This window comes from Chiloscyllium punctatum, chromosome 9 (genome assembly GCF_047496795.1).
Source record: "Chiloscyllium punctatum isolate Juve2018m chromosome 9, sChiPun1.3, whole genome shotgun sequence".
NCBI lineage: Eukaryota > Metazoa > Chordata > Chondrichthyes > Orectolobiformes > Hemiscylliidae > Chiloscyllium > Chiloscyllium punctatum.
The window spans coordinates 54,989,197-55,112,381 of record NC_092747.1 but is presented as its reverse complement, the minus strand read 5'-3'; the positions used below and the strand labels follow the sequence as shown (position 1 = coordinate 55,112,381).

Below are 123,185 nucleotides of genomic sequence, written 5' to 3'. Positions count from 1 at the left end.
AGCAAATTTACGACATGGGTGGTGTTGTGGCTCACAGCGCCAGATTTGAATCCACCATCAGGCAACCGTCTGTGTGGAGTTTGCAAATTTTCCCCTGGGTCTACGTGGATTTCTTCTGGATGGTCTGGTTTGCGCTCTCACTCCAAGACGTGCAAGTTGGGTGGATTGGCTGTGGCATCCCAGGTTGTGCAGGCGAGGTGGATTAGCTGTGGGAAATGCAGAGTAACAAGGATGGTGTGGGTTGGGGTGGAGTCGTTGGGCCACATTGCCGCTTCCACACTGTAAGGATTCTATGACTGCACACATTGATTTAAAAGTGTGTCAAGTTGAATTCTGAAACACCTAACAAATGATAGGATTCATCCACACCTGGAAGTTTGAAAATATATTTCTAGTTGTGCAAAGCTGACATCATTGTATGCTAATTTATTTTTCCTGTACATAAAATGTTAACTTTTATGTTTGGTAAAGGCTTTATTGTACAAGAGTTCAATGAGCTTTGGCAGCATCAGTAGGCAGTGACACTGGTCAAATTGATCTCTTTATTTTCTCAGCTATAATTCTTCTTTCAACAGTTAATAGTTTAATTTTCTGTCATTTCTTCAAATCCTTACTATTTCAATTCCACTTGGGGTTTAGCTCTGCGCAAATATTAGGGACATTGAATAATGAGATGAGCTAAACAAAACCATCATTAACTTTCAGAATATAAAGGGAATTTGTATTTTTGATCTTGGCAAATTTAGCAGTTGCGAAGTTCCTCGGGGTTCCTCTACTTGGTGGCCAATACGGCAGCACAAGATTTACTGAAAACCTGGATATGTGCAAAAACCAGATTTCCTCCAATCCTCCACCGATCAGGATTTGAGGAAATATGTTTTTGTGTTCTATGCATATAATTTTTGTGGAGTGGTGCACTTTACCTTGTACTGAATTCCATGTTACATTTGAAAGAGATGTACTCCAATTGCAAATAAGAATCCTAACCTTAAACCAAATAAATTACGTGGAGATAAGATGAGGCCTGAGTCAGGTTTATTTGTTTAAGTAGAATAAAAGGCTGTAAATAACTAAATGGCCATCATTTAAAAAAAAAGATTCAAGATGTTCAATAATAATAATATACTCATTTGCAAAACAAAAAGTCAGCTAGAAAAATCTAATAGTGGCTTAGTTGAATTGACATCAATATTTATTTCTAGTTCCCTATCCTCCATGTCTTTCCCACAGTAAAACCTGACATGACTTATTTCTTTAGTATCTCTCCCATCTCCCACAGTTCCAGACATAGATGACCTAATTGATCTTTAATGCACCCTATTCTCTCCCCCTAGTTGCTCTTTTGCTCTTATTGTACTTAGAGGTTCTCATTGCATTATCTTGAACCTCATCTGCCAAGGGTACCTCATATCCCCTTTTAGCCCTCCTGATTTCCCTCTTAAGAATGTCCCTACAGAGGAACCTCGATTATCTGAATACCAATTATCCAAAAATTGGATTATCCGAAGGAGATCTCGAGGTTCTGATGGAAACATTACATCAAAGACGTGTTTCCAACAGTGATCGCATCTTTTGTTTACAGTGATTAAACAGGCACCATCTCCAAATGACTGACCTCCCGCCCTCTCTCTCTCACCACACTTTCTCTGGAATTCTACACAGGGATGTGCCCTAAACCCCCCTTCCCCAGATAATCTCTCCAAATTGTCCTTTACAGGGCAAAGGTCAAAAAGCTACAGTAAAAAGTTGTGTGTGTGGCTGTGACTGCGTGTGTGTGCGCGCTATTTGGAGACTTACCTCACTGCAGCAGTCTTGTTGGTATACAGTCTGGCTGCCCCAGAGGCAGGGGTGGATGGGATTGGGGGGCAGGCAGTGTTGGACTGGGTTGGGGACGGGGGGTGTTGGGGGTGAGGGAGCAGTGTTGGACTGGGTTGGGGCGGGGGGTGTTGGGGCAGAGGGGGCGGTGTGGGACAGGGGTGTGGTCTTAGATGGGATTGGGGGTGGGGGGTGTTGGGACAGGGGGCGGTGTTGGACAGGGTTGGGGGTGGGGATGGTGTTGGGGATGGGGGGGGCGGTGTTGTACGGGGTTAGGGGTGGGGTGGTGTTGCACAGGATCAGGGGCAGGGGAGTGTTGGGAATGATGTTGGGGGTGGCGGGGTGGTGTTGCACAGGAGTGGGGAGGGGGCGGGGGGGGGCGGTGTTGGACGGGGTTGGGGTGGGGGGGAGCTTCGCACGTTGTGTGCTGCTGCAGTGTCTTGAATGAGGAGCAGACTTTAAAAACTCCGAACCCCAGAGGAAAGGCATTTAACCGATTAACCGAATAATCGATTATCCAAATGAAATAGTGCCCGCCCATCATGTTCGGATAATCGAGGTTCCCTTGTGTATACCTTACACGCTTAAAGAGACTCACTTGATCCCAGTTGTGTATACCTAACATTTGCCTCCTTTTTATTTCTGATCAATGTCTTTTTTCATCTATTGTTCTCTACTTTTAGCAACCAAGTGACATATCCAGGGTGATGATACATGCCAGTCCCTATGGTGCCCATTGTTCTCTAAAGACATCTGTCATGCTGGTGGGCACCGCATGCTTCCTGTCACCCTGTATGTGGATGTAACCATGGCAAAGGGGCAGGCAGTCAAGCACTATGACACCCCCCACAGACCACTGTCTGGAAACTGTATCTGAGGACCTACCAATTATTGTTGGTAAAGGATTAACCATGAATAAGTCTAATCAAGAAAAGACAGTTGTCTTCCACAAAAAGAGATAATTTATTTCATGATAGCAATGGGTGCAAGTTACATTGACTAGGTAGACATAGGATGGAATTTTCCCATATTCTGGACAATGTGGACAATGGCAAATCCGTTAGGAAAATATGACAAATTCAGAAAAATGAGATGCTTGACATAGAAAAGGAAGTCAGATTTTTCTACCACATTTGAATGGCGAGAGAATAATTTCACAAAACAGCAGCGAGGCCTATTTGCAAGCGTTATCTAATCTAATCTCATTTAAGTGCAGTTTCCTATTTTCTCACATGCCAGATGAAAAGTAAATGATGTCATGATACATGAAAGTCAGAGTGGTGGCCCCAACTCGCTGCTTGTTCCTTGAGGTCTCATCTTGTCCCCAAGATCTCAGGATATACTCCATGGGCAGTGACTGCATGCAATCCCATTTATGGAGGTTGGCATCAGACATGCAGCCCCTGCCCCCTCACCATGTCACACTAACTCCTGTAGAATCCAGTCCTACACTGTGGAGCACAAATGTACTTTTCATTGTAATGCTGCTGCTAGACCAGCTTTGTGCACAGTAACAAACAGCCACATCATGGGTTGGATCAGAGTGCATCTCAAATCTCCTTACTTTTCCTCAGCCCAAATCTCACTTTGTAGCTGTTTGGATGCCTTTACCTTTCCTTCCCTCATCTTAGAGTCATAGAGATGGACAGCATAGAAACAAACCCTTCGGTCCAACCCGTCCATGCCGACCAGATATTCCCAACCCAATGTAGTCCCACCTGCCAGCACCTGGCCCATATCCCTCCAAACCCTTCCTATTCATATACACATCCAAATGCCTCTTAAATGTTGCAATTGTACCAGCCTCCACCACTTCCTCTGGCAGCTCATTCCATACCCACTGTGTGAAAACGTTGCCCCTTAGGTCTCTTTTATATCTTTCCCCTCTCATCCTAAACCTATGACCTCTAGTTCTGGACTCCCTGACCCCAGGGAAAGACTTTGCCTATTTAACCTATCCATGCCCCTCATAATTTTGTAAACTTCTATAAGGTCACCCCTCAGCCTCCGACGCTCCAGCGAAAACAGCCCCGGCCTGTTCAGCCTCTCCCTGTAGCTCAGAACCTCCAACCCTGGCAACATCCTTGTAAATCTTTTCTGAACCCTTTCAAGTTTCACAACGTCTTTCCGATAGGAAGGAGACCAGAATTGCACGCAATATTCCAACAGTGGCCTAACCAATGTCTAGTACAGCTGCAACATGACCTCCCAACTCCTGCACTCAATACTCTGACCAATAAAGGAAAGCATACCAAATGCCTTCTTCACTATCCTATCTACCTGCGACTCTACTTTCAAGGGGCTATGAACCTGCACTCCAACAACACTCAGCAACACTCCCTAGGACCTTACGATTAAGTGTATAAGTCCTGCTAAGATTTGCTTTCCCAAAATGCAGCAGCTCATATTTATCTGAATTAAACTCCATCTGCCACTTCTCAGCCCATTGACCCATCTGATCAAGATCCTGTCGTAATCTGAGGTAACCCTCTTCGCTGTCCACTACATCTCCAATTTTTGTGTCATCTGCAAACTTAGTAACTTTACCTCTTAGCTCACATCCAAATCATTTATGTAAATGACAAAAAGTAGAGGACCCAGCACCGATCCTTGTGGCACTCCACTGATCACAGGCCTCCAGTCTGAAAAACAACCCTCCACTATCACCCTGTGTCTTCTACCTTTGAGCCAGTTCTGCATCCAAATGGCTAGTTCACCCTGTATTCCATGAGATCTAACCTTGTTAATCAGTCTCCCATGGGGAACCTTGTCGAACGCCTTACTGAAGTCCATATAGATCACATTTACTGCTCTGCCCTCATCAATCCTCTTTGTTACTTCTTCAAAAAACTCAATCAAGTTTGTGAGACACGATTTCCCACGCAAAAGCCATGTTGACTATCCCGAATCAGTCCTTGCCTTTCTAAATACATGTATATGCTGTTCCTCGGGATTCCCTCCAACAACTTGCCCATCACCGAGGTCAGGCTCTGGCTTGTCCTTCCCACCCTTCTTAAACAGTGGCACCACATTAGCCAACCTTCAGTCTCCCGGCACCTCACCTGGTCTTCTTGTGTTTTGCCACCTCATTCAGAAATTAAAGACTCATGGTGTTTCTGTGTTGCCATGCCATTTAGCTGGGACAGCTTATCATGTTTGTCATCAGTCTTCAGACAAATGGGTGGATGTTGTTGTATGGTATGGTGCTGAATCAATCTCACACCAAAACCTATGACTGCAGCTTATTTACTGAAGGTGCTTCAACCAAATGACCGTGTCTCCAAGTCAATTGGGGGATGAATACTCACTTAAGTCAAGTGGGATTGTTGTCAGTAGATGTCCTACCACAATCCATCAGGGCCAACATCTGATCTCAGTCCAGAGGCTTGATATGGTCAGTCAGCTGTTTAAGGTGTAAAGGATCAGGAGTTCTGCATCATCACAGTTTGGGGAGTAGCCAAGGGCAGCCCTGCAAGCCCATTCGGGGATTCATTGCGGGAGCTACATAGAGATCAATCTGGGTTCTAGTCACTCAGCAGTCAATGATGTCCATCCAAGTCAGTCAGGGTGATGAGCCATGGTCAGTTATGGGGTCTGCTCAATTAAGTCAAAAGATTTATCAGAGGCCATTGCTGTGGTAGGAAGCCTGGGAAGGTCAGTTGTAGGGACTGGAGGCAGCATGCTGAGGTACTGAGGAGACAGAAGTTGTGAAATAGTGGGTGGAGCAACTTAACATATAAGGGTGAGAGACGATAGTACACTAAAGGACACTGGTTACAAACCTGCACTCTATGGGAAATCCTAGACACTCCTGGTGATCTGGATGACTGTCAGTGCAGAAAGTGCCACTGGCTGGAGTAACTCAAGTTATGGGGTTTACTGGTGTGGCAGCATAGTCTGAATATTCCAGAGTGTATTTATGAAACTGCAAAGTTCATGGATCACATATTTCAGGATGTGATCATTCTGCAGCTTAAAGACGTGTAGACAGAAAGGGACTGGTTAATCATAGAGAGACAATGAGAACTAGGCAGGTAGTGGGAGAATCACACAAGTGCATCTCATTCACTTTCCACTTTTCAGCCTTGGAAGTGGAGACAATGGCTGCACCTCTGTGGGAACCAGCCCGAGCCAAGGCCATGATACTGTATGTGTGGTCCAGCTGCTCAGGGGAGGGAGGGAGAAGTGAGGAACAGGACCAATAGTTGGATATTCATTATTAAGGGGAGTAGACATGTGCATTTGTGACTTTAAACATGATGGTATGCTGCATCCTTGGTACCAAGATCAAAGATGTCGGAGAGCAGCTGTAGGCATTCAGAATGGAGAGGATGAACAGCAAAGGTTGTGGTCCATTTTGGAACCAATGGCACAGTGAGTAAGAGAAATGAGGTCTTGGAAATAGACTTTGGGAGTTAGGTAGGGATTTTGTTTTTGATTTGATATTATTTTTGTCACAGGTACTGAGGTACAAATGAAAAGTATTGTTTTGCATGCTATCCCAACAAATCATACTTTATGTAAGTACATTAAGGTAATAGAACAGAATGCAGAATATAGTGTTACAGCTACAGAGAAGATGCAGATGAAGATCAACTCTAACATATGAGAAGTCCATTTATAACTCTGATAACTGCAGGGAAGAAGCTGTTCTTGAATCTGTTGGCACATGTTTTAATTTTTTTGTATCTTCAGCCCGGTGAAAGAGGGTCAAAGAGAGTATGATCGGTGTGGGAGGTGTCTTTGATTATGTTGGCTGCTTTCCCGAGGCTGCAGGAAGTGAAGACTGAGTAATGGAAGGAAGGCTGGTTTGTGTGATGGACTGGTCCACATTCACAACTCTTTGTAATTTATTGCGGTCTTGGACAGAGTAATTTCCATATCAAGCTGTGATGCATCCAAGAAGGATGCTTTCTATGGCACATCTATAAAAATTGTTAAGACTCATTGTGGACAGACTGAATTTCCTTTGCTTTCTGAGTAAGTAGGGATGTTGAGGTGTTTTCTTGACTCTAGTGTTAACATGAAAGGACCAGAACAGATTGTTAGTGATATTCAGAATGGAGAGGATGAACAGCAAAGGTCAAGTACTACTAGGTACTTGAAGGTCTTGACCACCTCCACCTCAGCACTATTGATACAGGCAGAGCCATGTCCTCCACTCCACTTCTTGAAGTCGATGACCAGCTCCTTAATTTTGTTGACATTGAATGAGAGAGTGTTGTGTTTACACCATGCTACTAAGGTCTGTATCTCTTTCCTGTACACTCTCTCATTGTTGTTTGAGATCCAACTCACAATGGTAGTGTCAGCAGCAAATTTGTAAATGGAATTAGAGCTGAATTTGGCCACACAGTCATGAGTGTATAAGGAGTCTCGTAAGATGCTCAGTATACAGCCTTGTAGGCACTGGTGCTGAGGATTATCATGGAGGAGCTCTTGTCGCCTATTCTTATTGATTGTGGTCTGCAGGTCAGGAAGTTGAGGATCCAGTTGCAGAGGGGGGAACAGAGTCCTGGTTCTCGGAGTTCTCGGAGATAAGTTCATTTGGAATTACGGTGTTGAAGGTGGAGCTCAAGTCAATAAATAGGAGTTTGACTTGGGTGACCTTGTTATCCAGATATTTCAGGGATGAGTTGTAGGGCCAAGGAGATGGCGTCTGCTGTGGACTGATTACAGTGGTAGGCAAATTGTAGTGGATCAGCCATTCTGGGAGACTGGAGTTGCTATGTGCTGTTTCTAACCGCTCTTAACTTCATAATGATGGATGTCAGAGCCACTAGGCACTAGTCATTGAGGCACATTGCCTGATTTTTCTTCGGCACCGGGGTGATCATGGTCTTCTTGAAGCAGGTGGGAACCTCACTTCGGGGTAAGGAAAGGTTAAAGATGTCTTCGAATACTCCCCACCCGCTGGTTCACATTGGATCTGAGTGAGCACAATCTGGTTGGGGACTCTAACCAGGTCAGTTGCTTTCTAAAGCGCAATATGGCAAAGTGAGTATAAAAAGTGCCGAGGGAATCTTAAAAAGGATAAAGTAGGAAAGCCAGTAGCAAGTATGAGAGAGCATTAGTGAGTAGAATAAAGGACAACCCGAAAGGGCTATTTTAATATATATAGAGAGCAAGAGGATAATTAGGGAAAAAGCAGAGCGCATTAGGAACTATCGAAGCAATCTGTGTATGGAACGAGAACCTATAAATACAGTAATCAATTAATACTTTATTCTTCTCAAAGACATACGAGTATAGACAAGAGGGTGGAGGAAGTTGAAATATTAGAAGAAATTAATAAAGACTATACAGACCTATATTTAGCTTCTTGTCTCATTACTGCATCATTTACTCATTGTACCATGATCCTTTTCGATGTTTAATCTCCTTGTTTTTCATCCTATTATAGATCTTCTCTTTTGATCTTTCCTCTCCTTTTCACCCCTCTGTATTGGCTAAAACTTGTTACATCTCTAACTTTTACCAGTTCTGATGCAAGATTATTGGCCTGAAATATTAATTTGGTTTCAGTTTCCAAAGATGCCGTAATGCTTGCTGAGCACTTCCACATTCACAGTTTTAATCAGATTCCCACCTTCACAATATATTGCTTGTGTTTAAATCAATAAGGTGTGTAGTTGCGTTATGTGTGCATAACATTTTTGTGAATTATTCTATTCATTTTTTTCATGTATTTCTAAATCTAAAGCAATCATATTAAGCCAAAATGTCATTCTTTTTACTGTGGTCATGCCTGACTTTTAAATATATATTAACAGTCTGTTTGCACATATAATGCTATAGAAATATACATTACCATAATTGAAAAGCATCACATATAGTCTTTTTCTCTTCCTACATGGTGAAAGCATATCTTCGAATGTTGCTGTATTCTGCAGCCAGTTAGTTCTATATTAATTAGCAACAAAATCCAAACCCTATGAAATTGTTAACTATTTTTGCAACTTGTCTATTAAATACACAAGATATACTAATTAACCCAACTTTAATTGTTACAGTTAAGTTGTTACCCTAGTGACGAGAATGAACATATTACCCTCTCATCTATAGTGCTGATTAAGCATTAGATTTTGCATGTTCCATTTCCTGAGAAGCTGGAGACTTCTCTGTTCAAACTAATATCACATGAATAAATAGCTTTCTGACTTGAGCTAATGTGTGATAATGCAAAGTCATTTTGTGACTAAATGGAAACTAGGTTAAAATTGAATTATTAGATAAATTGAATTAGAGGTGCAGACTGTTAAAAGAGAAAATATGTTCATTGGCTGCTTCCAATGGTTTCTTGAACAAATATTCCTCCCATGTGTTTAACTTGGTGTAGCTGCACTTTTAGGCAACTGTGTCTTTCGATGAATGTTAATGAAAGAGATCAGTTCAACAAAGTTGGTAATAAAACACTGAATACTTTGCTGAAATTAAAATGTTCAGTGAAAATATGTTTCACATTGCAAATCCGTCAATGATTTTGCTTAATGGAAACCATCAGTTGAGCTATTAAATTCTTTATCGCTCACATCACACAAACATCTGTTTGCAATCTAGTGGAGCTTGCAAAGTATTCTGTTTAAATTAAAAACATTCGCAATTCTGTCAGACTTTTTAAATACTTGTTGTCAACAGCCTAACATCAGACTTCTTAGATGACTAACAGAAGTTCCATTCTATGTGACTCATCTTTAGTTTAACTTATTCAACTGTTGAATCTTTGTTCTGCATCTGGATAGTGCTCACTTCTGCATCTACTTGCAAAGCTAGGCCAGGCTAAGCTGTCTTCGACCCTGCTTTTCAAAATAAGGGATACTTGACTTTGCTGTGGACTGAATAATCTGATTTTTCTCCCCCACACACTTGGAAGGGAAAAGAAAGAATATTTATTTTGTTCAAGGTAAATTGAATGAATTGAAGAACAAAGATGATTTTAGTAATTTAAGTTTACCAGTGGTCTGTTTTCTTTTTTTCTGTCTGCAATGGACCTGTGTAGTTATCTTCTATTTAGATCACAAAGACTATGATCTGTTGGGGATGAATACTGTGTGCTGCATTTTCAAGAAAGCCGGTAGACCAGTAGCAAACTTATACAGAAGATAGAAGTGTTATTCTAAAACCCTAGGACTTGAATGTTCTAAAGCTTTATATGTTTTTGTGTTACCTTTCTGCTTTTATGAGGTTGTGAGTCATTAAAAAAAAATCCATACATGCACTATATATGTCAATTGTTTAACAATATATCTTCAAAATGCATGATAAAAAATATTATACTCAAATTTGACCTCAGCTGAATCTTAATTCTTCATGGGTTTTCTTAACTAATACTTGGGTAAAAAGAACCATTGTACTGAGTTGATTCGAAAAGACCCAGCTGCAAATTTGCCAAACATGATTGTTTTTCTTTTAGTTGGGATAATATTTTGATTAAATAAATCCAGCTCCAAAATATACATGTCAAAATATAGAATTGGTATGTTTGTAATGTTAGTGTGCAATTAAATTATTTCCAGAAGCTAACAGCAGCTGAATATAATATTAGTTCTTTTTTTGTGTTTTAAATCTTGTTTATATTGACTTCTTTCAAAGTCTGGAGTGGAATCTACAGTTGAGAGAATATCATTCTATTTTTCTAAAGTTAGCATATGTGTCTAATAAAGCAGCAAAAGATCAAGAATTTGCATTTCTATATTGGCTTTCAGATTGACAGGACACTCAAAGCATGAAACATAACTGTGCAACAGGGATAAGCTAAAATTAAAGGGAAGTTGCAATTTTTCCAAAGTTAAGTTTTCAAAGTTCAAGGATTGAGCTGCCAGAGGAAGCTGGTACAATTACAACAGTTAAAAAGTGTCTGGATGGGTATATGAATAGGAAGGGTTGAGAGGAATATGGGTCAAATGCTGACAAATTGGACTAGATTTATTTAGGATAACTGGTCGGCATGGATGAGTTAGACCAAAGGATTTGTTTCTGTGCTCTATATCTGTATGACGCAATGCTCTATAACAGCTATTTATCTATCTGCTGTGTGCAAAGTTTTGTGATACTAGATAAACCAAACATTGAGTGAAAAGATAGCTTAAGATTGAGACAGGGAATAAGTTAATTACATTTAGGTATATTAACCAATTAAATGATGTCTTAATTCACTATATTTTAATGACTTCATAAGCTCTTATATTTTGTGATATGAAATGTTAATTTACGTAGATATGTTCTTTTCTGTGGTTTGCATCTTGCATGACTTCATCTTAATCTTCTGTTCCTTCTGACTATTTCATGGTAGCTCAGTGATTAGCACTACTGCCTCACAGTGCCATGGAGCCAGGTTCAATTCCAGCCTTAGGTGATTGTGTGTGTGTGCGCGTGTGCAGTTTGCACATTCTCCCCATGTCTGCATGGGTTTCTTCCCACAGTCTAAGTCTAAAGATGCGCAGGTTACGTGAATTGACAATGTTAAATTGCCCATAGTGTGACGTGCATTAGTCAGAGGGAAATGGATCTGGGTGGGTTACTCTTCGGAGTGTCGGTGTGGACTTATTGGGCCGAAGGGCCTGTTTCCACACTGTAGGGAATCTAATCTAAAATATTCCCTATTGGCAGTGATGGATAAGAAGCTTTTGGTTTTGAGGTGGCTTGTGCCATCTTATATTGATGGTGCCAGCATAGCTCACACTATTGTACTGTCTGGTCTACTTACTGGGTATCATATATCTCTGTTACTTAAGGAGGAAGTGGATACATGTCCAAGATAGTTTGGAAGTGTCTTGTGGCCAGCTTGCATGTGATTTGACGAAGGATAAAACCTTGGGTATGTTAACACAAACTTGAAACGTGTGACTCTAGCCATTTTTGACAGTACAACAGATGATGAAGCTAAGGGAACTGAGCTGCAAAAATGAACTGAGAAATTGGGCTGAATAGAAAAGGTGATAATAAAGAAAGCAATGGAGAGGTGAAGGAACATGAGAAACAGAAAGTCGTCGTCAATTAATATGTTGTGGATAATGTGGTGGCCATACTCTGCAGGTTTCAGACAAGAAGTGATGAAATAATTGATAATGAAGTTGCATTGAATTAGAGAGATGAAACATTGAAACAGACTTAGTAGCTCAATTAATCCATACTGTTCAGTGCTGAGCATATGTCCTAATCCCATATGCCCATACTGTTTCCACATATTTTTATATCCCAGTTTGGTTTGATCATCCATCCAATCTATTTGGAAATACTGTTCTGGTTTGTACTTCAATCATTCTATAATGTGATGATTCTTTTTTTTAACCTGTTTCTTCTCAAGTTATTCTCAGTGTTTTCTAATTCTAATGAAATAATGCCTTTTTAGATCACTGATTTAATATTTTTTTCTTTAGTTTTCTCCTGTGGATATTAAAGTACTATTAATAGCACTGGCAGCATGTCATAACCATTCTTTGTGTGTATGATACTGTGATCTGTGTTCAGTAGATTTCAATATGTGTAGTTTCTAGCAGGAGTTCGTAGTCAATGAGTCAGAGAAAAGCACACACCTCCCCCCCCCCCCCCCCCACCCCCGCCAATACCTGACCTGTCAGTAGATAGAATTGCTATCATAAAGGGGTAGCCACTCAATGTAAACCAGGGACATAATCTGTTGGCTTGACTTATATGGCTCACTACCACAGCCTGTTATCTTTATAAATTTCCTTTCTAATTTCTAATAAAAATATATGACGCCACTAATCAATTTCCTTACAATCATAATTCCTTGCTGAAACTTGAAAGGCTACAACATACATAATATTACAATTAAATTACTTTCTGTATTCACATTGTCTTTGTATTACACATATCCAAATGTATGCTATATCCTTTTGATTGTAACAGTATGTGAAGATTCCCCTTCACTTGTGGTTGAAATGCATCTTAAATAGATGAGGTGGCATTGTTCCAGTGAGTTCTAATCATTTCAGATTTTTCTGTCAGAAACTGTAGTTGGTCTCCTGTACAGGTGTTTCTGTTCGACTTACACTTTGGTTTATTGAAACAATAGTCAGCTTGTATATAAATTCACCCAAATCTGATGGTGATTTGTAAGATTCAAACTGGTCTGGGTACACAATTGCTTCAATGTTCTGCACAATAGTTTCCTTTTATTTAGCTTTGTTTAGATGGTAGGATCGGCAAAAATGGCTGCTATGAATGTTGAGTACCGGAGCAGATCTGGGTCATGGCATACTTTCTTAAATCTCCCTACTTTCTAACCTGTCGAAATCTATGACCCAGCAGCATGCAACTTTGTGAGAGATCAGATGTCTGGCAGCTAAACGTTCTGTCAATGGTAAGGATACAGAGGATTGATTGAGCAACAAATGTGTTTGGAAGTGAAAGCTTAGAGTGGGAGGCTGGGGTGACTTGTCGGACTAGAAGATTCTGAGGAGATAAAGTTGGATGATGCTTAGAGAGATTTAAGTATGTGTATTTTAGGAATTGTCCATTATGGAATGGCATGCTAGTGTAAGCCATAATGGAACCAGGAGGAAGGTGAACTTTGGACAATTCAAAGACTGTTGAGTGTTGGTGCGGATATGCTAACTGTAAGTGTAATAGTATGGTCACAATCTTACAGGGCTCATAAAACAGGGCAAAGTGGTTGCTGGGAAATTTTAAGTGCAATCAATTAAATCTGGGGAAAAAAGTACTGATGACTCTGAAATTTCCTGATCTTGTAAGATTACATTTAGCTCATAAAAATCTCTTCTAGGGAAGGCAATCTGCTGACTATGTCTAGACATTTATTGTTGCCCATCCCTAATCCCTTGCATTGAATAGATTGACTGCTATTTCAGAGGCTACGTATCATCTATGTCTGTGGCTCTGCAGTTTCATGTAGGTTGTCAGATTTCCTTTCTTAAAGAGTATTAGTGATCAGATGCACCACACGAAGTGGCTTCAGGATCAACACCTCAAAGGAGTAGGGGGCATACATATTTTATGAAGCTTTATTGATTTTTATCATCTCTAGCTCTTTGACCATAATGAAAGGCCTTACATTCAGGACCCTTGCACTCAGAACTTCCCCTATATTGCATTTTTCTTACAGGCATTATGTGCAATCATGTGTGCAAGCTTTGGATATTCACATCACTATCTGTTTCTATCAATGCAGACATTGTGCTTGTGTACCCATGCTAATGTCACACAACGCTTCTCTCCTTCAGGAGGAGATGCTGCAAGAGCATGCATAGAGGGATTTGGGGGCACTGCGGGTTGGATGTCTAACAAAAAGGTTCTTACTACTTTTGAGTAAGGGATTACAGGAGCATGGGGAATGTACCTGTGCCAAGTGGAAGCTCATAATTATCCAATCTTCCTAGCCACATGTGAAGAACCAAAGTTTTATTGAGATCTTGGGTAAGGGTAGTGCCTCACCACACTTAAAAAAAAAACTTTGTTTTGTTTTCTCTCTGTGGCCTCCAGGTTCCAGTTAAATTTAACAGTTGTAAAATAAATACTCCCTTGAGCACCGGAATACCTCTGCATCACAACTGACTCTTACTTCTGAGTATCTAAATATTCACACAAAGTCATACCCCCTTAAATCCAGCTGCTACCAGATTCTCTCAGGCCTGTCTCAGTACTGCCCTGAATTCTTCTACATCCTCATGATCAGCCTTGGCTTCCTCAGCATCTCTATCAGGGACTTTCTTCTTCCTCATCTGAGAAGACAGACAATTGGTTCATCTCCCACTTTTCTAAAAGCACACCCCATCATACTGCACGATCATTATTTTGGAGGTCTTGTCCAATTAGTGATGGAGCATTCCTCCTGAGCATCATCTGACCAATTGTCTGTTCAATGATATTCCAAGTGGATGAATGATTTGACTTTAGAATGGCGACTGGGATCATTAGCCTTGCCTGCTGGGGTTACCCTTGTCAGTCACAAGCTAGGCATGAAGATGATGCAGGGGGAAAACGTTTGAGCTATATAGAATCTATCCAGAATCTGAGTGTTGTGGTAGCTCCTTGGATGGCAATCACACTCCAGCAGGAGTTGCTTGTGGTCACAAATGAGATGGATATAGAGAAGATGAAATTCCTTCCCGTTTAGGAATCTGGCTGGATGGTGCCATGGAGCTCTTAATATCACATGCAGGAAATCAATGGCCCCTTGTATCTGAAGGAACTTAGCTATTACTGTAAATCTGATTGCCTTGGGCACCTTGGCTCTCTGGGGCCATGGTGAACTGGATACACTATTGCTTTTGTGTAAGAGGCAACATGGAATCCCTGAATGCACTGCAGATGCTAATCAGTAGATGCGAGAAATGTCCCTGGTTGAGTCAGTGGCCGGAAAGTTACATGCCAGATCTTCATTGCCACTAACATCATGTTGCCTCCCCAGCTGACTAACTGCCTATCTGCAGGAGGCGATGAATCTATGTGACAGCTTCAATAGTCATGCTTCCATCTCCAATTGATACGTACTGAGAAATGAGTACATCCATGCCAGATATTTGATCCAGCTAAGCCAGCAGTTGTCTTCACTTTACTAAGACTGAGGAAAAAGGAAAGAAAATAACAGAATCTGAGACATGAAGTCCCAGGGGCTGCATCTGTAGATGACTGCACAGTGTGGGCCAGAGGTGCACCAGGCTCTCAACATCATCGGACAGGCAGCTAAGAAAGGGTAGAGAGAATTCCAGCTCCCTGCAGATGAGTAAATTGTTGTATTGGGCGAGAACTGCATATGAATGAGATTTCTCATCAGCTATTGAGCATGGTGTGGCTTCAACCCTAACACTGTAAGCGTTTGTGTACAATATGATTTGTTTCTAAAGGAGCCAAATTAGAGATGGTGTTTGAACTCACCAGAACTTGGAACAAGAAGACAACCACAACAGGTACACACGTCATTTATATAGACAGGTTTGTGAATACGTGTTTCTAGTTTTAGGCCATAAAGTTTGTGCCCATGCGTGTAATTTCATTGGGCTGGAGTGTTGGAGTATTCATGACATGCCGATGAATGAGAAATTAATTTCCGTACCCGTCCTTCTAAAATTTTTGGGTTGGTCTGCAAAATTCAACCATTTGATTCTCAAGCCTAGAAGGACCTTGCAGGTTTGATTATAGAAAGAGACTGAATAGGCCATGGCTTTTTTCCTGAAGCATCAAACGCTGATGGGTTGCCTTTTAGAGGTATGTAAAATCATGTCAGCATGATTTGTGGGTGGCACGGTGGCACAGTGGTTAGCACTGCTGCCTCATAGCGCCAGAGACCCGGGTTCAATTCCCGCCTCAGGCGACTCTCTGTGTGGAGTTTGCACATTCTCCCCGTGTCTGCGTGGGTTTCCTCTGAGTGCTCCGGTTTCCTCCCACAATCCAAAAATGTTCAAGTTAGGTGAATTGGCCATGCTAAATTGCCTGTAGTGTTAGGTGAAGGGGTAAATGTAGGGGAATGGGTCTGGGTGGGTTACACTTCGGCGGGTCGGTGTGGACTTGTTGGGCCGAAGGGCCTGTTTCCACACTGTTGATTAGGGTGAATAGCTAAGGTCTTTTTCCCAGGGTTGGGCAGGTCCAAAACTAGAGGGCGTAGGTTTAAGGTGAGAGGGAAAATATTTTAAAAGACCCGAGGGATAACTTTCTCTTGCAAAGGGTGGTGACAGTATGGAATGAATTGTCAGAGGAAATGGTGGAGGCATCTACGATTATAACATTTAAAAGGCATCCGGAATGGTATGTGAATAGGATAGGTATAGAGGGATATCGGCCAAATGCTGGCAGATGGGACTGGGTCAGATTGGGATGTCTGGTCAGCATGGAGTTGGACCAAAGGGTCTGTTTCTGTGTTGTATGACTGACTATGACCTGTTGTGTTGGCAAAACAATAATTAAGTTTTAAATCATTTCCTTTTTTGAGATTATATATCAACCTTTCACTGACGTGAATAAACAGAAATCAGCGGGTGACTTCCGGCAACAGTTTTTTGATCTTTTATCAATTTCAAATGCCAAGCTAGCCTTGATAAAATATACAACATTATAACTATATGGTTGTGACACTAGATATAAAGGATGGAAGGGAAACACAGCAAGAACAGTCCTGTGAAACTTGATAATTGACAAATGTTGAAGAAAACCAACAAAGTTCACTGTTCGCTGTGGGGTGACCAAAGGCAATGGGTAATAATGAGACAACAAAGTCTCAACAATGGAAAATGTCATTAATTGTTTAATGTCATTAAAGTGACATGTGATATGTGAAAATTATTTGGGGGATACAAGAGTTTCAAATTTGAGATTATGAGAGAATTCAGCAAAATGTTCGAAAGCAATGGCTTCTGTTAAAGACCTTGCAAAGAATTTGAAGATGACATAGTGGCTAGCAAGGATTCTTTCATGGTTAAACTTCTTACCTTCTATTTCTGCTCTCGCACCTTACCCCACTATGGTCCCTCAACAACTGAATGCCATCAGCTGGAGAAAAAAACTAAAATGTAACATCCTAAAGTCTTTTGTAAGTTACAGAGAGAAAAATTTAGTCAATAGTCTTGCTTCTAAATGGTAGACAAGAATCAGTGCTGAAAGAATGTGCATTTTAAACCTAAAATGTACAAGCAAGATCAATTTATTCTTATGTAGCATGTGGCACTCTGAGATGCTGCAACTATTTTATTTTATTTATTTTCAACATTCATTTCATGTCAAATGTACAGCCCAAGATGTTTCACACAATTTCCAGACAGTGCTCTAGGACAAAAGATTTGCCTTTTAGATTGGCCTTTTCTCCATTGTGGCAATTGTACTAAGCTTGTACAATCCTCAACACTGTGTCTAGAACTTGCCAATCTGCCAGACAGAATATGTTTAAATATTAGGTTGAAATGCACTTGTCTTTAATTCTGACATGCAGGTCCTGTAGACTGGTAATTCAGGATGACAAGTTAAGGATATTTATGATGGTGAAGCAAAGGATAGTTGCTACTACAGTGACTATTTCCCAGAATACATTACTTTACAAAGAGAGGTGGGGCATTGGCGAAGGTAAATCCAACCTTGCGCAAACAAACTTTCCTTTAAGTAGAGAAAGCTAATAAATATTACTCATTCACAATGTGAACTTACTAAGATTTATGGAAGAAGAAACATCATTTAGCTAAGAATAGCTACTTTGCACAGGGTCCTGATGTGAAGCAGCTGTAGACTTAAACCTTTCCCATGTCTAAAGGCACACAAGGCAGGCAAAGTATACACGTAGGGCTGTTTCTATGGCTAGTTTTTCTGGGACCAGGCTAGAGTTGTGGCATAATGTGTGCCACTTCACATCAAGCGTGGCTGACCAGGTCTCCTTCCTGTTCCTTGACACTTGCCATTGGTGTATTGCAGTTTGATACGCAACTTGCATGGCCATATATGAATGCATCTTTTGGGTCACCAAGTCCTTACATTGGTCCTCAAACCCAGAGGTTCTGGCTTGGGGGATGGTACCAAAGCAACCTTAAAATGAGTCTAAAATTCAAATTAGCATGGCATTAATTTTCCCATGCCTGTTGTTGTGCTTCAGCAAGGCTTAATGCATACTGAAGAATCAACACCCCATCTTTGGCTTAGGTACCTAATAGCCTTCATGACTCAATATTGAGCTTAACAGTTTCAAAATATGAACACCTTCCTTTTGTTCACTAACTACCCCTATGACCCCAGTCCTCCACGGAAATGGTATTCAATACTTTAACCAACCAACCTTTTTTTTTACTCCACAGAGATCGATTATCACTGATCTAGCTTCTCTTCTTCTTTGGCTTACTATCAACAATCCCTTTCTTTGCTTCACTCTTTCTTTCTCTCTCTTCCTTCTGAGTTTCTCAAACTTCTGCAGTTCTTTATTTTATATTGTGCTACGAATATTGTTCAACTATTTAAATAAGGGTTGGAAATTTACTGAAATTGCATTTGCCTAATGAGTGCCATTTACTCTCTCCATGCCATTTACTTAGATATTCAAGGAAACTTATTTTTACCAAAAAACAACCTGCCTTTATGAATTCAAAGGATTGTTAGATATAGTTCACGTTAAATCCTTGTGGAGACTCAGCAAAATTCATGTTGAGAATATAAAGTTAATTGTTAGTTCTACTGGATTAATTAGTATTTGGTTTAAAACCTGGTTGTGTGTGTGACATTGCTTAAGATGTGAAGGGCTTCATTTATTTAGCATTTGTGAGATAAGCATTCAAATTTTAAACATTTAGAGCTGGAGATTTCATCCAATTGCATTGTTGTCTACTAAAAGAAGATTGCAGAGCTGAAGTCCAAATTACAAACAACATAATTTGAATTTCTACAGTCCTTTGTAATAGTTCTTAATAAAAGCTACACTGGGTGGAGATTCTCCCCACAGATTAAATCACTCAGAATTGAAATTTTCCATGAATTGTTCTGGTTTGAGATCTTATAGGCTGCTTTTTAAAAAAAATAAATCTAGTTCTTTTGGCACAAGAACATTAAAGAATGCACTTTTAAAGCTTTTAAATGATTTTTGTTTCAATTTACAGAAAAATACTGGAAATTGTGCCTCACTGTAACTAGAAGTGGGCTTTATATATTTTAAAGTAAATGTCAGGAATTTAAAATGTAAGCTGTATTTACACCTGGACTTAATGCTTATTTTTGTATTAAATTATTTTCTGTCATTTTAATCATTTTTCAAAATTGGAATATTTGAAAAATTAAAGAGGGAATAATTTATTTTTCTAGTAAATAAAATGTAAACATTTTTAGTAATTTGTCTAGTTGAGTTGCTTTATGGCGGTATTTTCCTGAGTCTCGAGGATAAGAAACTGACATGCTGTCTTCACTGCCATAGAATCATTCAGGACAGAAACAGACCCTTCAGTCCCACGCGTCTACGCCGACCAAGTTTCCCAAACTAAACTAGTTCCACTTGCCTGCATTTTGACCTGTATCCTTCTAAACCTTTCCTTTTCATACCTGTCCAAATGTCTTTTGAATGTTATAACTGCACCCACATCTACCAATTCCACTGGCAATTCATTCCGCATTAAAATCACTTGCTGTGTGAAAATGTTGCCTCTCATGTCTTTTTTGAATCTTTCTCCCCTCACTTTAAAAATATGCTCTCGTTTTGAACTCCCTCACCCCATGGAAAAGACCTTTGCAGTTCCACCTTAGCTGTGCTTTCTCATGATTTTATAAATTGCTGTTTTCTGTTAAGTATATGTAAACATTTGTTTCATAAATTTGACTTAATTTGGATACTGGTTATTCATATATTGGTTGAGCTCAACTAAGTGTCCCATTATTATAAATTAAGGATAAAAGCAAATGACTGCGGATGCTGGAATCTGAAACCAAAAAAGAAAATGCTGGAAAATCTCAGCAGGTCTGGCAGCATCTGTAAGGAGAGAAAGAGCTGACGTTTCGAGTCTAACTGGCTTTGACAAAGGGTCAGTTAGACTCGAAACGTCAGCTCTTTTCTCTCCTTACAGATGCTGCCAGACCTGCTGAGATTTTCCAGCATTTTCAAATTTGGTTATAAATTCAGGAGCTCTGAGGAGTTTGGTACTTTAATCCCAAAAACTCTTATATCATTTAAAAGCCATTGTTAGTCAGGAAGGATAAAAGATACCCAGTAAAAAGGCACAGAATTCTTGGGAATGCTCTTTGAAGCTTCTGAATAATGCAACACAGTGACATTGATCAATATGAGGGACAGTTCAATGCCAACAGCAATGTGATAGCACATACTATCAAGAGCTCTCTGAGCCACCCAAACCTACATAGACAATGACCTGCACTGTCCCAGCCATACCAATATTTCAATAGGAGTTCTTCCTCCATCAACGTCATTGTGTTCAAGACTTCAGCTTCAATCCTGCTTCTTTGTCTGTTCGTGGATTGTGGAGTGTCTTCACCTGCGAGGAGAACAGGCGGAGAGTTGGGAGTGTGAAAAGTTAGGTGGTTGTTCGACAGTAAATATTTATGGAGTGTCACTGAGGAATGGGAGCAAGAGAGCATTAAGTTAACTGTAAATAATGTCTGATGAAATGAATGTTTTGAGGAAGAAGCAGGAGGGAAAAGATTTTATAGATGACAAGATAAGATGTATCAAGAGATCATTGAATCTTTGAATAATGCACCACAGTGACATTGATCAATATGAGTGACAGTTCAATGGCATGGAATCCAGTTCCTAGTAGTCACACCTTGGCTATTTGCAGCTCTACCTGCTTGGTGAGGCAAGCTGCTGTCATTGTACTTTCCTCAGGGAAGAGGACCTCTCCGAAAGGCCTGATTGCTTCTAAAACCATTTCTGGGGTCATGCCATAAGCCAGAAGGCAGTCTGTGTCTATGATTCTTGCTACAGCTCTTTCCTACTTTTTAAACTCCACCTTCCCATGTATGCACTGCTACCATTGTTGGGACCCCTTTAGGAAAGAAAGCCTTCATTGCTGCTTTAGATCCATCACCCTGCCACATCTCTGATTTGTCAAGCGGTGGATGATAATTAGATAATTCTGAGGTAAGGTGTACAATCCAGTGAAATCAGAAAACAGTTCAGCAGTTCTGAGAGACACTGAGCAATGAAGTGTACACCTTGAGTCACAAGCAGCTCCACTTATGCATTCTGCTGCAAATGAATATCCAATGTTAAGAATTTCTGACTGGAAGAACTTTGTATGTGGTTTGGACCAAGTTAGTACAAGAAGAAACAACAGGAATTTGTCAATATGGTGAAAGTATTTAACAATAGACTGTAAAATTCGGTTTCAAATAATCTATTCAACAGAAATTATGATGCCATTTAAATTAAGCATTGGGATAAGACAGTTGAGAATACCATGACCCAAAATATTGTTAAACATTTATATTTTGATGCTTTAGTTTTAGACAGACTGTAGCTGGTTTGTTTGGGTTTTATTTATATTTTCCAGAGCCTTGAATGTGTCTGCATTTCCTGCAGCTTATTCAATAGCTGTCTCATAACTCCCCATTGGTTCTGAGCTGGGTTCATTACTTAAAGGCTAATGAGCCTTTTACAGAGGGTTGGATAGAAGGATCTAACAAGTTCAAATGATGACCTAGATTAATCACTATTCAGAGAATGGTGTGATTCAAAGATTTGTATTTACTTTCAAATCACAAGAAACAAATCTTTGATATACTTGCAGTTGTAACCCATTTGTGATATTTCAATTGATTATACTTTTTACTGCATATTGATCATGTATTTGAATCCTTAAAATGTTTATAAGTCCTGTATACTCAACATGTTGTGTGGTTGTGAAACCTGGACAACATGCAGATATGAAGAAATTAAGCTCAACAATTTCCAACTGCATTGTTTACAGTACATTGTATGTATATTCCAGCAGAACAAAATCACTCAGCAGTCCTCTCAGAGGTAAAGCTCCCACGTCTGTTAGCACTCATGAAACAAAGGTAACTTTGCTGGTGTGGGCGGATTTGCAGGATATAAAGCAGCCACATACTACTGTATGGTGAGGTGGCATAAGCCACGCAACCGATAAGATGCTCACCTTTGCTTCAAGGACACTTGTAAGCATGACATGAAGTCCCTCGATATTGCTTATCACAATTGGGAATCGGAGGGAAATGGCAATACCTCTGTAGTCGGTGTGCACCACAATGTGATCAGTGGTTATGGAGCTCATCAACAGAACCAAGATGCTGGCAGGTAGGACTAGATTGGGTTGGGATATCTGGTCGGCATGGACAAGTTGGACTGAAGGGTCTGTTTCCATGCTGTACATCTCTATGACTCTATGACTCTAAACCAATGGTGGAAACTGACAATGCACAATACTCAATTGTTTCAGGAGTAGAATCTACCTCCCAAGAATTGGCCACCTCAACAATCAGCTAATATGATCCATATAAAGATATACGATCTGAAAAGGAGGTGTTTATTGCAAGTTTTTTTCAAGTTTGGAGGGGATGTGGGCATCGCTAGTCATGCCAGCTTTTGTTATCCATCCTGAATTGCCAGGAGAGGGTGGTGGTGAGCTAGCCATGAACCATTGTAATCCGGACTCTGTGGGTACTCCCACACTGCTCCAGGATTTTGATTTAATAACAACGAGGGAACATCGCTACAGGTGAGAGGGGACCTTGCGAGTGGAGGTATTCCCATGTATCAACTGCCCTTGTCCTTTTAAGTAGAGCCTCATGTATTTGGAAGGTGCTGCTGAATTGAGTTACTGCACTGTGTCTTGCTGAAGGTGTCTTGATGCTGCTAGTATGCATCAATGGTGAAGGGAATGAATGTTGAAGATGGCAGGATGGGATGCTAATCACGCAGGCTACTCTGTTCTGGTTGGCGTCAAGCTCCTTAAGTGTTTTTGGAGCTGCACTCATCCAGGTAAATTCCAGTTGGCAAAGCTGATGAAATCCTCATGATGTTAACATGCAGTTCTGATTCTCAGACAGCAACCCTTCAACTTTACCACTTTTTTTTCTGCTAACTAACTATTATGCCAATAATAAGTCTGGATAAAACAGCATTTCTTTCATTTGGACAAAATGTTTCCTGTTATTCTGTTTGACTCCCATTAAGTATTCTTAGCAACTGACCCAAACCTTTCCCCAAAAGCTTGTTCAAGCTGAACCACATAATGTGCAAGTTTAAATCATTCTTCTCACAAATATTATTTTTTACCTTATTTTTAGATTCCTTACAGTGTGGAAACAGGCCATTTGGCCCAACAAATCCACATCAAGCCTCCAAAGAGTAACCCATCCAGACCCATTTCCCTCTAACTAATGTACTTAACACTATGGGCAATTTAGCATGGCCAATTTACCTGGCCTGCACATCTTTGGACTGTGGAAGGAAACCAGAGCACCTGGAGGAAACCCACACAGGCACAGGGAGAATGTGCAAACTCCACACAGGCAGTTGCCTGAGGCTAGAATCAAACCCAGGTCCCTGGTGCTGTGAGGCTACAGTACTAGCCACTGTGCCATCTCTGCATGCTGTTGTCCCAATCACATGACAATGCAATGCATTATTCACTTTATAACTTCCACGTTATTGCTGGTCTTACCCATTCTTAACAATTGAAACTGCTTCAAAACAGGTAGCAACTGCTTCATGACATTCCATTACACAATCGATTTTGAGATCTACATTTCTCCTCTTTCTTCCCAGTACATAGAATCCAAAATGCAGTCTTTCGCTTCCAGATTAATGAAGAAAGTGATTATGTAGTGATATATAGTGGCTATACACACATACTGAATAATTAACGTTGTGGCATTTGTGGAAGATTTCCTATTACAGTCATTAAGCTGCACATTCGAGTGCATGCGTCTTGAATTCTTGATGTGTATCTCATTTCACCCCTTTGTCGTATCTTGTATTCTGTAAACTCAACCCAGTTTACATTAATTTCCATTACTTCAGTATTTCAGAGACTTGCTGACTTGAAGATACCGGTGAATGAGATCATGGCCTTTATGACGGACTTATGTGTATGGTTGTAAGATAACTTTTCTGTCCTGGTAGGACCGCACAGGAAAGTTCTTTCTAATCGCAGTTTTCAAACAAATGAGGACTCTGGATTGAGCATTCTCTTGAAGCATGCTTTAGCTGTGGGCACCTGAAAAAATGAACCTTTTCAAAGGAAAGTGGAATCGCTACTTAATAAAAATTCTGTCACCAGTGTTCCGAGCAGGCTGCAAAAATGCTTGCAGTGTCTAATTGCTGAAATTGGGTCATTCTGAGATTCTGTAAGTTTTGCAATCTGGAACTCATGAAACAATTATTTTGACATTTGCACCATTTTTAACAAGCTTTAAAAGATAATGATTGCAATTACAATAATTGCTTGTGCTTTTTTAAACATCGCCTCTAACTAAGATTGCATTTTCTGAAATCACACTTAATTCTATTCATTCCTCAAGTGGAACTTAATTTAAACAATTACTTCTGTTTAAATATGAACAGATGGCAGCACAGTGCTTCCTGATGGTAGCACTGAGACAAATTATTTTGATCTCAGTTCAGGCCCATTTCTAATAATATTCTAGATTTTACAAGGAATTTACAAGGATAAACTGCAATTAATATGTGTTTTTAAGAAGCTCCTCAGAAGACATTCAAAAAAGGGGTCAGTCCACTTATAGTAACTATGCAGGAGACTTCCAGTCACAAGGGAGATCATTGCAGAGAACTTCCTCAACTATCACCACCTAGTGGCAGAGCAATTCTTTCCAGAATTGCAGGAAAGCTTTTATCCATCTCCTGGCACAATAGACATGATCTGTACTGTGCAGTTTAAGGTAGTCACTGGAAGACTATAGGGCTGTGCTCCCATTAGAAAGATGACTGACTGCAATCTAACCCGAGGGTGACTATGTCTCAGGCAAGGGTAGACGTTGAGGAGCAGAGTCTCTGTTACTCTCAGCCACAGTGGAAATTGAACCGATGCTATTTGCATTGCAAATCCGTCAGTTATGCAATTGAGCTAATCAACCCAACTGTGAAGTATGCTTATCATAACATTACCAACCATAATACCTTTGTCAATCGTGAAGAATTATACAGTGTTTATCCTCAAATTTGGCTGCCCTGAAATCTGTCACCGTCCTTTGATTAAGATGATATGCAAGCCATGATCCTCACCATACTGAACCACCACAAACCCTTTCTCAGGGATAACTGCAGTCAAAGAGGGTTTGGCTTTGCACCAACCCCCTTTGTATATTTTCCTTGCTGAATGCATTATACCTCACATCCAACCATTTCCTCACTGGTATGGAGATATTTTACAAAACTGTTCAACCTATGCCACCTTCAAACCAAAGCTCAAATTCCTCCAATCTTTATTAATGGATTTGAGTGTGCAATGATTCTTGTATGTATGTGTGTGTGCAACTGTTTTTTCGCTAAGAAATTGAGCTCCAGGTCAATTGTGAGCTTTCTCTGAAGCCTGTGAGAAAATGTGTCTTTCACATAACTGGAAAATGAAAGTTACCTTGCAAGCAGTTATCACAACAAAATACATTCCTTACCATCCAATACTGGTTAAAATGAACAGTGATATCTTGGAAAATGTGAAGCACTTTCCATATCAGATGGCTGGATGGCTGGGTTTGTGATGCAGAGTGATACCAACAGAACAGGTTCAGTTCCTGCATTGGTGGGGGTTACCATGTAGGTCTCTCCTCTTGATCTTTACCCTCACATGTGACATGATGACCCTCAAGTTAAACCACCAGTTGTCTCCTTCTCATGAGAGAATAGGATTACGGCGACTTTACCTTTTTACCTGAGGGAGCCTTCTTTCGATGAAGGCAGATTTAGTCAAAATTCATAATCACCTCAAAAATACTAGCTCAGCTTTTGGCTGGCTGAAAACAGGACTGGGATCTCAATCCCAAGATTGGACAGAACATTAACAGTGAAACATGACTAAAAGATTAATAATGAAGGAAAAATTAAAGTACGAAAGAAAGCTGGGTAGAAACATAGAAGCAACAAGAGTTTCTAAAGGTATTTAAAATTAGAGTTAACAAAGTCAGCATTAGTCCTATAAAATGTTAATCTGGGGAGCTAATGGAAAATAAGGAATAGCAGGAATTGAACTAGATATTTTGCATCTATCTTCCCTACAGAGAATACATGAAACACCCCAGTAATAGCTGTAAATCAGGCAGGTAGAGGAACTGAGGAAAATTAGAATCACTGGGGAAATGGGGCCGAGTAAATTATTGGAGGTGTGGGCTGAAAAGGTCTTGATGGACTTTATTAGAGTGTCTTGATGGAGCAGACTCGATGGGCCAAATGGCCTAATTCTGCTCCTATATCTCAAAAGAAGTGACTGGTAAGGTGATTTATGTGTTGATTTTAATTGTCCAAATAAAAAACCTTAAACTCAGGAAACGTTCCAATAGATTGGAAAATTGTGAGTGCAATTCCTTCACTCAAAAAGGGAGGAAGACAGAAAGCAGGAAACTACAGACCAGTTAGCCAAACATCTGTCAAAGGGAAGATATTAGACGCTGCTATTAAAATTATAGCAGGGTACTTAGAAAAGCTCAAGGCATTCAGCCAGAGTCAACATTGTTGTGTAAAGGAGGTCAAACTTAACTCTCTTTTTAAGGAAGTAATGTATTATGGGTAAAGGAGCTGATGAATACTCTGCATATAGATATCCAGAGGCCTTTGATATGTTGTGATATCAAAGGTTATTGCGGATAATAAATGCTCATGGGATAGGGAGTAAAATATGAGTATGGGCAGAAGATTGGCTGTAAACTGGAAACAGGAATAAGCATAAATGGGTAAATTTCTGATTGGCAAGGTGTAACAAATACTGTGCCATTGGGATCAGTGCAGGAGCCTTACATATTTATAATTTTTATACAAGTAAGACAATCCTTTATCTGAAATCCTCAGGACCAGCTGCCTTTCAGATTTTGGAATTTTTCAGATAAAGGATTAAATGGCATTTTCATAATAATTTTTTTTAAAGTTATCGAACAGCAGACCCTGTGATTACTATGAGTGTTAAGACAGAATTGACATCTGCCAGTGCTGGGCCACGCCGCTACATCACATCTGAGTGACGTGGGTCGAGTGGGTGTGGAGTTGTGTTAACTGCACAGAAAACAACCTTGTTAATGAGAAAAAAACTTCAGGAAATAAACTTCGGATTTCGGAATTTCGGATAAAGATTGTCTACATGTATAAGTGACTTTGATGAAGGGACTGAAGATATGATTACTGGTGACACAATGTAGGTGCGACAGTAAGTTGTGAAATGGAGATAAGAAGGTTATATAAGGATATAATCATTCAAGTGACTGAGCAAAAATCTGGCAACAAAAGCATAATTTAGGAAATATGAAATTGTTATTTTGGAAGATTACAAGAGTATTATCTAAATGTTGAGAGAACATGGAGTTCTGAAATGCAGTGGGATTTGGGTATCTTAGTGCATGAATCCCAACTTTGCGAGGGAAATTGAATACAAAATCTGGAGCGTTATGCCTCAGTTATATGGGGCTACACCTAGAGTATTGTGCATTGTATTTGTATCCTTTATTTAAGGAACGATATAATTACATTGGAAGTTCAGAGAAAGTTTGAGACAAATATCTGCAATGGTGGAAATGTTTGACAGGCTAGGCCTGTACTCAGTGGAACTTAGAAAAACAAGAGGTTACTTATTGAAACCCAAGATCCTGAGGGATCTTCATATGGTCAATGTGGAAATGATGTTTTTCTTGTGGCAGAATGTAAAACTAGGGGTCCCTCCTTAAAAAGAAGGGTCACATTTCTAAGACAATGTTTTTCCAGAGGTCCAGGAGTCTTTGTTTTCACAGCCTTTTGAAGAAGAGACTTCCAGAGTCTTCAGATATATTGAAGGCAAAGTGGAGAAGTGGTGTTCGAGATGGGTGGAGTAATCAGATCAGCTATGATATTCTAAGGTGATGAAGCAAGCTCTAGGAATAAGTAGCCTACTCCTGCTCCTAAGTCATACATTTCTCTGAGATCAAGGCCCTAGTTTACCAGGGAACAGTGGTCCCTGGCCCTCCTCCATGCTTTTGAGCCTTGCACAATCTACAATAGCCTCCTCAAAATACTGGAGAAGAAAAACAGTGTCTTGACAAGATCCTCCAATCTAGTGGCAGGAAAGGGAAGCTAACAGCAGCTTCCCCTCCAAAGCCAACTTTCTCAGCATCAAGCTACTTACTCGTTCATAACCAGCTCCCCTGGACACAACATGTCATTACGTGCATGACTACAGAGTCCCAAAGCAACTGGTCCATTTGGGACTCAGTTGGGCAGGAAACCCCCAGGCGTCAAGTGGAACACTTTTGGGATGTCCTTAAAGCATCCCTGAAGGAGGCGAATGTAACACCACACCCTGGCTCATGACTAATCAAGGTGGAGAAGGGTCATTCAACAATGTGATGAAAATGTCAAAAGATTTTGGGAATGAGCAGAGGCAGAGTCAAATCATTGATGGGAATGTCTTATGGGACAATTTGGATATGACATGACTTAACCTGTAAATCCACATGAAGTTCGAAACGGGGTTAGAATCAGGCAGCAAGTTTAGTTAACTTCATAACCATAGTCATTTAAGATTCATCTTCCATTTATTCTAATTCAAGGAAGTAGTCAGATTAAAAAGAAAATTACTTTAACTGTATAAATATGCTCAGATGCTAATACAGCAGTTTCTGTGAAAAGTTAACATGTCTGAACCAGCATTAACCCTAAGGCCTTATTTGGAAATGGAATGTCAGGATGACCCTGTGAAATGCTAAGAAAGACAAAGCAATGGGTTTCGGTCAAAGATAAGAATGAAGTACCAGCCTCAGAGAGATGGTAGGATGGCACCTGAGAAGATAGGGAATGCTGAGACCTGGGGTAAACAGACACTTTGCCATGTTTGGAAAGTGTGAACAACAAAGTGTTTCTCTAAAGCAGACCGTTTCAGAATTTGAGTAATGTACAGTCGACATGACTTACAATGTATAAATATCTGATGAATCCTCGTCAAGTTAGGGCACTCCCTCAGAATAATTTCTGGAGTTGATTCTCCCACTGTTGGCTCAATAAACAATAGGTGACCTGTACTTCAAAGCTCCTGAGATTAACTTGTAACTAACTTACCACAACAACCACTGTGGCTCAGTGGTTAGCACTGCTGCCTCACAGCACCAGCGTTCCAGGTTCGATTCCAGCCTCAGGTGACTGTCTGTGTGGGTTTCCTCCCACAGTCCAAAGATGTGTAGATCAGGTGAATTGGTCATGCTAAATTGCCCCATAGTGTTAGGTCAATTAGTCAGAGGGAAATGGGTCTGGGTGGGTAACTCTTTGGAGGGTCGGTGTGGACTGGTTAGGCTGAAGGGACTGTTTCCACGTTGTAGGGAATCTAGTCTGGTCTAAACCTACTTACCCAACCCATCAGTCACTACCTATCTGACATGTGGCCAAATCTGAAGATCACACTTTGAACTTTTAGACATCTTGGAACTGATCAAGCCACAGTGGAAGGAGGGCATCCCTGATAACAAGGAATTGCTTAAGAATGATATTACCTATACTATCATGAATCTTTGTTCAATGTTAACCATGACATTGTAAGTGTAACAATTGAAAATTGTCCCACAAAATTTTAATCTTTGTTTATTCATAGGTCTCTGCTAAGGAAATCAACACAAATCTATATAGTTCTTCGAAATGATTATGCATTTCTTTGATTGCATTCTGCTGTGTAGCATAATTACAGCAAGTTTACTTTGAATGGTGGAGCAGGCTCAAGGGGTGAAATGGCCTACTCCTTCTCCTATCTTCTATGTTATTATAAGGCATAGCGAAGTATTTTCTGTTGTGGTGGAAGTTTATATTAAGGCTTATCACAGGTATTGTTTAAACAGTTTTCTAGACCAAGGCTAACTGGATCAGCAATCGCAGTGTCTCATTATTATTCTCTTCTCTTTTAGCCATCGTGAACGTTCATTTGAAACGATGTCTCTCCAGTTCTTCCGATTTTCTCTTGTGATTATTTCTGTGCTCCTGGTGATTTTAACACTCCCAGGTAGGCAAAAGAATTTCAATGAGATGTTTCCACGGAATTTCAACTCTTTCATACACTTAATTTGTATATTATTTTGTTTTGCACTGGATAGATTCAAGAATTTGGAATGAATTAATGCACAATATAATATTTACATATCTCTACAATGAGGAGAAAAGTCAACCAAGCTTAAATTCAAGTTAATACTGTGTAGAGTATTTTAAATTCATCATTTTGAGAGTCATATCATATTTGTACTGTACTGTTATTTATTTATTTTGCAGGCATTGTTATGATCCTAGCTGATTGTTGATTCTGAACCAGTCAGATCCCAAAATGAAACCTGTCTTGATAGATCTAACTTTGATTTGTTTTGGAACCATGGAAGTTGGTTACTGACCACATTTAGCAGAGGCTGCCACGGTACCTTTAACACAAAATGGATGACGCATTTTTTTTTAATCAAGGGCAAGCACAATAAATACATTACACTGGACAAAAGTTTGGAAAGATATCATTGCAAACCACAGCAAAAAGAAAATCAAATCCCCAGTATTGTGTTAACCCAACAATATCCTTACTATCAGTCAAACCTCAGCAAGTCATCATTATCTTCTCATTAAGGCCTCACACTCAGGTGTCGTGGCTGTAACCAATTTCCTGTTCGGCAACCTTTTTTGCATCTATTAGAAGCTACTTTTCTTCAGCTCATATCTCTCCCCAGAATACCTAACACAATCTCACTGTTACTTTAACTTCAGAGCAAACACATGTATTTCAAACTCAGTTTCCAGTCAGAGTAAATTACTGCAGATGCTGGAATCTGAACTGAAAACAAAAAATGTTGGCGATCACAGTGGGTCAGGAAAATGAGCTCATGTTTCGAGAGTACACTGGATAGCTTAACACTTCAGCCTCCAATCTTTAACACAGCCACACCCTCATTGACATTCTGGATTGTTCTGGTCCTAGGCAAGAAGTTATTTCTTCCATCTAAAATGTTGCGACCTATTAACCTTCATCTCTATTTCAAAGTTGAAAAGCCACCTAAAGAGACATATAAAGCAACTTCCAGACATCTTGATATAACTTGAAAAACAAACATAAAAGGAACCTGAAACAATAACTCCCTCTCCTAACAGATAACCCCCCCCCCCCCCCCATTCTACCCCTGTAACCCCACCTTTACCATGATCAATCCACTTAACCTGCACATCTTTAGACTGTGGGAGGAAACAGAAGCGCCTAGCAGAAACAGGAAGAATGTACAAACTCCACACAGCCACCTGTGGTTGGAATTGAACCCAGGTCCCTGGCTCTGTGAAGTAGCAGTGCTAACTAGTGATCCACTGTGCTGCCCACAGCATGTTGTTTTGTCATACTTTACTCAGCTTACATCCATGGCTTCTAATTGCAGAAGGAAAGCATTAAGGTTTCTTCCTTTATTCATTGACGGGATTAGGGCATCGCTGGCTGGTCAGCATTTATTGCCTATCCCTGATTGCCCAGAGGGCAGTTGGGAGTCAACCACATTGCTGTGGGTCTGGAGCCACAAGTAGGCCCAACCAAGTAAGGATGGCAGTTTCCTTCACTAAAGAACATTAATGAACCAAATGGATTTTCTTCTGACAGTCGACAATGGATTCATGGTCATCATTAGACTTTTAATTCCTGTTTTATTTTTCATTGGATTTAAATTCCACCATCAAACCCTGATTCCCAGAACATTATCTGAGTTTCTGGATTAACAGTCTCAGCAATAATATCACTGAGCTATCACCTCCCCTCTTGCTCAATCCTTGCTTAATTAAGGAAGGAGAATGTAGATGTCTTAAGTGCCTGGGCCTTAATTGGGTTAAGAAACTTGTTTCGTATTTATGACCTTTCTTGCTTATGGATGAGTTATTGATACTGTCTACTCTTTCCGGTGTTGGCCTACATTTTCCTGGGAAACATACAACACTTTGATTTCTCAAAATCACAAAAGCCTAAAACAATTATCCTAATTAAGTAACTTCTAAACTGTCATGTACTTTATAGGAAAGCATTCTGAGAACACCCTGGGCTGGCTTGTTTTTTTTTCTTCAATTTTAATTGTCTTGCGAGGAGGGAGATTTTGCTTTGCTGTTTCTTGAGTGAAAGAGTAAAGTATTTTGTTATCTCCTAACTCTGGTAATTAAATACAGACGCGCTTTAAAAAGGAGAGAATGTCCCATAAAGACAGAAAGGCTAAAGACTACACAATTTGAAATTTCTTAGGATTCTTAAGGTGTTGGGTCTTTAATCTGAGAGCACGACTGTTTAACTGCTGACTGGTCTCCTCAGCATTGTGAGGTTTCTAAATATCTTTCAGTCCTTAATTGTTTCCCCAAGATTGCTTTCTCACCAGGTGTGAAATTCAGAAACTGTGTAGCAAATAGGGAGAGAGACAGTTTCAGCTTTTGTCACAAATGCATCATTCCCTCTCTATTCTACGGCTCAAAAATAGCTGCTGAAATATGTTTGATTTGCACAAGTCCAAGCCTGGCTACATTGTCTTTCCAAGCTGGCTGACTGGAAGGCAAGAGTTTCATCTCCAAATATGTGAAATAAAAATATAAATATATATAAAAACAGGAGATGACAGATTCTTGATGCTGATTCTTTTGTCTGGTTTCAATTTCTTTATATAAAATGGTAATTTCAGCGTTATTTTTGTTATTTTCTACATAGATCCACTGGAGTTGTCTCAACTTATGGTCAGATAATTAGGGTAGCCATTTTAGGTCCATGATTGTCATTTTTAAAACAATTAATTTCAGTCCATGGCTCTTAGGTCTCTTAAATGTGTTTCCTTTTTCAGACGGGTTGAGTGGGAACAAATTGCGCAAGATGATTGAGAAAAGAAATGGTAAGGAAAGTCGTCTTGGTTTTTGTTGCGTAATATGAAGACAAAAAACAATCAATTTTTTCCGCTGGGACAATTGAAACTGTTGTTGAGGAGCTGAGAGAATCAATGTCCTAATCACTGTCTGAGCTCGTGCGGAATAGGTAAAGTAGTTCAGATATTTTTAAAGTTAACCACATCATCATTGCATGGGCCTGGAAATAGATATAGAATTCACTTTTGGTTGTCCCACAAGCTGGTGAAAAGGAAGTTAAGTGCTGCTGCAGATGCTTCAAGAGGCAAGCTACTTTTAAAAAAAACTAGAACATGCAACTTTACATATATTTTGTCCAGAGATGACCCATAGAACTCAACGGCCTAAGGAAGAAGGACAAAAAGAAGCTTTAAAATCAGTAAGAAATATTATCCACAATACAATCAAAATTATAAATTTAGATTCTTCTTTTTTGATGAGCAACACTGTGCCATCTGGTCGATGATAATGAATGACAAGACTTGGCGTAATCACCTCATATGCCCAAGGTTGGAGGGCAGATGGTAGGCAGAATGCACACTTTGATACACAAGTTAGATGGGGACTTGAAGAGGTGCAATTCCAATAGTCTTGATGGGGAGAGCTATCAGAGGGGGTTGATTTATAGGTGTTCACTTACATGGTGAGGCCCAGCCTGCACCACAGAATTTGAGCAACAGCTGCCGTTGCCTTCTGTCATCCTGTAATTTACAAGTGTGCAGCAGAAATAACAATGGCTGCAACCACATCTGGAGTGGATGGGGTAAGTGCTGCATCTGTTGGGTATGGGCCTGTGGATGTGAGGACCTTAAAAAGGGCAACACCAGTAGACACGCCCCTGTACAGTGAAGGTGAAAGACACATTGGCATTAGCTGACTATGTACACACCAAACCCTTGGCCCAAGCTCTCCTGACCATGTCCTGCAGGTTAATGGCTGAACTCCACTGTTGCCTGTGATGCAGTAGCAATGTTTATGAACATGAAATAGCCCAGACACCTCTGCAATTGTGCTGAGAGATGACATCTGTTGTGGCCAGACTCTCTCCAAACTTTGCTAGTTGTTTTAAGCAGATGTAAAATGGATTTTCCAGGAGTGAGGCAGTTGGACCAACCATTTAGTTTTAAATAGAACAATATTTATTTGCAAGACTATCGAAGGAAACGCAAACAATATAGAACTGAATATAGAATAACTTAACCTATTCGAAATCCCTACAGACTATTCCAACTTAATGATGCTATTCCAAATCCTTGCAGCAATCCTCATAAATACTCCTTGGCGAAAAAAGTAAAATCAAACACCGGGTCTTGCAGGAGAGATCCCAGAGAGGGAGGGTCAGCATGGACCAGCTTCTTTGGGTCCAGCAGCTTCTCAGCTGACTGCTTGCTAAAATCAAACCAAACCAAACCAGAGAAAAGCTGAACTGGGAGAACTGGCCACTCCCCGTTTATTGTACAAGTGTTTTTTTCCTGAGGTAATATCTATTAGCTACAATCAAATTGGCCCAAAACCCTTCAAACCTAGGCCTCTTGGCAACTCTGCATTTATGACCCCTCTGAGAAAAAAAACCAAGGACAACGTAACCTTGTTAAAGGAACAGCTTTGTGGGGCTTGTAGCTGGTTCCTCCTCTGGCTGAATGCCTACTAGTATTGTCCTACCTCTTTGTGAGGCACAGTCACCCAGTGTGAGGTCAAGGTGCATCACCCCCTGTCATCATGCTGTTGGTGCTTGGGACCAATGGATATGTGATGGAGTGTATGCCCACGTGCTGCAGACTCTGAGGATGCTGGACTAGGCTGTCCGTGGCAGCTGCCTACCTGTCCATGGGGGCTGCTAAGGTGCTCACATTACTGTGGCTGTTCCAGAAGTCCTGTGGTAGTCATTGCTGGTGTTTCCTTTGAGGCATCTATGTTGTCTTCCTCTGATTATGGAGCAGGAATGACTCTGCTGGGTGATCCTCTTGACCATGGACACATTGCTGCAAACTGCAAAACACAACAGAACAAATTATGACCAAGGGTGAAAAATACTAATGGCTACTGCGAGAGTCTCACTACAACCAAAAATTATTCTTTCTTGATTGCTGGGACACAGGTGTCTCTGCATCTCCATAGAAACTGTTCCGGTCCTCGCTGATGAGGTACAAGATCCTCACCTTGTTGGGCCTGAGGAGCCAAAGGTCACGCACCTCATCGCACATCCTGACCCTTTTGACCCCTCGTGTGACTAGAGGAAGGAAGGTGTTTTATGAGATGATAATGGTTGGCAGAGCTGTGAGTGCTGGCATCAGTGAGGTGAAAGGTGGTGCGGTGTTCCAAATGAGTGAGTAGGCCCCGCAGGCTGTCTCCAGATGTTGAGGTCAGTGACCATGAGTGAGGGAAGATGTTGCATGCAACATGGATAGTGGTAGAGCATCAGTATTGATGAGAGGTGTAAAAACAGAGTGAGTGAGTGTGAAGTAACTCAGAAGATGGCGGCACTTACCTGGCAGAGAGGAGAAGGTCACTGACATTCTTCCAGCTCTGCTGGTTGTTCCTCCAAACCACTGCACTGATCGGGTGGTAACCTTAGAACAAGATGGCAGCCTCTGATGGTGTGGTCTCCTCCTGTGCTCCTATGGGAAGAGGATAACCCTCCCCTGCACCACCCAGTCCACAAGGTCCTCAATGTCATTGTCTGAAAAGGAGGGCATCAATATCCTTTCGTCTGCCATTGTACACACCAAACTATGTGCCACCATGCCGGGCATCTCCAGAATGTCAGTGCTTGTTTGGGTACATTATGGCCTTTCAAATTTGCCTAAAATGCCTGTCTATTCCAGGACCCAGCAATGGCATGAACTGCCAGCGATGGTGAGTGGGAGAATTGGCTAACATTGGGGTATGGGCAGGGTAGGACAGAGTAGGTAGTTACTCAGGTGATTGTGTGAGAAAACTCATTGGCCACTGCAAACAGACACCCTTCATGATATGGTAAAAATGTGGTAAAATTCAGTTCAGGGTTAAAATGGATAACTGTACTTTTCATTTGCTTTATAATAAGATATATATTAGAGTGCAGCACAATTGTATTTTTAAAAAAATAACTTGATTTTGCTACTACCATATATTTAATATGCTAATATCAGAAAAGATGCTTCAATGATCTTGTTTTAGATTAGATTACTTACAGTGTGGAAACAGGCCCTTCGGCCCAACAAGTCCACACCGACCCGCCGAAGCACAACCCACCCATACCCCTACATCTACCCCTTACCTAACACTACGGGCAATTTAGCATGGCCAATTCACCTGATCCGCACATCTTTGGACTGTGGGAGGAAACCGGAGCACCCAGAGGAAACCCACGCAGACACGGGGAGAATGTGCAAACTCCACACAGTCAGTTGCCTGAGGCGGGATTTGAACCCAGGTCTCTGGCGCTGTGAGGCAGCAGTGCTAACCACTGTGCCACCGTGCCGCCTTGTTGTTATCGTTCATAACATTCAATCAGTAAAAGGCAGTGAATAGAGGAGTTCTGAGGAAGGATTACTTTGCCCAAATATTAACTTTGATTTCTCTCCACAGATGCTGCTATACCTACTGAGCGTTACTGGCAATTTCTGTTTTTGTTTTTGATTTACAGCATTCACAGTTCTTTTGGTTTTTATTTAAGGGAGAAGAGGGACGTGGTTCATATGTAGGCAGGTATTAGTTAGAATGGCATCATGGTCAGCATAGCTGTGGTGGGCCGAAAGGCTTGTTTCTGTTTTGAACCTTTCTATCCAGTAACATAGTCCCAGATTAGACAGTTCTTTGGGTGATCATTGGCAAATGAACTTGCCCATAAACCTTTTTAGGGTCTTTCATTCGGGAAGTTCTTCATAGCCCAACTATCAAAAAACACAAGATTGTCTACAAGTCAACTAAAGGAATCATACTCTTGCACTTGCCAATCATTATTTTTAGTGCCAGAGAGATTGTTTGGTAGTATTTAGAACTTCTTACCTCATTAAAAATGAACTTGCACTGAAATGGATAATTCCTATGTGATACATACACTCAAATCAAAAGTTAAGTACAGAAATCTCACGTCATTCAATGTATTTCATCCATTGAGGTAAAAACAAACTCCAGACGTTCCCAACAGTACCCTCCCACCGACACACTCATTCGTTTGGCCGAACTGGTCCTCACCCTTAACAATTTCTCCTTTGAATCCTCCCACTTCCTCCAGACCAAAGGGGTAGCCATGGGCACACATATGGGCCCCAGCTATGCCTGTCTCTTTGTTGGCTACGTAGAGCAGTTGATCTTCCGTAATTACACCGGCACCACTCCCCAACTCTTCCTCCGCTAAATTGATGACTGCATTGGCACCACCTCGTGCTCCCACGAGGAGGTCGAGCAATTCATCAACTTCACCAACACATTCCACCCTGACCTTAAATTTACCTGGACCTTCTCTGACACCTCCCTCCCCTTCCTGGACCTCTCCATCTCCATTACTGATGACCGACTTGACACTGACATTTTTTACAAACCCACCAACTCCCACAGCTACCTGGATTACGCCTCTTCCCACCCTACCTCTTGCAAAAATGCCAACCTGTATTCCCAATTCCTCCGCCTCTGCTGTATCTGCTCCCAGGAGGACCAGTTCCACGACAGAACACACCAGATGGCCTCCTTCTTTAGAGACCGCAGTTTCACTTCCCATGTGGTTAAAGATGCCCTCCAACGCATCTCGTCCACATCCCACACCTCTGCCCTCAGACCCCACCCCTCCAACCGTAACAAGGACAGAACGCCCCTGGTGCTCATCTTCCACCCTACCAACCTTCGCATAAACTAAATCATCCGCTGACATTTCCGCCACCTCCAAAAAGACCCCACCACCAGGGATATATTTCCCTCCCCAGCCCTTTCTGCCTTCCGCAAAGACCGTTCCCTCCGTGACTACCTGGTCAGGTTCACGCCCGCCTACAATCCACCCTCCCATCCTGGCACCTTCCCCTGCCACCGCAGGAACTGTAAAACCTGTGCCCACACCTCCTCCCTCACCTCTATCCAAGGCCCTAAAGGAGCCTTCCACATCCATCAAAGTTTTACTTGCACATCCACTAATATCATTTATTGTAGCTGTTGCTCCTGATGCGGTCTCCTCTACATTGGGGAGACTGGGCGCCTCCTAGCAGAGCGCTTTAGGGAACATCTCCGGGACACATGCACCAATCAACCACACCACCCCGTGGCCCAACATTTCAACTCCCCCTCCCACTCTGCCGAGGACATGGAGGTCCTGGGCCTCCTTCACCGCCGCTCCCTCACCACCAGACGCCTGGAGGAAGAACGCCGCATCTTCTGCATCAGAACACTTCAACCCCAGGGCATCAATGTGGACTTCAACAGCTTCCTCATTTCCCCTTCCCTCACCTCACCCTAGTTCCAAACTTCCAGCACAGCACTGCCCCCATGACTTGTTTGGACCTGTCCTACCTGCCTATCTCCTTTTCCACAAATCCACACCACCCTCTCCTCCCTGACCTATCACCTTCATCCCCTCCCCCGCTCACCCATTGTACTCCATGCTACTTTCTCCCCACCCCACCCTCCTATAGCTTATCTCTCTTCAGGCTCACTGCCTTTATTCCTGATGAAGGGCTTTTGCCCGAAATGTCGATTTCGCTGCTCCTTGGATGCTGCCTGAACTGCTGTGCTCTTCCAGCACCACTAATCCAGAATCCAGTATTTCATCCATTGGCAAATTATGTATTTGACATTTAATTAGAATAACATGTACAGAACTAGAACTGAAGTTGCATAGCTTAAAGTAATTTTCAGTGATTTACGTGCTATATCAATACAAGTTCTTACTTGACTGAAAAACATGTTCATTATTTTTGACATCTTTAGCAGATAAGAAGTCGGCTGTTTCAGTTCCTGAGTCCAAGGCTAAAGGGTTTTTGAACAGTTTGAAGCGTTCAAAACGCTATATATGGGATAGATCACGTGATGATGTTCAGCAGTGGTATCAGCAGTTTATGAACATGGGATATTCTGAAGCTGTGAGTATGTTTCACAAATGTTTGAGAAAATGATGTAAATTCTGCATAAAGCATAATTCTACCTGTTCAAAATATCCTCCTCTCTCGGCCCTTTGAAGAACAGTTGAATAAGTTAGTCCTTAATTCATGAGAGTTGAGAAGAATGAGAAATTAAGGATTTTACTGAAACAGATTGAGGAGGCTTGACATGATAGATGTTGAGATGCTGTTACCACTAATGGGAGCATCTTGAACAAGGGAACATAGTTACTGAATAAGGGGATGCTTGTGATGAGAAGAAGCTTCTTTTCCCAGAAGGTAGTAAATGTTTGGAATTTTCTATCCTAGAGAGTTGTGGAGGCTAGATCACTGGATGCATTTAAAGAGGTGGGCAGTAGATTTTTGCAATAGTAGGGAGTTGACAGCTATGATGAGCTGGCACTAATGAGGGATTGAGACATGGGACAGGTTGGCCATGATCTTGTTGAATAGCCGGGCAGGCTTGAGAAGCCAAATAGCCTACTCCTATTCGTATTTCTTATATTCTTGCATTGACTGGGATTCTCTTCCTGATGGTCAGTGACCAATTGAGAACAATAAATTCACTTCTTCCATTCCGTCATGTGAGGATTGTTACTGTTTTGGTGTTATCTGTTTCAAAGTGATTGAAGATTCTTCCTGGAAAGATGAGGAAGTAAAATATTCTGCTTGAACTGGTCTCTTCCAAGTCACATTTGTATCTAACATCAGAGTTAGATCCGCCATGGATATTTGTTCATTGAGCAGTGTTGTGTTCTGAATTTACAGAAACTATCCGTTTGTCAATGGCTGAGGCAGGGTATGCTGCTATTTAACTTTTTGCTTTTTAATCTCTCAAATCTCAGGCTCATGCAATCTAGGGTCGAGGGGGAAAACATTTATACCAATTTTATGTAGTCACAGATTGCCATCTCATTGATAATATGAAACAAATTTCCTATACCAACCTAACTGATTTCAGTGGATTCTGCTTATTGTTTGGGCTCTGCTAAAGAGAGCTGTGCAATCTTCTTACAGTCTGTTCTTCAACCTGCTCCTTCTTGGCTAGCTGTTCCTTAATTTTTTATAGTTTAACTCCTTATGCGATTTGAACAAGATTAAGGTAAAGACATTTTTATTTCACAATAAAGAAGTGAGAAAGTATGTTTTTTACTATTATAGGGATACCAAATTGGAGATTTACTTGTGACATACATTTAATTTTTAAGTAATGTGTCTCCAGAACCATGTTGTACTGAGATAGATAGTATGTTCTTAACCATGGCTCATTATCTGGTAATATAGTGACATTTGCCCATGTCTCACTTGAAATTTGAGATAAATATTGACAAATGTTTTGATAATCTGATATCGAAGGTCTGGATTATCTATTTCCTGTAGGAAAAATTTAGATTTTTGGTTATACATTGTTCTTGTGTGCGGATGTGTGTCTCTCTTCCGAAACTGTGTTCCTGTTCTGCACGGTTTCTGAAAGTGACTTCCTAAGTGACTGGTACAAAAAAACACATTTAATAGCTAGGTACTGTCTAAGCCTGTGAAGGCTTTTTGATTCACAGTGCTGACAAGGATATATAGTGTTTGTTGTCTCATAAGCTTCTCATAAGTAGTTTGTGGTTTTGTACCTTTTCTCAAGATTGATCTGAGGTGTTTTTGGACTTATGTTTGACTCGCTATGTGAATGGCATTGTCTAAAGTCAGATCATCTTTGAACTTTAATAAATCTGAAAAAGTCTCATCAGCAATTCCTACAATAATTCAGTCTCTTATGAATTCAGACTAAAAATCCCATCACAATTCTGAATTAATCAATAGAAATTATCATTTAAATCATCTATTGATTTGCCTGAAGAATGTATTTGGACAGGTACATGGTTAGGAAAGGTTTATAGGGATGTGGGCCAAATGCAGGCAAATGGGACTAGTCCAGTCTAGGAAACCTGATCAACATGAATGAGTTTAGCTAAAGGGCCTGTTTCCATGCTGTATGACTCTAAGTTTGCTTGAGCTCTTAATTTGCCCGATTGTTATCGATATAATAACTGGCTTCGCTATGAACCAGGTCCCTGACCAATCATTCCTTTATGGATCTTTACATCTATTTCTGTAGCTATGCTTTGTGATGCCTGTTTGATAAGGTAGTGATGCTCAATTTGAGCTGTAAGTCCAGTTTTTATTGTTAATCAGATATTTTGGAACCGGCATTTGAATGGGCATTGGATATACATATGGATAATAATGGAATGGTGTAGGTTAGATGGGCAGCAGATAATTTTCACAGCTCGGTGCAACATTGAGGGCCGAAGGGCCTGTACTGCGCTGTAATGTTCTATGTTCTAGATTTTAATTCTCTAAGTGATCATAGGTAACTGTTCAAGCAAGTGATTCAAAATCCTCTCAAGTTTGCAACTCCAACTCAGCTGTAGACTTTTTCAGAGGGTTTCAGACAGGGGGAATTTGGCCATTGGACTTTTACGCTGCCCTGGCGATTTCTGGGCAAACAGTGCCTAATAACTTCTGAATGGTCCCAAAGCATAGATTTGAGGGTACATTGCTACAATGATTCACTTCCATTGGAAGACACAGACCATCATTCCAAGGCAGGAGTGTGTGTTGCATGAAGGGGGACGTGCAGGGCCATCGGCTGTCCAATTTTTCTAGATGGTACAAACTCAGAGTTTTGGAAGCTGTCGTTGGAAGTTCCTTGGCAAGTTGCAGCAGTGCTTCTTGGATTTCTTATACACTGCTGCCAATGAGTTTTTTTTTAAAAATGATAACGAGGAGGTACTTAAGTTGGCAATCCTCAAAACAGAAAAGTTATTTGCTCCAGATGGAATGCACCCTGGATTTGAGGGAAATGAGATTGAAAATTGTGGAGGTTCTGCCTAAAATCTTTCAGTCTTCTTTTGATGTGAACAATGCAATGTTACATTTTTCATACAAAAGGGATGAACAGACGATTACAAGTCAATCACTCTAATGGTGGTAGAAAACTGTGAAACAGTGACACAAAGACTGTTGAGAAGTATCAATTAATGAATGGAAATCCAATCTAATTTGTTAAAGCAAAATTGTGATTGAACCTCTTGACTTTAGTTCTTCTGAGATGATTACGTGGAAATTTGAACCTCCACACCCACAAGATTTTTTGTCTGTACTTGTGTATAGAGGGATTTTTAAGTGGGCTGTGGGAGCTGTTAAGTTTTAACTAGTAAAGCCACATCTTGCCAGTTCATTGCTGTTTACTTGGGGTGAGAATTTATTTAAAAAAAGCACAGTAGTTCTTGTTAAACACAAGAACCTGGTCAGTGTTTTCTGTTAACTTGATTCCATCAGAAAGGTAAATTGGAGACTATGCATTTTTTGGTTAAATCATTAAATTTTGTGGCAACCCCAAGAATAAGGGAAGACGCTGGGGATGTTTGAGAATAAGTGCAATTTTCCAGATGAGCTGTAACTAGAGGCTGGGGGCTTGTGAACAGATTATTTTAAAAGAGAGACAATAAGGATTTGGTACGATATTAGTAAGTGATAAAGTACAGGTGGTAGAGCTGTTCTTGACAGTCATAGAGTCATAGAGATGTACAGCATGGTAACAGACCCTTCGGTCAAACCCGTCCATGCCGACCAGATATCCCAACCCAATCTAGTCCCACCTGCCAGCACCCAGCCCATATCCCTCCAAACCCTTCCTATTCATATACCCATCCAAATGCCTCTTAAATGTTGCAATTGTACCAGCCTCCACCACATCCTCCGGCAGCTCATTCCATACACGTACCACCCTCTGCGTGAAACAGTTGCCCCTTAGGTCTCTTTTATATATTTCCCCTCTCACCCTAAACCTATGCCCTCTGGTTCTGTACTCCCCAACCCCAGAGAAAAGACTTTGTCTATTTATCCTATCCTCGCCCTCATAATTTTGTAAACCTCTATAAGGTCACCCCTCAGCCTCCGATGCTCCAGGGAAAACAGCCCCAGCCTGTTCAGCCTCTCCCTGTAGCTCAGATCCTCCAACCCTGGCAACAGCCTTATAAATCTTTTCTGAACCCTTTCAAGTTTCACAACATCCTTCCGATAGGAAGGAGACCAGAATTGCACACAATATTCCAACAGTGGCCTAACCAATGTCCTGTACAGCCGCAACATGACCTCCCAACTCCTGTACTCAATACTCTGACCAATAAAGGAAAGCATACCAAATGCCTTCTTCACTATCCTATCTATCTGCGACTCCACTTTCAAGGAGCTATGAACCTGCACTCCAAGGTCTCTTTGTTCAGCAACACTCCCTAGGACCTTACCATTAAGTGTATAAGTCCTGCTAAGATTTGCTTTCCCAAAGTGCAGCACCTTGCATTTATCTGAATTAAACTCCATCTACAACTTCTCAGCCCATTGGCCCATCTGGTCCAGATCCTGTTGTAATCTGAGGTAACTCTCTTCACTGTCCACTACACCTCCAATTTTGGTGTCATCTGCAAACTTACTAACTGTACCTCTTATGCTCGCATCCAAATCATTTATGTAAATGACAAAAAGTAGAGGGCCCAGCACCGCTCCTTGTGGCACTCCACTGGTCACAGGCCTCCAGTCTGAAACACAACCCTCCACCACCACCCTCTGTCTTTTACCTTTGAGCCAGTTCTGTATCTAAATGGCTAGTTCTCCCTGTAATCCATGAGATCTAACTTTGCTAATCAGTCTCCCATGGGGAACCTTGTCGAACGCCTTATTGAAGTCCATATAGATCACATCTACTGCGCTGCCCTCATCAATCCTCTTTGTGACTTCATCAAAAAAACTAATCAAGTTTGTGAGACATGATTTCCCATGCACAAAGCCATGTTGACTATCCCGAATCAGTCCTTGCCTTTCCAAATACATGTACATCCTGTCCCTCAGGATCCCCTCCAACACCTTGCCCACCACCAAGGTCAGGCTCACTGGTCGATAGTTCCCTGGCTTGTCCTTACCACCCTTAAAATTTGGCACCACGTTTGCCAACCTCCAGTCTTCCGACACCTCACTTGTGACTATCGATGATACAAATATCTCAGCAAGAGGCCCAGCAATCACTTCTCTAGCTTCCCACAGAGTTCTCAGGTACACCTGATCAGGTCCTGGGGATTTATCCACCTTTAACCGTTTCAAGACATCCAGCACTTCCTCCTCTGTAATCTGGACATTTTGCAAGATGTCACCATCTATTTCCCTACAGTCTATATCTTCCATATCCTTTTCCACAGTAAATACTGATGCAAAATATTAATTTAGTATCTCCCCCATTTTCTGTGGCTCCACACAAAGGCCGCCTTGCTGATCTTTGAGGGGCCCTATTCTCTCCCTAGTTATCCTTTTGTCCTTAATATATTTGTAAAATCCCTTTGGATTCTCCTTAGTACTATTTGCCAATGCTATCTCATGTCCCCGTTTTGCCCTCCTGATTTCCCTTTTAAGTATACTCCTATTTTCTTTATACTCTTCTAAGGATCTATCCAGTCTGTACCTGACATATGCTTCCTTCTTTTTCTTAACCAAACCCTCAATTTCTTTAGTCATCCAGCATTCCCTATAGTCACCAGCCTTCCCTTTCACCCTGACTGGAATATACTTTCTCTGGATTCTTGTTATCTCACTTCTGAAGGCTTCCAATTTTCCAGCCGTCCCTTTACCTGCGAACATCTGCCTCCAATCAGCTTTTGAAAGTTCTTGCCTAATACCATCAAAATTGGCCTTTCTCCAATTTAGAACTTCAACTTTTAGATCTGGTCTATCCTTTTCCATCACTATTTTAAAACGAATAGAATTATGGTATCTGGCCCCAAAGTGCTCCCCCACTGACACCTCAGTCACCTGCCCTGCCTTATTTCCCAAGAGTAGATCAAGTTTTGCACCTTCTCTAGTAGGTACATCCACATACAGAATCAGAAAATTGTCTTGTACACAAGAAATTCCTCTCCATCTAAACCTTTAACACTATGGCAGTCCCAGTTGATGTTTGGAAAGTTAAAATCCCTACCATAACCACCCTATTATTCTTACAGATAGCTGAGATCTCCTTACAAGTTTGTTTCTCAATTTCCCTCTGACTATCGGGGGGTCTATAATACAATCCCAATAAGGTGACCATCCCTTTCTTATTTCTCAGTTCCACCCAAATAACTTCCCTGGATGTTTTTCCGGGAATATTCTCCCTTAGCACAACTGTAATGCTATCCCTTATCAAAAATGCCACCCCCCCCTCCTCTTTTGCCTCCCTTTCTATCCTTTATTTGTATCCTGGAACATTCAGCTGCCAGTTCCTGCCCATCCCTGAGCCATGTTTCCGTAATTGCTATGATATCCCAGTCCCATGTTCCTAACCATGCCCTGAGTTCATCTGCCTTCCCTGTTAGTCCTCTTGCATTGAAATAAATGCAGTTTAAGTCATTAGTCCTACCTTGTCCCTGCCTGCCCTGACTGTTTGACTCACTTCTGTTCTCAGCTGTACCCATCTCAAATCGATCTCTTTCCTCACTATCTCCCTGGGTCCCACCCCCCCCAACCCCCTCACCTTACTAGTTTAAATCCTCCCAAGCAGTTCTAGCAAATTTCCCTGCCAGTATATTAGTCCCCTTCCAATTTAGGTGCAATCCGTCCTTCTTGTACAGGTCACTTCTACCCCAAAAGACATTCCAATGATTCAAAAGTGTGAATCCTTCTCACATACACCAGCTCCTCAGCCATGCATCATCTGCTCTGTCCTCCTATTCCTGGTCTCACTAGCTCGTAGCACTGGAAGTAATCCAGACATTACTACCCTTGAGGACCTCCTTTTTAAAATTCTACTTAACTCTCTAATCTCCCTTCAGAGTCTCAACCTTTTCCCTTCCAATGTCATTGGCTCCAATGTGGACAATGACCTCCTGCTGGCCCCTCTCCCCCGTGAGAACATTCTGCACCCTCTCTGAGACATCCTTGATCCTTGCACCAGGGAAACAACACACCATTCTGCTTTTTCTCTGCTGGCCACAGAAACATATGTTTGTACCTCGGACTACAGAATCCCCTAACACAACTGATCTCTTGGAAGCCGACATACCCCTCGTTACATTAGAGCCAGTCTCAATACTAGGAACTTGGCTGGTCGTGCTATGTTCCCCTGAGAATCCATCACCCCCTACATTTTCCAAAACAGCATACCTGTTTGAAATGTGTGTATCCACAAACGACTCCTGCTCTAGCTGCCTACCTCTCTTACCCTTCCTGGAGTTAACCCATCTATGTGACTGTATCTGAGACTTGCTCCCCTTTCTATAACTGCCATCCATCACATACTGTTGCTGTTGCAAATTCCTCATCGCTTCTATTTGTCTCTTCAACCGATCCATTCGATCTGATAAGATTTGTATCCAACAGCATTTATGGCAGATATAATCCACAGTAACCCTTCAACTCTCTTTAAACTCCCACATCTGACAAGAAGTACATATCACTGCAAAGGCCATTTTTGCTTCTTCACAATCTACAGATCCAGAAAATAACACCCTCTTATTCCCCTACAAACACTGCCCCAGGTTAAATTCATAGCTATGGCTTATATTTTAAGTTTAATCGAGAGACTTATCTCCAAAAACATATAATCAAGAAAGAATCCACTGTACCCACTACTGCAGCATCTCTTTTGGACAGACTTAAAATAACAATTAACTTATCTGATTCTGGGCTGTGAACTTCACCCAGCAGTTCCTCCAAGATTAGTTGTGAATTTCACTGTTTGTTAATTTTCCCAGATGCACTCCGATGTCCAGCGATACACGACTTCAAACAGCAAAGGCGGTAACTGTGCAGGTTCTCTTTCTCTCTCTCTCTCTCCTGCACTGTCCTCACCATGTGCTTCCTTTGTCTACCCTTCTCCCTTTTAATCTGCTGTTATTTTGACTTTTTTTTCCCAAAGTTCCAATACAATGCAACAGCATATAAAACAGTAATTGCTGCTCCTGGAATTCAAGGAAATCACCTCCAACACCTAAAATACCTCAAAAAAAGGAGCAGCTCTTACAGCCAGAATTTTTTCCCGTCCTCCATCTTGGATTACCCCTCCTAAGATAACTTCTAAAAACAAGATTACTTGAATTGACAAATACGTTGAGGGTGGCATTGCCTGCAGATGTTATTTATGCCATTAAGAATGAGCACTGGGTTATGTGGTCTTCTATCATCTTGATTTGAACTGCTATATTCAAGAATTAACAATCTTTTCTTCCATGTTTTAAAGCTTAGCAAGTTGCAAAGATTTGTCCTTTCATTTGCCAATGTGAAATGATCAGAGATTGAAATATTAATTGTGAAGCATTAATTGTTTTTTGCTAATACCCCACAGCAATTTGAAGATGCCGCTGCATACTGGCTGGGTGTGCATCAAGGCGCAGGTGGTGATGACCGTGCCCGGTATTACCTTCATTACCATTATGATGACAATTCTCCAACTGGTCCTTATTATTCCCAATCTATACGCATTGGTGCTGATGTTAACTATGATGACTATTAAAGCAACATGTAATGAAAAAGTGTTATGTTGTTTAGCTTTATCTCCCGGCAGGCATGTTATGTATTATTTTTCTTGACCAAGAGATTTCAGACTTCTAAATTGAATGTTGTCACTATACAGAACAACCTAATGTGCATCTTTTAGAAAGTAGCTTCTTTCTTTCTATAATTTGCTGAGTAACTCCTTGAATCAGAAGGTAGAGTTTCTGAAATGTATTTACTTTACTCTCTCAACTGGCTTTCTACACTCTCAATAAACGTTTCAAGTAGTGTTATCTTGTTGCATATTTTGTCAATTAAGTTTGGATAGCTATTCCATTATGTCGGAGGGGAAATTCTTCTTTTATTAGAGTCAATTCTCTTATAAAGGAAAATAATTATAGTAGGTGGAGGTCATTCATCAGAATATCTCTGCAAGAATTCTTCAGGGTAGTTTCTTCAGCCCAACTATTTTCATCTGTTTCATCAATGGCCTTCTCTCCATCGTAAGGTTCGGAGTGAGGTTGTTCACTGATTACACAAATTTCAGCACTTGTTGCAACAACTCAGATACTGAAGCAGTTCATGTCCATGTGCAGTAAAAGTCTGGACAGCATCCAGATTTGGGCCTGGCTTTGTATGACATAAATTTTGTTTGCTACTTATCTGCCCTTCTGCAACAAGAAAGACTCAAACCATCACCTTTCAACAATAAATGACATCAGCATCACTGAAACCATGACCACCAATATCCTCGAGTTTACTATTGATCAGAAACTGAGCTGCATCAGTCAGCTCAGTGATTACAAGAGATTAGAGTTTAGTAATTCTATGGTGAGTAACTACCACATTGACTCCCAAAACCTTTCTAAAAGACACAAGTCAGGAGGGTGATGGAACAAATTCCACTTGGATAATTATGGCTCCAAGAACATTCAAGAAACTTCATGCTAACTATGGAAAAGCAGCCAGCTTGCTTGGTATCTCATCTATCACCTTCAACATTCACTCCCTCCACCTTAATATATTATAGCAGCAGCAGCTCATCTTCCAAATCCATGATCTACCACTTAGAAGGAAAAAAGCTGCAGATGCATGTGAACACAACTACTTGTAAGTTCTCTTCTAAACCTCAAAACACAGCCATTGAGTCATAGAGACATACAGCATGAAAACAGACCCTTCAGTCCAACTTGTCCATGTTGACCAGGTACCCTAAATTAATCTAGTCCCATTTGCCAGCATTTGGCCCAAATCTCTCTAAACCCCTTACATTAAGACATCCATCCAGATGCCTTTTAAATGTTGTAAATGTATCAGCCTCCACCATTTCTTTTGGTGGTTCATTTGATACACGCACCACCCTCTCTGTGAAAAAGTTTCCCCTTGCATCCCTTTTAAATGTTCCCCTCCCACCTTAAACCTATGCCCTTTAGTTTTAGACTCCCCTATCCTGGGGAAAAGATCTTGACTATTCACCCTATCATGCACCTCATGATTTTGTACACCTCAGTAAGATCACCTTTCAGTCCCAGACGCTCTAGAGAAATTAGCCCCAGCATATTCAGACTCTCCCCATAGCACAGACCCTCCAACCTGGCAACATCCTTGTAAATCTTTCTGAACCTTTTCAAGTTTAACAACATCCTTCACATAGCAAGGAGACCAGAATTGAAAACAGTATCCAAAAGTGGCCTAACCAATGTCCTGTATAGCTGCAACATGACCTTCCAACTCCTATACTCAACGTACTGACCATTAAAGGTAAGTGTGCCAAATGTCTTCTTCACTAACATGTCTACCTGCAACTCAACTTTCAAGTAGCTATGAACCTATACTCTAAGTTCCCTTTATTTAGCAACATTCCCCAGGACTTTACCATTAAGTGTATAAGTCCTGCCCTAATTTGCCCTATCAAAATGTAGCATCTCACATTTATCTAGATCCACCTGCCACTCCTCAGCTCATCAGCCCATCTGAGGTAACATTCTTCGCTGTCCATTACAACTCCAATTTTGGTGTCATCTGCAAACTTATTGGCCATACCTTCCATATTCACATCCAACTCATTTATATAAGTAATAAAAAGCAGTAGATCCAGCACCAAACTGTGAGGCAACCACTGGTCATAGGCCTCCAGTCCAAAAAGCAACATTCCACCACCACCCTCTATCTCCTACCTTCTAGCCAATTTTGTATTCAAATGGATAGTTCTCACTGTATTCCATATGATCTAACCTTGTTAACCAGTCTCCCATGGGGAATCTTTCAAAAGCCTTACTGAAGTCCATATAGATAATGTCCAAGGCTCTACCTTCATCAATCCCCTTTGTCACTTCTTCAAAAAACTCAATCAAGTTAGTGAGACATGATTTCCCACGCACAAAGCCATGTTGACTATCCCTCAACAGTCTTGCCTTTCCAAAAACTTTTAAATCCTGTCCCTCAAGATCTCCTCCAACAACTTGCCCATCACCGATGTCAGGCTCGCCAGTCCATAGTTCCCTGACTTTTCCTTACCACCTTTCTTAAATAGTGGCACCATGTTAGCCACCTCCAATCTTCCAGCACCTCACCTGTGGCTATCAATGATCCAAATATCTCAGCAAAGGGCCCAGCAATCGCTTCCCACAGAGTTTTAGAGTACACCTGATCTCGTCCAGGGTATTTATCCATCTTTATGTGTTTTAAGACATTCAGCATTTTACATCCTTTGTAAAATGGACACCTTTCAAGATGTCACTACTTATTTCCCCATGTTCTCGAGATTCAATATCCTTCTCCACATTAAACACCGATGCAAAATATTCATTTAGTATCTCACCCATCTCCTGCATCTCACACATTGGCAACCTTGCTGATCTTTAAGGGGCCCTAATCTCTCCCTAGTTATTCTTATGTCCTTAATCTATTTGTAGAAACACTTTGGCTCTCCTTAACCCCATTTGCCAAAGCTACCTCATGTCCTATCGCATACCCCTATTACTCATATACTCCTTTAGGGATTCACTCGATCCAAACCAATACTTGCTTAATTTTCTTGACCAGAAGCTCATTTCTCTAGTCATCCAGCATTCCCAAATCTACCCATCTTGCTCTTCACCCTATCAGGGACACATTGTCCCTGGACTCTTGTTAACTCATTTTTGAAGGCTTCCCACTTTCCAGCTGTCCCATTAACCACGAGTATCTGCCCAATATCTTGCATTGGAACTATACTGCTACTCCTTCACTCTCACTGGATCAAAATCTTGGAGCTCCCACCCTGAGAGATCTATGCGTGTCTCTTCTGCCAACAGCATCATGACCCACAACCTTCAGCCCTCAACAGCAGTTCAAGAAGACAGCATACCACCACCTTCTCAATTAGGTATGGACAATATGTGTTGGGTTATCCACTGATGCCAAGATCCTGTGAACGAATAATTAACAAACTGCAAAGTGGTATAAAGTGGCTTAGCCAGTTACTTACTACCAGACCAAAATTAAGTAAATTGCCTCTCTTTCAAACAGTATGCATAGAATTCAAATATGCTCTGAGGTTGAGGGTTGGGAGAAATAAAAGTTTTCAGAGAAATAAGTTAGTATAGAAATTCACTACAGATAGTACAAATGATGCAATTGTAATTATACAATGGGGAAAAAAATAATCATCAATCATTTGTTAAAAAGCTTTGGCAATTGTCAGCCTATGAATATTTATCTATAAATAAAATTCTTGTGAATACTACACAGATCATTAAGTAGCATAATTTGTGTCTCAAAGTACATAGCTCTCCATGCAAAACTGTGAGCGGGCATCCTGTTGCAAGTTCACAAATGGAAGTTAATGTAAATTTACACTCTTCATCCACATCATTTACTGTTGCTGTTCTTGTGGTTACACTAATTAAATTCGCCCAAGGTTCAAGTTTAGAGGTGAACTCCTCTAAGCAGCACACACATTTCCAAAGTGGAAGAGATTTCAACTGGATATAACCAATATAACTGCATGCCAGTAGAAATTAACAGTGTCATAGAAGAGCAGATCCATCTGCTCTTAAAGATCTGGAGGGCATATATATTCCCCTCCTCCATTTCATAAAAAAAGGACATTATATCCTTCATTGTACTGGCTTCACTCAGAATATTTACAATTGCTGACACAAACATATCAAAACTTGCTCTTTGGCTTACATCAGTGCCAGCAAAGGCTAAACTCAAATGCTGTGAGATGATGATACACTACCAGCTGTACATTTCTTCTAGTCATAGAGACGTACAGCATGGAAACAGACCCTTCGGTCCAACTCCAATTCCATGCTGACCAGATATCCCAGCCCAATCTAGTCTCACCTGCCAGCACCCGGCCCAAACCCATTCTATTCATATCCAGGTGCCTTAAATGTTGCAGTTGTACTAGCCTCCACCACATCTTCTGCCAGCTCATTCCATACACATACCACCCTCTGCATAAAAAAAGTTGCCCCTTAGGTCTCTCTTAAATCTTACCCCTCTCACCCTAAACCTATGCCCTCTAGTTCTGGACTCCCCAACCCCAAGGAAAAGACTTTGTCTATTTATCCTATCCATGCCCCTCATGATTTTATAAACCTCTATAAGGTCACCCCTCAGCCTCTGATGCTTCAGGAAAAACAGCCCTAGCCTATTCAACCTTTCCCTATATCTCAAATCCAATAGGAAGGAGACCAGAATTGCATGCAATATTCCAAAAGTGGCCTAACCAATGTCCTGTATAGCTGCAATATGACCTCCCAACTCCTGTACTCAATACTCTGACCAATAAAGGAAAGCATACCAAATGCTTTCTTCACTATCCAATCTACCTGAGACTCTACTTTCAAGGAGCTATGAACCTGAACTCCAAGGTCTCTGTTCAGCAACACTCCCAAGGACCTTACCATGATGTGTATAAGTCCTGCTAAGATTTGCTTTCCCAAAAATGCAGCACCTCACATTTATCTAAATTAAACTCTATCTGCCACTCTTCAGCCCATTGGCCCATCTGATCAAAATCCATTGTAAACTCTGAGGTAACTTTCTTTGCTATCCACTACACCTCCAATTTTGGTGTCATCTGCAAACATGCTAACTATACCTCTTATATTCACATCCAAATCATTTATATAAATGACAAAAAGTAGTGGACCCAGCACCGATCCTTTTGGCACTTCACTAATCACATGCCTCCATTGTGAAAAACAACCCTCCTCCACCACCCTCTGTCTTCTACCTTTGAGCCAGTTCTGTATTGAAATGGCTAGTTCTCCCTGTAGTCCATGAGATCTAACCTTGCTAACCAGTCTTCTATGGGGAACCATGTTGAACACCTGACTAAAATCCATATAGATCGCGTCTATTGTTCTGCCTTCATTAATCCTTTTTGTTACTTCTTCAAAAAAACTCACTCAGGTTTGTGAGACATGATTCCCCATACAAAAAGCCATGTTGACTATCCCTAATCAGTCCTTCCCTTTCCAAATGCATGTACATCCTTTCCCTCAGGATTCCTTCCAACAATGTGCCCACCACTTATGCCAGGCTCAGCGGTCTATAGTTCTCTGGCTTGTCCTTACTATTAGACTAGATTCCCTACAGTGTGGAAACAGGCTCTTTGGCCCAACAAGTCCACACCGACCCTCCGAAAAGCAACCCACCCAGACCTATTCCCCTACACCTAACATTACAGGCAATTTAGCATGGTCAATTCACCTAACCTGCACATCTTTGGACTGTGGGAGGAAACCGGAGCACCCAGAAGAAACCCATGTAGACACAGGGAGAATGGGTAAACTCCACACAGACAGTTGCCTGAGACAGGAATTGAACCCAGTACCCTGATGCTGTGAGGCAGCAATGCTAACCAATCTTTAACAGTGGCACCACGTTAGCCAACCTCCAGTCTTCCGACACCTCACCTGTGCCAATCGATGATACGAATAGCTCAGCAAGGGGCCCAGCAACTCTTCCCTAGCTTCCCACACAGAGTCTGAGGTACACCTACTCAGGTCCTGGGGATTTATCCACTGTGTTTCAAGACATCCAACATTCCTGCTCTATAACATGGACATGTTTAAAGATGTCATCATCTATTTTCCTACATTCTTGATCTTCCATGTCCTTTTCCACAGTAAACACTGAGGCAAATTACTTGTTTAGTATCTTCCCCATGTCCTGCGGCTCCACACAAAGGCTGCCTTACTGATCTTCGAGGAGCTCTATTCTCTCCCTAGTTACCATTTTGACTTTAAATGTATTGGTATTCTTCTTAATCCTCTTTGCCAAAGCTAACTCAAGTCCTCCCTATTCCCTCTTAAGTATACTCCTACTGCCCTTATACTCTTAACGATTCACTGTCTATACCTGACATATGCTTCTTTCTTTTTCTTAACCAAACCCTCAATTTCTCTTGTCCCTTTCGAGTTTTGTTAATTAATAAAAAAGGTGGCATCAATGTAAACAGGGATCCCTAATGCTGCTTGGAGGAAATTCTGCCTCAGTACTGATGAATAAATGAATAGAATTAGGTGGAACCTACAGATATCCTTAATTCTATGTTGAATTCCACTCATAATAAAGAACAGCATTCCATTAGTGTTGTTAAGCATTTGCTTTACTTGCAAACTACACTGTTTTGCGTAGAATACCTAGATCTCCCTGCACCAACATTGCCTCTAAGTTAGATGGCAACTAAGAGGCTCCATGTGCCTTAACTAACAGGGAAAGTTGCTCTGCGCTTCGGAATACCACATTCAGTTTAATAATACCCTGCTCTTTTTTTATTCTTTTGGCAAGAGTCTAAGTCCACATTTTCTTAAATTACACACCATCTGCCAGATTTTTGTCCTTGCACTTAACTGATCTATACCCTTATGTCACATTCACAACATATTTCCCTATCAATGTCATCTGCAAGTTTTGCCACCATGCTATGTCCTTATTGAAGTCCTGAATATATATTGTTCCTGCAGGATCCAAGAGATCAGAAGACAGCTAAATGTGCATGCGCTTACCACTTGCCAGCCAATCTCGATAGCTTATTGATCCCTACCGATGGGTCTGCTCATGGCTGAAGCGGTAAAAAATGGTTCTCCGTTGACATTAAATAGCTGAGGAAGATTTTTCGCTAAAACTACAGCTTCCATAATCTAATATTTGAAGTTAAACTAAGCTGATAACACACAAAATGGTCTTATAAAGACCATATGAAGGGTTCTGCTGAAGAGAAGCATATATTGAGCTGCTGCTTGTTTAGACAGTTTGGTAAGGAACATTCTTTAAAAATACTGATAGAAGCCTCCATTTTAGGCTGGACCAAAACCTGGTATTGAACATGAAAGGAAGATAGAAGGGAAAAGTCCGACCCACATTAGTTAAGACCCTCAGGTAATCATACCCACAGGATTACATATATTTAAAATGGAGTTAAGTATGAATGCATTAAGGGATTTAACCACAATCCAGTCAATATTCAGTCTAAGACAGAATCTGCTTTCTATTAGCAGAAGAGTACTGAATAACTGGCACGGGAGTTGAAGACCTGAAATGTGATTGAATAAGCTATTGTGAATGCTCAAGCATAAATGATACTGGGGTCAGGTAAACAACATGAGATCATGAGAAGACTGACAGCTGTCAATTAACTGATCACAGTCACATGACTGAGCTGACTGGAAGTGTACATCATGAATTAATAATACATTGGTTTGTAATAGCTAAAGGCGAGCTAAAAGCAAATATATATTAAAAATGCAGGCTTTCCTTTGTTCAGTTGAGGGGTTTCTTTCCACTGGTGTAAAATAATAAAGTGCTTTGAGAACAAAGTGGACTTGACTGTTGAGCGATTCATTCAATCATTCTGTCCCAACAATGCTACACTTTGAGCTGTGCCACAGAATCAGTTTTTGCAAGAAAATAGTCAATGAAGGTTAACAGCTTGGATCAAATGCACTCATGTCCAACGAATTATGCACATTTAAGGCACTTAGCTGCATTTGACAGCACAAATGACGATATGGATGTTTGGTAAGGAGGACTTTAAGTCAGTATTAAATACACTTTTCTCAGTATATATTTTCTGGAACACTCCTGGAAGTTCTCTCTTTTTAAGACAATTCACAAAATGATCTGACAAAGTAAATATTCTTCCAGGCAGAAGTAACATCTGGTAGGTGACTGGTAGGAATTCACCAAAATAGTCTAATGTTGCATAGTAGAACAATTTTGTAAGTTAACATGAGAACTTAAGAATCAGGAACAGGATTGGGTCACATAGCCTGTGTAGCTTGTGCTAAAGGCTGGCACCAATATTTATTAATATCAACAAAAATGATAACGTATTTTATAAAATGTTAAAACTGCAAAATAACACTAACCAGAGACAGCTGAGAAGTAAAAATGTGCAGAAAAGGCCAAACAGGGAGATACAGAGACAATGAAGAACGAGCTGAGAAAAAGATCAGCGGTAATGAAGTAAGAGCAACAAATTCAAACATTCTCTTAATCACTTTAAGAAAAGTTGCTGCAGGCTGGAACATATGAACACCAGGTCAATGTAGAAACTAGACAAGTGTCTCAAGCATGTCGCACAACATAAATGCTTACATATGTCCTGGAAATCAGTGACTCATACTTGAGTAATATCTGTGTTTATTTGGTACTTTTTCCAAGTGATAAGTGTAACCTGCTTTTTTAAGCATGAAAAGTGAATGCCAGCAGGCGATTTGACCTTTGGGAGGACTGAACAGCAGAGGTAGATATTGTTCCCATCAGACATTCATACAGCTGCACTTCTACTGGGGATGCCGCTCAAATGATCAGGAGTGGGCAGCCTGGCTAATTAATGTTCTTCCCCAGCTTCATCATTGCCCCCTACCCAGTAAAGAGATGAACTAACTCAGCACAGACAAAATAATTAAATTGAAACATCTCTGGTCCGTGCACCATAGCAGTACATCACAATATATTAATTAATTAATTATGTTCTGAGGGTAACATGCAGTGGCTCTAAATTTCTTAACATAGTGAACACTAGTTTTTTTTTACCCCAGTGGGTAACTTCTCTCTACTTACTAGTTGAAGCAACGAGCAGAATAGCACCAATCACTTGGTTTTTAGTTTTCATTTAAAAATTGGAAATTAGTTAACAGAGTAAAGAATGTCTGATTTTTATAATTATTTTATGTAGCTATATACATGTAACTGTATAAGATATGTGCATTATGAAGTATCTTAAAAATAAACCCTTTCTGTAATTTTCAATAATGTAAAAATAGTCTATGATATCCCCACCAATATTTTATTAAAGTTAGCACAATTAAAACACATACCTAGTTACACACATCCCCCCCGCCTCCAAGTACATACATAATGTAGCAGTGATTCAAGCAATGATTACCCTTCTCTTTAAAAAAACCTCTTATATAACAAATAGATTCTTAGAAAAAGAAATATACTCCCTAATTTCAAAACAGCAATTTTACAACACTCTTCAGAACAAATGAGCAAAACTCTATAGCTGAAGAACAATTGACATGGCAATAACTAGGTTTCTAGTTACTGTTACTCACCTGACAACACTGATAGCCTGGTTGAAGTGTATTGTACACCGTAATAACAAAATTGAAGTAGTACCGTTTGTTATAAATAATCCCATTTTAAACACTTCTGTTTATGTAAAATGGTTTGAAGAAATCCTTCACAGCAAAGAGTAACAGTCTCATGACAAATACAATAAATCAAAGCAAAAATACAAAACAGCCAACAAAACTCAATATTGCTATACTACTTTAAATAAAACAGATTAAAAAGTGCAAGAAAAATCTGATTTTTGTTTAGGCACATCCATCTGTATAAGCAAGCTCAAAGATCAAATTCCAGTTCAATTTTAATATAATTTCTTCGGAGTTTCTTCAAAAACCAAGTTTTCATTCAGTTCCCTGTAGTTGGAAAACTGTTCTTGGTTGAAGCCATTACGCGTGTCTGAGTCTGCTTTTCTTTGTTTTTGCAGGTTTCGGTTTGGGGATGTATTGATTATTTGCCTGATATTCTAGCTCTTTACGGAAGTAGTCAATTGTCTTGTTTAGGCCTTCTTCCAGAGGAACCTATTTTAAAAATAAGAGAGAAACGTAAAACAGTAAAAATGTGATTCCATGTTTATGCTCGATTATGAAGCCCATGAACATGTTTTAAGCATACGTCATCAAAACCATATACATGCAGCACGTTTCGCCAATGAGGAGAAATCAGAATTACAGTTCCTTTATTGAAATTAAAGAATGCAAGAACAATATGTTTTTTGGGGGTGGATTTTCTAAACGTTCACTGTTGGCACAATAGTGATGGAGTTTTGCTGTTAATACTTGAAGTACATTCTCCTTATTCCTGTCTAGGTGTCAGAAACTAATCCAGAATACTTCTGTTCAACATCCCACATTTTTCTCAAGCATCAGCTGTAAAAATAAATTTTGCATCTCAACAAATGCAGGCTATAGAGGTATTCAGTGTGGTTCGGTATGTGGGGAGTTCATTTCTTGCCTTAATCTAATTGTTTAATGACAGTATTTTTACACAGGTTTAAAGCCCCAGTAGTAGGTACTAGGTTAGATTATCTAGCTATAGATAATCTAACCTTCTAAAGCTAGAATCTATTAACGATTTTATGTTCATTTAATACCAGTTTTCTAATAAGTTACTACATAACACCTACTTATTTCAATCTACAACGATAAATTCTCCAGCCCCACATAAATTATTTATAAACCTCTTACAGTGTCTGTATAAATGAATTACACCTGGGCAGCAGCATGATAACAGCTTCAATGCCAAGACTGTTACATCAACTGGCAGCACAGAAACAGACCAGAGAGCTCATGCTGTATTTAATTCTACACGAATACCCTCCCACCCTTCTTTCTCAATTTGTCCTCAAACTTATCTAGCCTCACCCTAAATATATGTATGTCATGCAGCTTTTCTGCCACTTGTGATAGTGAGTTCCACTCAAGCCACATAGTAGGGAAACGGTATTTCCTGTTAGATTTCTTAGTCATTGCCTCACATTTGTGGCCTCCAGTTCCAGTTTCCCCCAAAAGTGGAAACATCTTCAGATCTACCTCATCAAAGCATTTCATTATGTTCAGGGCCTTTAACAGGCCCCTCAATCCACGCCTTTTACGTAAACAAGAATGCGAGAACCCTCATTCCTAATGAAGAGATAATGCTCAAAACTTTAATTCTCCTGCTCTTCGGTTTCTGCTTAACATACTCATCTGATCTCCAGCATCTGCAGTCCTGACTTTGTTCCAAGAATCCAAGCCTGTTCAATCTTAATTTAACATAATCTCTCAGTATGCTATCATGCGAGCAGTCTTCTTTCCACCCCTATCTTTCCCAGTGTCCTTATTCCTTTCAATTCTATTCCTCTCGAAATAATTTTGAATGCCTTGTTTTCTTTGTTATGGCCTTTTCAATCTTTTTCAGAGATTACTGCATCTATACCCCAATTCCTCTGTTTTGCTAACTATTTTAGACACAAATTTTCTAAGGAGCATGTGGTCTTATTCTTCTTACTGAATACACTACATTACAGCTGCTGCTCCCACGCGGTCTGCTGTCATAGAGATGGACAGCACAGAAACAGACCCTTTGGCCCAACTCGTCCATGCTGACCAGATATCCTAACCTAATGTGGGCGGCACGGTGGCACAGTGGTTAGCACTGCTGCCTCACAGCGCCAGAGACCCAGGTTCAATTCCCGCCTCAGGCGACTGACTGTGTGGAGTTTGCACATTCTCCCCGTGTCTACATGGGTTTCCTCTGGGTGCTCCGGTTTCCTCCCACAGTCCAAAAATGTGCAGGCCAGGTGAATTAGCCATGCTAAATTGCCCGTAGTGTTAGGTAAGCAGTAGATGTAGGGGTATGGGTGGGTTGAGCTTCGGCGGGGCGGTGTGGACTTGTTGGGCCGAAGGGCCTGTTTCCACACTAAGTAATCTAATCTAATCTAGTCCCCAGCACTTGGCCCATATTCCTCCAAACCCTTCCTACTCATATACCCTTCCAGATGCCTTTTAAATGTTGTAATTGTACCAGCCTCCCCCAATTTTTCTGGCAGCTCATTCCATACACGTACCACCCTCTGTTGAAAAAGTTGCTCCTGAGGTCTCTTAAATTTTTCCCCTCTCACCCTAAACCTATGCCCTCTAGTTCTGGACTCACCCATCCCGGGGAAAAGACGTTGTCTATTTATCCTATCCATACTCCTCATGATTTTATAAACTTCAATAAGGTCACCCCTCAGCCTCCGATTCTCCAGGGGAAACAGCCAGAGTCTATTTAGCCCCTCCCTCCTTTCTGAACCCTTTCAAATTTCACAACATCCTTTTGATAGGAGGGAGACCAGAACAGCACGCAATATTCCAAAAAAATGGTCTAATCAATGACCTGTACAGCCGCAACATGACCTCCCAACTCCTATACTCAATACTCTGGCCAATAAAGGAAAACATACTAAATGCCTTTTTCGCTATCCTATCTACCTGTAACTCCACTTTCAAGGAACTACCAACCTGCACTCCAAGATCTCTATGTTCTGCAATACTCCCCAGGATCTTACCATTAAGTGTATAAGTCCTGCTCTGATTTGCTTTCCCAAAATGCGGCACCTTATGTTTATTTAAATTAAACTCCATCTGTCGCTTCTCAGCCCATTGGCCCATCTGAGCAAGATTCCATTTTACTTCTTCACTGTCCACTACACTTCCAATTTTGATGTCATCTGCAAACTTACTAACTAACTCCTACGTGCACATCCAAATCATTTATATAAATGATAAAAAGTAGTGGACCCAGGATTGATTCTTGTGGCACACCACTGGTCACAGGCCTCCAGTCTGAATAGGAATGCTCCACCACCACTCGGTCTTCTACCTTCAAGCCAGTTCAATATCCAAATGGCTAGCTCTCCCGGTATTCCATGAGATCTAGCCTTGCTAACCAATCTACCATAAGGACCCTTGTCAAACGCTGTCATGATATGTTACACATTTATCTTGTTCATCACACATCTACTACAGCTCAACTCGGACCACACTTGACACCTATCCGCCAATTAGATCCAAGTCAAGATGCTATTCTGCTGCCCTCCATTTTACCTTTGAGAATAGGTCTCTTATTTCAGATATGATCAAATGGTTAATTCAGGCACATTTTCCTTTTTGGATGTCTCCTTCCAAGAGTTTTTTGTTCTTCCAATTTCAAGCATCTCTTCACCTGGTCTTTTGTCAAAAATTCCTTTTACAACCACATATCTTTGCAGCAACATTTTAAAGGTCTCTTAATTTTTCTTCAAGTGAAGCAAAAGTTGCTGTAGTTCCAGAGGACCACAGGCTGCTGTTTTAGAGACAGAAGACTGGTGGTTAGTTTTATTTGAAAGTCATCATGCCTCCAACAGGGTTGAGAAAGCGGAACCTTCATGAACCTTCATGGTGAGCTCAGCCAGTTTGGGAATTGAACCAACATGCTTTTGGTGTCATTATGCATTGCGCATCCAGCCAACTAAACTGGTTGATCCTATTTTGTCTTAGATCTTTATTCATTGCTGAGGCTTCTGAAACATATGGAAAGGAGGATAGAATGTATGATTTTATGAGTTATTTCCTTGTTACAAGCTCAAGGTTTCTTGTTAACATTTCGTTCATCGTCTCAAAATTACTTGTATCATTCTTCTAACTTTCATATCACATCTGCCATCTTGATTGTTACTTATCCCAAGTAGACAGCTTATCTACTTGCTTCAATGTGATGGCATCCATTTCGATCTTCACCCTAGTTTCTTCTGATGTGTTTCTCTAATACTGTTTTTGTCATTTTAGTGTTCATTCTAAACTTCTGATTTTACTTACAAGTCAAAGTTCTTGGCTTCAATTTGTACCCCTGGCAGTCTACACTGAATGGAATAACTTTAGGAACTATACACAGCACACAGTCATGCTCCTCACCTCACCTGAAATATTAGTTCAGACCTATCTTCAAAGCTAATTTGTCTATTCCATGCCTATGCTACAAGCCTGTCTGTGTTAACTTCAACCTCAATTTTGTTACATGTTCATATCTTGGAAGTGTCTTTCTGATTCTAGAGTCAAAGTTGTTGTGAATAAAAACAAAAAGAACTATGGAAGCTGGAAATCAGAAACAATAACACGCATTGCTGGAAGAGCTCAGCAGGTCTGGCAGCATCCATGAAGAGAGATCAGTTATTCTTTCGGGTCCAGTGACCCTTATTCAAAACTAGCTCTGATTAATCAGCAGTAACAATTCCTAATTCTCATTTTCTGTTTTGTAGCAAGTTTGCTATTCATTCTACTTCAGCCAATGCACCTCTCATACCTATATAAAAGCAAAATACTGTGGACACTGGAAATCTAAGGTAAACACAGAAAACGCAGGAGAAACTCAGGAAGTCTGGCAACATCTGTTGAGTGAGTGGAGGGTTAATGTTTCAAGTCTGATATGCCTCTTCTTCAGAACTTATGTACCCACATTGTTTATTTAGATTTAAGATCCTAGCTTCAGTCTTAACTAAATTACTCTCAAATTAATATTAATTTTTTCCATTTCATGCTCACCCTTCCCTAAAGATCCCAGTTTACAAGGTTATTAATCAACCTTTACTCATTAAGCAATACTAGACACAAACTGGGGTTTAGTTAACTCAGTTGACTGGACGACTGGCTTACAATACAATCCTGGTAGGACTGTGGTGACTTTATATTTTTCCCTTTTACTAAATCAACAATAGCCCAGTTAGTTCCTTAACACACTAACATAGAAAACTCACATTTGTAAATTCCATGGACTACTTCTCTACACTGCTAGTACAATTTAGTTTTCATTCTATATTACAGAGATGGTCAGAGTGATGCTGAAACACAGTTGGTACTTCAGAGGCCCAAGTTGATATTTTGGTGACATGGATTAAAATCGCACTGCAAGAGCTGGTGAAATTTAACTTTAATTCATCAGCAAATTAAAGCACTTTATTTTGCACTTCAATACATCAAACTGACCCAAATACAAACAGTTAAGCATGACAGACATGCTATCAACTGTAATAACTGCTCAACCATCCCATGCTTGTAAGCTTCAGAAAAAAAACCAATTAGAAATGTTTTTAATATCGGTAATAATTTGTTAACTAATCCAGACTGTGTTAAGAGTTCCACTGGAAGCCAGTTTAAGATCGGCCGTGCTCACAGTTTGATGCAAGTGTGCATGATAAAAATGACAGAATAAGTATTCAGGACCCTGTTACATGGGCAATAGGAATTTAAAAAAAAGGTGCAGTATGGACACAACCAAACTTTGCTGCATTCTCATGGTATTACCCTGAATAATCAGAATCTAAAATGTCTGGTCTGAGAACTAAGATTAATGGTAACTGCTCTTGCTCCATATTCACACAAATGATGGCCCTCAGTTAAAGGCAATTAGTGATGGGCAACAAATGCTGGCCTTGCCAATGACGCCCACACCCCCAAAAATAAAGAATTAAAGACCCCGATGAATGCTGTGATACCTTTAATATATGTAAGGTTAAATTCCTGATTTATATTCTGTCTAACACTGTACTGGAAGAATGCTGGAAGTGCTTTGGTCAATCCAGTTTTAAAGCTATTCTAATTCAGTGAAATATGACTTGTAATGCTTTCCTCAACCAACATATTCAAAACATATGATAAAGATAACATTTAATTTGATAGCAACTGGACATTATCCAATTTACCATTCCTTCCCATTTTAGAGATTGAGAATTTAATGTGTCCTTACCACAGGCTCCCATCCCAACATCATCTTGGCTTTTCTGATATCTGGATTTCTTCGTTGGGGATCATCTTGTGCTTCTGGAAGAGACAGGATGTCACTTTTGCTCCCTTTTGGATAGAAGAAGAAAACAACATTGTTTAAAACAAAAGTCAAATATCCAAAGGTTTCAGAAAAAACAGCAAATAGACAACATTTAAGTTGACCACATTAATCTTCTGGCCCTGCAACAATTTGGAAGCTGAGCTCAAAGAAGAAATACTTGACCTTCCAAATTAAACTTGCTGAGCTGTGTTAAGGCAGCAAGACTAAACAAAGGTTCTCTCAAGAGACAGAAAGAATGCAGGCAAGGAAAGGGTATTAAAAGCTGATAGATCACGTACACTGTCCAATTTCAATAGGCTAGAGTCTAAGAGTCCTTGTGTTCATTCATTCTAAAACATCAATCTGCAACTTAAATTACAAGGAGACCCACATGATGGAAAAATAACTGAAAATAAGCTAAAGAAAGATAGAAAACACCTGGGTTCGTTCAAGCCCTGTGATATAAAGGAGGTGGTGAGAATATAATTTTATATGTTGATTTTTCAAAAAGCTTCCAAGGAAGGTATAATCAGTCAATAAAGCTGTTAAAGCAGAACCCTGCGAGACAGGAAGAAGAAATGAATAACATGGCCAGAGCACCACCGCAGACGTTGCTCCCCCAAAGCTTGTAATCCCAAAATTTCAGCTCAAGACTTTGGGATCCTGTTCTCCACTTTGACAAGTCCTGAAATACTCCATGTAATGACCCTGACAAAACCATCAAATTTTTAATTTTGTAATTCATAGGTTGAGTGAATGACAAGACTGAGTGAATGCTTCAAAACAAAAAAAAAAGGCTTTCACAGAAAACCAACAGAACCAATAGTCTAAAGTCTAGGAATCCAAAGTCTATTTAAATGACCAATTGGTTTGAGGTTCTGAAACAAAAAGCAAACAATTATGTCACAGCCTAAAGTGTCACTATAATTGCCCTTAAGCAGCCAAGTTAAAGTTCATAGTTACTTCCCTGATATTTGTTTGGAAATTATAGTAAAGCTGTGTTTTTTAAATAAGGCAACATTGGGCGGCGTGGTGGTTCAGTGGTTGGCACTGCTGCTTCACAACGCCAGGGACCCAGGTTTGATTCCAGCCTTGGGCGACTGTGTGGAATTTGCACATTCTCCCTGTATCTGTGTGGGTTTCCTCTGGCTGCTCTGATTTCCTCCCACAGTCACAAAGATGTCCATTCTAAATTGCCCATAGTGTTAGGTGCATTAGTCAGAGGCAAATTGGTCTGGGTGGGTTACTCTTTGGAGTTTTGGTCTGGAATTGTTGGACCAAAGGGCCTGTTTCCACACTGTAGGGAATCTTAAAAAAACCCACAGTCTGTGCAAAAGGTCTGATGATGCTTTCTTTCATGTCAGTTTGGAGTACACGTATTGCTTCTGCCTTATACTCCATCATAGCCATCCTTACTTTTACTTGTTAGGCCTCACAGTCTGAAATTCTTTCTCAAAATAAATGCAAAATGAAGGTGTGGAAATATTAAGACATATTTTAAAACTGATCTTGGTGAATAAACTTTTGATTCACTTCCAAACATTAATCTTTGGTTTGGTAACTACTTTTTTTCTATTAAACTTGCAACGTTCCTTTTCTTTCAAGGCAAGTGTTTGCCATCAACTACTTGCATCATCCAGCACATTCAAAGTAACTATCTCAAATTCCTTCACCCAAGATGATAACTCTCCAACCAAGGGCATAATCTCAATAAATGGCAAACCAATTGAGATTACAATGATAAATTTGTGAGATTAAAGTTATGAAAATTTCCAAAATCAAGATCTTTAAAAGCTCACTATATTTGAATTATAGTATGAGAGATTTGGAAGGCAGGAAATGACTTTTCAGGATTCAAAAGATGAAGTAGGTTTAATGGGGTAAATGGCTTAATCTTATCAAAGTACTTGAACCCCAAGACTGAGATCCCTTTCTTTTCCAGTTTGCCAAAGTAAAACAAAACCTTACCAACAAGGCCCCGAATCAATTTGGCAAATTCTAGGATAGTGTGCTCCTCTGGGTTGCCCTGGGAAAAGTAAATGCAGTTGGTATTAAACAAAATGAATACATTTAAAAAGTTCAGACACAACTAGTAATTTTGGTTTGTTAACTTGTTAGAGTTTTAAAATTTGATATAATTGAATTAATTTTTAATTACTGCAGTATATTCCTGAAAATATTTAATTACACAAATATTTAAAATCTAAGTGAACTGATCTTGAATGCTGCATTATGAAGCAATGATCACATTTAGACTTTTATATACAGCAGACAAAAGCTATTCTGTTAATTGAATCTAAACTGCCTTTCTGAAAAAATACCCTATTAGTCCCAAGGCTATTTCCTTTCGAATTCTCTTCTTTTCAAACTTATTCTTTTAGAAACTATTATGAACTCTGTTTCTACAATTAAATGGATTTGACATTACAAGTATTACTAACCTCTATGCTAAAGAAAATTCCTCTAACCTTTCTTTCCATTATTGTTTTCTCATTTATTCCATCTATTACCGTTTACTGTATCAAAATTCTTCATAATTATAAATACTTGCATTACATTTATTCATATATATCGCAAGCTTCTCAATTTTTAAAAAATCTGGCAATAACCTCTAGTGTGGAAACCCTTCCAAAAATAGTACATTTAAAAGTGACTTTATACTAACTGCAATCAATTTTTTTTAAAATGTGGGTTTTCTATTTAATATTCTTACTTACTAAGCCTGTATGCATTCACAAATTACTGTACAATGCATCAACTGATTTTTATCAAATAATTTGCCCTCACTGTAAAGATTTGTGCACCCAAATCCTTAGTTTCTCTGCTCATTTACTGCTTTGAAGATTTTACTGATCAGTGCAGATATTGTTCAATTGTGCCTTCGAAAATATATGACATTAATTTTCTCTGCTTTAAGTTTCACCTGACTGCTCTCAGCCCATATCCTCCTGTATTGCTCAAACAATTCAACTTTGCCAGCAACAGTTAGTTCTGAAACGATTAACTTCATCCTGTATTTTGACCTTCTGAAACTTATCCACCGTTATGTAGGATTTACTGATCCATGTTCAAATATTTTACATTTTTAAAAAACAAAATGCTGCCGCACTGACAATCCTCCAGTATTTTATTCCTACTGCATATTCAAGAATTTATGGACGACTGATCAATGCTTGTACTATTTGTTCCTGACATACCTCAGCTTTCTAAGATACATGCCAGTAGGGCAAAGTGTCTTTTCACTTTGGTATCTACAACTTACTTCCCTTTACCAAAGTTCTTCCCACTTGCTCCTTTAACATTATTCATTCCCACTACTGCATACTTCTGTGAAAAATAAGACAAATATTCATTGGGTGGCTCTGCCTGCCTCACGCTCCAGAATGTTTTTCCTGCTCTAATTGACTTAGTGAGATAGCCACCAAGTGGACACACAGGTGATGGCAGGTTATATCCCACTCAAATCAAAGAATTGTGTAACGCTATCCTTACAGCACCACCTACAACTGCAATACTATTAGAAGACCATTTTTAAATTACAGATTCCAGAACTCCTAATTAAGCAACTGCCCAGTTCTATCTAGGAAATAATGCCAAACAAACATTTGATTTTAAGTGAATAGTCAGAATAAAAATTACTAGGACACAAAGTTACATACCACATTCACAGGACTGCTGACATTATTATTCATTAAAACCACTAATCCATTCACAAGGTCACTGCAAGGAAAATGAAAACATTAAAATGAACATGCACTGCATTGTTATATATGGTCTACGTTAAATGAATTTAATACAAAAGCATCATTCTTTTAAAGTGTGCATTCATATAGCATTTGTCACAAACACCAGACATCTCTCAGCATTTTATCAATGAAGCACTCTAGAAAGGTGGTCGCTATATAATGTAGGGAACAATGCAAACCATAAAAAACAGCAATCACTTTAAACTAGAGGTCACCCAAGAAATTCAATACTTTCTGTAACTTCTCAATTCTACGTAAGCAACTTATAACTTGTTCACAGTAAACATTTGGAAACAAAGTAGTTGAGTACTTCAAAACATATACATTAAAAATAATTTTCATAGTAAAACTGAAACTTTGCTTTCATAGTTTAATATTTCAAAAAAATGAAAATTAAGGTGAAAACTTTCAATACTATGAAAGCATTCCCATATTCAGTCTCTTTTTATTGATTATAACAGACTAGACCACTTTACTGTTTAAAAAACACCACTATTGCTCTCCAACAGTTCCCAGTCACAGCCAAAAATACACTTAGAAATCTAGAAAACAGCAAACAGGGATCACAATGAACAATGCTTTGGGGATGTGCAAATTATACATCTGTTATATACTAAACAGGGTGGAAAGAGGACAACATTATATTTCAAAATGCATTGCGCAGGTACAAGTTATTACGAAATCCACTAAAAGTCATCATTTATAAAGTGAATTAAACACAAAAATTAGGGAAGTTATGTTTCAATTTTATAGGGCACTGGTGAGAGCACATTTGAAATCCTATGCCAAGTATTTGTTAACTTATTTAAAGATGATTACAAATATACTGAAGCAGTTCAGAGAACCAAATTAATACCTGAAATGAAGAATTGTTTTCTTATTAAGAAAGGTTGACTAAGTTAGGCTTGTACCATTCAGAGTTTAGAAGATTAAGAGCTGGTCTGACAATATAGATGTGAAGAAGATATTTCCTGTTTTATTTTATAGGAGAATCCATAACTACTGGTCGCTGTTTCAAAATCAGCGATCAGCCATTTACAACTGAAATTAGTTGAAACATTTTATTCAGAGGGTCATGAGCATTTGGCATGGTCTTCCTGAAAAGGTGATGGAAACAGAATTCCTCAATATTTTTAAGGCAGAGCTAGATAGATTCGAGTTAAGCAAGGGGGTGAAAGGTTATCAGCAATGGACAGGAATAGGATTTGAGGTTACAATCAGATCAGCCATGATCCTACAGATTGGCAAAGCAGACTCAAGGCATTGAATGGCCCACTCCTCCTCCTTGTCTATATGACCCTCTAACTAATGTGACTAAAAAAATTGTTCAAAATATTTATAGGCAATACAGGCAAGTGGGTGGCACTGTGATAGGGGTCTTAATGTTAAGCCTTTAAGGTTAGCACAATATAACAATGTACAATATTTTAGAATTAAATCTACGAAATTAGCGCCTGCTCAGTTAGAGAAACTTATGTCTGAACAAACATACTTTTTTATTTCTGGCTAAAAGCCTAGACATTCATTAAAACTATTGAACCCAGTGAGTCCCAAGGAAAACTTTGATTGTCAACGCTGACAGTGTTTTCTTTTGCAAATTCACAATATTTATTTACACAAGATAGGGGTTTCAAGTGCTTGCAGTTTCTCTATTGATACTATTATGGTCTGGTTGATTGACACTTTTATTGGCCTACATCAAAAGGATTTTTCCTAAAGAAAGTGGTAAATTAATAACGAATGATTGGATGTTTCAAAAGTTTTTTTTAAAAAACATCCTATTGTCACTATAGGTTTCAGTGGTCCTGTGTGGCATATAATTGGTGAATAGGCATAGTTTGGCATTGCTTCTTGAGGGGCATGGAGTGTGAGGGGCTGTAGGGGTAGAATGCCTTACTTCTTCCATTATAATGGGGATAAATCCCCAGAACAATAAGGAGAATGTTTTTAAACAGTCATCTTTGATACCCAGCACCCCTTGTAACTGTCACTGAATGGGTTTCTGGGTTGGCTGCTTTGACTGCAGTCTGATCCTATTCACCCAGAAATAAAACGTCGTCATGTCTAGTACTTTCTCCTGAATCATCTACTTGCTAATGTTAACACTGCTGCTTCAATATCATTTCTAACCCCAGCGCTACGGCACTGTTTTCTTCTCCCCTTAATACATCTTACAATTCTTGATTTCAACCTATTCTACATCTCAGAGTCATAGAGATGTACAGCATGGAAACAGACCCTTTAGTCCAACCCGTCCATGCCGACCAGATATCCCAACCCAATCTAGTCCCACCTGCCAGCACCCGGCCCATATCCCTCCAAACTCTTCCTATTCATATACCCATCCAAATACCTCTTAAATGTTGCAATTGTACCAGCCTCCACCACATCCTCTGACAACTCATTCCATACCCGTACCATCCTCTGCAAAAAGGTTGCCCCCTAGGTCTCTTTTATATCTTTCCCCTCTCACCCGAAGCCTATGCCCTCTAGTTCTGGACTCCCCGACCCCAGGGAAAAGACTGCCTATTTACCCTATCCATGCCCCTCATGATTTTGTAAACTTCTTTAAGGCTGCTCCTCAGCCTCCAGGGAAAACAGCCTCAGCCTGTTCAGCCTCTCCCTATAGCTCAAATCCTCCAAACCTGGCAACATCCTTGTAAATCTTTCCTGAACCCTTTCAAGTTTCACAACATCTTTCCAATAGGAAGGAGACCAGAATTGCACACAATACTCCAACAGTGGCCTAACCGATGTCCTGTACGGCCACAACATGACCTCCCAACTGCTGTACTCAATACTCTGACCAATAAAAGAAAGCATACCAAACGCCTTCTTCACTATCCTATCTACCTGTGACTCCACTTTCAAGGAGCTACGAACCTGCACTCCAAGGTCTCTTTATTCAGCAACACTCCCTAGGATCTTACCATTAAGTGTATAAGTCCTGCTAATTAGAAAATGCTTGGTTTTCTCCCCAAATCAGATATTTTTTGAATTGCAGAATAACTATTTTAACTCAAAGTTTTTGAAATTTATCCCTTAAATTATATTGAAGGAAAACTGCTATCTATAAGACATCAACAGCTAAAGAATAAGTTCCATCAGTTTCTCAAGTGAGATGGTTCCCACTCTGGGCTGGTGATTACTGGCATCCGCACTCTGGGCTGGTGGTTACTGGTGTCCCCACTCTGGGCTGATGGTTACTGGTGTCCCCACTGCAGGCTGGTAGTTACTGCTGTCCCCACTCTGGGATGGTGGTTACTGGTGTCCCCACTCTGGGATGGTGGCTACTGGTGTCCCCACTGGGGACTGGTGGTTACTGGTGTCCCCACTGGGGACTGGTGGTTACTGGAGTCCGCACTGTGGGCTAGCAGGAATAAAAGAATGACTAGGGTAGGAATAGGTCCAGTCAAGGATAGTAGTGGGAAGTTGCTTGTGGAGGCTGAAGAGATTGGGGAGACACTGAATGAATACTTTTCATCAGTATTCACTCAGGAACAGGACATTGTTGCCGATGTGAATACTGAGTCACAATTAATTAGAATGGATGGCTTTGAGGTATGTAGGGAAGAGGTGGTGGAAATTCTGGAATGGGTGAAAATAGATAAGTCCCCTGGGCCTGATGGCATTTATCCTAGGATTCTCTGGGAAGCAAGGGAGGAGATTGCAGAGCCATTGGCCTTGATTTTTATGTCCTCGTTGTCTACAGGAATAGTGCCAGAAGACTGGAGTATTGCAAATGTGGTTCCCTTGTTCAAGAAGGGGAGTAGGGATAACCATAGTAACTATAGGCCGGTGAGTCTCACTTCTGTTGTGGGCAAAGTCTCAGAGAGAATTGTAAGGGATAGGATTTATGAACATCTGGATAGGAATAATGTGATCAAGGACAGTCAGCATGGTTTTGTGAAGGGCAGGTCGTGCCTCACAAACCTTATTGAATTCTTTGAGAAGGTGACTAAGGAGGTGTACGAGGGTAAAGCGGTAGATGTGGTGTATATGGATTTTAGTAAGGCATTTGATAAGGTTCTCCATGGTAGGCTACTGCAAAAAATACGGAGGTATGGCATTGAGGGTGAGTTGGAGGTTTGGATTAGGAATTGGCTGGCTGGAAGAAGACAGAGGGTAGTAGTCGATGATAAAGTTCATCTTGGAGTGCAGTTACCAGCGGTGTTCCGCAAGGATCTGTTTTGGGACCATTGCTTGGATCGGCGCAAAATCGAGGGCCAAAGGGCCTGTACTGTGCTGTTATGTTCTATGTACGCATCCTGGAAAATTATATAAACAATATGTGCTCCAGATGGATAATGCTATTAATTCTGACTTTCATTAGAACTCATTGAAAAGTCATCAAAACATTAATACTTCTCTTTTCAAAGATGCAGATCTGAACAGTACCAGAATCTTCTACTTTCATTTTAAGATTTCCAACATCTTTTGCACTTTGCTTTTGCATTAGAGTCGAAAATGGAAGCACCAATTTTAAATACTAGCCTCACGTGAACCCTAAGTAATTTCAGCAGTCTTTAAGACAGCAGAGCAATCAAAGTACAGTGATAAGTAGCCAAGTTCAAAGCGCCCCCTGCATAAAGTAAAACCAGCAAATACTCTTCCCTAATGCTATTGACACCAGAGATTACAACTGGTAATATGCTAGATTGTTAATATCACTTGTTCCTCAACTTCAGGTGAGAACCTGTGACTGCAGGAGAATTAATTCTCTGCTGCTAGTGCTCCTGAAAAACAATAGGCTGTTGTTGAGCTAGCATTAGTATCAGGACTGAAACTCTTTGTAGAGTAAAACTAAGCTCAGGGACAACTATTTGTTCTCACATTCCTTATATTCAGCATGCACAAATGAATGGCCAAAAATATGGAAATGCGGATAAATGTTTTCACTTCATGAACCGTACTTATCCACTACCAAATCCCTCCCTTGATTGACAGAATATTGAGGAATTATCTTGCCTTCTCTTTTTTTTTCCAGTCTTTATATTTTGCATTGCAATGTGTGGGATTTATATATATATATTAATATCTTTTGTTTTAGAACAAGAATCAGTGGTGTGCAGATTTCAGTCTATGGAAGGCTTTGATGGTTAACTCGGGAGGCCTTGTGAAGCCATGGTTTGTAAGGATTGTGAAGGCTAATGGAAATTTGTTCACATTGGGAGTTTTTCTTATGAAACAAAGTAAACAGTTTAACATATTAGCCTTCAGTTAGAAGGATTGGAATGATGTTGTTTTAGGACTTGGGTAAACACTCATTGCTTGAAAAGCCCTTTTGGTTCGAGCTTTGCAGAAGTCCTGGTTGAAACTAGCTATGTAAAACAGTTACTCCTGAAGAAAAAAAAGATAGCTTAGAACTGTTAACAAATCGGTTACCTCAGTGAATAGAGTTTAGTTTGAAATCTCCAGACCCGAAATGTTTGGTTAAAATTTTGAAGAAGTTATTTGAAGCTGAGAAAGTCTATGTTCAGTTGTATGAATGCTCAAAGATATCAAACTGATCAGGAATCCAGACCAAATCTGATATTGGGTTAAGGCAGCCTTGAAGAACTGGGTAAATAATTAGATCCAGGCAGTGGGTAGAGGGGGGAAAATGTCATGAAATTGAAATGTTTCACATGAATTGTACATAGATTTGAATTGCAAATTGTTTGGTGGGGACAGGGGCAGAATGGGAGGTGGAAGACAGGTGGTGCTGGTGGCAGTGCAGATAAAGGATTGTGTGTTCAAATTTGCAGAATTTAGCCAGGGAATTGATAGGAGTTAAATTAGGCCATAAAGATATGATAGAGAAGGGAATTTTCTCAGGTAGGAGTACTGTAAGGGATTAATGAGATTGCATTTTACCATTGCATTTCAAAATCAATAAACTTGCATTAAATGTAAACAGTTTGTTTTATTTATCTTCATTTCTTTTGCACAATAAACTTGCTTTATTACTGAACCAAAGTTACTGCATTGTGTGTTTGAGATTCAGTAAACACACCTAGTTTAAACCAAGAACAAACAAATTGTCATCAAGTCAGATTGCAATCAGAGATCTGATTTTTCCAGCAACAAAATCAACTGGGATCGTAACACATTTCCTCTCTTCCCAAATTCTTACAAGTTAATCATTTTAATCTTTGCACATTTGCCCACTCTTCCCACTGCCTGGATCTATTTATTTACCTGGCTCCTTAAGGCCTTCTTAACTCAATTGATCTGCATTCCTTGCCAACATCTCCATTAGAGTTTTAAATACTCACAAATAGTTCACAAAATAAATTTAAATATGACAACAGAACATGCACATAATAGCATCTCACCTTACATATTGGAAAGACCTAGTCTGTGATCCTGAACCATAAACCTGAGAAGACAGAAAAAAAGTAAATTTAAAAATGCAACCAAAAGTTGTGAAGTATTGTGACCTTAATGTATTTTACCAGTTAATAACACTTTAGAAACTATGCTACTACACTATTATACAAAAATAACCTTGGAACAATAATAGCCAAGTACTTTACATGAAAACTTAGAAACGCAGGAAACATGTCTCCTTCCTTCTCTGGAAGGGAGGAGGATGAGAGGTACTTGATTAAGAGGTCTTTAAGATCACAGATTAGATCCAGGACTACATACACCTGGTATAGGAGTTGAGAACTAGGGAAAGCACCTTGTGTCAAAAGAAAGTGGAAAATTTAAACAAATTCTTACAAAAGAGGTGCTGGAATTGTATTCTTTCATAACAATAGCCTCTCATTTCTGATTAATCTTAATGTATGCCAAAAAGGGAATGAATATAAAAAGGAGATTGCCTGAATTGTACACTGATTCGAGTTATAAATTGTTTGGTGGGGATGGAGGGTAGAATGGTGGTGATGCTGGTGATTGTCTTTTATCTGCACTATGTGCTCAAATTTGCAGAATTTAACAAGTGGAGCTCTTCAGGTACCTGTGCTGAGACCTTAAATTATCACACTTATTAATATGTCTAATGAAGGAACAGAAAATCGTCAACCAACATTTGCAGATGGCACTAGATTAGCACGAATCGCATAATACAAGCTGTCTCTCTCCACAGATACTGCCAGACCCGATGAGTTTCTTTGGTACTTTCTGCTTTTATTTTAGCTTTCCAGCATCTGAAGTACTTTCCATGTCTCAAACTCAAGGTACCTTAATTTGCATGGAGCATTCTGTTGGGTCCTTCAACGTTGTCAAGGATCAAAATGTCCTTTCCTTTTGTACTCACCAGACTATGTATTTTGACACAGTCAGCATATTTGATGATGGCTATCAACTTGCCTTATATTATTTTCAAGATGTGAACAGCAGAGGCCTAATGAAATGCATGAACAGCATCCAGAAGACATGGCTCTTTCCATGGAATTTCACTGCGCATATCATTAAATTCTAAATTAATTTATATTGCCCGAAAGGATGATTCAACACTCCAGTCCCACAGAGCCTACGTGAAGTGAACAGGCCAGCAATTCCAACTGGTAACATTTGGTACTTTCTTAACCATCATTTTTGAACAGACAGAATTTGAAACAATTACCTATAAACAACTAAGTTTTAAAGCAAGTTAATAAACACTGAAGATAGATGGTCAAGAAGTTGATAAGTGTCAAAAAGTGTGGCGCTGGAAAAGCACAGCAGGTAAGGCAGCGAGGAGCAGGAGAGTCGACGTTTTGGGCATAAGCCCTTCATTGGGAATGAAAGTTAATAAGCTAAGCTATTTGATGTTGTTTCCCTGTCCATCTACAAAAATGAGCATTTCATTCATCAGCCTCAGTAATCACAGAATCCCTACAGTGTGGAAACAGGCTATTTGGCCCATCGAGTCCACGCTGATCTTCTGAAGACTATCCCACCCAGACCGACGCCCCTTATTCTACCCCTGTAACCCTGCATTTCCTATGGATAACCCACCTACCTTGAATATCCCTAGTCAGTAGGGGCAATTTAGCATGGCCAATTCACCTTACCGGCATAACTTTGGACTTTGAGGGGAAAATCGAAGCACCTGGAGGAAACCTACACTTGCATGGACAGAATGTGCAAACTCCACACAGACAGTCGCCTGATGCTGGACTCTAATCCAGGTCCCTGTTGCTGAGAGGCAGCAGTGTTAACCACTGATCCACCATACCACCCAATCAGTAAGCACCATACAGCCACTTTCAGGCTTTTCTGTTTAAATCTTTCTCTGTTCACACTGACAGGAATTGCAAATATAAAGTGCAAGGTCAAGCTTTGCAGAGGTCCTGAAAATTCCAATTTTATGTAAAAGGGCCTTAAGTGAAGCATACAGTCTCAGAGGAATTAACGTGAAAACTGAAGTTACATTCCATAAAGCATTCCTTAACACAAAAAAAATTATACCTGCACCTCCCAAGTTGAAATACACTATTTTAAGTTACTTCATTCCTACATTGGTACAAAAACTTGAAACAAAATTTTAAAATACCTATATAAAAATAAGCTATTTTATTTATAGTACCTCCTACTGTCAACACAAACTGCAGAGCTAGGGGAGTTGCTACCTGCGATCTGAGCCAAGGGCCCCTTGCACCAGATCACTTGCTGGGTTCCTCACTTGCTCTTGGCTGTATTGCGACTGATGCCCTGGGTAGCTTTTTTGGTTGTCTGTAGCATTCTTCCTTGCTGGCTGCCGTAGAGTCTGCTAGGGCCACTGCTTGTTGGTCCCTCTCCATTTTGCTCACTGCTGTGGGGCAGAGGGCATTGCTAAGCACAGTCCTGTCCGAAATCCAGGGATCGGGGAGGATGCCAAATTCAGTCCTGCCAGTGTCCTGCAGGATGAGAGGCGCTTCAGAGCTTGGTCAGCACACCATTCTTCAGGCCTGAAGAGGGAGTAGCTGCCACCCTGCAAGCTAGGGCAAGGGGGAAAATGTTGCTGTGTCTTGTGTCCAGACATGTCTGGCTCCCTATGATCCAAGTAGGTTCTGTGGGCAGTGGGGGTTAAGTACTATCACATGGGTCATGGCTCCAGCAGATGGTCTTTGGCCTGGTAGCTGCAGGGGTCCCTTCTGCAGATCTCCAGCAGTGATATGGCACCAAGAGGGGAGAGGTTGTACCAAAATGATGGCAATCGGATGAGATACAGTGATGTACTATTGTAAACAGTATCACTATGATACTTACAACACAACGAGATTTCTAGTCCGAATAACACATTTAGCAAAACTGCACAATTTTAATTGCAGAGAATCAGCAAATAGATTAAGTGAGCTGATAGAAAAGTAGCTGCTACAGTACAAATCAGGGAAATGTGAGGTTTTTAAACTGTTTTTTAAAATATTTTTCTTCTACTGGTTTAAAGTGTGACATTATATTTCATTGGGATAGAGTCCCTTTAAGAGATGTGTCACATGACCACTAATGAGTTGCGCTGGTTTGTGGACTTGTTCAGAGTTGCTTCCTACTTTTACAGAGTGCACATCTACAGAATAAAACCACCCTGCTGGGCTGCAGTAAATGACAAGTTTGTGTGTTCTTTAGCTCTGACTGGAGCCAAATAATTATCCAGTACCAAATAGTGACAAAGCATTAAATGATGGTGTTCAGATTTATTTGGATGTCCTTGTACTTAAGGATAGGAGGTTAACATGTAGATACAGCAAGCAATTGGGAATGTACATTGGCCTTTAGTGAAACAGTGAAGAAAACTTACTGCAGTTGTAGAGAGCTTTATTGAAACTACCCCTTAGATTGCAATTGAGGTTCTGTATCTGAGAAAGGATACGTTTGCCTTGGAATAAAGATTTACTAGTCAATGTTCTGGCACTCACCTAATGCTTCAGAAGTTTAAGTAGTTTGTGGAAAGTTCAGGAACACATGGATGGAATGAGTTGCTTCTATCCCAAGAGTACTTAAAAATAAATGCCTATTTAAGGAGTTTTCCCAATGACACTCATGTTCTGAGAATCCAATGATAATTTTGAACGAAAACTACATCACAATAATTTGGTTAAAACATATCAGAGCAATTTAACAGTAATTTTTTCCCCCCAATATCTGTCTAATTGAATTGTCATATTAACAGAAGACTAGCAAACAGAAGCATTACTTTCTCCATTGGCATTCCCACAATAGCTACTGAAATGTTGAAGGCATATGTAATCTGAGCAATTATTAGCAGGTCTCTCACTATTGATTGTAGCCTATTGTGCTCTTGCCTCAGCATTATTCCACAGCTGACTGAGACTTGGCCTCAGCTGTGGGGATGAGTTTGCTTTACATAGAAAACAGAATTGGGTTTAAGCTAACCATGTGCACAGTTTTTGTCTTGATCTAGCCCAGTATCCTGGGCCATCAGTGCTGTGAAACTGACATCAGCACCATGTTGGGAAATCAGAGAAAAGAGAGGGAGTGGGGAAAGTTGCCAATGACACTTACCCGCCAGGTCTGATGGTGCCTCAGTCCTGCTCCCCCAGTGCTGCACGTGAGTTGGCACCTATGCCCACAGTATCAAATTTAACTTCCCTTGTCTGGAAGGTGCAGGTGACAGAGGGCTGAAAAAGAGGTGGCCACCTAAACAGCAAGTGGGAGAAAGGTGTGTTTATTTTTGAGTGGGCAGAACTTTCAGCAAACTGGATTATTCAACATGTTATTGTGGCAGTGCAGCAAAATGGCTTTTTGTTCTGAAGGGACTTTTTAAATTGGAAAATAAATTCTAGGATTCCTTTGTTCAAAGGTATGGCCAATTAGTACTCATTTAAGTAAAATGAAAGTTTTCAGTAGATCATTCTAAGTACTCTAAATCTTGCAAGAGACCTGTTAGAATTGTATCCTGAAAGGTTCTGGATTTCCCCAAAAGGGTTTATTACTAACGCTCAAAATTTAATCATGCATGTCTATTCCTCTTAATTACACAGCATCAATAAACTGCTCATATTGTTAGGAGTGGTCAGTAATTTAATTTTGACAGGAGTGTTAAACCAAGTTACTAACCATCAAGCAAAAAAAAAGTTCAGATCTAATCTGAACTCAAAAAAAAATCAAGAGGAAACCTAATACCTTTTATACATCTTTATACTATGGAAAATAACAGATACCTGGAAAAGAACAATAATAAGTCATTCAGATAACACTCTAAAGTGCAAGTGCAAAGTTCAATGCATTTTTAAAATACTTTTAAATGTGCAGGATAAAAAATATTGGCAACTTGTACTCACTGTCAGGCTTTCTCCCTGGAGAGCCTGCAGAATAAAGTTACTCACTACTCTGCCATCATTCATATGCATTCGAGGACCAAATGTATTGAATATTCTTGCAACTCGAACTTCTACTCCTTCCTGTAATAAACAGACATAGGAGATTATGCTCTTTGCTCTTATGTCCTGAATAATACATTGATTTTAAAAGTATAATGTATGGATTGAGCAAAATTCATTAAATCCACGTCAGCTATCAACTAATTTAGCAATGACTTCATAAGTTGGACCACAACTAACACAGCTGCTAATTGCAGAAATAACATACAAAATAGCATGAATTGCCAGAGGACATATCTGTAAAAGTCATGAAGGAGCTGAAGGACACTGTACAACAATAACTATAAAGACTATAGTCAGTGTGAAATAATTAGACAATTAATCTGAAGTATTCTGAAGATTAATACTCCAATCCAAAGACCAATGTTAATAGCAAGGACAAACTACCAATCGGAATATTAGTAAAATTATTCAAATTTACTGCACAATCAGTAATAATATTCATGATTTCTGAAGCAAGAGAGTTTGACCAAAAGATGGCTTTTATACAGAAAAAGGCAATGAGTTCTCTCTATGTAGACAAGGAGCAAGACTTCAATGCTTAAAGCTTCATAGCAGCTCATTCACATCAAGCATAAAAAAAACTTTATATTACTGAATAAAGAATTTTGTCTAAGTTTTTTGTCTTGCAATCATCGAAAGATTCACAAGAACAATATTAAAAGGAAATATCTTATATGTATGAGAAGTGTGAGATGATTGGTTGACAAGCGTACTCTGAGTATAGATACTGCCATAGAGAATACATTAGTTAAATGACGACAAATCGTTAACAGCCAAGTTTATTTTGATTAGTCAAGGCATTGCCATGACAAATGAACTGGTGACTGGTAGTTCCATTATAGCAAGTTGAATTAACTGTAATATGTATACATATTCTGCAAACAGGGTTCTGTGTATGCTTATATATAGCTTCCAATATGCACAAATACATTACACTGAATTTGACTGCACTGTTAACTGGCTGTCAGCAAAGTCAAGATTATTTAGCAAATTATGCCCAAATGTAGAACCACACCTGGTGTTGGACACATGCTTTGAGTTTTGCATGCACAAATACTCCAAAGTGCCTTGCCTGATGCAAACAGCTGAACAGACATGCTTTTGAATACACCAGTCTTTGGTACACGTGTCATACATTCCTAGCATCACATAGGCACAAAAATTCATACACATTGTACATTTGAGAGAAAGGCTGTACTTTTTTTGGCTTAGTGGCAGCATCCTGTTCATGGCTTCTACTGCACAACAGCAGTATCAAACAGCTTGTTTGATCTGTTGGTAATAGTGTTGAGATGCCTTACTTTTCCAGGGTAATCAGAGAGAGACAAAGACTGGAAGTGGCAGCTTTAAGTGCCTTCATGAGTTGCACAATATACTGCTAAAAATTATCTGATCAGGGTAGCCAATACTGCACGGGATGGATTTGAGTGTGCCCTCTCAAGTTTCCACATTGAGAAAATGGCTCAGGCCCTACTTATAAAGCTGTCAATAAGGCTAATCTTGTATCATGAACTACTGTTGGAATCCTACAAGTATGTTGTTCATGAATACATGCCTGCAACAGATAGTAGTATTATAACCATCTGGGAGATTTCTCAATGAGCATAGCAAGAAAGGGAGCGATTTTGCCTGCTTCTTTTTAACAGTGACATTTTTATAAAGTTCTAAAGTGAAGGTGAACCTATCTTCAAGAATACTTTTCAAAAGCTGTATTGTACAGCATTACACAACAAATTACAGAAATGTTTGTAGATGCTTTCCATGATTAATGTTTAATCATTTATACTTAACTTCTGTAAAAATGCAATTAAAAATGTTACATCTAAAATAACGCAGCTTTCTACATAGTATAGAGAAGTCAAAGAATGAATACCTGGCACAGGTTTATATTAAGTAAGGCTAAATTCTTGCATTATATGAAAGAATGATGCTCAAGTTCTCAAAACGATGCATGCTTATTTATTTAAAATGTTATTGTTGTTAAAACATACTGGCCAGAGGTGAAAATTTTGAAGAATATGTTTTAACCCAGTTTGTTAGCTAAATGTACCGTTGAAGTATGACTAACCTGCTTCATGTAGGCATAACACATAGTTTCAGCTACTCTTTTACCCTCGTCGTAGCAGGCTCTCGGACCAATAGGATTAACATGGCCCCAGTAATCTTCACGTTGTGGGTGAACCTCTGGATCTTTAGCAATATTTAAAAAGTAACAATTAAAAATAGTACAATAAATAACCATAAAACCCTATAACTGTTGAAACGTCTGTTTAGTAAGCAGCTGTCTGCTCGGTCCAAGGTCTTGTGAATGATACTAACACTATCAAGAAAGTGCAAGATGCTATCCTGTTTGGCAATAGGGACAATGGTAACTTTACATCTGACTTACAGCACAGGCATGTACCCAAGTAATGAAGCTATTCACAACACTCAAATAAATTAACTTAATATAATTCAACCAGAATGCAAAATCAGTCAGCATGGTCATGCACAAAGCATTGCATTTATTATATTTATCCTGCTCCTTTCACACACGGGCACTTTGTGGTTCATTAACTTAACATAGACTATACTGTCACATCAAATCACATAGTGGAAAGACATTTGTTACAAGAATGCTAGCATTATTTTCTCTGATAATCACTAAATTTCCCTTTATATTGTGTTCTAAATGAATCTGCAATATCCCGAACACGACCTCACAGTCCAATTTCATTCAAACTACATGCAGGGGACATCAGAAGTAGAATAACAAAGAAGAATTTGGTTTAAACCTTGAGAATGGAAGATTAGAAGAAGCAAGGAAAGAGAGTAAAATGAGCAACATACTGACCGGAATGACAAAAGCCAATCATTAGCTATAGTTAGAACAAAGATAATGCCAGAAGCTGCACAGCCATCTTTGATTCTGTAGAAATTAAAAAGTATCTCTGCCCAGAACATCAGTGATACCTATCAGTAATCTTGCCATTACCTTATTTGGTTAGGATTAGCATCTACAAGGATGTCTAGCATAGAAAGAAGGATACACCCCCCCGACTTACAGCCATTAAAGTCAAGCATCAGGGAGGAAACTAATTTAGGGAAAATCTCTATCATTTCCAGTATGCTGCCAGAATTCACTTTTTATTTGGGCAGACTTCTGACGAATGGATTGCAGAGGAGGCCAAATAATGGATAGCAGTGAATATATTCCTTGCTGAATCACTTAATCTGGAATGAGTATGATTCATTTTTACTGCTCTTTTCAGAAACAACCTTTCTCCTGCCATTTGCATGGTGACTCTACTGAGTCATCGAGATGTACAGCATTGAAACAGACCCTTCGGTCCAACCCATCCAAGCTGACCAGATGTCTCCAACCCAATCTAGTCCCACCTGCCAGCACCTGGCCCATATCCCTCCAAACTCTTTCTACTCATACCCATCCAAATGCCATTTAAATGTTGCAATTGCACCAGCCTCCACCACTTCCTCTGGCAGCTCATTCCACACAGTACCACCCTCTGTGAAAAAATTACCCTTTACGTCTCTTTTATATCTTTCCCCTCTCACCCTAAACCTATGCCCTCTAGTTCTGGACTCCCTGACCCCAGGAAAAGTACTTGGTATACTTATCCTATCCATGCCCCTCAATTTTGTAATCCTCTATAAGGTCACCCCTCAACCTCCAACAACCCACCCTGTTCAGCCTCTCCCTATAGCTCAAATCCTCCAACCCTGGCAACATCCTTGTAAATCTTTTCTGAACCCTTTCAAGTTTCACAACACCTTTTCGTTAGGAAGTAGACCAGAATTGCATGCAATATTCCAACAGTCACCTAACCAATGTCCTGTACAGCCTTGGAGGCAGGTATAGGTGGCCTAATTAGCACGTTTGCGAATGACATTAAGATTGGTGGAGCAGCAGATAGTGAAGGGGACTGTCAGAGAATGAAGCAGAATATAGATAGATTGGAGAGTTGGGCACAGAAATGGCAGATGGACTTCATTCCAGGTAAATGTAAGGTGATGCGTTTGGAAGATCCAATTAAGTGAACTACACATTAAACGGAAAAGTCCCTGGGGAAATTGAGTAGAAAGAGATCTGGATGTTCAGGTACATTGTTCCCTGAAGGTGGCAACGCATGTCAATGGAGTGGTCAAGAATGCACTTTCCTTCATCGGATGGGATATTGGTAAAGCTGTGTAATATTAAGCGTTCAGAAAAATTTTGGGAGGGGTTGTACAACAGGTCAAGCTCAGTTTTGCTCAAGTACCAGAATCTTTATTTCAATTAGCCATTAATTAGACCCATTGTAATCCTTGAGACATATGGCTCAATTTGATGCAAATTATAGCCAATTTGTTTTTTTCTTGGCAGCCAAGTTATTTCACAGGTAGACATCATAGGTCTAAAAGATACCTTGATTTTTGGCAACATGGAGTGGCAAAAAATAAATACTTGAAAAATTCTCAGACAGCTGGCATCTACCATCACATATGAATTATAAGTTGATTGCTTCGTGAATGAAAGATGACTGCAAGACTTCACACATCCAACAATGATTTCCTGCTCACTTGAAAATTTAAACATCCTGATAACTTCAGAATGTATTGACAAAGCATTTGAAAAAGTGAAATCATTTAACGTAGTAAACAAAGCTTCAGATTTTTGCAACAATGCATAGCTTGACTACTCAGACAAATCGGTTACATAGAAGTTCAAGGCAACATTTACTTTCACAGCCATTGAAAAAGTAGTGCCAGATCAACTGAAGTTTGTTGGACTGCAGAAGATAAAAAACATTTGCGAATGCATCCTCGACAGAGGAGAGGGACAACCTCAGTTACGCCATGACAACTCCATCTGCATATTGTTTTACAATACTACCTTCCCATTTAGTCCCCATATGAGAACAGAAATTCTGAAGGGAATGCCCATCATGAATGCAAGAACTATACTCCACATAACAGCAAGGATGGTGACAAAACAAAGGGTTAAGTAAACGCTAGAAAATTTAAATAGAAAAAATAGAACCAAATGAAAGGCGACAAAAGACTAAAAACAAGGAAATCAACAACTTGCCTAAAAAGGTGAAATTACATGAATGAGGTTGAATCAGAATTAAGAGAGGTCAGTGAAAGCAGCAGTGTCTACTGGGGAAACAATATCCACAATTCTGATTATTAGTAAGTACAAGACCCATCAAAGAGATAGTCTACCTGTGACATTTACTCATTCTGAACTTTAATATGCAATAATGGGAAATGATCTTGTATGTAAAATAGTTCTTTTGACAATTTTCTTTTCAGTTTCCTTTGCCTTCCTAATCTAATTTTTCGACGTAATCTCAAATGACTACAGTAGTCCTAGAGATTTCTACAGATTCTGCAGGGTATATTTGAGCATTCATAATATTTTTGACAAAAATAATAAACCTAAGATCAAAATACCAAAATCACAGCACTGTTTTCGACAAAACTATGTCTCTCAAAACTGATTCATAAGGAGGCTGATGCCAACAGCATTAAAGGTGAATAGAGAGGAGATGGACATGTTAATTTCAACATATCCTAAATTGGAATGGTCCAATCAATTATCTATCTTAATTCAGGTTAGGAAAAGGTAGATGTTACAATGGAAATCTCCATTAACAGATTTCCACTGATCAATAATTATAATGCACAAAGCAAGGTAAAATGAAGGAACTGAGCGACACTGACAAGGGTACAGGTATCTTGATTTCTTTAGGATTAGTGGTCAAACTCAAAATAATTGAACTTTTCTCTTGTAGTATTCTGATAATACTGAACATCACCCATGATTCATTCAGTGAGGACAACGTTACTTGGTGAAGAAAAGCTTGATATTGCAGAATTTAATACACATTTTACATAACCATAGTAATCTATACCTTTTAACGAAGGCAGGTAGTAAAAGAGCAAATATAAGCTTGCACCTTACCTCCATAAACCTCAGAAGTTGAGGCTAATAGGAGACGTGCACCAACACGTTTTGCTAATCCTGAAATAAAAAGAAAATAATTCTTGATTTTACATATATATGGTCAGATATTATGATCTTTCATACAAGTTTCATTTTAAACGTAAATTTGTTAGTCCATTCAGAAGGAGTGACAGAACATTGTCAATTGGATAGGTATATCAAGGAGTTGGCACGGGCATTATGGGCTAAATGATCCATTTCTAAACAGTCACTTGGTAATACAGAAGTTAAGTTGTTGGAAATAAAGACATGCTGTCAAAGATTTTTGTCTTGCAGTCTTCAGGCAGCCCTGGGTTGCTCAGATCTTCTTCCTGCCAGAGTGTATAATGCTCAGATTTGGACAAGTTGAGTGAGTGGGCAAATGCCTGACAGGTGAAGTATAATGTAAATAAAGGAGAGGTTATCTACTCTGGAAGCAGATTATCTGAATGGAGCTGGATTTGGAAAGGGGGAGGTGCAATGAGACCTAGGTCTCCTTGTATACTGTCGCTGAAAGTAAGCATGCATGTGCAGCAGGCACTGGAGGCAGTAAGTGGTATGTTGGCCTTCATAGCAAGAGGATTAGAGTATGGGAGGAGGGATTCGAGTAGATTAGATTCCCTACACAGTGTGGAAACAGGCCCTTCGGCCCAACAAGTCAACACCTACCCTCCAAAAAGTAACAGACCCATTTCCCTCTGATTAATGCACCTAACACTATGGACAAGTTAGCATGGCCAATTCACATCTTTGGACTGTGGGAGGAAACAGGAGCCATGGGGAGAATGTGCAAACTCCACACAGACAGTCGCCCAAGGCTGGAATTGAACCCAGGTCCCGTGCTGTAAGGCACCAGTGCTAACCACTATGCCACCAAGCTGCCCCTGTTCATTGCAATTGCTCGCAGTCTTGGTGAGACTGCATCTGGAGTACTGTGTGCAGTTTTGGTCTCCTTATCTGAGGGAGGATGTTCTGGTTATGGTGGGAGTGATACAACAGCTTACCAGACTGATTCCTGGAATGGCAGGACTGATATATGAAGAGAAACTAGATGGTTAGGACTCCACACACTAGTATTGTCCAATAGGATTAGACAGGGACGGCGGGGCGGAGGGGGAATGTTACTGATGACCAGAGAGTTCAGAACAAGGTATCACAATATAAGGATGGCTCGTAGTGCAGTGGTACTGTCCCTGCCCTGAGCCAGAAACTTGGGTTCAAGACCCACCTGCTCCAGAGGAGTGTCATAACATTTCTGAACAGGTTGATTTAAAGTAAAAACTACAGAGTAAATCATTTAGGACTGAGATAAAGAGAATTTTTTTTCACTCAGAGTGGTGAGCTTTGCCCCAGAAAGTGGGTTAACCTTGGTTAACATCCAAGGCCATAACATTGGATGTTTTCAAGGAGTTCAATATCATTCTTAGACTAAAGGAATCAAATAGAGTACAGAGTTGGATGATCAGCCAAGATTGAGTGGCAAAAACAAGCTCAAATGGCTGAATTGCCTACTCCTGCACCTAATTTCTATGACTCAGGAGCAGAAGACAAATGGATATTGAAGTATGTAGCCAACTACATGCTTCAGCACCCAACTGGGGACAATTTGGAGGGCCCACTGGTGAGATTACACGACCCAGCTCCTTGTAGAGGCCAGATAAGTGGAGGCAGCCTCACGCTGGTAGGCCTGGGAGTTATTGCAGCCAACAGCTTTGTGGCCTAAAGACAGGGACATGAGCAGGAATACCTGAACAATAAAAATAATGGAAAAAACCAAATGCCATACCTAACATGTTTAATGTCCCAATAGTATTTGTCTTCAGTGTCTTGATTGGGTTATACATATAATTTGGAGGAGATGCTGGTGACGCCAGGTGATAAATCTGATCCACTGTTTTCAAACAAAACACAAAATGATTTATTACATAACAAACTCTTAAGTGATTGCTAATGCTACAGATAATTATAAATAATCTACTCTCTTGTTGCATTTGATTGCGATGTTTCTGTAATCATAACCCCAATCTCTGAACTGCTTGGTTAATTTACCAACTGAAAATCAAGGGCAAACATGATAGCACAAAAGCGGAAGATATCAAATAATGCTTTATAAATGAAATTAACCATTTCTTAAATATACAGGAAGCTTATTGTAACATTCTCATTTAACCAAATACATTCAATGTGGAGTAAAAATCTAAAGCTTTCAAGAATCAACACCACATTTTAGAGTTCTCTTGATTTATTTGATAAATTTAGGGTCACAAATACTTGGTGATACCATAAAGATTATTCTACCTAACTGCCTTGTAGATGGTTTTACAGAAATAAATACTTTATGTACTTAGCTCCTCCATCACAAAGCACTTCACCCCAATTATTTTGGGGCTATGACGACTACCATACCATCAGAAAAACTAATACTGTACTAGCAAATATCCTAGCAAACAGACAATAAGAAAACTTTCCTTTGATGGAACCTTGAGTGAGGAATGATAACTCGGGCACGTGAAGATTTCCTTCTCTTCATATAATATGAACCAGTGGAGCAGGGAGATGAGTGTATCAAGTTAAAGTCTTGTCATAAGAATGATCAGCTCTGCTGGTGGGAATGGGTGGAGGCTAGGAACAACTTCATTCATTCACTTACCAGAAATAACAATCACTAATATGGAAAGAGAAAATGCTGGAAAAATCTAATAGATCTGGAAGCATCAGTGGAAAGAGAAACAATATTCACACTTTGAATGCGATATAACTATTCTTTCAAGTCTTATTGGACCAGATTGGCCAATGGAGCTTAATTCAGATAAATGCGAGGTGCTGCATTTTGGGAAAGCAAATCCTAGCAGGACTTATACACTTAATGGTAAGGTCCTAGGGAGTGTTGCTGAACAAAGAGACCTTGGAGTGAAGCTTCATAGCACCTTGAAAGTGGAGTCGCAGGTAGATAGGATAGTGAAGGCGGTGTTTGGTATGCTTTCTTTTATTGGGCAGAGTATTGAGTACATGTTGGGAGGTCATGCTGTGGCTGTACAGGACATTGGTTAGGCCACTGTTGGAATATTGCTTACAGTTCTGATCTCCTTCCTATAGGAAAGATATTGTGAAACTTGAAAGGGTTCAGGAAAGACTTACAAGGATGTTGCCAGGGTTGGAGGATTTGAGCTACAGGAAGAGGCTGAACAGGCAGGGGTTGCTTTCCCTGGAGCGTCGGAGGCTGAGGGGTGACCTTACAGAGGTTTACAAAATTATGAGGGGGATGGATAGGATAAATAGGCAAAGTCTTTTCCCTGGGGTCAGGGAGTCCAGAACTAGAGGGCATAGGTTTAGGGTGAGAGGGGAAAGATATAAAAGAGACCTAAGAGGCAACTTTTTCCACAGAGGATGATACGTGTATGGAATGAGCTATCAAAGGAAGTGGTGGAGGCTGGTACAATTGCAATATTTAAGAGGCATTTGGATGGGTATATGAATAGGAAGGGTTTGGAGGGATATGGGCTGGGTGCTGGCAGGTGGGACTAGATTGGGTTGGGGATATCTGGTCGGCATGGACAGGTTGGACCGAAGGGTCTGTTTACATGCTGTACATCTCTCTAACATAGGATATACAAAGTTTTCAATGGAGACAAGATATGTTGTGAAAGCGACAAAAGGGAATTAATAATCCTCCAGTTTATAAAATGGAAAAGGGAAAAAAAGCAAGGAAATTTTGCTAAACCTTTATAAACCAAAAAGTTCAGCTAAAATCATGGCTATTTCTAGACACTACACTTTGGGAAGCATGTCAAGGCTCTTGAGAGGACTTCAGTCACAAATAAACTGGAAAGCTTTGGTTGTTTTTCTTGCTGCACAGAAGGTGAAGCAGATAGAGGCACTCAAAATCATGAAGTGTTTTATTAGATTATATTAGATTACTTAGTGTGGAAACAGGCCCTTCGGCCCAACAAGTCCACACCGACCCTCCAAAGAGCAACCCACCCAGACCCATTCCCCTAAATTTACCCCTTCACCTAACACGACGGGCAATTTAGCATGGCCAATTCACCTAACCTGCACATTTTTTTTGGGACTGTGGGAGGAAACCCGACCACCCGGAGGAAACCCATGCAGACACGGGGAGAATGTGCAAACTCCATACAGACAGTTGCCTGAGGCGGGAACTGAACCCGGGTCTCTGCTAACCACTGTGCCACCATGCCGCCCAGATAAAGTAAACAAAAAAGTCTCCTGTAGGTAAGCCAGAGTTCTGCTAGTATTAATTTTACAGTGTCACAAATTTGCAAGTTCAAACCCTAGTCCTCAAGCACAAACATGTGGCCCCTACAAACAAGACACATTAAAGGAATACTATAGTGTCAGACGCACTGATTTTCAGTTAAGACACCAAACCGATACCTCTTTATCCTCTTAGATAAGCAGAAAATAACCCGTGTCAGTACTTTAAGGACATGTAAGAGGGTTACCTCCCCCCCAATGCCCTGACCAATACCTGCCTTGAAATCCAATCATCTCGGCAGCCATTTTGTGTACAAATCCCATAAATATGGAAAGATAACGAGTTAACTATTACTTACCTTCAATGTATAATGGTTCGACAACATCATGATTGATTAATTCAAAGTTTTCATGTCCAATCCAATGTTCCACATTCCTTTTCCGGCCTGTGAAAAAGTTGTCAACGACCGTTACTTCATGACCATCCATCATAAGCTTATCAGCAAGGTGAGAACCTACAAATCCAGCTCCTCCAGTTATCTGAAAACAGGAAACAGAACTAATGTGCAAATCACATCAATTCAATTTAGCCCCTCAATACCCTGCCTCCATTACATAAAAAGATACAGGGTAGCTTGATACAAATATATGCACCATGTTCAAAGAGGAAGAGACAGCGAAAGGAAACCAATAAAAATACAGGCTCATTTCTAGGTGGGTTCATGAGCAACTGTTGGCCCTAGTGAGAAGACCATTAGACATAGGAGCAGAATTAGGCTATTCAGCTGGTCAAGTCTGTTCCACCATTCGGTCATAGCTGATATGTTTCTTAATCCTATTCTCCTGCTTTCTCCCTGTAACCCCTGATCCCCTTACTCCTCAAAAACTAACTAACTGCAACTGATCTCCATCCTGTTGTATTCTTTGACAACTGTTCACATTATTCACAACTCCACCGATTTTTCTATCATCTGCGAAGTTACTAACCCACCCTCTGGGTTTTCATCTAGGATTCTCTGTGGAACACCACTAGCCATTGACCTCCAGCCTGAAAAACACCCTTCCACAACTACCTTCTGTCTTCTACGGGCAAGCTAATTCTGAATTCATGCACACAGGTCACAGTGGATCCCTTGCATCTTGAATCTTCTGCATGAGCCTACCAGGAGAGACCTTGTCGAAAGCCCTACTAAAATCCATGTAGACAGCTCCACTGTTCTACCCTCATCAATTACCTTTGTCACCTCCTTGAAAAATTCAATCAAGTTAGTAAGACATGACCTGCCCTGCACAAAGCCATGCTGATTGCCCCAAATTAGGCCATGTTTTTCTAAATCCTATCCCTAAGGATTTATCCAATAGCTTCTCAATCACCAATGTGAGACGCACTGGTCTCTAGTTTCCTGGATTGTCCCCATTTTCAAGTCATTTGCAACCCTCTGACTCCAGTAATTCCTGAAAGATCACCAGCAATGCCTCCATAATCACCTCAGCTACCTCCTTCAGAACCTTAGGGTATAGTCCAATCGCTCCAAGTGATTTAGCCACCTACAGATCTTTCAGCTTCCCAAGCACCATCTTTTCGCCAATACATTCATCTCTGCCACCTGACGCTCTTGAAATTTGGGAATGCTACTGGTATTTTTCATTATGAAGGCAGATGCAAAATACCTATTCAGTTCCCCCATCATTCCTTTGTTCCCCATTACGACTTTGCCAGCCTCATTTGCCAGTGGTCCAATGTTAGACTCTTGCTTCTCTCACCTTTTATATATCTAAATAATTCTTGTAATTGCTTATATTAATAGTTAGCTTAACCTCATTTCATCTTATTGATTTTTTTGGAAAGTTCTCCTCTGCTGGTTTTTAAAGGATTCCAAATCCACTGGCTTCCCACTAATCTTTATCACAATGTATGTTTTTTCTTTTGCTTTTATGCTGCTCCTGATTTCTCGTTAGCTATGGCTGCCTCGTCCTTCCCTCAGTATATTTCTTCTTCCTTGGTATAAATTTATGCTGTCCATCAATAATTTACCCCCAGAAACTCCTGTCATTGCTGCTCCATCATCTTCCCTGCTAGGCTTCTGTTCCAATTAACTCTGGCCAAGTCCTCCCTCAAACTTGCAGCTGCCTTTACTCAATTGTGATGCAGTTACATCTGATTCAAGCTTCTCCCTCTCAAACTACAGGGTGAATTCTATCATGTGTTGGTCCCTGCACCTAGGGGTTCCTTCACCTTGAGCTCCCTCATCAAGTCTGCCTCATTATGCAAATCCAGAATTGTCTGCTCCTGAGAGAATCTACCACAAATTACTCCAAAGACATTCCAGAAATTCCTTTACTTGGGATCTGCTACAACCTGATTTTCCCTGTCCATCAGCGTGTCAATGTTCCTCACGATTATTGTAATAGTGCCATTAGCTTAGATAGTAAACAGTTAGGAAGAAGTACAAAGTAAAAATCGATTTACTCATAGCACTCAATCTATGTTGTGAATATGGGAGTGGCTTGTCAATCTGTACCAAGGATTTGAAAAATTCTAAGCAGAATGCTTAAAGCAGTAACAAAATTCTAACATGTAAACATCTTGGAAAATAGTGACTATGTTATTATCTATTTTCAATTTGAGTGGAAAGAAACAGATTAGCATCAAACTTGATATTAGCTAACCTCTGTGGCATAATTATCAATGGCTTAGAATTATAAACATGGGGGTTTAGGGATAAAGAGTTAAAATAATAAGCAGAAGGTAATACTTAAGAGGCGGATAGAATGCAGACTAATTCAACTGACTAGATCTAGACTGAAAGTAAGAAAACATCAAAATCAAAATATTCTTATGAATGATAGAAGGCTCTACATTGTAAAATGGTAACTGCAGTGTACCTCAAGGCATTTACAATACCAGACAATAAAAAGCAGGAACAAATAAATAGCCTCTAGTTTGAAGCAAACATTGCTGAGATGGAACTGACATTGAACCCAAGCAATCCACTCTCATATTAGAAGGAAGCTCCGTGGAAAAGGATTCTGACTGCACTTAGAGATACTCAAAATAAAGTCTGGTGTAAATGTTGTATTTACATTTTTGTAAATAATATTATAAATGCTAGATCCTGTAACAATCAGTACAGTTACAATTTTGCCAGAATATCCAGACATCTTTCAACACAGAATCCTACAGTCACATTTGATATGGTAAAAGAAAGCAATAGATTCATCAGTAAAGACAAGAAGTCCATTTAAACAAAAAATGGAAAGTTTTTCACTGACTGAAAAAGACAGTTGGAAAAACAGGCACACCACTATATCTTATGTGCTCTCGGGAGAAAATAATTTCCAATGAAGTGTAGCTACTGTGGAGCCCGCTTGTGAAGGTATAGCCGAAATTATACCCACCACGAAGGAAATTAGCAAAGTTATTAACTTGCTTTCCATTGGCAAAACTCCAAATCTGCTGCTCCTACACCACATGAACTGGTCAAGCAAAGAAAACCAGTACTCCTCCACCATCTATGTGAACTTCTCCTCGGCTAGAAGGAGGGTTCAGAGCCTCAATGTGTGAGATGCAAAGACTATGACCCTTTTCAGCAAAGTGTCTGAAGCATTTGTAACAATTATCAAAGTAAAGTGGGAGATGGCACAGGGCAGGGTGACACTAGGCATACAGACACACAAGATGGCCGCTGAGCCATCAGTTGGCCACTTGACACATCAGGTGGCTGCCAGACCACAATGTGGAGACAGACAGCAGAGCAAATATAGACACTGCCAGGGGCCCCAGAATGTCAGCACAATGCACTCACAACCTCGTTAATTAGTTTAAGGCAGATGGGGGAGAGAATATACAGGAGTAGTGTACACTGCCCGAAGCATCTGGGACCAGTCAACACCATTGATAGAAATGCTAACAGCTTGATACAGACTCAATACAGAGTGATAATAGCCAGGGCTGTCGTAATTGCCCTTCTCAGGGCGAGCGATTAGCACTCATTACTGCAGCAATGGACTTCCATGCAGACACTGAAATGGACAATGACTGTGCTGAAATGAACAAAGGCTGTACTGGAATTGACAACAACTGCACCAAAACTATTAATGATTCGGCAGTGTATACCATAAACAAACCATGTTACAAAGACAATAACCTCATCACTGATCTATTACTAAAAAATGTATAAAAGTAACTTGACATGTACTCCTGGTCGAGAGAAGACTCACATGTGACCACTGTGCTGTTGGTGTCTCTCTCTCTCTCTCTCTCTCCCAAGAGCTCCGGTATTTACTTGTACAATAAACTCTGTCCTTGAACCCTGACTCTGACTCAGAGGTTGGTGATTTTCCCCATAACAAAGGCATCACTCTGCTGATCATCATGGGATAAACTGTGTACAGCTACAGATTGTTGTTTAATGTAATCCCAGTGCTAGGCTCCATGAGGAATAAGTGCTAACTTGGGAATTTCATACAAGTGGGACTGCAGCGTGGAGGGGGACGTGTAATCTTTTTCAGTCTCTACCAGCTGGTGAGTGCTCAGAGTTATCATAGTTGTAGATAGGTAATTGTTGGAGAGTTTTAAGATTTTATTCCTTTAGTCCAGGTCAGTAATCTACTACTGATGAGTTGCAAGTATTATGTTAAACATCTTAACATATTTCATATATCTTACAGACAGCAGTTGTGATATTTCTAATCTAACATCTAATTAGTGAAATAAAACAGTGTGCAAATGCTTCAACAGCACACAATTGCCAGATAATGACCACCTAAAACAGAGAAGAGAATCTAATCAATGTTCCTCGACATTCATTGGAATGACCATTGCTGAATCTGCCACTAACATCATCCTGGGAGCTACCACTGACCAGAAACTGAACTAATCATATAAATACTGTGACTACAACAGCAGGTCAGAATCCTACAGCATATGACATGACTCTCTGGTGTCTGTCCGACATCTTCCAAACCACTCACCACTACCATCTAAAATGGAGTTTGAACATCAGATACATCAAAGAGGGCAGAGGTTTCCAGGAGACAGTCACAGCCACGAGCCTACGTATTTCTGATCTGTTCTTTGGTAAGGTCTGAGAGACTGCGTGAGGCATGGACAAGGACACTGAACATATCAATGAAGGAGCCTCAGCAAATGCCCAACAGTTCTCCCAGCTTTTGTGGTCAGGAGGAGGTTCTGTGCAAATTGACCAATGGCAGAGGGCCATTCAGGTGGGAGTGGGGTGGGAAGAGGAGAGAGCAAGTATAAAGCAATGTACCTATAATTGGGGACACAGTAGGTTTTGGGGGTAAAAGGGCTGTGAAAATACCCAAGTTGAAGATAGCACAAATCAGGTTGCTAGAACCAGTTGCAACCAGTAACTGCTTCTGCAAAGTTAGTAGTGAGAGGTTCAAGTGATACCAGAAAAATGCTATTTGTATAACAAAACTAACTGTACAGCTGGATGACCATAAACTATGTAATTGGATTAACGTAAGTGACTTAAACTTGCTGAAAAAGTATAACTGTAATCAAGTGTAACTAACCATGGGAATTTGTGTGCCATCTTCAGATATGTACAATCCCTCTTTCACATGACCAAACAAATCAGTGAATAAAGAAACTAGAGTCTTGTCTGATTACTGGTGATTGAATTCCCACTTCAGGGGAAGAGGTACACTGTTCTTTATAGCAAAGCGTATGAAGCCTGAGGGCCAAGGATTTTTCTTAACTCATTCATTCACAGAATGCGGGGTTATGATAATCTCTCTGGGCTGGGGAGGACCAGTCCAGTTGTGGATGCACATGGATATCAGTAACAACTAAGAAAGAGATTCTGCCATGGAATATAACAGCTAAAGACTAAATACAAAATCAGAACCACAATGTTAATAACCTCTGCATTACTACCTAACTGAATAGTGAAGTGACATAGAGTAGATAGGATCAGAGATAAAGCTATAGCTCAAGGGTTGGCTTGAGTGATATGAGCTGTAATTAAGGGGTCCTAGCATCATTACCAGGGGATAAAAGGGACTATTGGCATGATTTCCATTTGAACCACACCTGATACCAACATTATAAGTCATATAACTAAGGCTTTAGAGAGACGTTTATGCGAAATGCTAAGGGGATGGTTTATGAGGGGAGATCAATAAAGTTAAAAAGAGAAAGGACAAAGCAAAAGCATATGGTAGTGATGTAGGTCATGATAAGTAAGCATGCAAATGCAAGAGTGTAGGAGGGAAAAACAGAGTGGAAGGAGGGTCTGGGTAAAACGAGGTTTAGAAATTGAAAGACAAAAATATGAGAAGCAACATAAAAATGTTGCATGTGGTCGCAGGCAAGCTGAATAGGGCAGAACAGGACATGGAGTTTAACAGGAGTAACAGTGCATCAGAGAATAAGGTCCACTTGGAAAATGGTACCATTTGAAAATTAAACTGCAGGCACTATCTGAATGCACATTAGATCTGCAAAATGGATTGAGCGATGTTGGATTCATTATTGCGCAATAAAGCAGGGTTAATTAGTAATTTAAACATAAAAGGTACACGAGAAATAGTGATCATGATACAATGGACACCACATTAAGTTTGAAAACAACATAGGAGTAGGAGTAGGTCATTTGGCCCTTTTGAGATTACTCCACCGTTCAAATAAGATCATGGCTAATTCAGTTGTGTTTCAGCTGCACTTCCCTACTGGTACCCTCAACTTCCTTGTCTGTCAAAAAAAGCTATCTAACTCAGCCTGGACTAACTTGCACTGGTTTTAAGAACTTTATGCTTTAACAAAACTTAGAAAATTGACAAAAATTGAGAGAAAATAAACTCCTTTTTTCAAAAGCATCTTTCTCAGTATTAAGCTCTGACCTGTAGTTTTACTTTCCCTTACAAGAGGAAGCATCCTCTGGCCTACCCTATTCAATCCCTTCAAGGTCCTGTATGTTTCCATAAGGTTACCTCTCAATCTTCTAAGCTCTGATATATACAGGTCTAACCTGTTCAAAATTTCTCCATGACACTAATTCTTCCCCTTAAGAAAAATCTCTGAACTGCTTCTAAAGCAAAGATGAGTTTTTGGTTTGCATTTTTGTGCTGTCAGAGTTAGGTCTCTGAACATTCAGGGACCAGACAGTTCCAAGTCGATGTTACATTTGAGTACGTTGCTACTGCTGACTGTTCCAAGTTATTGATTATAGCAGTATGATTTAATCCAGCTTGTTTTCCATAGGTTACTCAAAACAATTCAATAGTCACTGAAGAGCAGATCCCAGGTCACAGTTAGTTGGAGAAGATGACAGATGATGACAGAAGTAAGCTCCATGCAGAAAAGAATTGTTGAGCTGTGATCTGAAATGCACCAATATTGGTTGCAGGAGGGATGAGGGAAAACTTGTTCAAAACCAAATGGGACCTGTTGCAGTCACAATTTCTGTTTGATATATTTTGTGTGGTTTTTGAGCATAGTTTGGCTGTTACCTACATTTCCCTCATGCTAATTTTGGGATACTGGAACACAAGTCATTTATTTTTGCATATTATAATCTCATTCTGTCAATAATCCTTGCATATTTATTTGAATAAGTTTCATTTGTTAAAAAATTAGTAATCTTTGTTAACTGAAGAAGTCTGCCTAACATGTCCCTATTATTATTATTATTATTAATAATAAACCTAATGCAGCCTGATATTTGATCTGCAGCCTAGTAATACCACTGCATTAATGTATGCCTCTTGTTTGATCTCTCACAACCAGTCCAGCCTGACAAACTCATTCTTAGGTCTTGGCCAACTCAATAGAATTCTGAATTATGGGGATATGCTAAATTCAATGTTCAAACTGAGTTACTAGAATAGTGAACTGCTCTTTCTAAAGATTTTCACTGCCTCTCCTGCTCCCAGTTAATGGACTAACAAAAAACTGAAATGAAATGCCTGAAATACTGTTACAGAAGAAACAGTTAAATATACAGCTGCTTGGATGGACCAACAGGAAGCCAAGAAAGGAGCGAAAGTGAGGACTTGAGATGCTGGAGATCAGAGTCATGATTAGAGTGGTGTTGGAAAAGCACAGCAGGTCAGGCAGTATCCTTCATCAGGGCTTTTGCCTGAAACGTCAATTTTCCTGCTCTTCGGACGCTGCCTGACCTGCTGTGCTTTTCCAGCACCACTCTAATCTTGACTGAGGAAACCAAGAAAGAACATACCAGAATTCTCTTGCGATCCTTTTCAGACAGGAATTTAACCGGAGGATACTTTTGAGATATGCTGTTGAAAACAAAAAAAAATTAAACGTTCCATAAAGTAAAATGTAGAATGACTAATTCCTCTACATTACCATTGCATTTACATCACTCTTCCTTCGTGTGGTGTACTTTACCTCTCCAAAACAGCAGCTACAGAGATCACTAATAACAAAAAGACAAATCCACTGAGGGTGGATAAACAAATAGAATTTTATGACTTATGGGCTTCTTTATTATTAAACCTCTAGTAAGAAAAGTAACTGCCCATACCAAACAATGATATTTCTGTACTAAAGTTCAGTATAAGTACATTTGTTCAACAAATTACAAATATAAATACATATCTCCAATTTAAATGTCTCAAAGTTCTGAAGTCAATCAAGGCGATTGAGGAAATGGAGGAAGGATATTGGTGTCAAGCAAAGCGTACACAGAAGATTGTCTAGTGGCATGAAGATATAAACTGAGCGTTAACACTAGAAGAGCAAAGTGAAACAAAAAAGTTGCATCAAAACAATACTCAGTCACAGCAGCAAAGCTAAAATAATGACATCAGTTGTGTCACTCAACCTATTTCAGTCAACATCATCTTTGAGATAAGGTTGATCTGCTTCACTACAACAATTCATAACAATGTCAGTCAATCTTATTCTAAACCCAAGTTTGTGCTCCACAGAAGCTTCCAACCATTTCACTTCTTGTCACTTACATGATCTAAAGTTAATACAAACAAATAAAAACAATATGTACCTTGTTTCTATTTCCTTAATTTTCTCTTTCAAGGGCGCTAAAGCCTGGAAAATGGAAGCATGTCAAAATCAGTTTTCAAATTATGCATTCTCTCCCATATTGTTAACAATGGCAACTTTGGAAAGAAAAATTACACTATTAAATTTTCTACACAATTGGCAAAGCAAAAATCATCAAATGAAAAAGCCACACAAGGGTTCTTGGTTGCAATGTTTCAAAACATGAGGATTTCTCTATGTATCTATATGTACCTGAAAACTCATTTATAGAAAACAACATTACTATTTATTACATACAACACAGAAAGCCTTTCCGCACTGCTTAGACAAGTAATTGAGAAAATAAGATAAAGATATTCAGCATAGAGCTCTGTCCATCTGCTTATATTTTCAAAATCACTTAGATATATCTGCCAGGAGTTACATTTTAGGTTTTCTCTTTGTAATGATTGTAAAGAGGTCAGCCAGATGGATCTCAGAATAAGAGTTCCCTGTTTCGGCTGTTAATCTAGTCCAGTGAAGGAGCCCTGGCTGACACACAAACAGGAATATCAGGATCTGTCTGCTCAGAGCTGGCTCAGTGTCAAGGACTCTCTATGTGTAAATAAAGGGTGACTCTTTTCAGGATACCAGTCTCTGTGGAGTTATTTCAGTAGTGATGAGAGAAAAACATGCTCCTGAAGAAATTCATTCGCAACAGTCATCTTTAACTTGTGGTAAACACTTCTGGTACCATGCCATTATTTGGGAAACAAGACTTGTTTGATCTTGCAGTTTAAGACTGGGCTCAGTAGGTGGAAAAAAATGCATTTTTTTTCCCCCGGGCAATGACTAATTCTCCTGAAAGCTTGTGGACCCACAGCTTTTTTGGTTATTAGGAACCCAATTTTCCCTGAGGTACCAGACACCAAAACCTTTCAAAAATTGACAGATTTAGTTCAGGAATATTATGACTCCAAGCCACCTCTAATTCATTAATGCTGTCGGTTTTATTTAGCAATTCGAGAACCAGAGGAATCCATATCGAGATTTTTGACAAGGTTAAGATGACTGGAAGAGGCACATGACTTTAGTTTATCCCTAAAGGAGATGCTGGGAGACCATTTGGTATGTGGTCTAATGATATAACCATATAAAAAGGGCCTAATTGCTGAAGCCCAATGGACTTCAAACAGGCACTACAACTGGCTTTATCATTGGAAAAAGCAGCAAGTGGAGTACATGAACTGTAGGGTACACTGATGGAAGTGGATACCCTCACCAGTCCAACTGAAATTGGGAATACTACTTGAGTGAAGGGAATTACACAGCCTCAGTCAAGACATACCCTGGACAAATGGACTCTAGGTCAGCCCACAGCAAAACCCCAAAACAAAGCCAAGCTTCAACCAAACAGTTAGCATTTTCTTCAGGATTCAGGCCAGCAAGCCATTGTAGTTGCTACAGGTACATGGACTAGAGATAGTAAGAATCCCACTAGATCTAAATTGAGTAAGAGTACTCATTGACTAATATCCAGATGACTGCACACCCTAGAAAGTCCACCTACATCTGGTTTAGAATAGTTAAATTGCTTGATAACATCCAAACCAGAACCAAAGTAAACGTCTGGTTAAACGGTCACTTGATTGACGGAGGTTGATACCGGTATGGCTATATCAGCGATTGCAGAACTAGTCTTTAACAAAAATTCAACGTGGACTTCAACCCTTAAATTTTCACAAGATCTCAGCTAAGCTTAAGGATACAACTCCGGCTCCGGTCTCTTATGAGAAGCAGCTGGTTCAGTTAGTAAAAAGCCTGGGGCAAGTTTGATGGGGTGAAATTAGTTCAGAAAGATTCATCTCAACTGATTCAACTTTATTCAACTAAAAAATGGCTGCCTGAGTAAAATCCTAATTAAAATACCCAGAGTCTTTTCAGGAAGGTCTAAGAATTATCAAAGGAGCCAAGAAGCAATGTTGACCAGGAAGCAATTCCATGATTCTGAAAGGCCCATGCAGTGTCACTTGCCTTATGGGCAAAATTAGAGGCTGGAAAGCAAAGAAATCATTAAACCAGTACAGTATGTGGAACAAGTAGTATCAGTAATACTGATTGTGAAGCACGACGGATTGGTTTGCCTTTGTGGGGATTTTAAACAAACAAACTGCTTTTAGCAGCTGGATAAATACCCAATCTTTCACGCAGAGCATTTATATGCGAAGCTGGCAGACTGGCTATCCATCACGAAGTTGGACATGAGCCATGTGTACTTGTAATTGGTGTTAGATAAGGATTCCTAAAAGAAGGCTACAATTAATAGACAAAAGGGTTTGTACCAATATACAAGACTGTCAATTGGGGCATCATCAGTCTGTGCAATCTTTCAGCAGAAGATAGAGAAATTTTTACAAGGTCTACCCCAGGTTGCCATTTATCTAGATGCTAATAACAGGGAAGACCAATAAGGAACACTTAAGAGAACATGGCCATAGTCCTTAGACATTTCTCCCATGTAGGTGTATGTACTCTCCACATGTTTAAAAAAGGCAGACTTGGTGACAGGATACTGGCTTCTTGAGTTATTTCACTCTTGTACCTGGTCAATCCTATGTCAAACCTGGTCCATTCTAGCAATTGTTCTGAAGCTGCTCGTTAGACTTACCCATGGGTTCTGAAGGAATCAGGATTGAAAACATTAGTAATTTGCAACTAAAAATGCATGATTTTGAAATTCAAACAATAAAACCTACCCAAATAAAAAAAGGTTATAGGACAGGCACATAGACAGCCCTCCTATAAACCAATGGGTTAAAGTTGAAACTTCAGATTCAAACTATAATGAGGTAAAAACAATGACTGCAGATGCTGGAAACCAGATTCTGGATTAGTGGTGCTGGAAGAGCACAGCAGTTCAGGCAGCATCCAAGTAGCTTCGAAATCGACGTTTCAGGCAAGAGCCCTTTATCAGGAATATCTTTTGCCCGAAACGTTGATTTCGAAGCTACTTGGATGCTGCCTGAACTGCTGTGCTCTTCCAGCACCACTAATCCAGACTCAAACTATAATGTCAAGTCATGACGTGGTAAAGGGCCAGCAATAAGGACTATCAGGGGAGTAAGCTACAGGTTGAATGGACAGGCAAAGAGTCTCCTAGAGAGCACCATACAGCAACAAACAGGGCCAAGAATGAAAGTAAGTAAACTAAGAAAGACCACCTCAAAGATTCTGCATGTGAGAAGTTAAGGTCATGCCAAGGTACAGAACCAATTATTTAAACCTGTGCAGAAACTGATTGAGTGCATTCAATTAAATGAGTGTGCAAATACTAACAGAATTCACCAATTCATATGGGGAGAAATAACTAATTAAATCATATTTACATAAATATGCTTTATATTCATAAAGGATCTAGAGGCACAGTGGTGATGTCCCTAACGTTGAGCCAAAAGGGCTGGTTTGCATCCCATCTGCTCCAGAGATTTGTCATAACACATCTGAACAAGTTAATTAAAAATATCTACTTTATGATTATTAAACCTAAAATGATATTTTCTTGAAGAAATATACTTGCAACCCAAAAGCAGAACTGCAGTGCAATTTGCATCTTAATTTACAAAAAAGCAAATTTAAGAAAATGAATTCAGATAGCACTCAGATTAATAAATGTCCCAAGTTCAAATTCTACTACAGCAAGTTCTGTGTTTCAAAAAATAAATGTCTTTAAAGCTTCCAGATTGTCAGAGAAGCAAACTGGTTATTATAATATTCCCAGAATGGAAACCTGTCGACCCTAACTAGTCTACATGTATTTAGACCAGTTTCACACCAGGTGAGTTCTGCTTAAGCCTTCAAGGCAACTGGGTGGAATAATATCTTGGTGGTAAAAACAATGACTGCAGATGCTGGAAACCAGATTCTGGATTAGTGGTGCTGGAAGAGCACAGCAGTTCAGGCAGCATCCAAGGAGCAGCGAAATCGACGTTTCGGGCAAAAGCCCTTCATCAGGAATAAAGGCAGTGGGCCTGAAGCGTGGAGAGATAAGGCAGAGGAGGGTGGGGGTGGGGAGAAAGTAGCATAGAGTACAATGGGTGAGTGGGGGAGGGGATGAAGGTGTTAGGTCAGGGAGGAGAGGGTGGAGTGGATAGGTGGAAAAGGAGATAGGCAGGTAGGACAAGTCCGGACAAGTCATGGGGACAGTTTTGAGCTAGAAGTTTGGAACTAGGGTGAGGTGGGGGAAGGGAAAATGAGAAAACTGTTGAAGTCCACATTGATGCCCTAGGGTTGAAGTGTTCCAAGGAGGAAGATGAGGCTTTCTTCCTCTAGGCGTCTGGTGGTGAGGGAGCGGCAGTGAAGGAGGCCCAGGACCTCCATGTCCTTGGCAGAATCGGAGGGGGAGTTGAAATGTTGGGCCACGGGGTGGTGTGGTTGATTGGTGCGGGTGTCCCGGAGATGTTCCCTAAAGCGCTCTGCTAGGAGGCGCCCAGTCTCCTCAATGTAGAGGAGACCGCATTGGGAGCAACTGATACAATAAATGATATTAGTGGATGTGCAGGTAAAACTTTGATGGATGTGGAAGGCTCCTTTAGGGCCTTGGATAGAGGTGAGGGAGGTGGTGTGGGCGCAGGTTTTACAGTTCCTGCGGTGGCAGGGGAAAGTGCCAGGATGGGAGGGTGGGTTGTAGGGGGGGGGCGTGGACCTGACCAGGTAGTCACAGAGGGAACGGTCTTTGCCGAAGGCGGAAAGGGGTGGGGAGGGAAATATATCCCTGGTCGTGGGGTCTTTTTGGGGGTGGCGGAAATGTCAGCGGATGATTAGTCACATTGCAAAAACATGGAATCCTTCAGAAAGCTCAAACATCCAGTAAACTAATTACCACTCTCTTTATTTCGGTATTGAACAAAAAGCAATTAACAAACCTCCTCTATTTTCCTTTCAACTTTTTGTTCACCTTCTTCTTGCAATGACCTATACAAAAGCAAATAGAAAAAAAAACTGAATACCTCTTTCAACTCAAGCGGCACACTAAATATTCAACTGAATGTTCTTGCATTTTTTCCCCCCAGAATTAAAAGATACTACTAAAATAATAACTCTCCTTCAACACTTTAGCAACTAATAACTAACCAAAATTTCAAAGTACATTTATACTGTAATCTTCACATAAAAGAAAAACAGTTGAAGCTAAAAGTTGGGGACGCCGAGCAGGATTTATATCAGCAATTAACACTCAAGCACATTGAATTTGGTAGCATAGTATTACAGAATTGTTGGGGGTCCTCTCATGTTAGTACCCCTACCTCTAAACTAAGAGGCCCAGGTTCAAGTCCCACCTGTTCCACAGATATATAACATATCTAAACAGGTTAATTAAAAAAATAGATTATAGAATTATCATGGTGCAGAAAGGGGCTGCTTGCTCATTGTGCCTGCACAACAGTAGTTACAAGACCTCTTCAAAAACATAGCCGCATGAACTTTGCATCAAGTTCAACAAGTCTTATTTGTCTGAGGCTCTATTTAGTTCTGCTTGAGTGCTGCTTAACTAAACAGATGATTTGGAGCTGGGTAAAAAAGGAGTTACAAGGGGTAAGTAGTTATTAAACCATTTCAAGGCTAATTTTCAAGCTAAATTGGTTCTTTAATCTATTAACTAAAAGCTGCTCTGTTTGACTGGGTGTAGTTTTAGTTGCATTTCTAGAACCAGAGACAGCTGGTTCACCCTCAGGTGAAGCTGGTTAACTGAGCAACTGGTCTGATCCAGTTCAGAAGCATTGTTGTTGAGCCCTATAAAAAGGAGGCAATGGTGGTGCTGCTTGGCTAAATGAGATTGCTTTGGAGTTGGGTGAACACAGGGAATAGGTGAAGTTGAAATGATAAAGTACTGGGGAAGCAACAGTAAAAAGTTTTGCTGAATCAACAATGTACCATAAATTTTAAAATGTGGGTCTGTGTCTGCACAAGTTGAAGGTTGCAGCTGGGGCTTGAGCTACTTTCTCTACTGCAGCATTGTCAGCTGCACTGTTTATGACCCATGTGACAATTATGGGTTGAGAGATGAGAGCTATAAACTGTACTGCTTTTATGCTATACACAAAGGTCTGACAAGGGCCCATCAAGTGAGAACTTGACTGTTACTCTGGTGTTAACTCTGAACCTCTTTGCTGGCTAAGCTAAAATAGGAGGTTAATTAAAGTTTTGTGTGGTCAACATTTTGGTACTATGTCGCGGATGCCAACAGTAGAACTGTTACTCTGGGCTGAATAAGTGACAGAGTTTGAATTGGGCATTAGTAATAGGGCTCCCCGAGGTATTTTACCTCAGACCACTCCTTGTGTTCTGCCCATTGTCCAGTGAGGCTGGTACCTTTTGAAGGGACTGAGTAAACCACCTGGACCAGGATTATAAGGTAAAGCATTTTTTACAAGGTTGGTCTAGGTTGCTGTGGGGTACCATTGGCTATTTTACATTCTTTACTGAGATAAAGAGTTGGGACTGGGGACCATGGTCAGGGAAGTGGTTGCAACTACCTGACTGATTCGGTTTGGAAAGCTGCTTCCTTTAAACATGGCTGGCTGAAATTATGATACAATATGAGGACAAGGGAAGGCTTGGTAAATTTCTCAACCACCTCTGCAATATTCATATGGCCAGTTGAAACTTGTTTATAGTGCAGCAAGGGAGTATAATGGGACAATCCCTCTAGGTAACTAGAAAGGGAACTCCCCTTCGGAACATGAGAAAACCTGATCAGGAAAATGACTTCCTGAAGTTAAATGCTGCACATAAACTATCCAGGGGACAAATGGGCAGTACCTGGGATGTGAACAGGCAGTTAACCTGTTTAATTACTACTTGGAAAAGAAATTGTTGGGAAAAAGTGGAAATCTTCCATTAAAGAATTGAAAGATACTACTGATAGTAAACAGAAAGATACCTTGGTCATTTGGAGGAATAATGCATGGGATAGAGGTAGGTACAGCAGATGGAACTCCCAAAAGCTGGGAGATGTTAAAAGCTGACTGCTTTTTCACCTTCAGTCTACCCATTCACAAACAGGAGAAAGTGTAAAGACACCAAGGCTGAGAAAACTAGACAAGAAGAGTTAAAACATAGTGTTGCCAATAGAGATGAGGAATGGGGCATTACCCTAGATTGTCAGAACCTCCCGTAGACCCACCGTATCAGGCTCCCGAAGGATCCAGTGTGGCTGAATGGGTAAAAATAAAAACCAGAAAACCGGTACCATCTGATCTTTGTACTGGGGTTAGTGGACTCCAAATTGGTCCCCAATTGTGGTTTCCAATATCGCAGTTACCAAACCCCACAGCCGCTGATGACTATCAGGAACCAACAATTGGAGTTTGTCCCTTGGAAGCCCTAAGTAATGAGAATGACAATGAATCAAGCCCCAGATCATAAGGAAAAACCAGCCCAATTTACTCAGTGTCCCCGAAGGACACTTCAAATACAAAATGCCACCCAAGATCTGTTTGCACTGTGCTGTACAATTTTATCACCTGAAGTGACTAAATGGCAGGAATAAATCTGTCATGGTGACAGAAGGAGATCTGTGTGAAAGATTTCCCCTCACTGATGCCCAGACAAACTATCTAGTGCAGTTGTTAGAACGAGCCTTACAACAACCTGTAACATTAAAATACTGGAGTGCAGACCCAAACCTGGAGAGTCAGGAGGTGATTACTGGGAGTGGTTTGTTGTGTATTATGGAATATTTGTGGCTTATCAAGCCTTCAATTGAGGATCACTGCTATGACTTTGCAGTGCATTACTTCTGCTGTGACTGACTTCACTTAGACGAACAATATGAACTAGTCTGAGAATTTCTGGTCGCAAATGAGGTGAGCAGTGGTCTACTACTGGAATGGATAGAACTATTGCAAAACATGAGCCAAGTTAGACGTAAAAACTGAATGTGTCCTGCAACCTGATGGGCGGCACAGTGGTTAGCACTGCTGCCTTACAGCGGCAGAGACATGGGTTCAATTCCTGCCTCAGCCGACTCTGTGGAGTTTGCATGTTCTCCCCGTGTCTGCATGGGTTTCCTCCGGGTGCTCCGGTTTCCTCCCACAATCTAAAAATGTGCAGGTTAGGTGAATTGGCCATGCTAAATTGCCCATAGTGTTAGGTGAAGGGATAAATGTAAGGGAGTGGGTCTGGTTGGGTTACGCTTCAGCCGGTCGGTGTGGACTTGTTGGGCCGAAGGGCCTATTTCCATGCTGTAAGTAATCTAACCTAGTGATCGCTTCATGGTGGTCACATTGCAGGTGAGGATTACACTGGCAGATAGGGAATGGGTGACTATCAGAGGAAGTAAAAGGCTCTGGAAGAAAATGCACCGACCTGTGGTCATTCCCCTTATTCTGCTTTGGAGACTTTTGGGTGTGGGGGGGGGGGGGTTGCTACTGACATAGGGAATTCAACACTAAGGGATACAGACGTTCACTTGTGGCTGCAGATGTGAATCCCAGATGGTATGTTACCTCACTGATGCCAGGCTCAGGGATGTATCAGAGTGGCTGCAGGACATTGTGGAGTGGGAGAGTGAACAGCTGGTAGTCATGGTACACCTAGCTAAAAATTCTCTAGGTAAACAAAGAGATGAATATGTGAAAGCTGACTATTAGAAGCCTGGAGATATATCACAGTAATCTCAGGATTCCTCCCAGCACCACATACTAGTGACAGCAAAAATAAGAGGATACATCAGATGAATTAATAGCTGGAGAAATGGTGTACCAGACAGGGGTTTAGATTCTTGAGTCATTAGGACTGTTTCTAGGGAAGGTGGGGCCTGTACAGCTTGACAGCTTGAGCCTGGGCAGAGCTAGGGCAAATAACCCTGTGGTGGTTTTCTCTGTTCCACTGGGAAAGTGTTAAACTTGTACGGAAGGAATGGGAAGCAACATGTAGACTTAGATGGGCCAGGACTCTATCAGGATAATGGGAGGTAGAGCATTAGTGATGTAGTCAGTGACGTGAAAGGAGAATCAAAAAATCATCTAGTAAAGGAAATTGATGGGTTGAGCTTTTTACACTTCAATGCAAGGGCACTACAAAGGCAGGTGAATTAAGGGCACGGATACATGGCAGTACTGACATTGCTAACAAACTTGGCTAAAGGGGCAAAATTCAGGCAGTTAGATGACAAAAGAGATGGTAGCTGTACTGGTTTAAGAATGATTCAGAGTGAAGAGATGCAGTACTAGCAAATGACATTTTGGTTTGCTTGGAAGTAAGGTCAATCACACCACTAGGAATATACTATAGATTCTCTCAGTAAGGGAGGTAGAAGAACATACTTGTACACAAATTTCTCTGTAGGAATGTGGGCAATAATAGTAGGAGACTTTAACTATCCCAGTATCAACTGGCTTTCTGACAATATACAAATGAATTGTGTGCGGAAAAAAAATCACATACTCTAACCAAGACTTTTTGAACAAAACAACAAGGCCAATGAGAGAAGACAAAACTCTGGATTTCATTCTGGGGAAGTGAAAATGAGCAAGTGAATGAAGTGACAGTGGGCAGCCATATTGGGGATAGTGACCACAATTCAATTAGATTTAATATGAAAAGGGACAAATCAGGAGTGACCGTTCTAAACTGGGGAAAGGCAAATTTTAACTGAAGTGGACTGATTAAGACTGCTAAAGGATATGTGGTATATCAGTGGGAGACAGTTTGTTCAAAAACCAGGGATCATCGATTCAAGTTAAGTGGCAGAAGGATTTGAGAGGATGCAAGGATTTTTTACTTAGAAGATGGTGGGTGTTTAGAATTAACTGCCTCAGTTGTTGGGACTCAGAAGTCCCTACTTTCTTCAAGACATAACTGGATCTTAAGTGCTGTCAGCTGCAGGGCTGTGTGCAAGAAGACAGGATTAAAAAGGGCATCTAGTGTCTTTGGGTCAATATGGATAAGATGAGCTAAATGGTCTCCTGTGCTGTTTCATTTCTACAGTTTTACAGAGATGACATGTTATGACTACATAAATTAACCCATTTGGCAAATGTCCAACCTGCTCTGCTGTTCAAGTCAGCAAGCACAGTGAAAACCTGTAGTACATCAATCTGCCTAAAGGCATCAACAGTTTAACTTGTAACCCTTTCATAACAGTAGTTTTCTATTGATTGGTGGAGTAGCAGATAGTGAAGGGGACTGTCCGAATACAGAATATAGATAGATTGGAGAGTTGGACAGAGAAATGGCAGATGGAATTCAATCTGGGCAAATGAAAGGTGATGCATTTTGGAAGATCTAATTCAAGAATGAACTATACAGCAAATGGAAAAGTACTTGGGAAAATTGATGAACAAAGACCTGGGAGTTCAAGTCCATTGTACCCTCAAGGTGGTAATGGAGTGGTCAAGAAGGCATTCTGAATGCTTTCCTTCAGACAGGATATTGAGTACAAGAGTTGGTAGATCATATCTCAGTTATATAAGACTTTGGTTCAGCCACATTTGGAATACTGCATACAGTTCTGGTTGCCACATTACCAAAGTATGAGGAGAAAGTGAGGACTACAGATGCTGGAGATCAGAGCTTCAAACTGTGTTGCTGGAAAAGCGCAGCAGGTCAGGCAGCATGAAAGGAACAGGAGAATCGACGTTTCGGGCATAAGCCCGAAGTTGGAGTGTTTCAAAGTTTGAGAAGATTTGTAGCTCGGTTGCTCATTGTTGTGGTTCTGTTCGCCGAGCTGGGAATTTATGTTGCAGATGTTCCGTCCCCTGTCTAGGTGATAACCTCAGTGCTTGGGAGGCTCATGTGAAGCGCTTCTGTGATCTTTCCTCCAGCATTTGTAGTGGTTTGAATCTGCCGCTTCCGGTTGTCAGTTCCAGCTGTCCGTTGCAGTGGTCGGTACATTGGGTCCAGGTCGATGTGCTTATTGATTGAATCTGTGGATGAGTGCCATGCCTCTAGGAATTCCCTGGCTGTTCTCTGTTTGGCTTGTCCTATAATAGTAGTGTTGTCCCAGTCGAATTCATGTTGCTTGTCATCTGCATGTGTGGCTACTAAGGATAGCTGGTCGTGTCATTTCGTGGCTAGTTGGTGTTCATGGATGCAGATCGTTAGCTGTCTTCCTGTTTGTCCTATGTAGTGTTTTGTGCAGTCCTTGCATGGGATTTTGTACACTACATTGGTTTTGCTCATGCTGGGTATCGGGTCCTTTGTCCTGGTGAGTTGTTGTCTGAGAGTGGCTGTTGGTTTGTGTGCTGTTATGAGTCCTAGTGGTCGCAGGAGTCTGGCTGTCAGTTCAGAAATGCTCTTGATGTATGGTAGCGTGGCTAGTCTTTTGGGTTGTGGCATGTCCTCGTTCCATTGTCTTTCCCTTCAGCATCTGTTGATGAAATTGCGCGGGTATCCGTTTTTGGTCCATACATTGTATTGGTGTTCTTCTTCCTCTTTTTGCAGTTCTGATGTGCTGCAGTGTGTTGTGGCCCTTTTGAATAGTGTCTTGATACAACTTCTTTTGTGTGTGTTGGGATGGTTGCTTTCATAGCCCAGGACTTGGTCTGTGTGTGTGGCTTTCCTGTATACCTTTGTGGTGAATTCTCCGTTAGGTGTTCTCTGTGCCATCACGTCTAGGAATGGAAGTTGGTTGTCCTTTTCTTCCTCTCTAGTGAATCGGATTCCTGTGAGTGTGGTGTTGATGATCCGGTGTGTGTTCTCTATTTCTGTGTTTTTAATTATTACAAAGGTGTCATCTACATATCTGACCCAGAATTTGAGTTGAATTTGCGGTAAGACTGTTTGTTCTAATCTTTGCATTACCGCTTCTGCTGAGTCCAGAGATGGGTGAGCCCATGGGTGTGCCGTTGATTTGTTCATATATTTGGTTGTGAAGTGTGTTGTGAGGCACAGGTCCAATAGTTTGAGTATGCCGTCTTTGTTGATAGGTTCAACGTCCTGTTGTCTGTTCTGTATGTCCAGCAGGTTGGCTATTGTTTCTCTGGCTAGAGTTTTGTCAATAGAGGTGAACAGTGCTGTTACATCGAATTAGACCATGGTTTCTTCCTTGTCTATGTGTATATTTCTGATGTCCAAGATTTCCTGTGTTGATTGTATAGAGTGTCTGGATCCGCTGATCAGATCCACTCAGACCCATAGTATCACTACCAGGGACACCATCACACAAACTGGCTAAAGAACTACAGCAGAAACTCAAACACCTGATCAGCGGGGACATGGTTTCATTCGATGTAACGGCACTGTTACATGAATTCGACTGGGACAACACTACTATTATAGGACAAGCCAAACAGAGAACAGCCAGGGAATTCCTAGAGGCATGGCACTCATCCACAGATTCAATCAATAAGCACATCGACCTGGACCCAATATACCGACCACTGCAACGGACGGCTGGAACTGACAACCGGAAGCAGCAGATTCAAACCACTACAAATGCCGGAGTCACAGGAGACTCCCAAGCACTGAGGATGTCACCTATACAGGGGACGAAACGTCTGCAACACAAATTCCCAGTGCGGTGAACAGAACCACAGCATATTCCCTTCTTCAGGAATGAGGACATGCCTGAAGAAACATGCTTATGTCCAAAATGTCAGTTCTCCTGTTCCTTTGATGCTGCCTGACTTGCTGTGCTTTTCCAGCAACACATTTTTAAGCCCACATTACCGAAGTATGTGGATCTTTGGACAGGGTGCAGAGGATGTTCACTAGGATGTTACCTGGTATGGAGGGCACTGTCTATGAAGAGTTTGAGTAGATTATGATGAGTTTACATTGGAATAATGGAGGTTGAGGAGGGACCTAATTGAGGTCTACAAAATCATGAGAGGTATAGACAGAGGTTGGATAGCAAGAAACTTTTTCCCCAGAGTGGGGAACTCATTTACAAGGGGGTCACAAATTCAAAGTGAGGGGAAAAGTTTTTAAAGGAGATATACATGGAAAGTTATTTTCGCAGAGGGTGGTGGGTGCCTGGAACGCATTGTCAGTGGAAGTGGTAAAGGGGGCCACAATAGTATCACTTTGACAGATAAATAAAAGAATGGAGGTAAGTTTGCTCATTGAGTTGGAAGGTTCATTTTCAGACGTTTTATCACCATACTAGGTAACATCAGTGAGCCTCTGGTGAAGCACTGGTGTTAGTGACCCACTTTCTATGTGTTTAGGTTTCCTTGGGTTGGTGATGTCATTTCCTGTTCTTTACATTTATCATTCTTTTTGTAAATGATACAAAAGAACAAGCGAAACTAATGTCACTTACAAAATACTGTGCAAGAACTGTAACAAACACTGCATTGGACAAACAGGCAGAAAATAGCCACCAGGATACATGAACATCAACTAGTCACAAAATGACATGTCCCACTCTCACTAGTATCCTTATGTACAGATGAGGAAGGAGACCACTTTGACTGGGACAACACATCCATCCTAGGAGAAGTCAAAAAGCATGAGAATTCTGAGAAGCATGGCATTCCAACCAGAACTATCAACAAACACATCAACATGGATCCCATTTACCACCCTCTGAGGAAAAAGAACAGGAACTGACACCATAACAGGAAATGATATCACCAACCCAAGGAAACCTAATCACATAAATAGAAAGTGGGTCACTAACACCAGTACGTCACTGGTGGCTCACTGATGTTACCTCGTATGGTGACAAAATATCTGAAAATGAACTTTCCAGCTCAGCAAGCAAACTTGCCTCCAGAACTTCAACCTGAGCTACAAATCTCCTCAAAACTCACTAGATACATGAATGGAGAGGGAGCAGAGCTCCTTTAGAAAATAGGCAATAGGTTTAGGTAGAGGATCTGGATCGACACTGGCTTGGAGGGCCAAAGGGCCTGTTCTTGTGTTGTAATTTTCTTTGTTCTTTAATGAAAACATACTGCATTCACCTAATAACATTGGCACTGCAATGCAGGCCGATGACAACCTCTGCTGCAACACCTGCACAGTAAAGCGAACTAAGTTCTGGAGATGCCTCCAGTGAAACTGACTGAAGGAACAATGCATTTACAAACTTTAAAGATTATAAAGGATGGGGGCATGGATACCTCACTTTGAACAGTCTCAATTGCTGAGACATTAGTTACACATGTTACAAATATACTATTAATTGAATACAGGTTAAGTATTAATTCTATAATTGGATTCACTTACCATTAACATGTGTATCCTGAAATGCATAATTTGGACTTGTGCATAGAACAAAGTTACTTGGGTTGAGCAAAACTACCTATTAAATTGTCAGATATGTATTTGCCTTACTAGGAAACACTGCTGTGGAAAGCACAATAAGTTCCACCATTTCACTTCAAACTTAGCAAATATTTCATGTTAAGCATAAGTTTGAATATCTAGTGGTTGCTACATTTCTTATAAGAGACATAAGTGTTCACAAATTTGTAGGAAAAACATGCAAATTATACATTACCTCATACTGACAAAATTTCCCCAAACAGCTGTAAAAAGAAACAAAATACATATTTCAGTAATAGTAATGCATATAAATCATATTGCAAATCTTGCTTTTGATAGTTTACATTTTAGAAATCTCCAGGTGCACTGATCCAGCAACTTAAATGTGTAACTGACTTTTTAATTTGTTTTTTGACAACCAGGCCTTTGATGGTGGAGCTGATAATTCAAGGCCCTTGATAAATGAAGGGAATTGCATTAGATAAAATCACCTACTGGACTATAGAGCATGTCTCATCTCTCTACTGAATCCACAATGTCAGCTCGTGAAAGAATCAATTGTACTCTACGGCAAATGGTACAACTAAAACAGAAAAAACTTAAATATTGTAAGAAAGACTATATTTAGATTTTGAATCACCTTTTAAGTTAGGTTTATAATCCAACTGCGCAAGAATTTCTTGAATAAAGGATGAAACAAAACTTAAGACTTTTGGGTGGATATGATCCGTAATTTATTGGTTTTATACAAACCACTTTACATTAAGAGGTTGAGATGTACAGAAAGAAAATATAATTCTTCATATACAAGATAATAGTTTAGATTAGATTAGATTAGATTAGATTAGATTAGATTACTTACAGTGTGGAAACAGGCCCTTCGGCCCAACAAGTCCACACTGCCCCGCCGAAGCGTAACCCACCCATACCCCTACATCTACATTTACACCTTACCTAACACTAAGTGGAATTTAGTATGGCCAATTCACCTGGCCTGCACATCTTTGGACTGTGGGAGGAAACCGGAGCACCCGGAGGAAACCCACGCAGACACGGGGAGAACGTGCAAACTCCACACAGTCAGTTTACTGTGGCTAATCCACCAAGCCCATGTTAGGTTTGGACTGTGGGAGTAAACTAGACAAAAACCACACAAACACAGGGATAATATGCTAACTCCACACAGTCACCCAAGGCTGGAATTGAACCAGAGTTTTATGTCACCATGCTGCCCATAGAACTAAGAACAGAAGCTGGGACATGAAGTTTTGGTAATAGCTTATTGTTGTTGTTCAAATAGAAAATGCATATATTGAACATAAATTTATTTCCAAAAATATCAACTGTAGCCTGAACACTTCCACGCTATTGAACCCAAGATACAGAAGAAAAGTTTAAAGGATTTGTGAGATGAGGTTTATTACCTTTAATTGCTGGAAATCCTGTCTTTGGAAGAGCCAAAAGCTAATTGATGACTGCCTTGCAACTTTTTCTGGACCGGGTTTCTATTTCACAAACCCAGTGAGTCAAAGTCTCAAGTTGCAGTAAAGTCTCCGTCTCTCCCTCTGATCAATGATGTTCAAGGTACCAACTGGAAAACCGCATTCTCAGCATAAGGAACGGAAACAAACACAAACCTGGTGGCTGGTTCACTGCTAACAGCAGTGATGGAACCTGTCTGTGTGATCAAGCAGTCCACTCATTAAGTATGAAAGCGATCCATAAGACACAGAATGCATTAACGGTTACTCACTGCCAACTCCTACAGACTGCTTGGCAGTATGCCAATGACCACTGGTTACAACTCCACCAGTATATACTGATGCCCATGGCATAGTAAGGAGAGATCAAAAAATGGACAGCTTGAACAGCAAAATAAAATGGCATCATTGAAAACAAAGGCAGGGAAGATCATTGACAGTAATAAACAGTTGGAGAAATTAATGCAACACTACCTTGAGTTTTGGAATACTAGATTGTACTTGAAGGAAAACAGTCACTAAAGAAGATCTAAACACTACAGCAAGCTTGTCCGTACTGGTCCAAACGGCTGTTAAAAAAAATGATATGCCATAAAGTGCCAGAACACAACTGTTTATCCTGACTACTGATCTCAAAGGGTTCCAATGCTTTATATTGCTGACCATATTCATTACATTGTCATGAGAAAAGGCATCACACTGAGCTGTGATGATAGGCAGCCAATTTTCTACAGACGTTTACATATGCTCACATGAAATGTATTGGTGAGAATCATAGATTACAGCATAGAAAGATCCTCTTTGCAGCAGCTGAATAAATTGCCAACCATTTAATCCCTCTTACCAACCTGCAGGTTACAGCACTTTAGGTGCAGATCCAAGTCCTTTTGACATGAGTTGGGGGTTTCAACATCAAACAGGGCAGAGAATTCTGGGCACACTCTACCCTTCGAGTGAAAAACGCTTTCTATCATGTCTGCTCTAATGCATCTCTCTCAAGTCCTCATTACTTTGTACACCTCGATTAAATTATCTCTCAACATTCTCTACCCTAGCCTATTCAATCTTGCAACATACTGCACCTTACTGGAAAAATGGAATAAGAGAAGGTGCAGATGAGCTGGAGTTAAGTGTGTACACAAATGGAGATTCTGCTGACAACAAGTAACTGAATGAAAATTGGACACTAGTCCACAGAGCAATAATGAAGGCCTTCTGCCTCCCAAAATCTCTGATCGGTTTTCTGGTAGCCTAACAGCTTGGGTCTGTGAACAGAATTAGGAGAAGCCATCAAATTTCCCAAACTTGAGAGCTCTCTGTTCCTTTCAATAAAAGCTGCACTTTGCCTATTTAAAAAAAAAGTTCCTTCGGTAGTTGCTGTAACTTTTAATAAGGCATAGACATTTTATAATTTTGAACCAGTCATCCTGTACCTCCTGGAACCAAATGAAAGAAAGACCAAGAAGCAATAATGTGATCGGCACAAGAATGACCTCAGCAAATCCTGTGAATAGAGATCACTGAACTACTTTCCCAGTTTTCTCTCTCTTCATAATACACATTTTTCCCTAGCTGTGTCTGTCTGTGTGTAAGGGGACGCTTATAAGGGAGTTAGAATTTTAATTAGGTACATGTTGACTGTTCATAATTATTTTAGCTGTAGCTAGAATCTATTTACCTGTAATAAACCATAATCTTGTTAGATAAAGAAACCCAGTCCATGTGTTCTATCAACCATCAACCTGCATTTGAAAATCAGGTGCTTGGAGAATTTTGCAGACTTCGATGAAGTTTTTAATTTTTGTGATGATCCTGAGAAAAGCAGGGCTTGATTTCCAATAAACTATTTCAGTGAGGCATAACAATAAGAACAATCTGGTAGCCATTACAGACATGATATAGGATGACATGGATTGGGACTTGAACTTTGAAGGCTATGGGACATTTTGGATAGACAGGAAACTAGGAATAGGTTGAGGGGTGGCTTTGTTGGTTAATTATGATATTAGCACAAGTGAGGATGACTTAAGTTCAAGAAGCCAAGGTGGGGAAACAGTTTAGGTTGAAAAAAGCAATTACACAGGTAAGAAGTCCCTACAGGAGTGGTGTATAGGCCACGAACAGAAACTATACGGTCAGCTGGTGTATAATGAGAGCTCATCAGAAAGGCAATGTGATAATCATGGGTCATTTTCATCTAAATATAGACAGTAAAAATCAGATGGGCAAATGTAACCTAGATGAAGAATTCCTACAATGTTTTCAGGATAGTTTCTCAGAACAGCATGCTCTGGAGCCAACCACACAGCAGGTGCGGTTACACAGGATTAGTGAATGACATCGGAGTCAGTAGCAATGACCATATAATTGAATTATACATTTAGTCGGAGAGATAGAGGAGTAGGTTAGAGACTATTGTTTTAAATGTAAATAAAACCAATTATAAGGACATGAAAGCAGGGATGGCTAAAGTGAATTGGCAAATGAAGTAAAGTATAGGTTAATAGAGATGGAGTGGCAGATATTTAATGGAGTATTTCAGAATATATCAAAGAGCAGGGGTCATAGATCCAAGCTAAGCGGAAGAAGGATTAGAAAGGACGTGAGGAAAACATTTTTTTTAAAATGTAGAGGGTAGGGGCTGGAATTCGATGTCTGAGTTGGTGGTAAAGGCAGAGACCTAAAAAGTACTTGTATCGGTGTCTTAAATGCTGTAAGCTGTAGGGCATTAGGCCAAGTGCAAGATGATGGAATTAAAAAGGGTACCTGGGTGTCTTTGGGTTGGTGTGGACAGAATGGGTCAAATAACCCCCTTCTGTGCTGTAACATTTCTACGGTTCTATATATACATTACAAAGAGCAAGAAACATCCCAAGGGATAGATCACCATCTGTGGTTAATTGGGAATATTAAGAGTTAGATCAAACTTAAAAGACAAAGCATATAATTGTGCAAATATAGGTGGCAGGACAACATATAAAAAATAATGACCAAAAACAAATAAGCAAAGTAAAACTGGTGTGCAAAAGAGAGATATTCAGAAATATAAAGACAGATAGAAAGAGCTTCCATAAATATTGGCAAAAAAAAAGTTAAGAGTGAGCATTGCTCCTAAAGAAATTAAGGCTAGAAAATTAATAATTGAAAATAAGAAAATGGCAGATGAATTGAACAGGTATTTTGCATCGATCTTCACTTTAGTTCGACAATTGATATCCAGAAACAATAATAAATCAGAAAATGGAAAAGATGGAGGAACTCAGGAAAATCACAAAAACCTGAGTAGTAGTACTGAGCAAACTTTGGGAGATGTGGGATGACAAGTTTCCTGGTAATACAAGGATCTTTTAAAAAGAGGGGCTGGTGAGATAGTTGATGCATTTATTTTAATTTTCCAAAACTCCCTTCATTCAGGATGGCCCAATTAGATTCGCAGATGATCACAATTATACAGTACAGAAGCAAGCCATTCAACTCAGAGAGCTACCGAGCTAGTCCCATTCTCCAACTCAATAATGATTGTAACTTGGGACACAAAAGGCAGAAACGAATAGGCCAATCAGCTTATCATTTGTCACAGATTAACTTTAGAAGACATTATTAACGTTATAACAGAGCATTTGGTTCACGATACCAATCTCAGATTTCTCTGAGGAAACACGATGAATGGGAAACTAATGGATATTCTGAATTTATCAAATGCCTTCTGGAAACTTAAATAATCACATCAAAGGTTATTGAGGAAATAAGTTCACAGTGTGAGGGGCAGCATATGCGCATTGAGGGATGATTGACTGGCTAACAGGAAGCAACAATAGGCATAAATAGGTTTGTTTCAAGTTAACAGTCTATGATGAGTGGTGTGCCACAGAGATCAGTGCAGGTAACAATTAATATAAATAAGGGAACAGAAGCTAACAGCTCCTCGGATGCTGCCTGAACTGCTGTGCTTTTCCAGCACCACTCTAATCTAAACTCTGGATTCCAGCATCTGCAGTCATTGTTTTTACCTAAGGGAACAGAAGGTTGGATTACCTAATTTGGCAATGACCAAGATAAGTAGGAATGTAAGTTGTGAAGATCCAGTGCCAGAAAATGATATAGACAGGTTCAAAGGATGGGCAAAGCAGCAGCAAAGGGAGTATAACATGGGAAAATGCTGAAACATCCATTTTGCCAGAAAGAATATAAAACAAGTATATTATCTAAATGGTGAAAGATTACAGATTTCAAATGCAGGGAGATGCAAGTGCCTTGATGTGTGAATCACAAAAGGTTAATTTGCAGGTTGTTATGGACTAGACCAGATCCCCTCAAAATATGTTAAGAAGGTAGCCCTGACCCTAATATTTTCTTATTTTACAGGTAAATGTCAGGTGCTGTGTTCCAAATACAATTTGATTGATCAAACTACTCAATGTTAAGCAAAACACAATTTATTCAAACATTATTGTTAAAATACAAAAGAAGAAAAAACTTTGAATATCTTAACTATATTGAAAAACTTAAAGAATAATAGATACAATAACTATTACTAATTAACTATTCCAATATAGTAATATCTCAAATGCACAGGTAAGTTGGTGGTGGAGTAAGACACTCCAGCCAGAGCACATCCGTTCCGCCTGTTCCTTTCTTTTCCCCTCTTTTCCTCCATTCTTTTAGCCTTGGACACCCTACCTTCTGATTCCTAGTCTCCGAAGCAGGATCGGCAGCAGCCAGCAATCAGACCATGTGGAGGTCCCCTATGCTGGTCTGCTGCAGACAGCCGTTGGGAGAGAAACTGTGAGGTTTGTCTTTTTAACTTCATGTTTTTCTGACCTATGGTTATAGTGTGTATAGCTGTAACTTCTTTTCTTCATTTTTCTATTCAGTAACTAAGGATTGTACCTACGTAGTCTGTCCCTAAGATGACACTATGTGTTGATGACATTGTTACACTGTAACTAATGTTGTAACTTAAGAAGCTGTTCCTAGGTACCTTGCACATAAGATGGTGCTTTAAGTGGCATCTTATAAACTTTTCACTGTACTCATTTGAGTACATGTGATAATAAAGCTAATTCAATTCAACACCCTTGGCAAAAGGCAAATTCAGTAAACAGGTTTTGCCTCACATGCAATCCAGCAGTGTAAGAAGAGAATCCCCAGCTTTTGGCTCTAATTAAGAGAGGGATAAATAGCTTTCACTTCAAGATCCCAACAGCAACTGCTGAACACTAAACCTAAAATTTTTGGTTCTGTGGGTGGGAGCTTGATCAGACCCATTGAGGCTGCATCCGTTGTTCCAACTTTTACAAAAAGCCCACAGTTTAACAAGCTGTTTATGTTTGCAGACTGCCCTTCACCTTTCCCCAAATCTCTCTCTGTAAGAAACTACGACAAAATACCCCTCTTAAAGCCATAGCATTGTCACAAGGTACAACAAGTAATTAGGAAAGCTATTACAATATTTTAGTTATAATTTAAAAAGTGATTTGTGAAAGAAGTAAACATGGAGGTAAGAAAAAATATGTTTCCATGCAATGAATAGTTTGGGTATAGACTGCCCTGGCTGGAAATGTACTGGAAGCAGGTTCGATTGAAGCATTCAAGAGAGTGTCGTTTCTATGTAAGTAATTACCCACTGTGCAAGGATATTGGGAAAATGAAGGAGAATGGTACAAAGTTATGATGCTTGTCAGAAGATCTGGTACAGACACAATGGGTCAAATGGCATCTTTCTGTGCCAGTACACTTCTGTGATTCTGTGACATTTGACTCAATAGACACAGAGCTTGACTCCTCTTGTGGGTGAGTCAAGAACTAGAGGGCATAATCTCAAAGGGGTCATCCAGTTAAAACAGAGATGACAAGAAATTTCTTCTTCTTTGCTGGTCTGCCTCCTAACCCCCCCTTTTCCCATAGGTCTCATTATTTCTATTAAGCGTCACAAATGTGGTCGTTTTTTTTCTAAAAGTTGTTCCTTTCTCAAGAATACTACGTCCTTGATTTTTTTTTCCAGAGGGGGCATAAACCAGCTCCTAGTTCAGATTATACTGGTTTGGTACAGAGATCAAAAGATATTGAAAGGCCATTTTGTGTCTAAGTAAACTGAAGAGACTTCAAGCTAAAGTGGTCATGTTTTAGAAGTGACCTGTATAATGAAAGGGGAGTGGTCAACTCTCTAGCTGAGCTGTTCAATCCAGAACTAGTTAAGAGTTCAACTGAGATATGTGGCAACTCTCTCTCTTTCTGCCATTCTAACTTCAACCTGTAATCTTCTATTCCATTTTTAACGGTGTTTTAAGGGGGTTTGCTTATTGGGACTGTTGTATATATTCGGAACAGCATAACTAAGTCTAGTTTAGATAGACTGAATTCTGTAGGGGTTTTTTATTCTGTTCTTTGCGTTTCATTGTGAATAAATTTCTGTTTTAAAACCTAGTAGTCAATCTAGCTAGCTTATTCTGAGTAATTCTCACTGTACACTTACCAAAACAAATTGCAAAGTTATGGTCTGGGTTGCCTGCTCAAGAATGTTGAGTGGTCTATCCTAGTCCATAAGCAAGATTTCGCTGGAACACAACAACAGCGTTATAGGAGAACTACTTGTACTGCACAAAGGGTACTTAATAAAAGAACCCATGGTGTTAGCAGAGGTAGAGGATTTGATATTAGAAGGCACAGAAATGGGGGTCAAGAGGTATTTTCAGGATGGGAACCTGTACAGGATTCTGTAATGGAGCCACAATTATTAATGACTTATGTGACAGAGATGAATGTACTTCTGACAAAGTTTGTAGATGGCACAAAAATAGGTGGGAAAGCAGGTGATGAGGATGACACGATGAGTCTACAGAGGGATATGGACAGGTTATGTCCTTCGGCAAAAATCTGGTAGTTGAAATAGTGTGTTAGAAAGTGTAAGGATGTGCACTTTGGCAGGAAGAAAAGAGGAGCTGAATATTATTCAAACTGGAGAAAGATTTCAAAAGCTGAAGCAGACAGAAATTTAGGAGCACTTGTGCACAAATTCAGAAAAGCTATCATTCAAGTTCAACAGATAATAGGGAAGACAAAAGGACCATTTGCCTTTATTTAATAGGGAAGAGTATAAGAACAGGAATGTCTTGCTAAAATATGCAAAGTACTTGTTAGAATACATCTGGAATACGATGAATGGTTTTGGTCTCCCTATCTAAGGCAACACGAGAAGCAGTCCAGAGAAGGTTCATTAAGTTGATTTCGGAGATGGTGGAATGTTCTTAGAGGAGGTTAAGTAGCTTGGGCTTGAAATATGAGAGATGACTTTATTTAAAAGCATTTAGATCCTTAGGGAATTCATTGGGTGTGAAACGTATCACAGAATGTAACAGAGTTAGGGGTCACCTACCTGAGAGAAAGTGGAGGAATGACCACCTGTAAGGACAGTTCCTGTGGATTTTTTTTTAAATTGATGACCACTGTTGGAACTAGATCTTTAAATATTTTCAATGCTGAGATAGACTGATTTTTAAGTCAGTAAGAGACTCAAAGATTATAGGGGTAATTCAGGAAAGTAGAGTTGAGGATTATCAGACCATCCATTATCTCACAAATGGCAGAGCTTTCTCAATATGCTGGTTGGCTTGCACCTCTTCTCTCTTATGGTCTTAAAGTACTTTCTCCCTGTTCACTCTCTGCCCTGTAATGCTTGGCCCTCTATTCTCTGTCCACTCTGATCTATCCCATTCCTATTCCCTGGACTAGGTTCTCAACCCATGAAAGTGCAGACCTCCACCTGTATTCAGGCCTTAATCCTATTCTCTACCCAGTATCATCTGTCTCTTCTCTAACTCACCAGATATCCATCCTCTATTCTTCCAATACTGCCACCCTTTGATTTCCCATGTCCATCCACTTTCCCATGGCCCATACCCCAATCTTCCAATGACCCCCTCTCCAGTGACAACTTACTGCTAGTCTCCAAAACTCATCTTCTGCAGTACCCCAGCCTCCCTCCCACTCTCCATGCCCCATTCTCCCAAACCATCATCCTCTCGATTCTCCACCAACCCTCGCTCTTCGCACACATTCTCATGTCCACTCACTCTGTCGTCTCCAACACACCCTCGTCCCAAATCTCTGGTTCGCCAGCATCTGTCCCCCTCTACATTCTGCACGACATTCTCCAGCACCCTTTGCCCTCTATTCTCCTACTCCCAGTTCTCTAGCCCCCTTCAATCCTCCACCCCTCCCCCCTCAATCCTCCACATACGACCGCCCAGATTCAACTCTCTCCACTCCATTCTCCCCCATTATTTTCCAGCCTTATTTCCCTATCCTTTCGGAATCAACCCTTGATTAATTTTCTGAGGGATTCTGGGTCTTCTGTATAATAAACCAATCACGTACTCACATGCTACGTATGCAAGCAGTGCAAGTGCAATCAAAAACTTTATCATTCTTCGGTTGATATGACTGAACAGAGCCGCCAGACGCTTCTTTACCATCCTCCGCTACCCAGACGACTTCGGTTCGTGGGGCATCTACTGCGCATGTGTGAACCAACCGGTATTGCCGCGCAAGCGCACGAAGTTATCACGGCATTGTGGGATAGCTTCGATCCTCCCAGCGCAAGATCTGGTCCTCCTAGTTCAGTAAGGATAGTCTGAAGGGGACATGACAGAATTATAAGGTGAATGAGGGGCGTTAAGTTTTGTATCTTATTGCCATGATATGTCATTATAATACGTTGTAAGACAATTTTTTTTGTGCATAGTGTTTTTTGGGGAAGATAATATTAATAAAGCAAGCCTTTTCACTTCCCTGAATTTCATTTGAAACTTTTCACTTGAAATCATGCATACGATTCTTTTTTGGAGGAGAAAGTGAGGGCTGCAGATGGTGGAGATCAGAGCTGAAAATGTGTTGCTGGAAAAACACAGCAGGTCAGGCAGCATCTAAGGAGCAGGAGAATCGACGTTTCGGGCATGAACCCTTCTTCAGGAATGAGGAAAGTTTGTCCAGCAGGCTAAGATAAAAGGTAGGGAGGAGGGACTTGGGGGAGGGGCGTTGGAAATGCGATAGGTGGAAGGAGGTCAAGGTGAGGGTGATAGGCCAGAGTGGGGGTGGGGGCGGAGAGGTCAGGAAGAAGATTGCAGGTTAGGAAGGTGGTGCTGAGTTTGAGGGATTTGACTGAGACAAGGTGGGGGGAGGGGAAATGAGGAAACTGAGACAAGGTGGGGGGAGGGGAAATGAGGAAACTGGAGAAATCTGAGTTCATCTGCCACAAATTCACCTGCACCTCCACACACATCATCTATTGCATCCGCTGCACCCGATGTGGCCTCCTCTATATCGGGGAGACAGGCCGCCTACTTGCGGAACGTTTCAGAGAACACCTCTGGGACACCCGGACCAACCAACCCAACCACCCCGTAGCTCAACACTTCAACTCCCCCTCCCACTCCTCCAAGGTCATGCAGGTCCTTGGACTCCTTCATCGCCAGACCATAGCAACACGACGGTTGGAGGAAGAGCGCCTCTTCTTTCGCC

At 40.3% G+C, this 123,185-nt stretch overlaps 2 protein-coding genes across 3 annotated transcripts; one reads left to right on the top strand and one right to left on the bottom strand.

Annotated features, from left to right (window-relative positions):
• The first annotated feature begins 9,451 nt into the window (after window positions 1–9,451).
• On the top strand, window positions 9,452–48,158 carry ecrg4a (ECRG4 augurin precursor a). 2 transcript variants are annotated; one of them, XM_072577568.1, is made up of 5 exons: window positions 9,452–9,718; window positions 30,313–30,407; window positions 33,229–33,276; window positions 39,188–39,336; window positions 47,717–48,158. In XM_072577568.1, exons 2-5 carry the CDS (start codon window positions 30,338–30,340, stop codon window positions 47,882–47,884), a joined length of 435 nt encoding a protein of 144 aa, XP_072433669.1. In that variant the 5' UTR covers window positions 9,452–9,718; window positions 30,313–30,337; the 3' UTR covers window positions 47,885–48,158. The 2 variants fall into 2 exon arrangements, with proteins under 2 accessions (XP_072433669.1, XP_072433668.1); XM_072577567.1 differs by having other exon boundaries at window positions 9,456–9,718; window positions 39,185–39,336.
• Window positions 48,159–57,137: 8,979 nt separating this feature from the next.
• uxs1 (UDP-glucuronate decarboxylase 1) lies at window positions 57,138–122,172 on the bottom strand. Its single transcript, XM_072577566.1, has 15 exons — window positions 122,047–122,172; window positions 112,421–112,448; window positions 102,891–102,939; window positions 97,991–98,034; window positions 97,202–97,262; window positions 89,354–89,534; window positions 86,563–86,667; window positions 84,756–84,815; window positions 80,877–80,998; window positions 78,707–78,826; window positions 73,829–73,872; window positions 67,425–67,485; window positions 65,734–65,791; window positions 63,688–63,791; window positions 57,138–57,965 (listed from the first exon to the last, which is right to left on the bottom strand). Exons 1-15 carry the CDS (start codon window positions 122,138–122,140, stop codon window positions 57,834–57,836), a joined length of 1,263 nt encoding a protein of 420 aa, XP_072433667.1. The 5' UTR covers window positions 122,141–122,172; the 3' UTR covers window positions 57,138–57,833.
• Between the last annotated feature and the right edge of the window lie 1,013 nt (window positions 122,173–123,185).

Bases quoted from the DNA above. Each gene is read 5' to 3' on its own strand.
- ecrg4a (XM_072577567.1), top strand. From the start codon at position 30,338: ATGTCTCTCCAGTTCTTCCGATTTTCTCTTGTGATTATTTCTGTGCTC. The intron at 33,277-39,184 runs GTAAGGAAAGTC...TGACATCTTTAG, and splicing joins GATGATTGAGAAAAGAAATG to CAGATAAGAAGTCGGCTGTT. The intron at 39,337-47,716 runs GTGAGTATGTTT...AATACCCCACAG, and splicing joins ACATGGGATATTCTGAAGCT to CAATTTGAAGATGCCGCTGC.
- uxs1 (XM_072577566.1), bottom strand. From the start codon at position 122,140: ATGGTAAAGAAGCGTCTGGCGGCTCTGTTCAGTCATATCAACCGAAGA. The intron at 65,792-67,424 runs GTATGTAACTTT...TACTTTTCCCAG, and splicing joins TCAGCAGTCCTGTGAATGTG to GGCAACCCAGAGGAGCACAC. The intron at 63,792-65,733 runs GTAAGGTTTTGT...TCTATCCAAAAG, and splicing joins ATTGATTCGGGGCCTTGTTG to GGAGCAAAAGTGACATCCTG.